This window comes from Primulina eburnea, chromosome 8, assembly GCF_022965805.1.
Source record: "Primulina eburnea isolate SZY01 chromosome 8, ASM2296580v1, whole genome shotgun sequence".
NCBI classification, from domain to species: domain Eukaryota; kingdom Viridiplantae; phylum Streptophyta; class Magnoliopsida; order Lamiales; family Gesneriaceae; genus Primulina; species Primulina eburnea.
The window spans coordinates 1,789,574-1,927,402 of record NC_133108.1 but is presented as its reverse complement, the minus strand read 5'-3'; the positions used below and the strand labels follow the sequence as shown (position 1 = coordinate 1,927,402).

The 137,829-nt window shown below is 34.5% G+C and overlaps 24 protein-coding genes, 2 non-coding genes and 1 pseudogene across 55 annotated transcripts in view; 8 read left to right on the top strand and 19 right to left on the bottom strand.

The window, feature by feature from the left end:
- Window positions 1-20,502, bottom strand: part of LOC140838315 (lysine-specific demethylase JMJ25-like) — a 21,518-nt pseudogene extending 1,016 nt beyond the window's left edge.
- A 3,310-nt stretch (window positions 20,503-23,812) lies between these two features.
- Window positions 23,813-26,523, bottom strand: LOC140838314 (uncharacterized). 2 transcript variants are annotated; one of them, XM_073204524.1, is made up of 7 exons: window positions 26,331-26,523; window positions 25,677-25,882; window positions 25,544-25,599; window positions 24,943-25,066; window positions 24,747-24,853; window positions 24,345-24,414; window positions 23,813-24,117 (listed from the first exon to the last, which is right to left on the bottom strand). In XM_073204524.1, the coding sequence occupies exons 2-7, from the start codon at window positions 25,756-25,758 to the stop codon at window positions 24,038-24,040; spliced, it is 519 nt and encodes a 172-aa protein (XP_073060625.1). In that variant the 5' UTR covers window positions 25,759-25,882; window positions 26,331-26,523; the 3' UTR covers window positions 23,813-24,037. The 2 variants fall into 2 exon arrangements, with proteins under 2 accessions (XP_073060625.1, XP_073060624.1); XM_073204523.1 differs by having other exon boundaries at window positions 25,677-25,770; window positions 26,331-26,522.
- Window positions 26,524-28,071: 1,548 nt separating this feature from the next.
- Window positions 28,072-30,308, bottom strand: LOC140838313 (basic helix-loop-helix protein 79-like). 3 transcript variants are annotated; one of them, XM_073204519.1, is made up of 6 exons: window positions 29,876-30,308; window positions 29,564-29,778; window positions 29,311-29,445; window positions 29,146-29,217; window positions 28,553-28,765; window positions 28,072-28,456 (listed from the first exon to the last, which is right to left on the bottom strand). In XM_073204519.1, exons 1-6 carry the CDS (start codon window positions 30,201-30,203, stop codon window positions 28,388-28,390), a joined length of 1,032 nt encoding a protein of 343 aa, XP_073060620.1. In that variant the 5' UTR covers window positions 30,204-30,308; the 3' UTR covers window positions 28,072-28,387. The 3 variants fall into 3 exon arrangements, with proteins under 3 accessions (XP_073060620.1, XP_073060623.1, XP_073060619.1); XM_073204522.1 differs by having other exon boundaries at window positions 28,072-28,444; window positions 29,564-29,776; window positions 29,871-30,307; XM_073204518.1 differs by having other exon boundaries at window positions 29,564-29,776; window positions 29,871-30,306.
- Window positions 30,309-30,478: 170 nt separating this feature from the next.
- TRNAN-GUU (transfer RNA asparagine (anticodon GUU)) lies at window positions 30,479-30,552 on the bottom strand. The gene has a single exon. It is a non-coding gene; the product is annotated as a tRNA-Asn (tRNA).
- Window positions 30,553-33,676: 3,124 nt separating this feature from the next.
- Window positions 33,677-39,016, bottom strand: LOC140838312 (U-box domain-containing protein 5-like). The gene is made up of 6 exons (XM_073204517.1): window positions 38,437-39,016; window positions 37,731-37,816; window positions 37,382-37,567; window positions 37,127-37,234; window positions 35,001-36,097; window positions 33,677-34,726 (listed from the first exon to the last, which is right to left on the bottom strand). The coding sequence occupies exons 2-6, from the start codon at window positions 37,785-37,787 to the stop codon at window positions 33,961-33,963; spliced, it is 2,214 nt and encodes a 737-aa protein (XP_073060618.1). The 5' UTR covers window positions 37,788-37,816; window positions 38,437-39,016; the 3' UTR covers window positions 33,677-33,960.
- An 11,315-nt stretch (window positions 39,017-50,331) lies between these two features.
- LOC140837665 (protein RADIALIS-like 6) lies at window positions 50,332-51,089 on the top strand. Its single transcript, XM_073203778.1, has 2 exons — window positions 50,332-50,617; window positions 51,015-51,089. Exon 1 carries the CDS (start codon window positions 50,358-50,360, stop codon window positions 50,610-50,612), a length of 255 nt encoding a protein of 84 aa, XP_073059879.1. The 5' UTR covers window positions 50,332-50,357; the 3' UTR covers window positions 50,613-50,617; window positions 51,015-51,089.
- A 5,074-nt stretch (window positions 51,090-56,163) lies between these two features.
- LOC140837664 (uncharacterized) lies at window positions 56,164-57,817 on the bottom strand. Its single transcript, XM_073203777.1, has 4 exons — window positions 57,047-57,817; window positions 56,755-56,844; window positions 56,479-56,546; window positions 56,164-56,374 (listed from the first exon to the last, which is right to left on the bottom strand). Exons 1-4 carry the CDS (start codon window positions 57,713-57,715, stop codon window positions 56,239-56,241), a joined length of 963 nt encoding a protein of 320 aa, XP_073059878.1. The 5' UTR covers window positions 57,716-57,817; the 3' UTR covers window positions 56,164-56,238.
- A 4,870-nt stretch (window positions 57,818-62,687) lies between these two features.
- LOC140837915 (uncharacterized) lies at window positions 62,688-63,746 on the bottom strand. Its single transcript, XM_073203994.1, has 2 exons — window positions 63,105-63,746; window positions 62,688-62,831 (listed from the first exon to the last, which is right to left on the bottom strand). The coding sequence occupies exons 1-2, from the start codon at window positions 63,744-63,746 to the stop codon at window positions 62,688-62,690; spliced, it is 786 nt and encodes a 261-aa protein (XP_073060095.1).
- Window positions 63,747-64,589: 843 nt separating this feature from the next.
- On the top strand, window positions 64,590-65,958 carry LOC140838310 (GATA transcription factor 19-like). Its single transcript, XM_073204512.1, has 2 exons — window positions 64,590-65,387; window positions 65,506-65,958. Exons 1-2 carry the CDS (start codon window positions 64,986-64,988, stop codon window positions 65,764-65,766), a joined length of 663 nt encoding a protein of 220 aa, XP_073060613.1. The 5' UTR covers window positions 64,590-64,985; the 3' UTR covers window positions 65,767-65,958.
- An 867-nt stretch (window positions 65,959-66,825) lies between these two features.
- LOC140838309 (uncharacterized) lies at window positions 66,826-67,744 on the bottom strand. The gene has a single exon (XM_073204510.1). It carries the CDS (start codon window positions 67,609-67,611, stop codon window positions 66,874-66,876), a length of 738 nt encoding a protein of 245 aa, XP_073060611.1. The 5' UTR covers window positions 67,612-67,744; the 3' UTR covers window positions 66,826-66,873.
- Window positions 67,745-68,075: 331 nt separating this feature from the next.
- Window positions 68,076-69,986, top strand: LOC140838311 (uncharacterized). Of its 4 annotated transcripts, none has more exons than XM_073204513.1 (9): window positions 68,076-68,247; window positions 68,347-68,418; window positions 68,496-68,570; window positions 68,856-68,939; window positions 69,099-69,168; window positions 69,246-69,337; window positions 69,434-69,475; window positions 69,564-69,644; window positions 69,742-69,986. In XM_073204513.1, exons 1-9 carry the CDS (start codon window positions 68,221-68,223, stop codon window positions 69,811-69,813), a joined length of 615 nt encoding a protein of 204 aa, XP_073060614.1. In that variant the 5' UTR covers window positions 68,076-68,220; the 3' UTR covers window positions 69,814-69,986. The 4 variants fall into 4 exon arrangements, with proteins under 4 accessions (XP_073060614.1, XP_073060617.1, XP_073060615.1 ...); XM_073204516.1 differs by having other exon boundaries at window positions 68,088-68,247; window positions 68,503-68,570; XM_073204514.1 differs by having other exon boundaries at window positions 68,088-68,247; window positions 68,342-68,418.
- A 475-nt stretch (window positions 69,987-70,461) lies between these two features.
- On the top strand, window positions 70,462-72,170 carry LOC140838306 (large ribosomal subunit protein uL6m-like). Of its 4 annotated transcripts, XM_073204507.1 has the most exons (3): window positions 70,462-70,707; window positions 70,834-70,888; window positions 71,733-72,170. In XM_073204507.1, exon 3 carries the CDS (start codon window positions 71,752-71,754, stop codon window positions 72,058-72,060), a length of 309 nt encoding a protein of 102 aa, XP_073060608.1. In that variant the 5' UTR covers window positions 70,462-70,707; window positions 70,834-70,888; window positions 71,733-71,751; the 3' UTR covers window positions 72,061-72,170. The 4 variants fall into 4 exon arrangements, 3 of the variants coding, with proteins under 3 accessions (XP_073060608.1, XP_073060607.1, XP_073060609.1); XM_073204506.1 differs by lacking the exon at window positions 70,834-70,888 and having other exon boundaries at window positions 70,466-70,707; XR_012119568.1 differs by lacking the exons at window positions 70,462-70,707; window positions 71,733-72,170 and adding an exon at window positions 71,271-71,726 and having other exon boundaries at window positions 70,715-70,888.
- A 204-nt stretch (window positions 72,171-72,374) lies between these two features.
- On the top strand, window positions 72,375-74,739 carry LOC140838308 (protein AE7-like 1). Its single transcript, XM_073204509.1, has 3 exons — window positions 72,375-72,803; window positions 72,867-72,966; window positions 73,067-74,739. Exons 1-3 carry the CDS (start codon window positions 72,694-72,696, stop codon window positions 73,106-73,108), a joined length of 252 nt encoding a protein of 83 aa, XP_073060610.1. The 5' UTR covers window positions 72,375-72,693; the 3' UTR covers window positions 73,109-74,739.
- A 131-nt stretch (window positions 74,740-74,870) lies between these two features.
- LOC140838305 (uncharacterized) lies at window positions 74,871-75,780 on the bottom strand. 2 transcript variants are annotated; one of them, XM_073204504.1, is made up of 3 exons: window positions 75,589-75,780; window positions 75,358-75,514; window positions 74,871-75,074 (listed from the first exon to the last, which is right to left on the bottom strand). In XM_073204504.1, exons 1-3 carry the CDS (start codon window positions 75,711-75,713, stop codon window positions 74,949-74,951), a joined length of 408 nt encoding a protein of 135 aa, XP_073060605.1. In that variant the 5' UTR covers window positions 75,714-75,780; the 3' UTR covers window positions 74,871-74,948. The 2 variants fall into 2 exon arrangements, with proteins under 2 accessions (XP_073060605.1, XP_073060606.1); XM_073204505.1 differs by having other exon boundaries at window positions 75,397-75,514.
- Window positions 75,781-76,930: 1,150 nt separating this feature from the next.
- On the bottom strand, window positions 76,931-77,692 carry LOC140837663 (uncharacterized). The gene is made up of 2 exons (XM_073203775.1): window positions 77,457-77,692; window positions 76,931-77,369 (listed from the first exon to the last, which is right to left on the bottom strand). Exons 1-2 carry the CDS (start codon window positions 77,627-77,629, stop codon window positions 77,180-77,182), a joined length of 363 nt encoding a protein of 120 aa, XP_073059876.1. The 5' UTR covers window positions 77,630-77,692; the 3' UTR covers window positions 76,931-77,179.
- Window positions 77,693-79,180: 1,488 nt separating this feature from the next.
- Window positions 79,181-81,468, top strand: LOC140837662 (protein LIKE COV 3-like). The gene is made up of 6 exons (XM_073203774.1): window positions 79,181-79,365; window positions 79,784-79,836; window positions 80,378-80,487; window positions 80,618-80,785; window positions 80,852-81,076; window positions 81,186-81,468. Exons 1-6 carry the CDS (start codon window positions 79,219-79,221, stop codon window positions 81,290-81,292), a joined length of 810 nt encoding a protein of 269 aa, XP_073059875.1. The 5' UTR covers window positions 79,181-79,218; the 3' UTR covers window positions 81,293-81,468.
- Window positions 81,469-83,798: 2,330 nt separating this feature from the next.
- LOC140838303 (acidic leucine-rich nuclear phosphoprotein 32-related protein-like) lies at window positions 83,799-86,876 on the bottom strand. The gene is made up of 2 exons (XM_073204502.1): window positions 85,598-86,876; window positions 83,799-84,408 (listed from the first exon to the last, which is right to left on the bottom strand). The coding sequence occupies exons 1-2, from the start codon at window positions 86,690-86,692 to the stop codon at window positions 84,142-84,144; spliced, it is 1,362 nt and encodes a 453-aa protein (XP_073060603.1). The 5' UTR covers window positions 86,693-86,876; the 3' UTR covers window positions 83,799-84,141.
- Window positions 86,877-89,866: 2,990 nt separating this feature from the next.
- Window positions 89,867-91,542, bottom strand: LOC140838304 (uncharacterized). The gene is made up of 3 exons (XM_073204503.1): window positions 91,174-91,542; window positions 90,631-90,972; window positions 89,867-90,547 (listed from the first exon to the last, which is right to left on the bottom strand). The coding sequence occupies exons 1-3, from the start codon at window positions 91,501-91,503 to the stop codon at window positions 90,080-90,082; spliced, it is 1,140 nt and encodes a 379-aa protein (XP_073060604.1). The 5' UTR covers window positions 91,504-91,542; the 3' UTR covers window positions 89,867-90,079.
- A 2,865-nt stretch (window positions 91,543-94,407) lies between these two features.
- LOC140838302 (uncharacterized) lies at window positions 94,408-110,210 on the bottom strand. 10 transcript variants are annotated; one of them, XR_012119567.1, is made up of 7 exons: window positions 110,073-110,210; window positions 109,898-109,960; window positions 109,602-109,722; window positions 109,347-109,505; window positions 108,709-108,767; window positions 106,436-106,528; window positions 104,417-104,511 (listed from the first exon to the last, which is right to left on the bottom strand). XR_012119567.1 is itself a non-coding variant. In XM_073204495.1 (6 exons), the coding sequence occupies exons 2-6, from the start codon at window positions 96,827-96,829 to the stop codon at window positions 94,618-94,620; spliced, it is 450 nt and encodes a 149-aa protein (XP_073060596.1). In that variant the 5' UTR covers window positions 96,830-96,835; window positions 110,073-110,179; the 3' UTR covers window positions 94,408-94,617. The 10 variants fall into 10 exon arrangements, 7 of the variants coding, with proteins under 7 accessions (XP_073060596.1, XP_073060598.1, XP_073060595.1 ...); XR_012119565.1 differs by lacking the exons at window positions 104,417-104,511; window positions 106,436-106,528; window positions 108,709-108,767; ... (2 more) ...; window positions 109,898-109,960; window positions 110,073-110,210 and adding exons at window positions 94,408-94,642; window positions 95,575-95,676; window positions 96,210-96,368; ... (1 more) ...; window positions 96,773-96,835; window positions 96,947-97,085; XR_012119566.1 differs by lacking the exons at window positions 104,417-104,511; window positions 106,436-106,528; window positions 108,709-108,767; ... (2 more) ...; window positions 109,898-109,960; window positions 110,073-110,210 and adding exons at window positions 94,408-94,642; window positions 95,575-95,676; window positions 96,210-96,368; ... (1 more) ...; window positions 96,773-96,835; window positions 96,947-97,085.
- Window positions 97,804-98,672, bottom strand: LOC140837661 (uncharacterized). Its single transcript, XM_073203773.1, has 3 exons — window positions 98,440-98,672; window positions 98,279-98,343; window positions 97,804-98,204 (listed from the first exon to the last, which is right to left on the bottom strand). Exons 1-3 carry the CDS (start codon window positions 98,664-98,666, stop codon window positions 98,185-98,187), a joined length of 312 nt encoding a protein of 103 aa, XP_073059874.1. The 5' UTR covers window positions 98,667-98,672; the 3' UTR covers window positions 97,804-98,184.
- On the bottom strand, window positions 98,712-99,903 carry LOC140837911 (protein FAR1-RELATED SEQUENCE 5-like). The gene is made up of 2 exons (XM_073203989.1): window positions 98,917-99,903; window positions 98,712-98,786 (listed from the first exon to the last, which is right to left on the bottom strand). The coding sequence occupies exons 1-2, from the start codon at window positions 99,901-99,903 to the stop codon at window positions 98,712-98,714; spliced, it is 1,062 nt and encodes a 353-aa protein (XP_073060090.1).
- A 4,304-nt stretch (window positions 110,211-114,514) lies between the features above and the next one.
- LOC140838301 (homeobox-leucine zipper protein ATHB-40-like) lies at window positions 114,515-115,949 on the bottom strand. The gene is made up of 3 exons (XM_073204493.1): window positions 115,792-115,949; window positions 115,360-115,679; window positions 114,515-114,735 (listed from the first exon to the last, which is right to left on the bottom strand). The coding sequence occupies exons 1-3, from the start codon at window positions 115,877-115,879 to the stop codon at window positions 114,517-114,519; spliced, it is 627 nt and encodes a 208-aa protein (XP_073060594.1). The 5' UTR covers window positions 115,880-115,949; the 3' UTR covers window positions 114,515-114,516.
- An 8,885-nt stretch (window positions 115,950-124,834) lies between these two features.
- LOC140838300 (anthocyanidin 3-O-glucosyltransferase 5-like) lies at window positions 124,835-126,522 on the bottom strand. Its single transcript, XM_073204492.1, has one exon. The coding sequence runs from the start codon at window positions 126,500-126,502 to the stop codon at window positions 125,057-125,059; it is 1,446 nt and encodes a 481-aa protein (XP_073060593.1). The 5' UTR covers window positions 126,503-126,522; the 3' UTR covers window positions 124,835-125,056.
- Window positions 126,523-127,934: 1,412 nt separating this feature from the next.
- On the bottom strand, window positions 127,935-128,006 carry TRNAD-GUC (transfer RNA aspartic acid (anticodon GUC)). The gene has a single exon. It is a non-coding gene; the product is annotated as a tRNA-Asp (tRNA).
- Window positions 128,007-128,145: 139 nt separating this feature from the next.
- On the top strand, window positions 128,146-130,137 carry LOC140838299 (uncharacterized). The gene is made up of 3 exons (XM_073204491.1): window positions 128,146-128,339; window positions 129,113-129,260; window positions 129,817-130,137. Exons 1-3 carry the CDS (start codon window positions 128,285-128,287, stop codon window positions 129,899-129,901), a joined length of 288 nt encoding a protein of 95 aa, XP_073060592.1. The 5' UTR covers window positions 128,146-128,284; the 3' UTR covers window positions 129,902-130,137.
- Window positions 130,138-131,010: 873 nt separating this feature from the next.
- On the top strand, window positions 131,011-137,171 carry LOC140838297 (protein SWEETIE-like). 6 transcript variants are annotated; one of them, XR_012119564.1, is made up of 9 exons: window positions 131,011-131,350; window positions 131,931-132,153; window positions 133,570-133,676; window positions 134,197-134,433; window positions 134,523-134,612; window positions 134,681-134,832; window positions 135,183-135,317; window positions 135,397-135,493; window positions 135,641-135,766. XR_012119564.1 is itself a non-coding variant. In XM_073204482.1 (8 exons), exons 1-7 carry the CDS (start codon window positions 131,180-131,182, stop codon window positions 135,272-135,274), a joined length of 1,005 nt encoding a protein of 334 aa, XP_073060583.1. In that variant the 5' UTR covers window positions 131,011-131,179; the 3' UTR covers window positions 135,275-135,317; window positions 135,397-135,561. The 6 variants fall into 6 exon arrangements, 5 of the variants coding, with proteins under 5 accessions (XP_073060583.1, XP_073060580.1, XP_073060581.1 ...); XM_073204482.1 differs by lacking the exon at window positions 135,641-135,766 and having other exon boundaries at window positions 134,681-134,765; window positions 135,397-135,561; XM_073204479.1 differs by lacking the exons at window positions 135,183-135,317; window positions 135,397-135,493; window positions 135,641-135,766 and having other exon boundaries at window positions 134,681-135,153.
- Window positions 136,996-137,829, bottom strand: part of LOC140838298 (ubiquitin receptor RAD23d-like) — a 5,700-nt gene continuing 4,866 nt past the window's right edge. For all 6 annotated transcript variants that reach the window (XM_073204484.1, XM_073204486.1, XM_073204485.1 and 3 more), the window contains one exon: window positions 136,996-137,829. This exon is cut by the window's right edge. In XM_073204484.1, coding sequence (XP_073060585.1) covers window positions 137,732-137,829 — 98 coding nt within the window. In that variant the 3' untranslated portion in view covers window positions 136,996-137,731.

Below are 137,829 nucleotides of genomic sequence, written 5' to 3'. Positions count from 1 at the left end.
TTTGGAACAGATGTTGCATGATTTTGACAATAATGGAAAAAAGGCATACCAATTCTAGTTTGATCACAAACTCCCACCCAAATCTTTTACAGCTTCTCGAATTGCATGAAGCGCCATTTTCTTCACCTTTCACCACAGATCAAATTTAAAGTATTTTTAATAGGTTGATATTACAAAAATCTCAGAAATTTTAAAAAAAATCTTGAATATTTTAATGTACTTGGACATGGCATTCAGATGACGGTATCTGTGATCATAATCATAAAAAAACTACTAGTAATTTTCGATATTAGGTTCCATATTTATAATCCGATATAATTTGTCCTTCTCTGAGTTCCTAATAGAATTAACCATGAGCAATAGACATGGGACTGATGGGAGTAGTAACATAAAGAACTGCAATCTGAACACTTCCTAGAGCTAAAACATTCCATCTTCCAGATAAAGAAATAGGTGTGTCTAGAGTAAGAAAACATACCTCCAACTTGTCTTCCTTGGCCCTGTGATTTTGGGGAAGAATGCGGAATTCCTCAGTCAATCGAATACACTCTTCGACGTTTTCAGGTGAGACGAAGTCAAGGGCAACCTTTATGCATGACTGGCACACAAAATACAATACTTTAGCCCAAATTGTAAAACCAAAAGCACGCAAAGCTTGGCTTATGAGACATGTAACAAAATATGAAGATAAATATGAAGGAAATATGTTTAAGTATGTCTTATTCATTAGTCATGTAAACATATAAATACAGACTTTAAGTCCTATGTTAAAAAAGTAGATTAATTAAATCCCTACAATCAAGGTAAATAATTAATTAAAATCAATCCCTCCAATCAAGGTAAATCATATCTATATATTTCGTATTTCTGTATACAATTTATAATAATCCCCCTCAAGCTGGAGCATATACATTGATCACACCAAGCTTGTTACAAAGATAATCGACCCGAACTCCATTTAAAACTTTTGGAAAGATATGTCCTTGCTGTTTTCATGTCTTCACATATCATTAAGTGATCAAACCTAGCTGAATCTTTTCACAGACGAAATGACAATCAATTTCAATATGTTTCGTTCGCTCATGAAATACGGGATTGGAAGCGATATGTAGAGCTGCTAGGTTATCACACCACACTTTTGGTTGGTATTGAGGTTTTAAGACCTACTTCAATCACAAGTTGATATGCCCACATTATCTTAGACAAAGATTTTGTCGTAGCTCTCTATTCTAATTTTGTACTCAATCGTGAGACCACATTTTGCTTCTTAATTTTTCATGAAACTAGAATTCCCCCACAAAGACGCAATAACAAAATGTAGATTTTCAATCATCTTTTGATCCTCCCCGAGCGGAATCTGAAAAACACTCACCTTAGTATGACCATGATTGCTATACAAGATATCTTGTCCAGGTGCTCATTTCAAATAGCACAAAATTTGCTCGACAGCTACCCAATGATTAACTGTTGGTGAAACCATATATTCACTCACAATTTATATATCTATATATCTATATCTATATACCTATAAAAGTGTGGATAGTAGAAAAGTTTTCTCATTGTGAACGGACATTATTACCCTTCACATGTTTATTTATTTTCATTATTATGTAACATATGTGGTAATTTCACATTTAGTACATTAATTAATAATTAATACTAATTAACCATATTTTATGGTTATTATTTTGTGCTTTTGACTTTCTTCTCCATGTTCTTAAATGTTTGTGCTAATTTTAAATAAACATACTATTAAAAAATTTACTTAATATTAATATCAATTATTTTTTTCATTTTAATTATATTCATATTTTAATTTATATATAGCAAATAAGTCTCCTCATATTTATATATTATCAATTAGTACTCAATCATAACAATAATGCCATGACATTTTATTTGTATTTGTAGAGTTATTTACATACAAGTATATAATGACAATTATATTGACAAAAAGGTAAGCACACATTAAATAAAAAAATCAATAAACACTTAATTTAGAAAAAAATAAAAATTGAGCTTATTCACAAATGTTATCACAATTGATACCTTTACAGCTTATATTTAAAAAAAAAATCAATGACGGCATCTATTATATGTATAAAAAAAATATAGTCAAATGGTACATAGATGAAATTATTATGAAATTATTTTAAAAAATGACACAAATGAGTAAAAAAAAGTAAGAGCGAGATATTCCCACAAATAATCATTAGTATAATGTTAACATAACTAAATTGGAAGTTATGTTGGTGTAGAGTAAGTCTCTTGTGAGAAGGTCTCGCGAATTTTTATATGTGAGACGAGTCGACCTTACCGATATTCCCAATAAAAAGTAATACTCTTAGAATAAAACTTAAAATGAAAAATTGTTGTCACATGTTCTTAATTATTCCAAATTATAAGTAAGTATTATTTTAGATTTTCAAGATGTAATTTTTACATTTTATGAACATATTTATCAATTAATTGATGTAATGAGTAGATAAATATCAACATCATATACTAAAATATTTTCTTCCACTCTTATATTGCTTAATTAATAAAAATAATCATATAATTCTATTTACATTCTTATATGACTTAATCAATTCAAATCATTGTATTTGTATTGTTATTTTAGTTCAATTTAGTCCTTAATCTGATATATCATTATTCCAAATTCTTATAATTTGTTTTGATCTATCTTTTTCTGAACGAAATGTTGTTTGATGGATTTGATCACGTTATGCAAAGATTAAAAATATTTTTAATATTAATTTATTTTTTAGTTATTTAGAATATGGGTTCACGTGCGGATGCACGTGCTTTTTTGCTAGTATCTATAAAAGTGTGGATAATGAAAAAGTATTCTGATTGTGAACGGACATAATTACCCTTCACATGTTTACTTATTTTCATTATTAACTAACATATGTGGTAATTTCACATTTAGTCAATTAATTAATACTAATTAATCACATTTATGGTTATGTCTATGTGATTTTAACTTTCTTTTCTTGTCTTTCTTTCGTTATAATATTTAAATATGTTCTATTTCATTTTTTTTAAAAAAAAATTATTTCATTCTATAACCAATTTTTCTCTCTTTAATTTTTTGAAACTAACAGAGGCTCCACCTTATTACAATTGTTGTTTGGAGTATTTGTAAATTATTAAGGGCTTATGATTGAAAATTTTGATATTTTCTTGAAATTGCATTTGTATCATAGTTTTGGCATCAAGTTTCTCTCAAAACATTGCATAATAAAAGTACGGATAATGAAAAAGTTTTTCGATTGTGAATGGATATAATTAATCTTTCACATGTTTATTTATTTTCATTATCAAGTAACATATGTCGTATCAAATAACATATGTGATGATTTCATATTTAGTCAATTAATTAGTACTAATTAACCACATTTTATGGTTATGGTCATGTGCTTTTTAATTTCTTCCCTCATATTTCTTCGATTATAATATTTAATTATGTCATATTTCATTCTATTTCAGTTTTTTTTAATTATTTCATTCTATAACCATTTTTTATCTTTTTAATTTGTTTAAAACTCACAAAAGCTCCACCTTATTGAAATTGTTGTTTGGAGTATTTGTAAGTTATTAAGGGCTTATAATTGAAAATTTTGGTATTTTCTTTAAATTGCATTTGGTATCATAGTTTTGACATCAAATTTATCTCCAAGAATTGCATAATAAGAGTGTAGTTAATGGAAAAGTTTTCTGATTGTGAATGAACATAATTACCTTTCACATGTTTACTTATTTTCATCATCAAATAATATATGTGGTAATCTCACATTTAGTCAATTAATTAATAATTAATACTAATTAGCCATATTTTATGGTTATGTTTATGTGCTTTTGACTTTCTTCCCTTCTCTTTCTTTCATTAAATATTTAATTATGTCATATTTCATTTTATTTCATTTTCTAAAAAAATTTATTTCATTCTATAACCATTATTTATCTCTTTAATTTATTTCTAAAAATATTCTATAACCATTATTTCTCTATTTTATTTCATTATTTCTCTCATATTTCATTTTATAACAAAGGCTCAACTTTATTGCAATCGTTGTTTGAAGTATTCGTAAATTATTAAAAGCTTAAGATTGAAAATTTTGATATTTTCTTGAAATTGCATTTGACATCAAATTTCTCTCAAAGAATTGCATATGAGTAAGTGCAAATATAATGTAATATTTATATATTCCGCATCATTTCATCTTCATCTAAATTGTCTTTTTTTGTTAGTGTTTGGATGGATAAACATTTTTTTAGTTTTTTTTCAATCCATATTGTTTTCTATATGTTATGTTTATATCATTTGCTAATAATATAAGTTTTTGAGATTGGATTTTTAACTTTCTATATAATTCATATAATTCATATCATAGCATGTCCTTCATGCTAGTACTAACTAAATATGCGATATCTAGACGAGTCACAATGAGATAATTTAATTTTCCAACCAATCTTCTATATCTCTAGGTATTCTCCAATTATTCACCTTCTTTTGTGAGCTGCAGATTAGAAATAATTGGAATGCTACACGGTTTAACCTCCTATTTTCCTGTCGCAGACAATGAGTCCAGCACATATTTCCTTTGACATAAGAAGATTACTTTCTTACTTCTTGTGACCTCAACACCCAAAAGTATTTAAAATCCCTAAATCTCTAATGGAATGTGAAAAAGAATTTAAGAGATTAAATATCTGCAATATAATTTCCAGTAATGACAATATCGTCTACATATACAACCAAAAAAATCATGCCCAGTACAAATTGTCTGTAAAACACATAATGATCAGACCTACTTTTATTCATTCCAAACTGCTCAATTGGCTCAATGAATTTGCCAAACCAAGCCTGAGGGCTTTGTTTCAAACCATATAAGGATTTTCAAAGATGACACTTTCCCATACTCTCCTTGAGCAACAAAACTGAATGGTTGCTGCAAACAGACATCCTTCTTAAGGTCATCATGAAAAAAAGCATTTTTTATGTCTAACTGATGTAAGGGTCAATTATGAGTGGCTGCCATGGAATTAAATAGCATGATTGAAGTAAGTTTAGCAACATGAGACAACACATCAGAATAATACACTCCATAAGTCTGGACACAACCTTTAGCAACAAGACAGGCTTTCAATCGAGCAATAGACCCATTAGGATTGACCTTAAATGTAAACACCCATTTGCATCTGATTATCTTATTTCCTGCAGGCAATTTGATCATAGTTCAAGTACCATTGTCACCCAAAGCATTCATCTCTTCAATCATATCATTACGGCATCAAGGATGAGATAGAGCTTCATTAAAAGTCTTCGGAATAAATATAGAATCGAGAGATGCTATAAAGGAGAATGAAAATGATGATACGTGATAATAAAACACAAAAGAAGACAGTGAATAGGTACACTGACATGTAAATTTGCGAAGAAAAATTAGTAAATCATTGCTTGAAAATGGATCTGTCGACGAAGAATAATGAAAGCCGAAAAGATTTCCGGCGACACACGCGCCGACGACGTAGCACTGAACCAGAATCTAGGAGATGGCAAATAGGCAAACGACACTTCTTCCTATACCGGTGGTGAGAAAAAAATGTCACTAAAATAAGTGACTCAAATTTCCACACTCATCCCACTATTTGTTTGTGCTCTCTGATATCAAGGTAAATCACTAATCAAAATGCTAGGAAATACTATACTTCAATCCTTAGTGATTATCCATAATCCATCAGTCATGGGATTATTCACCTGAGCTCTTATGTTGACACACCTCAACAAAATGAGGTGGCCAAGAAAAAATAGGCATTGTCTCGAGGTAGTTAGATCTCTCGTGTTCACAACTCATGTCCCTAAACATTTTCTGGGGGGTTCTATTCTTAACGCAACCTATCTTATCAATAGGATGCCATCTCAAGACCTAATTTCAGAATACCCAGTTTCTTGATTAATACCCCACATTTCAAAATTGTGTCTAATATTTCCTTGAAAACATTTGGATGTCGAGCCTATATCCATGCATAAAAGTGACGTAAACTTGATCCCAAAGCATTCAAAGGCATAGTATTAGGGTACTCACCAGACCAGAAATGGCATAAATGTTATTCTTCTATCACAAGACAGTTCTATAATACAATGGCATAAATGTTATTCTTATCAAAAGACAGTTCTATAATACAATGCATATCACTTTTCATGAACAATGCATGTACCAACCCAACCTGCCATTCACAGGGAGAATGTACGCAATGAATACAAGCTTCGGAATAGCATGCTCAATCAATCACCTGCTGCATCTAAAGTCATAGTTTCTCCATCATATTCTGGACAAAATCAAATCCCACAGATTCTTGAGTTTGAACCTCAAAAGAGAGGCTCCCAATAATTCAATTGAATCATCAAGTCCCTGTCATCAAGTTCCGAAAATCATTCTATCCAAAACAGTGATCTCCATGTCTATTCCAGGAGTAGAACTAGAGAGGAAACAGATAACCGAGCATGTCTTAAGCCGGTACAGGAATCCAACCCGAACACAAGACATCATGTGTTTCAAGTTAACATCTAAGAAATCCCTATCACTGAATTACCTCTTGATGATTGAATTTGTCAATTGCAATGAGAAAACGCACAAAATCTTGTACCAAACACCCAAACTCTCACGAAGTTATACAGCCTTTATCAGCAATCTTGTTCAGATAAATGTTCCCAACTCCATCCACGAATCTCTACAAGTACCTAAATGGGAGAAAACAATTCTCGAAGAACGCAACGACTTAGAGAAATATAAGGAGTGGGAGCTCACCGAACAAGCGCAAGGAAAATGAATTGTTGGATTTAAAGTGGATATCTAAAGTGAAACACAAAGCAGATGGACATCAGAAAAGATTCAATACCCACCTCGTTGCTAAAGGGTTCACCCAAGCTTAGAGGATTGACTTTGCTCCGCAAAGTTCAACACTATCCAAGTTCTTTATCTTACATCTTAGGCTTGGCCTATTTATTAATTAGATGTGAAAAATTCATTTCTCAATAGATACCTCTGAAAAGAAATGTATTTGGTAATTCTTCCTCATATTAAATCGCCTATTACAACCAACAAAGTCTGCAAACTTAAGAAATCCTTACATTGATTAATGCATTATCCATGTGCCTAGTTTGACAGATTTTCTAAAAGTTAGGAAGAGAATGGATCACTCCTATTTGTACTAATAGTGTATGTTGACGATATTGTTTTGAGAAATGAAAAAACTCGTGAAATTCCTTATGAAGGTATCTGAGATAAAAGACATAGGAAATCTCATATTTTTCTATGGATGGAAGTGGCTCGAACAAGGAAAGTGGCTCGAACAAGGAAAGGCATCTCTACCTCTTAGAGAAAATATGTGCCTGATCTACTCAAATAAACTGGAATCATGTGTTGTAAACCGACTAACACTCCTATGGACTCTAAAACAAAAATTGGAATCAACGAAGTTAGTGCACCAGCGGACAAAGGTCCCTTTTTTTTTTTCTCCTTCCCTCATCAAGCAGTTCATTAGCTATAAGGCCACAGTCGGTAATCTGCCTCCCCTCAACAAATGCATTCTGAGAAACTGAGATAGTGTCTCCTATCACTTTTTTCATCCTCTCTGTTAAGACCTTTGCCATTATCTTGTACAAGCTTGTGATTAAGCTTATCGGTCTAAAGTCCTTCACTTTGTAGGAGTCAATTTCTTTTTAATCAAGCATATATATGTCTCATTAGTTGCTCCATTTATGATACCGCTTTGAAAGAACTCCTCCAAAACAATCATAAGATCACTTTTGACTATATCCCAACACTCTTGGAAAAAAGCCAAAGTAAATCCGTCGGGCCCGGTACTCTTGTTTCTATCACATTTGAATACAGCTGCCTTGATCTCATCTTCAGTGAACTTTGTTTCCAATTGACGGCTCATCTCTTCGTCGATAGGACTCCATTCCAACCCCTCTATACCCCAACATCTTGCCTCGTGTTGTCCATACAATCCCTTGAAAAACTCTATAATAATTGAAACAATTTCATCCTCACAAGTTGTAATTGACCCATCTTTTCTCTCCAATCTTTCGATGGTAGCTTTGCTTTGTCGATGATTTAGGAGAGAGTGAAAAAATTTTGTGTTTTGATCACCTTCCTTAATCCATTTGAGCTTGCATTTTTTATACTGGATTTGATTATTGCGTCTTAACATCTCCTCCAACATCAACTTCGCAAGTTTCCTCTCATTCGAAAGTTCCTCTGAACCCCTCCCCCCACCCTCTAATCTGTCAATTTCACTGATTTTGTTAGATAAATCTGCTGTTTTCATTTCCAGTCTGCCATACACCTCTTGATTCCATCTTTTCATGTCCCCTTTCACTGCCTTTAGTTTCTGCATGAATTTATATCCGGCCCAACCTGTTGGGTTTGAACTATTCCACCATATTTGTGTCAAGTTTTTAAAACTTTTCTCCCTAAACCACACATTCTCAAAACTGAAAGGTGTTGGTCCCCATTTATTTTTTGACGTGTCAAGCACCAACGGGAAGTGATCCGAAGTGATTCTTGGTAAGATCGACTGTCTATAGTACGGGAAAAGTTCAGTCCAACCCACTGTGAACATGAATCTGTCCAATCTACTACAAATGGGTGAGCACCTAAGATTTGACCACGTGAATTTGCCATTCAATAAAGGTGGATCGCATAACACCATTTCTTGTATCAAACTGTCAAAGCAATTCATACTCGTTTGTGAGCTGCTATTGATTTTCTCTCGTGTTGATCTTACTACATTGAAATCTCCCCCCACACACCACCTTTCTCCACAGATAACCCGCAACCCAGCAAGCTCATCCCAAAAAAGATTTCTTATTGTTGGTTGACATGGGCCATAAACTGCTGTAAACCACCAATCTTGATGTGTTTCCTTTTGAATATGGATTGAAACCGAGAAGTCCCCGATCAAATTGTCTTTTACAGAAAGTAACCTTTGATCCCACGTAATAATAATTCCCGCGGACCTGCCCACTGAAGGTAAAGTAATCCATTCTACAAACCTCGATTTCCAAATACTTGCAATAAAATTCCTGTCCACCACCACTCTTTTGGTTTCCTGCAATAAAATCAAATCCGGTTTTTCTTTTGTAATCACTGCCCTTATCAATCCCCTACGAGTAGCTGAACTACTTCCTCTAATATTCCATGAGAGCATTTTCATCGATACACTTTAGTTTCCCCTCCAAATTGGTTATTTCTGTCATCTTGATTTACCAATCTTCTGCCATTGTCAAGTGCCTCATTGAATTCCACCCTCTCAATTTCCATCGATTTAAGACACTCATTATGGTATATGTTGTTACAATCCTGCTTCTCTATACCCACGACAAGCTCGTCTTCCATCAATTCATCCTTAGACCCTATGAAGTCATTTCCGATTATACCCAACTTTTGACCCATAGAAAGATTCCCCCGACCCCCCTTAAACTCTAAACCTCCCCCCGACTCATCCGAACCCACAGAAGTGGAAAGGAGGGAAGAAAGTTTCGGATAAGAATTGATGGGTAAATTGCAAACCTTACTCGGAGATTCTTCAAAAAATTCGCCCAGGTCGTCAAACTCCATCGAATGCCTTGTCAACTTATCAGAGTTATCGGAGATGTGACTGTCTGCGTCACTGAATTCGTTTCCTTCATCTGAAAAATTCTCCATCCCTCCCTGTTGTAGTTGTTTCTGCCAGACTTCTTCCTCATTTTGAATAATGTCTTTGTCGATCTCAATGATGGATATCTTTGAAGCTTCTGTCTTTTGCATTGGTGCTGTATCTCTGTGTGTCTTGAATTGTCTTCTGCAATAAACATGATCGAACTTACTTTCAGTGGGGTGATGCTCGTTCTCATTGACTTGCTGTTCATTGATTTGTGATTCAAATTTGCTAGTAGATTCAATATTCTCCTTGTAAAATTCAAACTCTTCTTTTGGCTTTAATTTTTTAAGGATCTTGAAATGATTGCCTCGATTCCACGGTTCTGATGCGCAATTTCTTTCCCCTGAATTGATACCCTTGTCCGTGTGTCCGTTTCCTTCTATAGTTGTAGTTTTGTACTGCTTTGCCGGATCGCTTTGCATAGTATTCATGACGGATGGTTCTTGGATAACTATGGGATGGGATGTGGCATCTTCCGCCTGTCTTCTTCGAATGTCGTTGATGTGTTCTGATGTTGCATCGGTTCTTTGATCACGTGTTCCTTTACCCCAACCTGCCTCAACTCTAGTTCCTTCAACCAGCGCCTGAGCATAAGATCTTTTCTCGTACTCTTCATACGCTGATGTCTTTGCCGAATCTACAATAATGCGAATGATCAAAGGTCCTCTTGCAGTTTGAATTTGAAGATTTCTGTTGATGAACCCTCCTTCAATTCCTACTACCTTAATTTTGGCTGCCGACAAGTCTTTAAGCAAAATAGTGTCTCGACTTATACCCAGTAATCCGCCACATTGGTCGCCTATCTGTTTGAAGAGTAACCAATTAGCTCGGCCGTAAATAAATGTGGAAACCGACGGGAATGAAAGCTCGGTTGGATGAGGAATGAGACCAGCCAACCTACGAAAGAGAAAGAGAAAAAAGAAAGAGAAAAAGGGTGCGAGAAGAAATCCGACGGCCGGCAGCCGCCGCCGGAGAAAGATGAACGGGGCGGCAGGGTGAACTGGGACTGGGAGGTACACTAGAGAATGCTAATCAGAAGGTACAATAATTTGAGATATTTTAACTATAAGTTTCCCATGTTTGTCTTTCTGCAAAAACAGGGATCAAGCCGCACTGAAATGGCTTGAAGATTCAGAAGCAGTATTTATATCCATAGTTTTAGAGAAGAATAAACCCCAAGAAGACCCCATGCAGTGATACTCAATGTAATACCAGTTCTGGGAATCTCCAGGCGCACTAGGATCAGGCATACAAATTTCTATCAACACCAAACTGATGAACACTAAATCATTCAGGTGTTTTTTGCTCCCATATATTCCTTTTCTTGGAAAGAAGCTGCATTTATTTATATATGTTTATCAAGGCACGTGGCACGATAACAAATTCTTAAAAATTCATAGTAATAGAAAATAAAAATTATAATATTATAAAAGCTTACATGTTCAAACACACTCCAATTGCGCTCGCAACCAGAGGAGCTACAAGTGAGACTAAGTATCATTTGGGCAAGTTTTTGCAACTTTGGTGTCGAAGCTCCATATGAGTTCCACCATGCAGCAAGTTAATAACAATAGCTATTTCTCATTGAACTTATTTCAAAAAATGAGGAAAAACTTGTCCTTGTAACATATTTTCATACCAGATGATACAAACTTTCTCATTTCGATTGCAACTTACTTCCCAAAAAAACCTTCGGCTTGTTTGTATTTTAACAACTCTGTATGTATTTTTTCTCCGTCTGAGCATCAAAAGTCAACTTACTGATTGCATTGTACAACCCAATAACTACTTCTTCATCTTGTGCTATCTTAGAATTTGAGTAAAAGAACTGAGGGTTCTAGAAATAACCCGCTGCATGCAAATCTTGATGGAGTTGCAACTACCACATATTGTCAATTATCTCAAAAACCTCTTTGTACCTATCCTCGTTATAACCAAAAGCTTTTGCTATTTTCTCCTTAACCCTATCCATTGCCTCATATATATAACCCATGACAGACTTCCTCTCCCCATCCACCAACCGAAGTATCTCCAATAATGGGCCACCAACTTTCACAGCATAAATGATAGAATTCTAAAACAAAGGCATCAAAATAATTTTATGTGATTGCTTACCAGTCTGTTCCTTCGCAAATTTGCTTTTACTCCAATTTCTTGAAGTAAACATCTTTCTCAAATGTTGCTTATGCTACTGAAAGCTTCTCATAGTCAAGAACGCGGTAGCAAAACGAGTTTTAACTGGCCTGATAAGGTCTCTTTGGCTGGTGAACTATTTCATCATGTTCAACAACATAGTTCGCTTGTAAATATATATGTTAACATTAATTGCCCGCTCAAGTGCCATCTTCAAAACATCAAATCCAAACAATGTGCTGCACACGGGGCCCAATACAAATTTGGAAATTTATCCATCAACTTGTTTCCTGTAAAGAACAAGAGAATAAAAAGATAGTTAATTAAACTAATCAATGAAAGTTAAAGGCGTTGTAATTTAGTATATTACATTTTCTAACCCGCACAAACATTATTTGATGCACTGTCGGTAACCACTTGAAAAATATTATTCACCCCAACTTTTTGCACAAACTTGTCAAACAACTCAAACATTCTCTCACCAGTGTGAGAGTAGCTAGATGCATCCACTGATTCAATAAACATGCTGCCTTTTGGGGTATTCGCCAAGAAATTGATATGTGATCTCCCCTATATATCTCTCCATCCATCAGCCATCTAAGTACAACCATTATTCGCTATATCATCTTCATTTTGTTTCAAAATCAGCTTTATATGGTTGATCTTCTCCTTTAAAAGTGATTCTCTCACCTCATGGTAACTAGGTGGATTCATCCCAGGACCATATTGTCCAATTGCTTCGATCATGGGCTTCAAGCTGTCTTATTTGACCGCATTGAATGGGATCTCTGCATCATACATCCACCTTGCAAATTTTTGAACTGCATCAGACCTCAACTTTTTCTGAACTTCATTAAATTGAGGTTCTTTACCACCTTGATTCTTTGCGTCTAACTTAAAGAAAGCATTTATAAGACCCAATGACCGTGGTTTTTTGGGTATTAACATTGACGAGTTGACTGAGGAAGAAATAGACGACGACTGCTTTTCACGAGAAGATGGATCCACGTGTGCATCAATATCATCTCTTTGCTCTTCTATGTCAAAAACATCATCAAAGTGAGGAATGGGATCCATGAGAGTATTTTGGGCTAACTTTTCTTCAAAGTGATCTTTCATTTATTGCTTAACACATGCTGGGGCTATTGGACAATGTTTTGTATTTTTAAATCCTCCGGCAAGATGTTTGAGCCTTGTTATCCCAACTTTTGGGCTAACTTTTCTTCAAAGTGATCTTTCATTTATTGCTTAACACATGCTGGGGCTATTGGACAAGGTTTTGCATTTTTAAATCCTCCAACAAGATGTTATTTGAGCCTTGTTATCCCACTTTTTGTAACTTTTTGACAAAAGTTGCATGATATTCCATCAGAAATATCCTCCCATAGTTTCATCCAATATCTTTTTTTCTCATATCTTCTTGTAGGTTTTCCATCTTATAAACTATGAAATTTAAAAAAAATTGATAATACATTGAGGAAATCCAATAAGCAAATAGCAGTAGCTAATATTCCAGAAATAGAATCAATCTGTTATATTCCAAAAATTGATTTCCTATTCAGTAACTAATATTCCAATAATCAAATGGCAGCAACTAATATTATAGAATCAACCTATAAGCAAATAGAATTAATATGTTACGGTGATTGTTCTTCTCAACAAGGTGTCCAAAAAAATCAAAAATCAGAAGAAAAACAAAGAGAAAAGCATAATATTACCGAAGTGCGACGATGCAAAGCGGTGGCCAGAAGTCCGGCGGTCAGCGGTGCAAGGCAAGATTTCTTGCGCGTGTTGTCGATGCTTGGAGAAGTGGAGAAATGGAGAAGAGACGCGTTGTAGAAACTAATTGTAGGGTTGTGCAGAATGGGCCTAAATATTTGAGCAAAATGGGCCTAAATATTTGAGCAAAATGGGCCTAAAATTGGCAATATAAAATGGGCCGAAAATTGGGCAATATTTGGAAAAACTGCCCTAAGCTTTTCTTCAACATAGCGTGCCATTTCCTCGCTATAGTAATACCGAAAAAACGCCGAAAGCGACGATAGCACTCGCTATTTGCAAGTGTCTTGCGCATAGCCCCTATAGCGACCGGGCATCGGTACGCATAGCCCCTGTAGCGAGCACTACAAACGCTATTGACAACTATGGACTCCTCATCTGTGGCTTCAAAAGAAGACAGATTTTCGCCACATTTTTTAATACTAATGGTTCAATGTCGCATAGTTATAAAAGGCGAGCGCCTGGCTGCGCCTAGGCGACAGACACAGCCAGCACAATACATTAATCAAGCGTGCGACTCGACCCAGGCGCGCGCTTGTGCGCCTGTACCAATAAAGCAATTTATGGTACGATTCTAGACATATAATCAAAACCCAATAAGTTTTAAGCCCAATAACAAATAGAATCCCTATTTTATTTTTTACAAATCCCTGCAAATGTGCTTTTTTCTCCCAAGCGAGTCTGCGACCTCTCAGTTTCTCTCTGTGTATGCGACTTTGCGTGCAGCTGTGCGTTTTTCTCTCAGTTTCCCAATCTCTGTCATCTGTGCGTCTCTCTATGTAGTGTGGCCTGTGCTCATCAACCTGTGTTAGACTGCTAGTGTGCTTCATCAAAAACTGTTGGTACGTGAGACATGATTCCCAGTAATATTTACATACTATTACATACTAAAAACAATAAATTTTATGGAGAAAGTTGGACATAGAATATATGAAAGCATGTTGCAGAAAATTTTGGTAGTAGTTTATACTTTATATGATGATTGAAACGGATCAGGCTATCATAACCTTATTCAAACCCTTCCCAGTAAATGAAATCGCTGCCGATTGTGAGTAGATAAGCCAAATACTCTAAAGTCTAAACCTTTTTATGCTGTCTTGTTTCAGTTTTCAACGGATATGGATACCATGGAATGTCATTTGAGCAAACATATGCTATCCACACTTTTAATGTCATAGCCTTATTCAAATCCTTCCTAGTAAATGATTATGAACTCCACACCTGATCGCTGCCGGTTATGAGTAGATAAGCCAAATACTCTAAAGCCTAAAACTTTTTTTCATGTTTGCTGTCCAATTGAATTTACTGAAGTAATCTGTAATATCATTTGGAGTTGGTTTGTATTTTATTTTTTAATACATTATTATCAAGATTATGAATGAACTAGAATTATTTGATTTTTAACGAAATGTTTTTCCAACTTTTGATCTATCTGACTTGTATAATCCCGTAACCTGTTGATGATTGGATTATTTAATATATCGTATTTCAGCAATATATTTATATTTTTTATTTATATTTTTAATTTTGTATTTCAGCAATTTATGACAGAATTCTAGAATAAAGCATGTTATTGCCGATAAAAATGTCAAATTATGATAGTTTTAAACCATTTATTGGAGCTGTTGGACAATTTGGTTGTGGAATGAAACCCCCTACTTATCATGAAGTTAGAGTTACATGCTTAAAAAAAGAGTTGGAACAGAAAATTGATATTGAAAGAATACACGGATGACCATGTTAAATTTGGATGCACTTTGATGACAGATGGGGGACTGATAGAAAAAATAGGACATTGATTAATTATTTGGTAAATGTTCCTAGAGGGACTGTGTTTATAGAATCGGTGGATTGGTCGAGCTATTCTCACACGGGCGCAAAGCGTGCGTTTCGCCTCGCGCCTCAAGCTCCAAAGCACCCTAGCGCTTTAGTGCACCTTGCGCCCCAAATAACTATGTAGTGTCGTAACTATTTCCTATAAATCCAACAATATATATTTCTCCTTCTAAACATTTGATGGCAATTGAACAAGTGAATCATAAATAGTACGATTTATGGCTCAAAAACATCAATTTTTTCAAACATTCAACGAGAGCATATTTCAACTATTTTGTTCACATTTTTCCTGACCCATGCAAATGGGACCAGGTTCAAGATTCAATATAAATCTGCCCAAAACCTGGTCATACACCACCAAAGCATGGTAACTTACTTTGTAACATCACTGATCACATAGATTCAAGATCCAATCATCCACCAATTTGTATAAACAGAAAATGTGATTCTATGGTCATTTCATAAGAAGACTCAGCTAGATGCATAATACCCTAAAACAGGAAACATCTTGAATCAGATTTTTAGTTGGATGTTCATCTATGTGGAGCACCTCAATCCAGTTGATGATTGAAAGAAGAAAAACATTATAATAGTTCGCAAACAAATTTACCTTTAAATTCCTGACTTGATGCGGGCAGCCAGCAGGTATAAAAACTGCATCGCCTAGTTTTTGAACAAATGTCCATGGTTCGATTCCTAAGTAAGCATAGCTTTTAGCAAGATCAACACAAAAAGTACTTTTTTACTGGTCATAAAAGTGGATGCATTAAACAGGGAAAACTAACCATATTCCTCCTTAAGTCTTCTTTTATGCTCCTTTGTCAAGTAAACAGTTTGATCATGAATGGGATGGACAACCTATAATGTGAGATAAATTATTGCAGATACAAAAAGGTTTGAGGGAATAAATTTCTGATACCCAGAGAAACAACACAGTAGTTACAAATTTCAGAAAAATTTAGCAGACAAAGCAAATCAAATTAGATCATTGGACCTTCTTAATGGCTTCTAACTTATATGGTTGTAAAGACTTGTGAATTATGGTCCTTCCACTTTGGCTTTACAACATTTGATTAAATATACAGGTTACCCGACGCCTCAGACCAATTCCAAATCAATCATTACCTGAGGCAAAGGATTGCAATAGATGTGCCTGAACTCCTTGTAATGCCTCTTCACATATTCCTCCAATTTCGGTACATCCTGCCTCCTAAAAATATCCCAGATAGCACCCTCGTTGTCTCCAAAACATTCTAATACATTTCCTGAAACTGAAGCACCGTTCTCATCTTTTCTACATTCTTTCGCCTGGTCATTTTCATCACTTTCAGAAGACTCACCACTTTCAGAAGACTCACCACTTTCAGAAGATTCTAACAGCTCATGCTGATCACCATCAAATACCTCAGCATTGTTATTTTTCTTCATTTCCTCTGCTATGCAAGATTTTCCATCAGATTCATCGATAGAGCAAGCCTCAGTGATATAGTCTTGCTTATCTGAGGTATCAGCTCCATTCTTTCCTACATTGAGACATACCAGGTCCTCTACATTACTGTCTCTCTGTTCTTCCATGTGAATTTCAATGCAGACCTTCTCATCTAGTTTTTCATTCTTAGTGTTTCTTTTTGCAAGATTAGAAGCTGCCAATTTAATAGCTTTATTCCTTGAATTAGAACCCTCAAAGACCTGTGATGATGCCTTTCCACTCAACCTGGATGGTCCACTGTCACTGGGTTGCTGTTTATCAAATGTTGCATTTAATGTCCAACTCTCTCCATACAATTCTCTTTTATCCTGGGCAGCATGCTTCTTTTGCAGGTTTCTTATTGCCTTGAGATTCTTGGGTTAGATGGTGACTGATTCGCAATGGGTCAGCACGTTCACCTAAGAAAGACAAATTTAAAAAACTCTAACAAGTGTAGACTATACAATTTTACAGTAAAGGCTTGGCGTATGAACCAAAAGGAGCTCATGCATACCCCATACTAATATCATAACATAGCAACAGCATAAGAAATTCAAAGGATAGAGCATACAGCGTCAGACATATCACAGTGCAGTTTGGTGACAGAATCACCCCGTCCAAACTCCGGAGCAAATCCATAAGCAATATATGTCTTTGGTCCTAAATCCGGCTTCAGACATTCCTTAGGAAGTTTAACAGCGAGATTTAAGTACCCGCCTGCGAGGATGTGTGTATTCCTTGAAAGGCAAGCAGCTGAGAAACTCGGCACCATGGCGAGGTAACCGCTCCTCAAACAAGTTAGATGGAGGCCAATCTTTCAACTTAAGAATCTCAGGCCAACCTTTGGAATTAAATAGAGCCTTTGAATACCCTTTGAAAAAATGGTGTACATTTATATCAACCTGCATATATCATGAAATAATGTATTACCCATCACACTTCGAAACAGATAAAAGCATGCATATCCAGAAGATGTTGGCTAAGTTGGATAAGAGAAACAATAAATGAAGAACCTATATAGTTCTAGTAGCGAACACAACGATCAAGTTAAAAAAATCTATATAGCAAATGACTTTAGCCTCCATTTTCAAAAACTGTTTTATTCAGTAGTTTAACAAATTCAGCTAAAAATTGACTACTATCATATAAATCATCCAATGTGTAGAAAATAACTCGAGCCCATTTCAAAGAAGAAACCACTCGACAAATAACCCAAAGATAAACCAAGCAAACGAGTAAAGTTCGCATTCAGATTTTAGCTGCTTGAAGTAATAAAAAAATAGGAAAAACCAAGCTACCTCACACCACTCCAAGCAACTAATAGCAGTAACGTCAAGTAGCTGTTTATGTTTAACATTTGTAATCTGTCGAAAGGGCTCGCCACATAACCATAGGCTCCCAGCTCAAACCACAAGTATTTTCGAGCACATCACTGACAATCACCGGCTCACCTTTAGACCAATGCCATTGAAAATGCATCAAATCAGTATGCTGGTCTTTGGCTACTGGATTGTATAAAAAATTATCCTCTGAGTTTTTTCGAGCTGCGGCTTTGCGTAATTTGTTCCTGTCAGTATTTTCACCAACAAAGTTAAAGCACGAGCACTCCTGCTCAAAATTTTGGGGGGTGTTCTCAAGATTTTGTGTTTGGGCTATTTCTTCCACTTTCAGCAACAACTCAGAGACATGATTATTAGGAAAGATGTGCTTCAGTTCAAGAATCCCTTCACCACAGCCACCCATCTGATGAGGTGGGCACTGGATGGCACCTGTCTCCATACATTTCCATTCATGTTTGAACTCAATAGCATCACTGGTCATAGTATCAGTCACTTCCCCACAAGTCCTATTGTTTACTGAAGTAGCACCATCTAAATCAAGAAGATCCGTTTTATTAGCTTCACGACAAGATCTTTTTAGTACGCCATGCATATAACCAGGATTCTGTTTGGGATAATGCATGACTACTCCTTTATCACCTCCGCGTAGAAATCCATCCCGAAGCTCCCGGCAACAAGTGAGGCACATGTCATACGAGCATCGTGGGCAGCTTCGGTGAAAATCAACAATAGATGTTTTGCAGTTGTCACTGTATATATTCATAGAAAATAAGTCATTTTTGCAAACTTGAAGTGCGTGGAAAAAAGAGAGTACCACCCGCTACATACCAGTAAATTCGCTCATTCATCTTACAATCCGATTTCCGAGGTTCGATTTCTGAGGCTGGTAACCCTGCTCAAACAAACTATCATGAGTCAGATTAATTAGAGCAACTGAAGTTGAAATTAAGTTTGTTTTATATAGTTGAGGCAGTTAAATTTTAAATTATAATTGAGAATTTCACTTCATTGGCAAATAAATAAGCGCATTAACCAGCAGTCATGACTTTGGGGGAAAAAAAAAGAAACCAGTGTATTGAATCAGCACAAAATCTGTTTCTGAAACACTTACTCCAAACAGTACAGAAACTTAGCATTTCTCACAACATTCACAATAATAGAAAATCCCAAGATTTGTAATGAAATCACGAGGTACTAGCTTGTTTTGAGATATAATGAATGATCCCAATATACTATGAATGATTCCATGCTTACCAGAAGAGAGAGGAACCATCCAATAAATCCACATTGAAGTAATTTATTCGAGAAAATACCTTGTATCTTGGCCTCCATTTCCTTCTCAGATGCTTGTTCTGCATGAAATCGTTTCAAGAAGGGCAGAAGCATTCGCAAAATGTATTTAGCATACAGCATCTTCTCTTCATTATCATATTCCAATTCCAAATTCTTCAATGTCTGAAATGACAGAATACATTATTCATATAAACGAAAAAAATTGGAAGAAACATGGAAATATAATCACAAAAGCATGTGTAAAAGCTTACCCGAATTGGTCCAACCAGTCGCATGCAACTCTTGCAATTGCAATTGTTACAACAAACAGGGCAAGCTTTAGCAAAATCCTCTTCCGACATCCGGGGATACCTGTGAACAAGAAAGATAATGTCAATCCACATTATGAAGATAACAGGAGGAGAAAAGCATGGGATTGGGTCAATCACATCTGCTGCAGTTAAAGGGGTCAACAAACACCCAGAGCTAAAGAGTGACGGATGATAACAAATTAAGTATATGTGGACATGCATGCTAAGAAACAAAGCATAAGCCCATTGATTAAGAGAGCAGTAGGACAGTTTGAAACAGCTTAAGTGCAACTCTTCCAATTGAATGATGCCATTTTGACGCTTTGAGTCCAGACCTCGTGCATGAGACAATAACAGTAGTTGAACAACTAGAAAGGTTAATAAACACTCTAATTTACTCCATATTTCACAACACAATAATTAACTTAAGAACAGATAGATGTGTGTCCATCCAAAAATAGAAGCTACAACAGGTAAGATGCAATGATGGCCGTGTCCAGCAGAAAACAACTAGACTAGTAAGATTTTACACACCACCGAGTCATGCAAGGAACGCAGTAACGCTTTGTTATACATCAGGTACAGCGTACAACCCTCCCTTTATCATTCCTCTGGCACTGGTGACACATGTTAGACTCTATCTCATTCCCCTGTCAAATGAAAGAGAAAGCCATAACATGATACATATGAGACTGGCCAGATGGACATAAAACAGAAAAAACGAAAAGATTACAAATTGCTAAAAATTTAATTCGAGGAAATAAATTAATTTACATTTTCATCAATCTTCTTCAAACCCTTGCGCTTCAGTGCACCATTGGCTTTAACATTCTTAGATCGAAGAGAATGATCTCCTTTATCACTATTTTGCACTCCCTCATCGTTTTTCTCTTCTCCTTTCTCCTCTTCTCCCTGTTCCAATGGCTTTCTCCCCTGACCTTTGGCATGGCTACCCTTTTTCTCGATTTTTTCATCTATCAAAGCCCTTTCATCATTCTCCTCGTTTTTCTTCTCTCTCCTCTTTCTCTTCAGGCCCCTTTTTGGCTTCTCCTCGGCTTTCTCCACTTTCACCATCTCACTGTCGCTGGGCTCACTTTTCACACACATTTTCCTTCCCACATGACTCCTCCTCTTTTTCTTCGGGTTCTTTCTCTGCTTTCTCTCAACTTCTGAATCATATAGATTCTCATTCCGAACTGCTTTCTCTATTTTCTCCTTCGCCAGCAGACCAGACTTCCTCGGTTCTCTCGGCCTAAAAACATCGTAGTTCATTAAACTTGCCCCATCTGCTTTGCACTCCTCGTTTCCACTAAAATTCCCAATTTTCTCTTTTTTCCGTCTCTTACCCTCTTCTTCCCACACTCTCTCTTGTCCACTAGGTCATCAATCTCCATTCCCCCTCTCTCGCCAAGTTTCACTTCTTCCTTTTCTTTCTTTTCCTCCCCCCCATTTTCCACCTCTTTTTGCAAAGCTTCCAAATTTTCTCCCACGCCGAGATTTTCCTCTTCGATTAAGCACCGACTTTCCTCCCTTCCATCTTCCAACTCTTTCCGTAAAATCTCCCCAACCATTTTCTCCTCCACTAAATACAAAGTTTCCATCTTTTCCTCCTCCGCCGAACACGGAGCCTCGTTCTCTTCCGCCGGGAAATTCAGATCCATCTTACTTTCTTTACTCCTTAATCGAAAGCCTTTCTTTTCAAGAAACAAAGAATATATATAGAAAACCCAGCCTCGTTATTGTTCAAACGCCTCCGTACAAAAACCTCCTCCTCGAACGACGTCGTTGGTGTTGGTTTCCCCAACCACCTTTCACCTTGTCAAAAATTACTGCGGATCCTCGTTATATTTGTATTGTTTCACTTTTTACATATTAATAAAAGTAATTTCAATAAAAAAAAATTTACTGGCGGATGATTTTAAGTGGATTTGCTGAAAAACAAAATCCCGCCCGTTTGCTGGGATCATTTAAAATCAAGCGCCAATGTACCTTCTCGGGGCGGGGTTCGTCCTCCCTCCAGCTTTGCTGTATGTCTTCTTTCTTTCTAGACATGTTGTGGATTATGGTTCCGTTTTTACCCCTCAAAACAAGAAATTGGAAGTGGGAGAAAATATGTCCATCCAAGTTGGTGAGTCAGGGTGCATGCCACAAAGGTCAAATGCTTTTAACAAGTTGCGATCTTAACCACAATTTTGTTAAATCATCGAAAATTCAGCAATGGTTTAAGTGACTAATTAGCAATGATTTTAACAAAAATGTTTTCATTGGTATCTAGCAACGATTATTTATGTGAATAAGTGAATCGTTGCTCATACGCTTCCGATTTACTCATATTGACGCTAACAGTCTTTCGGTTCAGAAAATTTAATCGTATTAGCAACGAAAAAGCATTTTATAGAATTCTCGACAAAATTTTGCGACATATTTAACTGAACGTCGCAAATTGACGACGGTTTTATAAAAATTTTGTCAATTCTCAAATAAAACCCCTCGTTTTATCTAGCGGTTTTCACCTTTTTGCTCTAGCAATGGCTACTTTTTCCAATTTAGTTGGATTTTTATACATATTAATAATTTTTTCATGTGTTTCTTGCAATTATGAATTTTACTATATATCTGGAGCGTGATATTTAATTTTGTAGAGTAACATATAATTTGTATTGTTGTATGTTAGATCTAATGTCGAACATTTATGTTCGATTCATTATTTTTATAGTTGTGTATTATACTTAGTATTTTTTAGTTTTTAGGGTAGGTCTAGCTGATATTTTAAATTTTTTATGTTAGATTTGATTAGTATATTTGTTATGCAATTTCAGTGGGATAAAATGAAAATAATGATTTTTAAATACCAGCTATTTTTCAAAAAACAGTAGCTGGAATAAACGTTGAAGCGAACTATCACACTTTCTAAAACCATCGTTCATCGATTTTCACAACGATTTTTGCCGCCACAAAACCCGAATTTTTTGTAGTTGCAGCAAAATCGATTGGATTTTGACATAGCCACTTGTAACAATGTTAGAAATTCAATTTAAAAAACGTAGTACGATAAACTATCGAAACTCCCTCGTATCAAAAAGGTGATTGGGTTTACCATCTTTTGTTGGCCGAAGTACAAAACGAGTCTTTGATGGGGTCATCAAACGTGTTTGGCGCTAAGCGCAAGGCTGGAAAAGCGGACAAGGAGCAACTTGCAGATTTCTTTTCTGGAATAGCTGTTGATAATATAGGAGTTACTGAATAGCTGTTGCCTATTAATGAAGCCCCTGTGGCATCTAATAATACTGAATCTGTACCATTTGATTTTTTCAATTCGAGTTCTGGGAGGATACCAGGAGCCTGGGAGTCCTAGAAAAGTTTTTAATGTCTTGATGGGTAGTATGTCCACAAATGGTAACCATCCATTTCCAAAGCAACTGCTGGGAAAGGATCAGAAAATGTCAGTTCAATATCCAGTATCTTCCCGGAGACTAAAGTTTCAAACCATGTTTTGAATACTGGATTTACTTCTCCAGCTACGGGGATGAATGCGAATCCCATGTTTCTTTGAATGATATGACCTATAGTAGTCCAACTGGCTTGACGTTCAATCAATCCCTTGGTTCTCTGCACGTGATTTATCGTGCCATGGAGTGTCTTGTCACGCAACAGCAGTTCCTGGCGGCAATGACCATCTTCCAGCAACTAGGGAGTCTTCAATCAAATACAAGTATCAGTTCTGCTTGAGGAGGAAATTCTTCACCCTAGTCAAATATTTTTAATCCTGGGATGTCTACCCAACCTCCCATCTCTTATGAATGACTCAAAGAGAGAGGAGACCAACGAATTTTCTCATCGAATCCCCATACATACACCAAATTTCTCTAAAAGCCAGCGGTTCCTCAAAAAATAAAAACAATCTCATACAAACAGGTCAAAAAATTTACCATCATAATGATTTGATATTAGCAAGATGACATTAATGATTAATCCCCTGATATCCAAAATATTTTGACATTTCAATTAAAAATAAACTATCAAAGAGTAAATTATGAAAACAAAATATGAAAGAGTACAAGAACAAAGGAGACCCAGAGATTCTCGATTTTCAACTTCCAATTAAAAGAAACTAAGATACTCTGACCCTTAAGATATAAAGACGGGTATAAGCCTCCTGCAAGTTGAGATCCAAAAATGGATCAAGAGGTTCTCTTGGGAGGAGCCATATTGTGAATAAGGGTGGTAGTCGCCGTGATAGCATACATTTGTGTCAAGAATCCTGCACAGATGGTGAAATTCAAATTGATTAAAGAATAATCATCTACATAAAAGACCTAGCAGGAATGAAGTAGGACAATCGCACCCTCAAATTAAAATAATCTACAAGAATGTTTCTTTTTAAGAAACTATGAATTTTACCCCATTACAAGTATGTCAAATTTAGTTTCATGAAGTTTTCGATCCATCACTATAAGCAATTAATCTGTATCAAGGAAAGAAATTTACCGAGTACAACAAAAGCAATCTTCAAAACTTCCAATCTCGACACCTCCCATCTACTGAAATCTTTGATAATCTAATTCGCATGAAGCAGACAGGGTAAAAAGAAAGCGTGATAATCCTATTATAAGATCTCAAAAGAGTGGGCAAAAATGAGATTGGTGAAGGACTATATTCCACTCAACATCTCTGAGGATGAAGTTCAATTATTGCATTAAAAGGTTAAAGAAATTTAAGTAAAACTGCTTAAATAGAAGATTCACTTTGATAAGACTGTTACCATCCTTTCTTTCATCTTTTTCATCAAAAGGTGTTCTTTACTGCTCCAACATCCAAAACTTCATGTTGATTAAAGCTATGATTAAACTTGAAAACATCAAATATTAAGGAACAAGAAAATAAACCTACCTCGAATGACTTTTGGCTCTTAAGGAGACAAACAACCGAGATAAGGGTTGCAACCGAAGATCCAAACAAATACAACTTCAAAAGATTAACACGGTTGCGCTTCCGACCTTTCAAAATGACAATGAGTAATTCTAATAGAATCAGAGGTCATATTGCATAAGTTAGCATAACAAAACAATGATCTTTTAGAGCCTACCTATTTCTCCTACTAAGAGGGAAATAAAACTAACAGCAGCAGGAGATAAAGAAAGTTTATCAATAGTCACCCCCTTTGGTGTAGTTTGGAATTGAACTAATGCAGCTACAAATTGAATAATTGCCTGCAATATTTGTCGACAATCAGACTGTAATAAAATCCTGTTAGAAACAATAGCTAGCAATGCGTGGTAGTGAGTACATCATGTGCTGGTTTTCTCCGGTCACATACGTGAAGCTCGCACAGTGGGCGCATAAATTTTAACATTACTCATTTCAATGAAGGAAGCACAAAACCATGAATAGTTATAAAATGGAGAACACCATTTTGTTGAAATATACGATTTATACCTAATTAAAGTTTAAAAAAAAGTTGCAAAAGTTACTTTCTGAAATAGTTGATTATGAATTGTTATTTCCAGTTATGGGAGGCGACAGCCATTGTCTCCCTTGTTCCACCCTACTTGATTTTCTCAATAATTTCCTTTTTTTATCATCTCTTAAACATGCAAGAAAAAAGAAAGAACCAAATCCATCGTCAAACTATGATAGCTCAAATATCAGAAAAAAATTCACAGCTATCCAGATAAGTGTGCAAGTACCTGAGTGAAGATGACCACAGAGAGGCGAGATCTTCCTCGAGCCACCTTTTTATATCCTTCAATTCAAAAATAAAAATAAGACAAACAGTTACCCTAATTACAAAAAGGGAAGATGGATAATTGGAGAGCTTACTGGAGTCAACAACCATGCGGTAGGAAAAATCAGAACCGTCTGTCCCAGATGGCCTTCCATTCATGGATTTTCTCATACTCATTCTCTTTTGCTTCTATTAACAAAAAATTCACGTTTTAATAATGTCTTCCTTCAGTCTCCATCTTTTTTCTTACACTTTGAAGCAAAAAATCAAAGCTGCCAATTCTTTTCTTTTTTTCTTGAAGCTTCGAAAGTTAAAATCAATGTTAGGCAAATTAGGTTTTGATTAAGATTGGTGTTTAAAAATGATGTTCACTGATTTATATACATTAAGGCAGAAAACAAATATTTATTGGTAATTCCAGTCGTAGAATTTGAAATTGTATGCTTGTTTTTATGATTTAACAAATTCAATTATCTAACACAGTACTTCGTTATTGAGTCTAGCCCAATCTTTATCTGATCATATGCGTAGGACATTTCATTTTCGTTATCTCGTATTCTGCTGGAAAGTAAAAAAACGAGCTTAAGAATGATAAACTCCAGTCAAATTCAAGTAAAAAAAAGAATCTTGATCGAACAGTACAGTAAATCATCTCTATCTCAAATTTTCAAGTATCCCTGAAACAAATCATCCAATTTCCAGTAAAAACACATGAATTTCACAAAAGATCAATTAATAGATAAACTAACCTTCTCTTCCACCGTCTATGTTGGAATTCAGAATAGCAGATTGACAAAATCACCGATTCACCAAGAATCTCAATTTAACGAGACCGAAAAGCAGAATTCCTCGCGGAACATCAACAAATGCGTTAATTGTTGGCGTCTCGTAAAGGCTGGGAAAATCGCAGTAACGTAGATCGACACTTGGAACTGTGAATTGTTTCAATTTGAGCCTATAATCAATAAAAGTCCAGACCATTAGTTTTGGGCAAATAAGCCCATTGAACCTTCACGTGGGTCGAAATTTGAAAAGTTTGTATATTTTATTTTCTCTAATTTATTATTCTAATTTTGGAACAGACACAATGTTTACTCGATAGTTAAAAACAATGACATTTTCCTATCATAACAGGCAATGCGTATTCTCAATTTCTAATTTCAAAAAAATTAAAAATTAAAAATCAAAGAAGTGTGAAATACAAGAGAAATTACATATATTCTATTTTATTAAAGTTGAGGACATGATAGTAACCACATAGGAAATACACCAACTTTATCCTTACAAGATACCAATATTATATTTTTGTTTTTTGTTTTTAGTTTTTAAAAAAATTCAACACACACTTTTATTTTTATTTTTTTTATTTCAACAATTCAAATATCAATTTAGTTCATCCATAATTTGTCAAATTTCACTTTAGTACATCGATAATAATAAAAAAGACTGTACAAACATGTATCGAGTATTCAAAGTAAATAGTTTAAATAAAGCAACGAAGTTTTTTTTGAAGTAACTAAAATGTTGTGCTTTTACATTATGTAAGGATGTAAACGAATCGAATCGAATATGACGAAACTTTGAAGGTTCTCCCGAGTTTGAGGACGATCGAAATATTCGGACATGTTCACGAACTATTTGAATTATTGCTCGAAAATAGGTATTCGAAAATCTCGATATTTATTTATTTAATATATAATTATATTATATTAATAAAATACTAAAGTCCGCGAGCAACTCACGAACAAAATAATTTGGGTTCGAATTCGTCTTGAAAAAAGTTCGAACATGTTCAAGCTCGGCTCGAATTCGATAAGCTCGGATACGAATCAAATATTTTTTCGAATCGGCTTGAATACACCCTTAACATCATATTAGTTTTTATATGACGCTCGAGTTTACTTAGATGGTAAGAGATATAAAGACACACATCCATTAATCCAGAAGAGTTTCCTCGGCTAATAATCTGAAAGTAAACACATCCTCCCATAAAGGGGCATGCATCTATTGCCATGTATTAGGCAATATTACCAATTTGTCCTAAAAAATGAGAGCAAAATTTTAAGGAATAATTGTGGGAAGCTATGAAAATAGCTATCCAAATGATGATGGTCCTATTCTCAGTGGCTCTAAGTGGTCACCACCTTAACAACAACTAGTCATTGTATCCTCTTTATCTTTTACCTTTCAATCGCCTATCCTTTGTCCCACTTTTTTTAAAGTTCCCAACTGTAATCCCTTGTTTCTATTCGATTGGGTGTAAAGAGAGATCATATACTTCATAGAAGACACAAACATGCATTCTTCTAGAACAAAGTACGGTTAACGAGCGATGAAAATTTTCGACTCGAGGGAGGTTCGTTAGAGATATAAACGAGTGATCTTGATGGAGTTGGGAATTAAAGGAAAATTATATCTTGCTAAACATGATTCCCTATTCCAGCTTTTTAAAACTGAGCAGAACTGGGGCAAAGGTAAAATTACTGTGGATACATAGAATCCAGTTAATTATATTATATTCAATGAATAGGTACAATGAGGTGATAAATGACTTACAGGAAGTAATACAACTGGAAATGTTATGTCACTTTAAACTCATTACTCAATACACACATATTCTAGCAATCCATCATTGAAAAAGAATTCTTCTACTGGTGCTATCTAGTCACAGATTCCCCGAGCATTCTGTGTTTCATCTTGAGATTTCCCACGAATCTCGAATACCGGGGTACAAGTAAGATTAGCTTATGAATCCACAACAACCAGACCTTACAGTAGAATGACGCCCTGGTTTGGTATTCTTGTACTAATAATGAAACCTGGTATTGAACAGATTCGGGAACTCAGAGTCCCAACTTGATATCTGCAGTAATTGCTGCAAAAGATCAATGAGTCACTCATGAGAAGGTCAAGCAAGGAATGAATGAGTTGAGACATGGTTAGAAAGATGAATAGAGATCCAGGAAATTACAGGGATTGAAGCGGAATCAAGAAAAACTTCAGGGGCAAGCACACTAGAGGGTCCTTCATTTTGAGTTGCCATTTGAGATTCATTCGATATTAGATTAGTTCCATGATTTGAGGTTCCCTGTTGCATCGGATTATACTGGAAACACGCTGAATTGGTGGCTTCAAATTCTGTAGCAGCTGGTGTTTGTGGTGTTTTGGCAACGTATGCAGGAATCTTCAATCCAAAATTTGATCACAAAGTTAGTCACATATGCTAGCATTTAAGTCGGGAACCGACCAACTAAAATTCTATTCAAGCCATTTTTCCAAAGATTTGAGCTCATGTTAGGTGCCGACAGAAGTTTTATGTTAGAACATATTCACTCATGTTTGGAAACTGATTAATATACGCCCAACATTAATATATAAAGTACAACCACGTACTACGGTTGAGCATTGAATAACATTGGCCTAAAAATCAGCACGCCAATGAATATATCGGCTTTTGGACACCGAGATTTTGCGAAATGTGACTTCACGTCTCTCATACTGATTTTAAAATCACTTCTCTCAAACTTCAAACTCATTGGATACGGTGGAACACAAGGAAGTTACCTCTTTCGTGAAGAAATCGTCAATGCTAAAGTCGAGCCGGGGGTTTGAAACAGCAAGTTTCATTGAAAGAAACTGCAGATCGCAACATAAATGGTAGCAGCATCAAAACACAAGCCGATTCTGTAAAATGCTACTTTAAAACCAAGAAAACGAAACAAACGGTACCTCAACTTGTTTTTGTAAAGACTGAACATAGTTGATGATTTCATCCAGAATTCCGGACTTGCCAGTAACTTTATTGCAACTGGGGACTAAATCTTGCAAGCACTTCATCTTCTTACTGATTTTTTCCCGTCTCGCCTATAAAAACCCACAAACCAATCGTCTTAGAAAATCAAGAAAGCTAAAAACATCCGGCTAAATTCCCATGTCCTTAAATTGTTCTTTTGATGGCAAATTAAAGGAAAAAGAATCCTACTCTTTCTGCTAAACTGTGGCTATCGGTGGCCTGGCCACGCCGTGCCCGGACATGTATATAATCGGGCTTTGGTGCCTCGGAAACCTTGGAACCTTTCTTGGAACAAGTGTTTGTTGAAGTTTCCAGCTCAGTTTTTGTAGTAACCTCTGATTTCTCGTCTCCTGCTTCCTCTTCAACAAGTCCTTCGTTCTTGCATTCATCTTCTAGACTAAACTGAAATTAAAAAGAAAATAATTTGAAAACCCACAAACCATTGTGAAGCAAGATGCTAGTTTTTCAAGGAAAAGAACTGAAATTAAAGCCAAACCTCTGCTGCTTTTCTCTTCGTAGCAGAACAGAAAACACTGCATCCTACGTCGACCAGGCTACTGTTACATTGGCTGTCAGTTTTCAAGATGGTAACACTTGCCAAGGACGAGTTGTTAGAGCTCGAAACAGACGAAAAACACCGCTGATTCGTATCACCGGAAGATTGATGAGCAGCCTTGACGGGATGCCAGCCGTTGGATAAAATTTCTTGTTGATGATCAGATACAGAGTGCAGATTAACTCGAGAAGCATGATGATGATCTTCTTGGTTATTACTAGAATGAAGGCGTTGGAGTATGGCCTTTTGTCTTTCGAGCACACTTACGTCCATAATTAACAGGGGAATTCAAGATTTGGCGGGGGGAATGCGGGGAAATGGGTGACGTGAGGCGATGATGATGGGAGATAGAAGGATTTATAAAGATGAAAGGTGGAGAATGGGAGTTAATGGTGATGAAATGATAGGGAAGATGGGGGGGTTTGTGGTGGTGGTGGGGGCGGAAAGGGGTGGAGAGTGGAGCCCAGTGTCCCACGCGCCACCATGTGAAATTGTCCGAGGAAGGGTGATTTGGTAAAATCATCGCATGGTAAAAAATATATCTATTTCGCTAGAAGGAGGGCTTGAACCTCCGACCTTGTGGTTAACAGCCACACGCTCTAACCAACTGAGCTATTCCAGCTATTTAACATTGTAATGTATTAATATTTTTATATTTAAATTATCTCTCCCATTTTCCATATCCCCGTGTTTTTCTTAAAGACCATTGTACCACCACCCATTGATATCTAAACAAAGTTTGACACACATCTTGTATCTGTAGCCCAAAATTTTGAGCCCCTTGTTAAAAAAAAAATAGATCTTTCGTGAACGATCTCACGAATTTTTATCTGTAAGACGGGTCAATCTTACCAATATACACAATAAAAAGTAATATTTTTTTAATGGATGATCCAAATAAGATATCGGTCTCACAAAATATGATCCATGAGACCGTCTTACATAAGTTTTTGCCTAAAAAAATCCTTAAAAAAGTAATACAAACCATAAATATTTCAACACAATATATATCTTCACTATTGGTAATTAAAATAAGTTATATTTATTTATTGAAAATAGTTAATAAATTAAAACGACTACCTTTACTCTCCGTCACCTTCACAAAGGGTATTGTGTACCTTTGTGTAGTAGCAATTATCCACTTTCAAGTGGGAATATAAAAATACATGCACTGCTCCAAAAAATACATGTGGGTGGTAGACAACATCAAGTCAAGATACACACATTAACTGTTGGCAAAAATACAAAAGGGATTTGCCCAATTCCACATGGTATGTTGTCTTTGGGAGCATTCTGCAGACATCAACGGGTTTTAGGGCTATAAATTCAGAGAAGCAATCCAAACAATATTCTAAAAACAAATAATTATAATAATAGTGATTGTTGTCGATTGTAAACATGTGATGATGGATGCAACATGGATAAGGAGAGGGATGGAGCTAATTCAAGAGTTTCCCATTCTTGAATATTTGAAATATAAATTGCACTCAATAACGTTGATCGTTCATTGTTTTATTTGTGATTGAGTCGTGATGTTATGACAATGAAAACTGCATATGTTACTCTTTGATGTCGAACAAACACGATAATCTTCAAACGATTTTGTTCATGCTATCCATATAGGTAGTGATATTACACATTCAACACATGACACATGTGCTGAATGGATAAATAATGATAAGTCATTCAACCATAATGTATGGATGAGTGATCATGATTTATCACTCCACACAAGTCGTGTGATAAATGGATGATGCTATTACTTACGTGAGTAGCATCTATCAAACTTAAAATTTATTAATAGGTAACACCAATCAATCATTTTTACATTTCACATTTTTTTATATTGGAAAAGATTAAAATAAATAATTAATAAAAAAAATCCCATTAATTTGTTTCTTTAAACATCTAGTTTTTCTAGGCCAAGTGAATGGATGAACCCCCTAAATTTGGTACCTATTCCGTATTAGACGTTTCTATATAAAAAGCAATCAGCATTGTGCTTTCTTAAAATCGGGCAAAAAAGCCCAAAATATGGTGCACACAAGAAATTAGGAGTGCCTATCTTAAAAGCAACTTACATATGTACAGCTATTTAAAATGGAATCATTGTGGTGTCTTCGGAAAAACCCTAAATTTGTGGATATGTAAATTTTAAATCATCATATAATTTTATGGATTATTCTGTGATATATCGGTAATATTTCTCCTTATATGATGTAGTCAAATGTTAGTCATTAGATCATCAATATATATGTAAAATTTCATAAAAATGTTATGGATCCACATGATCTAATTGTACTTGAATAGGAGAAAAAACACTCTCACTGGGCTCCAATTATTGTGCAAATTATACAGACAGAGTAAAATTCACTCTTGCTATGATAGGTCTCTGTGATACTGTTTCACAAATCTATATTCGTGAGATGTTCGATCCAGTTTATATATGCAAAGAAAAATAATACTTTTGATACAAAAAATTAATACTTCAATGAGTTGAGTCGAGTTAAAAATATGTATCACAAATATAATTCGTGAGACAATCTCACAATAATTTTTATACATCTCTGTATACGCTGATCAAAACAATAGTATCAATCTAAAACAATTGAAATAAGTATAATTATAAGATTAATGGGAGAGGAACAACATCACTTTTAAGTTGATGGAGAAAGATGATGGAAAAAGGATTTTAGGGTCCCCATAATCTGGACAGTGGCATCAACGATATTTCTTTATACATACATAATTTTAGATGATAATAATATTACCTATATATAATCTCTTATTTTAATCGAAAATCATGTAATTTTTTTTCGTAATTATGTTATTTTATTATATCATAACTAATTTTAATCATGTATATTTAATTTTTTGATTTCGGTCTTTTTTTTAGAAGTGTTAATATGATATTACACACACGAACGTCACATTTCGAAAAATAAAAGAAAGTACCATATTTGCGAAAATTATATATATTAATACTGAAATTCGATTATCAAAATAATAAAGAAGATAATATACACAGTCAAAGTTGCGATTTTCCTTACATATGCTGTGTTTGGAGATTGATTTGAGTTAGGTGAATGATGAGAAACAAAGTAAAATATACTCTGTTTTTTCCCCCAACAAAAAAATCTAGTTCCAAACATAGCCTTACTCCTTTATCTGTATATCATGAAGAAGGATCCTACAACACTTTTACCTAAATGATCACATCAACTATGGTCCAACCCCACTGAACAAAACAAATTGTTTAGCACAATTCAACCACCACCATGTTTATTTATTGATTTTTCCCTTATTATTTTCTTATTTTTTTTATCATTTTTTTATTATTTCTAATACTACATAAATTGGTCCCCTATGTTTTTCAACTTTAGTTCTTGATGGTATCAATTTGATTGTAATCTTGAGTATAAATTCTCTGTGGACCACTAATAAAGAAAAGGTAACAAGGATACAAAAAAATTAAGTTGCAACAAAGTTATCTTTTCTTTATGATCTTCATACTACAGCTTACTGATTTTGCTAATAATCTCAATCATTAAAATTTAAACTTTTATTTATGGTTAAAGTGATTTTTAAAAGTACAAGTAAACATAAGTTGGAAATATGGTTTCTTTGAAGACAGTAATGATTAAATAATTAGATAAACAAGGGGATGAAAATGGCAGGTGTAAATGAATATGATTAGATATAGGTATTAAACTTTCAATATTATGAATACATTATAAATCAAGGGATAGACTAATTAAAGTCCAATCACAGTATAAAATATGCAAACGAACTTTACAGAGAGCATATATCAAGGGAATCGAAGAAAACTACAACACAATCTTTTCTTCCCCAAATAATGCACTCTATACATAACTAATATTCACTAAAATCACCAAAGTTCAGTCTTTAAAGGAGCAAGCACACTATATTAATATGTGCCCTCAAGTATCACTTTCTGCAACACTCATGCTAACTATATCAGGTGAACTAACATATACATATAAATAAAACTATGAACAGCTAAAAGGTTTTAGCCGACGGGGTTCAACTTTTTTTTCTTCGACGAAAAGGCAACTTGTTTGGAGAAGATTTTACCAAGCAATCCCCCAGATTTCGAAAGAGGCTTTTTATCTTTTCGTTGTTCGATAGATTCTTTAACAGCAACTGGTCCCGTGTTTTCTCCGGAAGTACTGAATTCCTCTTTGAGAATTCGAAGTAATTCCAGAGCCATGGCTTTCGCTTTATTGTTGCCATTGACAGATATATGAACAAGGCCAGGAATAACACCCTCTTTCATGACCAGCTGACAATAAAGTACATGTTGAGAGCACAAAGAAAGAAGAATAGATACTGCACACTCTTGATCTTCTTTACTCTCTTTCTCGAGTTGCTCGGAGATAGCAGAAATGCATCTTTCAGTTCCAGCAATAGAAACTCGGATCTCTTCGATGTGACATAAGTTTTTCAGTATGGTAACACAATATCTTGCTAGAGTATTATCCTCCAAAAGTGGAATAAGTTTCGAAACAAAGTCTGAAGGCCAGATCATTGAAGCAAGATCATCTTTTGACGACAAGTTACCCAATATTTTTAAGGCTGGTTCCAGCAATTCTAGAATCTGGCAGTCGAGTATATTAATGATTCCAAGCAGTGCACCAGATGCTGCTAGTTTGTAGCCACAGTGTTGGAAAGAGGATAGCACCTCCAATATGGAGAGAGCTTGTTTAGCAACCTCCGTATCAAGAAATGATGCCAGAATAACAAAAGTATCTTCATTCATGTATAAACTGCTGTTTCTGTAATTAGCAGGACAATATATAAGCAAAGGAAATTGTTATTAGTAGAAATCAACATCATAATCTAGGATAAAAGTTAATATTATCAAATTTTCACATCCATTTTGTTTTTCCGTGCTGATAGAAGGGTTTGCCAGCGCGGTGTTAAATGGGTAACTAGAACAAAAGATGTCATGTTTTTACATGATCTTGTTTCCAGTTCACTATAATAATTAATTTTCAGAACCATTGAAGAAGATAGTAGAGTTATCTCCAAGACGCTACATATAAATACCTGTCTTTCTGCACCAATTTTAATAATAACAGACATCCAGTTATCTGAGCATTCACATCACCAAAATCACAAGCATCCCTCAAAAATCTAAGAAGTAGTTGAACGAACTTTTCCGTTGGCATTTCTGGCCAAGATGCATCATTACTTTCCAAAATTCTTTTAAAATCTTCAATAGCATTGCACCTAGACTCCCAGGGAAGAGAACTAAATTTATCAAAATATTCCACATCTATTTCATGAGAGGCTTTTGCACCATCATCGATTTTAGAATGTGAGGGATCTGAATCATGACTGGATATAAATGGCAAAAAACTGAAATCTAGGGGAAGATTTAGATCATTCATGGAACTACTCAAGCTAGCAATGGAATTGGTAGAAGTTTCCCAAGATTTTACCAATGAATACTGCATTTTGGGGTCAGGAATCGACACATTATGTGTGGCACACCATTTCAAGATCAGATCTTTCATACCCGAATTTGAAGTTAATGACAGGTGAGCCAGCTTCACTTTGGTCTTCGGGCAAGTTTCATTACCTTCATCAAGCCACTTCTGTATCCACATCCTTTCAAACGTTTGCCCAGAAGCAATCACAACTGGATCATACATTAACTTCGAAGTTAAAGGGCATATGAACTCCTCTGGTGGCACTGGCCTACTTAACATTTTAATTTCAGATTCATCAAACCTATAATTCATATGGAGCTCAACTTCTCCTGAAAAATAGTATGGGCCCATAGATGAAACGGGTTCATCAGTTACAGCTGGACTATTATTTTTTAGCTCCGCAATAATAAGTTTCCCATATTTGTTCAGAAGATTCAGAAAGAACAACAAGATCTTCCTCTTAGTTGGTTCAGTTTCACCAAATTTATCAACAAGCTTTCTGATGGATCTTTTCTCAATCAATAAAGCCTTTTGGGATGTAAGATGAAGCAGGGAAGAAACAGTTTGAATAGCAGAAAGTGTGACTTCCTCTGTGTGATCAGCTGTTGAACCATATTTATGAAGCAAATCCCGCAATAACTTCCCAGCCTCCTCTTCAGGTGGATCCAAACAAAAAGCTGCAGTCCTCAGATCAGAAATAATTCCAGAAATCTGATAGTAACATTTGGTAAAACATGTCAACCATTAAAAGTTTATGGTCTCACAAGAAAACAGAAGATCGTGGTCTAATTTTTCAACCTCGTCGACAGTAAAAAAATGGAGCATGTTAACTGTGGGAACATCATTGGATAAATAATGAAACTAAATAAAACTTATAAGATAAGAATGTAGTCTGTTTAGGGAGATTTTCAGCTCGCTTAGTAGGATCCTTGAAGGTAAATTTTAAATTTCCCCCAACCCAATATTTCATCTTTCTAGTCACACAATGGTATCATGTATTTTCCCAGCTACTTCTTTCTTTTCCAGAAAGAAGGAAAAAGCAAGACATTTGTATTTTTTTTTTGAAGGTAAAGACATTTGTATTTGTTTGAGAAGAGAGAAGAATACATGGAAAAAAAAGCACGAGAACTTTTTTTTAATAAAAGCACAATACCATTTTTAAAAAATAAAAAATAGAATTGTGAAATAATATAGTGGTTAGGAAATGAGGTATAAAACCTGCCAAGATGATCAGTCACGTTGTGACTGCTTTTCTTTTTCCCAAAAAAAATTGTCATTTTATACCAAAAACAGACACCTATAAAATCTTCCTAGAATGATTATCCAAGAGGTCTTGCCATTATTCCACTTCTATGCCCTGGAGCGACATGCTCATCATCATCACCATTCATTGGTAGTAATAGTAGACTAATATTAGTAGTTCAATATTGATCATCATCATCACCATTCATCGGTAGTAATAGTAGACTAATATTAGTAGTTCAATGTTGATCATCATCATTGTCATCACCATTCATTGGTAGTAATAGCAGACTAATATTAGTTTAATATAGTTCAATGCTCATGATTTGAATAGTGATCACAAACGTCTAAAGTGAGTTTCAGAAAACCTAGAATGAGCAAAAATGAATTGCTTAGGATGCCCACATAATCAACGAATGGAAGAAAAAAAATTGCATCAAAATTTCAGAAAATTCATCTAGGAAGATTTATTTGCTAAGAGGGGTCTTGATTGCTGACCTTTGCCGCCAGCACTACTGGAACCATATTCTGAACTTGATCAAGACTATGCTCCAACAAGTTCCTTGACTTTTTACATCTGGATATTATAGCATCTCCAGTAAGTGCCTGTTAATTTTACAGAACAGCAAAGAAAAAATACTAGTCACGCATTACAACAAGTTTTTTAACACATATAAGAATCTCTAGATTAATTTTAATCATGTTGAAATCAGTTTTATTACACTTAAATCTGGATCGGTGTATGGTATATACCAGATAGAGTGCGCTGGACTCACTGCAGTGTTGAAGCAGAGACTTGGCTTTAATAATACCATTATTTAACAAGCAAAGCGCCTCTATTCCTGATGTGCAACGTGGACGAGCTGCCTCAATTTCTGGAAAAATCTTGGAAACCATGATGACAAGTTTAAGGAGTTCCAAACACATTCGAGCATGTACCTGCAATCATATCACATATAAAGTCTAAAGAAAATGCAAATTGGAGCTTTTTATTATAGTAACAATAGCCATGATTGTGATAAACAATTCAAAAAACTTGCATTATGCTTTCGTAGAATAATAGAATTTGATCCCATGCAAGGACTCAGAGAAAGTAATTCACCTTAATGTTCCAGGTATTTGGCAGTCCTTCCAAGACATCGACATCGTCCTTACCCATCAGAAATAAATCTAATCTGAAAGACTCGGCTGCAAGTAATAAACACGATACTGATTTACATGGGATGCATATCTATCGATCTATATATTCTATAGGTCGGCTTACGTACTCACACAGATAAACATGTAAGCAAACGATGAACTTCATTCATAGGGCAGGGAAGAATCTTTATTGGCCCACATATTACAAAGTCCTCACTTGACTACTACCTCAGTGGATTCGTGTTTTGGTCTTCTCATATGTCGTATTATAGAGATAATATATGAAACTGGTGATGTAGCACAACGGTTTGTAAGCTTGAGATATCGTATTTTTTAATTCGATGTCGTAGGAGAATCATTTTTAAACCTCGATGCAGTTACACTTTAATCGAAAATCAACCAGCCTAACCGTACATATCAAACAAAAAATGAATTGGCTGTTCTTTGCACATCAGAAATAATAAATTTCCAATAACTAAACGATCCAAGACGAGATTAAACGTTACTCAGCTAAACAAATGCATTTTATTACTAAGACTTGCTATGAAAGAGTGAACATACAAATAAAACGAAAAAAAGCCAACCACATGTTCACAATAACCACCGAAACAACCAAAATTCAAGAACAAGGTCAGATCAAGAATTTAAAGGGAGTGTAAATTTCTTACACGGTTAACAAATCAGCAGAAACTCGATCATGTTTCCCTCCTCCGTCACACCAGAAAGGACAGCTTTGTCTCCCATTCCTCAACACCGAACTCACCGAAAAAAAAAAGAAGATTTATCAAATACTTCAAAAATCTTTTGCCTTTGCCTACAAACCAAAGTCCTTGATTCTTTAAACACACGAATCCCCACAAAAACTTCAATCTCTAACCAAACATATCCCCTTCTCACCTCGAAAAGGTGAAAAAAAAACGGCCCACTGGATCAAGAACACCGCAAAATGATATTATTTTCTTATTTCCCCATAATAAACTTAAAAGTTGATCATAAAAATCCGACCTTCAAGTTTCACGCCCAGAATAAAAAGTTTAACTACGCTTGAGCCAGAATCAAAGTGCCTCCAAAAAAACTTTATTCTAGCAATCCCACCCGATCCTTATATCTACACCTCAATCCGAAAAGATAGAATCAAAGACAAATAGACAATGATGTGGCCCGCCTTTATCCTCAGTGAATCTCCGCGGAAAGAGAGAGAGGAGCGAGTCCCAAATGGCCGAACGCCCTTTATTAAGAATAATAGTGTCGGGTATTGCAGTCAAAAGCGCCTCCACTGGAATAATACAAATCTATTAGCATTTATTCAAATTTTACTAATTAAATACAAAAATGTAATAATTATTTGTATTAAATAGATTTCAATAATTGATTATAATAAAAAAAACGAAATATAGCACAAAATAGAACAACCGATAATCGATTATCGTGCCCAAAAGGGGGGAGAAAATTGGGGGCCATAGCCGCAAAACCATTCAAACAAGTTATTATCCTTGCGTATATAGTTATTTTTTATAATTATCGATGAATTAAAGTTAAATTTGACAAATTATAAAAAAATTAAATTGATATTTGAATTGTTGAAATAAAAAAAAAACAAAATTATGTATTGAAATTTAAAAAAAAAACAACAAAATGTTTAATATTAATATCATATAAGTGTAAAGTTGGAAGAAAAAGTTAGTGTCCTTCTTAGATGGTTACTATCATGTCCTCAACTTTAATAAAATAAATATATAATCATGAAAAAAAAATATGGCAAAAACTTATGTGAGACGGTCTCACGGATCGTATTTGTGAGACAGATCTCTTATTTGTGTCACCTATGAAAAAGTATTACTTTTTATTGTGAATATAGGTAGGATTGATCCGTCTCACATATTATGATCCGTGAGACGGTCCACATGAGACCCACTCAAAATTGGAAAAATCTTGTGTGAGACGGTCTCACGGGTCGTATTTGTGAGACGGATCTCTTATTTGGGTCACCCATGAAAAATTATTACTTTTTATGTTAAGAGTATTACTTTTTATTGTGAATATGGGTAGAGTTGATTCGTGAGACGGTATCCCATGAAACACACTCTATGAAAATATTGTCCCACGCTGCCTATTAGATGTGGTCTACGTTTGGTCTTCTTTATTCTATGAATCCCGTTGAAGGCTGAAGCAGCAAGTTGTCTATTCTATAAACCAAGTGATTTCCACGCAATATTAAATCCAATATATATATATTTGATGGAGACATATCAACTTTGTATTTTCTAGTAACTACAAATCCTCTATTTTTATTGGCCCTTTATTTTGAAAGATTCAATATCTTGAATAATTGGTTTTTGGTAGGTTCAAGAAACTATTCACAAATGAAAGTTCAATTTTGTGAGTCAGAGTTTATATACTATCCAATCTTTAAAGAGTATTACTTAATATATCAATAATATTTTTTATTTTTTAAATATGAATTGAGTAAATCCGTCTCACAGATTTATATTCGTTACTCTTGTATATTTATATTATATATATCCTAATAATATTTCTCCAATAAAAATAAGCTAAAGTCCGTTTGGTTGGCTATTTACTTTACATGAAGCAGCTACGCAGAAGATAACTACTACTTTTAAAAAATATTGATTTGATTGCCGGGGACATACATTTTTTTAATGAGTAAGTCTCATGTGAGACCGTCTCACGGATCATAATCTGTGAGACGGATTAACCGTACTCATATTCACAATAAAAGTAATATTTTTTCATGGATGACCCAAATAAAATATCCGTCTCACAAATACGACCTGTGAGACCGCCTCTATAATGCCCGGAAATTTAATCCTAGTAAGCGGTAATTGTTGATTTATAATTGATATGATTATGAAAGGATTAATCGGGACATGAAATAAGATTTAATATGAAGGGTGCAATTTTTGGACAGAACCATTGGCGCCCGAGCGGTAGAAAATGACCGCCCGAGCGCCAATGTTCAATAGGAACATGTTTCGGGCAGAAGATGTGGCGCCCGGGAGGTAGTTTTTTATCGCCCGAGCGCCAGTGCGTGACAAGCCGAGTGTTTGGGCAGAGGATGCCGCGCTCGAGCGGCAATTTTTCACCGCCCGAGCGCGAGCCATGCAGAAGGAAAATTGGACATTTGTATTGATGCATGTACGTGAGTATATATATATATACATATATATACAAGTAACGAAAATCTTCAGAAACAAAAGGAAAAAGAAATTGAGAAAAGCTTCTGTGAAGTTGTGAAAAATCCTTATGCCTTTTGTGAGAAATCCGCCCGTTTGATTTTGAATCCGACTTCGGTACTGAGTTCCTAACAACGTAGGCTACAACTGGACGTAAGTTTTACTACGTTTTGACATGTTTTAGAATTATGATATTGTCAGAATTGAATGGAACTAATATATGTTGTTCTTGACATGTTAGACATCATAGAATCGAAGTCAGATTAAGAAACGGACTGATTATGGAATTGTTATGAATTTTTAGGGTATATTGATTTATACCAGACATATTTGAATTGTGATTGGATTACGGATTGTATTGGATATGGGTTATGGATTGTAACTGTTATCTGGTGATATGGTATTGACGAGAATACTGAGTTTGTACCGTTATGCCGTTGATTTTGAATTAAATCAAGATTGATCAGATTGTTATTGATTTGAAAGGTATATTGACATGAGATTATTGATATTGTCATAGCCAGACAGACTGTGAGTTCAGGACTTCGACTGAGCCAGAAACCGGCGAAAGAAAGGTATAAGTCAATGTGGTATTGGGAGATCGACTTGAGTCGGTTTAGACTTGTGTTTCCCTAAATCACATACTTTACTTTATTGCATTGATATTGCATTGATTTGGTTGATATACTTGTTCTCTTGATTTATAGATAGCAGGTATTAGACGAATAGTCTTATGACAGAAGTGTCTGATAGTGGTGGGATCACCACGGGCACATTGCACGATGTCATGAGATATTGTATGGCGGTAGTGCCATAGTCTGTCACTGGATAATTGGCTATCGATGTGGATATAATTATAGCTCCTTCTATTACTGGTGATCGGTACTGTATCGATGTGGATAGAATTATAATTTCTTCTATTACTGTTGATCGATGTTATATCGATGTGGATAAATCAGAGTTTATTCTGTTACTGGTGATTGATACTATACCGATGTGGATAGAAACAGAGCTTCTTCTATTACTGGTGATCGATGTCATATCGACGTGGATAGAACTGAAGTCTTTTCTATTACTGTTGGTCGATACGGAATGCCAATGTCTGGAAACCGGGATCCCTAGGCTAGGATTGAGTCTAGTCTGAGTCGTGGAGTCACGAGCATTGTCGACAGTTTGATATTGATTATGTTTCAGATTTTGATACATATATTTGTTACCTGATTACATGTTGTATATTTGTTTATATGATTGCATGTTTCGTTGATTTATACTGGGATTATATTCTCACCGGAATTATCCGGCTGTTATCTTGTTTGTATGTGTACATGACAACAGGTGAGATATGATCAGGGTACATGAGATGAGGAGAGATCGTGATAGAGTGGAGACTTCGAACTTTGATGTATATAGGGTGTGACACTTGATATATAGATGTTGTACCTTAGTTTTACTGGTTTGTAGACGGTACAGGACATGTACTTTATTTTATACTGATATGTATATGAGTTTGATTTCACTACGTTCCGCATTTTAAAAAAAAATTTAGACCATGTTTTATAATTGATTAATTAGTCCCAATGATGATTAAGAACTTGATTAGCGTCCGGGTCCCTACAGCCTCACACAAGTTTTTGTTTTTTTTAAATGAGTCTCATGTGAGACCATATCACGGATCATAATCTGTGAGACGGGTCAACACTACCCATATTCACAATAAAAAGTAATACTTTTAGCATAAAAAGTAATACTTTTTCATGGGTGACCCAAATAAGAGATCTGTTTTACAAATATGACACGTGAAATCGTCTCACACAAATTTTTTCTTTTTTTAATACCAAAGTCCCATTCGAGGGGACTCATCGTTTAGCCCCGTTCTTTTCCTAAAGCTAAAATAATAAACTAAGAACAAAAAATATCTTGTATTTATTATGTTCTTTTCCTAAAGCTAAAATAATAACTAAGAACAAAATATCTTGTATTATTATTTTTTTTTAAAAAAACTAAATACCTGGGTCACGAAATCATCCACTTGTATGCATGCTAATTTTTATTCCAACAATGTGCATAATGCAAAATTCTTTTATTTAAATACTAGTCATTTAGCCTATTAAATTTATATCACTAATTACGTCTTCACAAATTAGTTTTGCATTACAGATCTTCCACCCAACCTGACTCATTAAAAATATTGTATTTTATGTTACAAGTATTACTTTTTATTTTAAACGTGAATCGGGTTGATTCGTTCAGTAGAAATAAATTTGTGAAAATGTTTCACACGATACTTACGTTATTTATATTTAAAACGAAACAAATACAAAATGGTAACTTGACGATAAATATAATTTTAATTAGTAAAAACAATAATTTGAGCGTTGAATACTCTATAATCGTCATAACAACACATTCATGTTATTTGCATGATCGACTATTTGAATATTAGTTTTTTAAATTAAACGATTTTCTCATATGTCATATTTTAAATCAGTATCTAAAAGATATTTCTTAAAAAATTTATCCAAGTTTGTAATAGTTTACTACTCCTATCTTCACGATAAATCGATGTTTGAATTCGACTAGGAAATTTTCAAGCCGCCGCCTACTATTTGTTGTTGATTTGTTTTTTCGATCGGCATGAAATAGTTTGAAAACATGTGAAGGCGTGGAACTTGAACGGGGAAACTAGCTTGTATGTGCATGTGTACGACTTTTATGTAATGCTTTGACAACAATTCTTTCATATTTTAATTAAATTCTAAATTATATTGGCGTTTCCTTTTTTTTTTTTGGACCGAGTCAATCAATTATGGATTTTTCTTAAGCATGCTCGTGTCGTGAGGAATGAAAGAACAATGACGAGGTTTGTTTGACGTAGATATTCTTACGCTCACGTCAAAAAATAATTTAAAGATTTTATATGAAAGCTAAATAGTTTCAAAATAATGAGAGTATTGAATAATAAGAATCATCTTTTATTTATAGATTTTTTTTGGAGTGTATGGCAGGCTTGAGTCATTATCAATCACACACACAACATATATATATTAAAAATATATTCCATTTAAAATATCACAAAAACTCTTGTGAGATGGTCTCACATATCAATTTTGTGGGTCGGATATCTTATTTGGATCATCCATAAAAAAATATTACTTTTATGTTAATAATATTACTTTTTATTGTGAATATCAGTAAAATTGACTCGTCTCAGTTCTCAGATATAAAAATTAGTGAGACCGTATCACAAAGACCTACTCTTAAAAGATCTATAAAATCGTATATTTTTTATTTTATTTTATTTTTTGGAAAGATCCTATATTGTTTTTCCTCTCTTCTAATAACATACAATTAGTTGATATATATTCATTGTGAGGTTATTATTTCAAAAAAGTCGAGGAAAATGTAATAATTTGTCATTAATATTTTTTAAGTATCAATTTTTTATTAAATAACAAAATTCAACTTTTTAAAGTCTTTGCGACTTAGTGTGAGAATATGGATTATGTAAATAATTTAAGTTTAAATATAATAATTTTAAAATGGCATTGTGGCTTGGAAATTAACAAACAAGGCTATTTTTAAAAATAATATCTTTAGATTAGCTATACTAATTAAATTTTCATATTAACAATACTCGAGCACTAATCTCATTAATTTTCTATTATTTAAATGGTTTTACGTGCGAAAAATTACTCCACGAATTTTTATTAATTTATATCTTTAGTATCAACAAAATTATGCTATATACGTTTAAAATATAGGAGTATGTCTGAGACCGTCTCACGGATCTTAATCTATTAGACGGGTCAACCCTACCCATATTCACAATAAAAAGTACTACTCTTAGCATAAAAAATTATACTTTTTCATGGATGACCCAAATAAGAGATCCGTCTCACAACTACGATCCGTGAGACCGTCTCACACAAGTTTTTGCCAAAATTATAGATAACGTTTAAAAAAATTAATTTAATTTTATGTATTATGTACAATATTTTATGTTGTCAAATTTAATTTAAAGTCGTGTCCTCGAAACTCTAGGCGTTATCCGAGTGATCACATTCACAAATATGTAGCTGATCCGGTCCATGGGCTGGAAAATACAAAGTCTCGACGCCACAACGACCCCACGCGCCATGTGCTTTGAAAGCGGGCTAGAATTTTCAACGAGAATTGGCGGAAAAAAATAGAGTGGACTAAGCAAGGACGAGGCTGATGGCTCGATGGTTTCGAGGATAATAATTTTCTCTGATATTTTTGTGTGCAATATATCTATCTATCTTCAATAAAAAATTATTTTAATAGAATTTACAACTTATTAATGAGTATGTTATCTTGTGAATCGGTCTCACAAATATTTATCGGTGTGACGGGTCAACCATACCAATATTCACAATAAAAAGTAATATTTTTTCTTGGATGACCGAAATAAAATATTTGTCTCACAAAATTTTCGTGAATTTACTAATGTTTGAGGAATAGTTGCCATTTTGTTTAGTTACTTTCTACGTTTGAATTGATGGATTACATATAACTTTCTTCTTCTTGGAAAAAAAAGCGTTAAATATGCCTTTGTTATCGGATCGGATAGGACCGAACCGGAGTAATAGAACCAACCCAATTTGATAGCATGCTGAATTAAATTGGTTACAAATTTATCGGATTGAGTATATAATTCAATCAAAAACCAAGTTAAAATGATATGGTTTGCGCCAGATTTGACCGGACGGTTGATCGAATTAAAATTGAGTAGGACCACGTTGATTTCCAATTGAAATCAACTTTTTTTTTCTTTAATCTTCGATCAATATGTACCTAAATATGTCATTTATCAAGCAACATTTCAAAAATTAAATATGATATTTGTTATATGTAGAACTACAAGTAACAATTATTAAAAAAAAAAACAAATTAATCAATTTTTTTTAAAAAATAGGTTTTGAACCGGATTGGAGCGGACTCGATCATGTTATCGGACCGAATTGTTTCATGTTCCGGATCAAGGTTTTTAAAAATCAATTAAAATGTCAGATTTGGTTCAACCTTAAACCACATTAATCGGTTCCAAAATGAACATGATTATGCTGGATCAACCTGATCCGATAACCATGATTAGTCTCACATTATTAATTTGGAGAACACTACGGCTGTGTTTGGATTGAAGTATGTTTGATGTACACAAGTTTAAGCTTAAATTTGGATTGATAGATTTGAAGTCAGATATTTCATAATCATATTAACAAATCTATTAAATTGTTTGAGAAATTCCACTTGGTAATGAATTTTAAATCCCAAATAGTTATATTGTAAGTCATTGTGGTGAATTTCAAATTAATCATAACATAAAGTCATTTCAAAATTCTCCCAAATACTTCCTCAAATCCAAATGTTCCAGACAAACACAGCATTTCCAAATCTATTATATATCGAGATGAACAATTTCAAATAAATAAGATGTATTTTAAATAAACCAAAATATATTTCATTTGAAATTCACTCAAGTACATCTTCAAATCAACCCCCATCAAATCTATTCAAACGCAGTCTTAGGGGGGTGTATTGGTTATAGACTTTTAATGACTTTTATGGAGTTTAAAAGTCTAGAGGTATTCAAACTAGACTTTTATATACTCCATAAAAGTTTAGTGGTATTCAATATAAACTTTTGTAGAATTTTAAAAAGTCATGTGGTATTCAAACTTGACTTTTAAAAACTCTACAAAAGTCTATGGGTATTCAAAATGTCAATAGACTTTTAATGACTCTATGGAATTCTATTAAGTACAAGAATTATAACCTAATGTACAACAATAAAATGTCAACAAAAGTCTTTGGTTCAACCTAAAGATTTGGATGTACATTTAATTGAGAAATCTCCCAAATTCACATATTCAATACAAACTTTCATTCTTTTCTCATCTATTTATTTTTCATTTTATTTGTACTTTTTAAAAACATAATTAAAATTTAATTTTTTTATTAATTATTATATAACATTTTATTTTTAATTATTTTCTTTAATTTTAGTTAATCTATATCTTAAATTATTGTATAAGCAAATTCATACCGATACTATACCAAAATTTTCGGTATACCGAACCAAAAAACCTTACATTTTAAAAAAAATTATAATTTATTGTTTTAAAATATTATATATTTTAAAAATTTTGTATATTTTTTCGGTATTTCGGTATATACCAAAATTTTCAAATTGGATATGTTACTGTACCGAAATCTTCGGTATACTTAAAATTCGGTAAATTCAATATTTTTTTGTTACGGTAATCTCGGTATATCGAAAATTCGGTATTTTTTTCCATCCCTAATAGAGCTTGTATTGGCATGTGCTATATTACACAATTTTCTTTGAAAGAAGTGTCAATTTGATGAATTTCAAATTGAACTAGATAATGAAGCTCAATTGTCTTCATCAACACAAGTTTATGAAGGCGACGACTTTGATCAGTTATTTAATACTCAAAAACAACAACGAGCAAATGCTAATACATGGAGGGATACCATAACCAATGAAATGTAGAACGATGTCGTTTAAATTGTCAGTAATGATTAGATTTTTTTTATAAAAGACTACTCATTATTTTGAGTGTTCTTTTAATAAAATTTTATTATGAACTTATAAAAATATTGTTCATTAATATATTGAATTGACATAAAGAATTGAAATTTTGATTTCAATAATTGGATAGTTCATTTTGTCGTTTTTCACAAATATTAATTTATTTAACCTTTGAAATAAGTAAAATTCATTTACATTTTCATAAATAAATAAAAATTTAAAATTGAATAGGTTATACATGTCCAATAATTATTTAAAAAAATTAATAAAAAAATAAATACAATTACAAAAGTCTACAAAGTCTACAAAAAAAGTCTATAAAAGTCTATGAAATATGTTTTACAATTCCATGAGATTCTATAAAACTCAATCAAAATCCATCAACTCCACAAAAGTCCACCTTTTAAAAAAAGTCATTAAAAGTCATTAAAAGTTTAGATTGATACACCCCCCTTAACTTTTCGATAAATTGGACTTTCAAAAGTAATCAAACAAGTATAACATAAAACTAAAAAAAAAAAAGAGAAAAGAATAATTAATGTGGTGTGTGTGTGTGTGTGTGTGTATATATATATATATATATATATATAATATATATATATATATATATATATATATATATTGGAAAATGCAATCTCGACGTAAAATTAAATTCTCGTATCCATTGACATCAAATATTCCATTCTTATTACATTTAATTTTCGTATCTATAAAAGTGGGTGACGAGGGCATCAAGTAGTGCCATGAAAAATATATTCTACCTTCTTTACTTGTTCCTAAATCACGAGTTATGCGTATTCTTGTAGGGTAAAAATTTGTGTGAGACGCTCTCACAGGTCGTATTTTGTGAAACAGATCTCTTATTTAATTCATTCATGAAAAAATATTATTTTTTATACTAAAACTACTACTTTTTAATATGAATATCGATATGATTGACCCGTCTCACAGATAAAGATTCGTGAGATCATCTCACAATAGACCTACTTTTCTTATATTACCAAGTATTCATATATTTTTCAAATTCAATGTTATTCGATCAGTCTCTCGAATATATACAGCACAATGACAATTTTGTTGTTGATGCATGCTATGTGAAATTGACATACAAAGATAAATAATTACATGACTATTTTCAAATAGTCACAATAATTTCCATAAACGATATGATTAATAATACATTCGGTCATCGTTTGATGTGAAAGATAAAACATTAATGATTATTTATTTTACTTTCTCCGACGCTTAGATCAAGTTCCAAAAAAGATTAGTATCATTCAAAATTATCTTATCAAAATATATTGATTAATCGTACACATCATTTATCATGCCTCTCGACCGAGTGACGCCCAGTATTATATTATGAGTCAAGGGTCGTGTAAAAGCCTACATTCCTTTTCGTCTTTATTATTGCACTCAAATATGCCATTTGTTTGTTTATCAAATTATTTGAGGAATCAAATATATCATTTATAGAAAAAGGTTACGTCAACTCCTACTTTAGGTTTTCTAATCGTAGTGCATGCGAACCTCCTTTAGTACAAGGCAAGAATTTATATGATACGGTCTCACGGATCGTATTTGTGATACATATATTTTATTTAGATCATTCATGAAAAAAAAAACTTTTTATTGTGAATATCGGTAGGGTTGACCCGTCCCACAGATAAATATTCGTGAGACCGTATCACCAGGGGCGGAGGGACACTATAGTTCACCTGGGCTTGTTCCAAAAAAAAAATTTAAAAATTTTATATGTAATTTTTTTTATAATTTTGGATAAATTTGATATCAGCCCGTGTAGATTATTTTAAAATATTAAAAGATTTTAGAGTTTAAAATTCTAGCTCGAGTATAATCGGATTCCTTGCTCCGCCCCTGCGTATCACAAAAGACATATTCTTAGTATAATTCATAATTTCACCAAATTAATTTGGATACCAAAAATTCACTTGCATTCGATGGTTGTGAAGTTCTGATAATCAGCTCATCACTGAAACAGCCTTGAATGGATTAGGTCAAATAACTTGGCCAAAACTGATATTAAGTAAAATAATCTGGAGTTGTATAGTGGAATAAAAATGATTTTACTTAAAAAATTAATGATAATATGATTATTTTCTGTAAAGAAACATAAGCTAATTCAAAACAAAAGATTTTGTGAGACTGTCTCACGAGTCAAATTTGTAAGATAGATCTCTTATTTGAGTCACCGGCCACCCATTAAAACATATTACTTTTTAGGATAAAAATATTACTTATTATTAAAAATATGACTCTGTCTCATGGAGATCTACTACTATTTCAATTACTTGAGTTAGGTTTGTTTTATTTAATTTACTAAAATGTCACTGAGCGTTTTACAAATTATATGCAAAACATTTTAAATATCATCTGCCTGTGTTTGGACGGAGCCTTTTGAAACAATTGATTTTAAATCCATTATTTTAAATATGACAAAAACTTTTGTGAGATTGTTTTACGAATCGTATTTTGTGATACCGATATTTTATTTGGGTCATCCATGAAAAAATATTACTTTTTATTGCGAATATAGATAGGGCTGACCAATCTCACAGATAAAAATTTATGAAAACCGTCTCACAAAATACCTGTACTCTTTAAATATATCTATTATCTTCACCTCTGTGTCTATAATGAACTTAATTAATTAACATGACAACGTCACTATTTATTCTCTACTACAAGCTTTTAAAAGCTATACATATTAATAGCACAAACATAACCACTTTTCCTGCTGTATATTTACGAGGATTTCACTGCTAATTTTGTGCAATAAACATTTGACTACTTCTAAATGGCATCAAACTCCTCTTCTTCACGTACTAACTCCGGTTCTTCATGGACACCCGTACAAAACAAAGAATTTGAGAAGGCTTTAGCTGTCTATGACAAAGATACCCCCGATCGTTGGCAAAATATTGCTCGTGTCGTTGGAAAAACCATCGACGAAGTGAAAAAGCACTACGAAATCCTTGTGGAGGACCTCATGCATATTGAGTCCGGCAACGTCCCATTTCCGGATTACAGATCGAACAAGACTAATCGATAAACGAGGTATCTCATGATCAATTTTAAAAACTAATCAATCGTCGTTGATCATACTCGTATGTTGTCGTATCATTTAATAGTTGATAACTGATCCAAATGTTACATCATAATTAAACTATTTAGGCACTGTTTTGTCGAGACATTTGTTGATCACAACTTTTTTTATATGACGATTGAACCCGTCGTTGCTACCTTTCGGTTTGTAACGAGTAAAACCCTTCACTAACTCAGTAATCTGCAAACAACGTTAGTCAGTTAAAACGTACTGAGCAAACCAGTGCGATTAGGAGAAATCAAATTCATAATCATTGGTCAAACACTCGTCTATTCCACTAACTCGGACATTCCGAGTACTTGGTTGAATCAATGATATAACTAAATGATAGTAATTCCTTTCTTGCAGGGTTGAGGCCATGTTTACAAAACTCTGTCGTGATCTTATCCAAGAACATTATATAGTTTCCCCTTGTGAAAGTTGACTGTCTTACGCGACATTTCCAAGTGGAAATTATCTTTTTAGGTTTCAGAAAGTGTGTTTCGCAATCATATGACATCGCAATTACATTATGAACTATATTTTGGGCAATTAATCAATCGCAGATTTGACCAAATCAAACTCAGATATGCCAACTCGGGTTGCTTAAAATTAGTTCTAATGATATAGGCTCCAAGTTTATTTTATAACACTATTAAAAATTATAAATAAATAATAATATCATGAAATAATTTGAATTAATGTCATCATATATATTAATATTACTTTTTTTTGACGAGATATATTAATATTAATAGCAACATGATAATTCGCGTGCATAAAATTTTGATATAATTAATGATTTTTTAAATCTTAGAATTAATTTAAATAATTTCTTATAATAAATGAAAAAGGGGTAATTTTGTCAATCTATTTAAACAACTAGGATAATTATTTTAAGATATTGATGCAGTATTATATGAAACAATAATATAAATTATTAATGAAGAGCACAAATTAATAAACCACATTGGTCTTCTAACATATTTTTCAATATATATATATATATATATATATTAAATTTTCTAAAGCACTATTTCATTTAATTAATAACACAGCATATTAGTTTCTAATATTTAAAATTTAAAATACACATGTTATATTATATTATTACTTTGAGAAAGAAATACTTTTTTATACCAACATAATATACTTTACATAAAATAAAATTATATTTTATATTAATTTTATAATAATTAACTCATCGGGTCCAAGAATTGGTAGTTTATATGTTTGGTAATTTTAAAGAATGAGGCCCATAACTAAGAGATTTAGAAAACAAAGGGCCCATTGGGCTCAATGCTATTTAGCAATGGTTACCCGTAGAGCAAGAAAGGTTCGAAGAATGGTCAATTCAATGGAACCCTTCAATTCTAGAGAGCTATTATAGGCGGGGTGAACGCCGCCTTCCCCGATGCTTCAATCATGATTCTTGAGGCATTCTTAATTTATATTTGATCAAAGAAGTATCATCGTTAATGGTAATTGTTTCACATTGATTGGATAAATAACTTTGGAGTTGTATACATGAGGTTGAACAATCCTTCTTTTGGGTTGAGTTAGGTGCAAGTTCCAATCTTAATATAGTATCAGAGCTCGGGTTCCACCGTTATGTGTTGGACTGCTTATAATTAGACCACTCATTCTGCCTATAATTGGGTTATTTGTAAACTCCACGTTCCAGATGTTCACTCCTGAGCTTGAGAGGGGTGTGTTAATTGTCCCACATCGATTGGATAAATAACCTTGGAGTTGTATATATGGGGTTGGACAATCCTCCTCCCTTGAGCTAGCTTTTGGGGTTGAGTTAGGTTCAAGTTCCAATTTTAATCGTTAAAGCGGATACTATAACCCAAAAAGAACTCAAAAAACATTATCTTTAAATATTTAAAATTAATTTGACGTTGGTGCACAACCGTCATCAACATTAAATGGGGTTTAAGCCTCTCGAACATCCATCTTAAAACTGTCAAAACCAGCCAGAAACTAAAAAAAAAATATGAAAAGATTAAACGTTTTTAGACTTAATCTTTTTAGACAATTGGGGAATAAAGCAAAAATAGGTACGATCTCACGAATCTTTATCTGTGACTGCAGAGCCGTACCTGTGATTCACAGGGCCTGAGGCGGTATGTAAAAAAAATCTTGTTGTGATAAATAATCTTAAAGCTCAGTTTGTAAATTAAAAATAATCAAACAAAAGATATAAGGAAAATATAATTTACGAGTTATATATTTATCTCTTTACGATTTTTATCTTCGTGCGCCACAACATCACGGCTCTAACGTAATGCAGTGTCATATGAACAATTATATTGGAAAAAGATTGAAATTGACAAAAAATTATAAGATATGTTGCTAAAATTGAAATTTATTGATATAAATTATCAAAATAACAAAATGATAAATATAATAAATCAATATTGCAAAAATATATGATTTGTTTTAAATAATAAATATAATATTTTATTCAAGAAAATAGAAAGTAAAAATATGTAAAATAGGTAAGTATACAATTTTTTATGTTTTTTTATTTTTTTAAATAGGTTCAACTACATAAATTCAAGAAAAGAAGTCAAATAATCGACAAGTAAAGTATAAAAATTTAACACATGAATTGACACAAGATAAAATGATAAATATATTGAATAAACATTACTATTTTATGCATACAAAATTTTAAAAAAATTAATTAATGAGCCATGTAGCTTTATTGTTTGGGCTCTACATAATTTGATTAAATCTCAATCAACACAATCATCATATTTAATCATGTTTTCAATAGGTCAATGTCTAATTTTTTTAAATGTCAAATGTACCTATTATTTAGGTGCATGTCTCAACAACATAAGACCAATGATTTTTTTTTGGGCCCCTGTGAGGACTGGGCCTGAGGCGATCGCCTCTCTCACCTCACAATAGGTACGGCTATGTCTGTGAGATGAGTCAACCCTACCGATAATTACAATAAAAATTAATATTCTTAGCATAAAAAATAATAATTTTTCATGAATAACCCAAATAAAATATCTGTTTCACAAAATACGACCATGAGATCGTCTCAGACAAGCTTTTGCATAAATGGTAAATAATATGTATGTATATATCTTTTTTATATATATATACATCTCTTGTAATAAAGACAGAGAGAGACGAGTACTGGAGGCATTCAACAAGTTTGTGTAATGTCTCCAGACAGCCCACCGAAAGATTATTAGCCACAAAAAATCCCAACCATTCGAGAAAATTAAAGCAAACGGGCTATTTTATATAAATAATTTTGGTAATAACACGATGCAATGTAATAAATATATATTTTTTAGAGTAAAATTAGAAGCAGATACATTCGAGATGAATCTGTATTTGATTCACAAATTGAGAAATTGTTGGTTGTATACACCTAATAATTGAGGAACTTGCCAAAGTATTTAAGAATTTTGGGACACGTAAGCATCTCACTGAAATCAGGATATCATAAATTCAAAATTCTTGACATTTAATTTATATATGTTATATTAAAGCACAGTATATATAAAGAGATCGATTTATTTTTTCAAAGATTATTATAAATCATTCAGAATAAAGTTAATTGTCCGATTAATATGTGTAGTGACCGTTCAGATCACCTACTATGCAAGAACTAAGAGCAATAACTAATTACATAACAGAGATAACAGGGAAATAGTCAAAAAAAGAATGGTTATACAACCCAATTAGCTAGAAAATCAAATAAAAATACCCAATAAACCATATCGAAGAAAACAATACGAAAACTTAAACCACCAGCTACAACGTCATCCTTGCTCTCTGAGGTCCAACAGGCTGCGTGGATTGGGGGTCAGATATAACAAAAACCGAGGAATGATAAGAAGCCAGTACAAAAGTATGAGTATACGAACTATATGAAATGCCATGCTATGACATGATCCGGGGTAGTCAAGAAACAGGAGTCACAAAAGGATCTCAACAATGCTCAGTCTAGAGGCGCCAAGTGGATAGTGCCGCGCGGTACACCTCTGGGTCACTGCATCCACTACAAGACAGACGTGGACCTAAAATGTCCCGGACCACCGAAGCCCTCCCGACCCGTCGGCCACTGTGTACTCTCGGTGTCCATGCGTCCACAAGACAGGGCTGAGCGGCCCCAAGATATAGCTTATCTCGAAAGAGATACAGCTCAACAGTAAAGGCTATCTCGAAGAAGATACGGCTCAACATGAAATGCAACGTGCAGTAATAAACGTGACATAATAGCATGCATCATATGACATATATCAATGCACCACATAATCATGCAACACATATAAGAATGTATACTCAACCAGGATATCTCGGATAGTACTTTCGTACCTCTATCACAGCAAGCCTAGCCTTACGCAACACCGCTAATCAGGTCTAGAACAAGCCTACGCATCAAAAGCATACTCAATCAATACTACCATGCTCGACTAGCAAAACCAGTACTCCCTAGTACTACCAAAGGTTTAGGGTTTACCTTCGTCCGTCGACAGCCCTTTGATGTCGATTGCCTCGTAACTCAGGCGCCGCTACGCTACTACTCCTGGCAGCTCTTGGCTATCGCTCGACCAACAACTAACCCTAGAAACCTTCCAAACTCTCCAAAATGAGAGAAAACTCAAGAAATTGGCAAGTCAAAAATGAGAAATCCGAGCACTATTTATAGGCCATGTTCGGATCCTCCGAACAACACTTCGGAACGTCCGAACGCTACGTGTCCATTGGCTCTTGACAGCTCATGATCGGATCCTCCGATTATACACTTCGGACCGTCCGAACATGCACGTGTCCAGCTGCTCTTGACACCTCATGATCGGATCCATCGAACCCACTTCGGACCTTCCGAACTCTTCGGTGCTTCCGAACCATCTTCGGTCCGTCCGATCATGACTCGGTCAAAATTACACATTAAACCTTCTTAATCACCATTAATCCGTTAATTACCCAATTTGGAATTCGGGCTACTACAATATGTCAAAAGATCAGACACAAAATGAGGTGATTAAGGAACAATAAGTACAAAAGGTTAATTGAATAGTGGTTAGTTATAAGTTTATACGAATTAGATTAAAAATACAAGTTTACTTTAGTAAAAAAATTGCAGAAATCAGAGAGAAATTGCGTCATTTATAATTGATTGCAAGAATAATCAGTTAGGAACAATCGTAAAACTATTAAAACAATCATAATTTTTTTTTTGGGTCGGGAAAAACAGAATTATATTAGTTGGAGATTACTTTAAGAACACAAATTACCTACATCAGTTAAATATTTTTTATTTTAATTAACATCGAGCTGCATATTTATATCTTTGCACCAGCGTGCAGTGCTACATCAACATATTCGACAAAAAATAACTAAAATGGTAAATTTGACAACACGAGAGATCGAAATCGCGAGAATACAAACACATATATAATGATCAAAATTATAATTTTGCCTTTTATGAATCAACATTATATCGATAAAACTGATTCATGAATTAAATAGGAGACTGGAATAAAGAAACAAAATCTTATTTTCAACACTTTGCATAGTCAAGATACAAGTCATAATTAAATGAAAACTCAGAGGTTCATTTCGTGGCTTCCTTGGGATACAAGGAAGCAAGGAACTGGTTGAGACATCTATTATAGACACACGGTCTTTCGAGGTGAACCAGGTGACCAGCTTTCTTTATGCCTTGAAATGTAGCCTTGTCTCCTAGTTGCCTGTAAATATATATATATATATATATATATATCTTTTACTTAATGCCGAATGGAGTACTCATACACACCACAAATCCAATCATAATACACAGAATTTGGCTTACTGTTGCATGTTCTGAGCAAGTTCCAGCTTGAAAATCTGATCATTCTCACCCCACAGAAGATGGATTCTCTGCAATATCATCAATTCGATTCTAATTAATTAATTGATCTCGGAACTGTAATTTGTTGATATTTTTTTGGTGGGAGGATTGATGATAGAAGAAGTAAACCATGATTTGGACTTTCTGGTGATCCACATGATCTAATAGTTCTATTGTGCACAATAAAGAGGATCCAAACTCGTAAAATTAATACATGAAATGGATATGATAATATACCTGGGGGAAATTTGGGATGTTGGCATCTTTGTTGCTGACCACGAGACCTTCAAGTAGTTCAGCCCTTTCCTTCCTGTTGGTGAACATCACCTGTTCATCACCAAATGATCAGTCCCTTCAATTTTGTAAATTGAAATCTAATTTTCGGGTTCAAGTTTATATATATATATATATATATATATATATATATATATATATATATATATGTGTGTGTGTGTGTGTGTGTGTGATATTGTCCAAAGAATAAAAAACATTTAAAGAAATGGGATGAGAAATTGATGATGAAAGAGACCTCTAAAAAGTCCTTATGAAGCTTGTCTGGGAACCACAGTTTCTTGTGTGCTGCAACTTTGAGCAACGCCTTACAACCTTTGACAGAATCCGGCAACAGAAGCTCCGAAGATGATGAAAACCCGAGACCCTTCAATGTTTCGTTGCTGATCGAATCCGTCATGGCTAGGATGGAGCCGGAGATCACCACCGCCTCCACCAGCTCCGGGTACAGCTCCGCCATCTTGAACGCCACCATGCCGCCGTAGCTGAAACCCACCAACGTACACCTCTCGATCCCCAGCTTCCTCAGCCCCTTCACAAGACACTCCGCCTGGAAAGTCGGCGAGCGGTTGGGATTGTCGGTTATGGACCCGCCGAAGAAGAGAAGGTCCGGCACGTAGACGGAGTATTTCTTGGTGAGGGAGCCCACTTGGAATTGCCACGTGACGACCCCCTCGGCAGCGAAGCCGTGGACGAGCACGACGACGGGTTTAGTTGGTTTGGTGGTGGCCACGTCGGCGGCCATTGTGCCGGTTTTCTTGGATTTCTTGTGTTTTTTGACGGTTTCGGTAGGGACCCAAATGTTCATTAAGGTTCCGGACTCGATTTCCACTGTGTGTGGGATAACGCCGGCCATCTTCATCAAGCCAAGCAACAATGGCTTCTGGGCTGCTACAAAATTCACCATGCTTTTCCTTTTGTGTGAGCTCGCAGAGATGACGAAGAATGGAGGAGGAATTTAAACGAGTATGGATGACTGGAAGGTTGGTATTAGCTAGGTAGGTTACCTCCTTTAATTCTTATATATATATATATATATATATATATATATATATATATATATATATATATATATATATATAAATATATATATATATATCCTGGACGCATATCGTGTACATCTTTGAGAGCATCGATGAGGTGTCGCTCACTTATTGGATGCATAATTTTTCTATATTTCATCATATCCAATAGGTGAGTGACACCTCATTGGTGCTCACAAAAGTGTGCAGGATATCAAAATTATATATATATATATATAATTTTTTAAATTTTACAGAAAATAAATTAAAATATAGTATTTCGGTATTGTGTCTGTGTATTAACTTTATTTATTATAAAATTTATTTTTCAGGGTTTGTCTAAATCAACAATTTCTTGCACGAAAAATTTACCTTAAAGAAATTATATGTTTGTTTAAGTAGGCAAGTACGTGAAGTACTTTATGTAACATGCTACGATGGTTAAATATAAAGTGGTTTGAATTTTGATCAACCATTTGGTCTGCTGTCTGCCTTCTTCCATAATGAATAATATAAACAAACATTTTTTCAAACTATATTTTTATGAGCAAAGTTTTAGCTGTTTGTCACATTTAATTTTTGCAAGCAATTGACCTTTTTGCAGGTATTGTTATTTATTATTATTGGGTTTCTTTCAAGACAATACATGAATTGATTGAAATGTTTGGTTTACTTTGTGAACCAAGTTAGATGACCTACTACTACTTGTCCTCAATTGACTTTTCCGATTCTTGTTTTAATTCTTGCAGAAATGAACTAAATATTCAAATCCCACGTATTTTTCTTCACCATGTGATAAATATTAAACAGATTTTCTTTAAAATATTCACCTAACTGTTGTGAATAGTAGAGAATATAGAGAAGAGAGAATGATTTTTGTGTGCTTTATTCATCATTGGAGACCTCTATTTATAGAGTAGATTTACAGAACTTGAATAGGTAACAATATCAATAATCATCTATAATATCTTTTCTATAACACTCCCCCTTAGATGATTATCGACTCATTAAATTACTTCTAAGAGATGTGAGAGTTCAAATGTTGCCTCGTTAAAACCTTGTCAGTAAAAACCCAATGGGAAAACCTGAACGAAGGAAAAAGAGTACAACAATAGATACTCCCCCTGATCTCAATCATCTGAGATCCTTCAACTGATGCATCCCTATCTTGTGCACCAATTTCTTGAATGTTGAAGTTGGTAATGCCTTTGTAAATAAGTCAGCTACATTGTCGCTTGAGCGAATTTGATGGACGTCAATATCACCATTTTCTTGAAGCTCATGTGTATAGAAAAACTTTGGTGAAATATGCTTTGTTCTATCACCTTTGATGTAGCCTCCTTTTAACTGCGCAATGCAAGCAGTATTATCTTCGAATATTATTGTTGGGTCATCTTTGGCTGTTGGGAGTCCACATGATTCTTGAATATGTTGTGTCATAGATCTCAACCACACACACTCCCGACTTGCTTCATGCATTGCAATGATCTCAGAGTGATTTGAAGACGTCGCTGTTAAGGATTGCTTCACCGACTTCCATGATATAGCAGTGTCTCCTCGTGTAAATACATAACCTGTCTGGGATTTAGCTTTATGTGGATCAGAAAGATATCATGCATCTGCATATCCAACTAAAGGAGACTTTGATTTTGTCGAATAAAATAATCCCATATCAATTGTACCCCGAAGGTAACGAAATATGTGTTTTACACCATTCCAATGTCTTCGGGTTGGACATGAGTTATATCTCGCTAAAAGATTAACAGAAAATGATATATCTGGGCGAGTACAATTTGCGAGATATGACAGTGCACCAATGTCACTTAGATATGGTACTTCTGGACCAACGATTTCTTCTCCATTTTCAGGTGGTCGAAAAGGATCTTTGTTAGTATCAAGTGATTGAACATACATGGATGATGCTAATGGGTGTGTCTTGTCCATGTAAAAGCGCTTTAGTATTTTTTCTGTATATGATGATTGATGAACAAATATTCCCTCTTGCAAATGTTCAATTTGCAATCCGAGACAAAATTTTGTCTTTCCTAAATCTTTCATCTCAAACTCATTTTTCAAGTAATTGGCAGTTTTAGTAAGCTCTTCTGGAGTGCCAATAAGATTTAGATCATCAACATATACTGCCACAATTGCAAAGCCCTCATCTGTTCTTTTTATAAAAGCGCATGGACAAATAGCATTATTTGTGTATCCTTCTTTTAACAAATATTCACTAAGACGATTGTACCACATGCGACCAGATTGCTTTAATCCATATAAGGATTTATGCAGTTTTATTGATAACATAGCCTTGGGTGCTTCACCATTTTCTTTCGATAGTTGGAATCTTTCAGGCACTTTCATATATATATCACTATCAAGTGAACCATAAAGATAAGCAGTTACAACATCCATAAGTCGCATATCAAGAGTTTATGATACTGTTAAACTGATTAGGAATCGAAAAGTAGTGGCATCCATCACAGGTGAATATGTTTCCTCATAGTCAATTCCAGGTCTCTGCGAGAAACCTTGGGCTACGAGTCGGGCCTTGTATCTTACAATTTCACCATTTTCATTCCTCTTTCGTACAAAAACCCATCTGTATCCTACTGGGATTACATTTTCAGGTGTTCGTACTACAGGTCCAAACACTTTATGTTTTTCTAGTGAGTCTAATTCAGTTTGTATGGCCTTCTTCCATTTTGGCCAATCATCTCTTTGTTGACAATCCTTAACGGATTGTGGTTCTGTGTCTTCATCATGTATGATGTCAAGGGCGACATTTAGGGCAAAGACAGTGTCAACAATTGTGTTATTTCGATCCCACAATTTTCGAGATGATATATAATTTATTGAAATCTCATTATTTTCATGAGAATTTGATTCTTCAGGAATAATATTATCCAAGTTTGGTTCATTGATCTCTCTTACTATATCATCCAAGATTTCTTCTTCGGGAGCTTTTGAATTTTCTTTCTCTTGTACCTTTCTTTTTCGAGGTACAATATCCTTTGAACCAATTGGTCGACCACGCTTCTGGCGTATTTTAGATTCATTTGCAGGTTGAATAATGGCTGGTCCTACGGGGACATCAATTTTGACAGGGGTATTCTCTGCATGTATATGTGACTTTGTCACATTCTTTGTATTAACAAAAGTATCGGGCAATTGATTTGCAATTCTTTGCAGGTGAATGATTCTTTCAACTTCTTGCTCACATTGATTATTTCGAGGATCATAATGAGATAGTGTTTTCTCATTCCAACAAATCTTTTGTTGTTCTTCGGGACACAACTTTATTTCCCCTAGATTTGGAAATTCCAATTCATCGAAGTGGCAATCTGCAAATCTCGCAGTAAACAAATCTCCTGTTAAAGGTTCCAAAAATCTAATAATAGATGGTGAATCATATCCCACATAAATCCCAAGTCTACGTTGTGGGCCCATTTTGGTTCGCTGTGTAGGTGGGAGAGGGACTTGTACTGCACAACCAAATACTCGAATGTGAGAAACATCAGGCTCTCGACCATAAGCAAGTTGTAAGGGTGAGTATTGGTGATAATTAGTTGGCCTTATACGAATCAATGATGCAGCATGTAATATGGCATGTCCCCACACAGATGATGGAAGTTTGGTTCTCATCAATAATGGTCTAGCAATTAATTGCAAACGCTTAATGAATGACTCTGCTAAGCCATTTTGTGTATGGACATGAGCAACCGAATGCTCAACTGAAATCCCTATTGACATACAATAGTCATTAAATGTTTGCGATTTAAATTCAGCAGCATTATCAAGACGAATTGTCTTGATTGAGTGATCTGGGAATTGAGCTCGTAATTTAATAATTTGCGCAAGTAATCTAGCAAAAGCTATATTTCGAGTTGAAAGCAAACTAACATGTGACCATCTAGTAGACGCATCAATCAATACCATGAAGTATCGAAATGGTCCACATGGTGGGTGTATAGGCCCACAAATATCCCCATGGATTCTCTCCAAGAAGGTTGGGATTTCAACATCAATCTTTGTAGGGGAAGGTCTTATAATTAGTTTGCCTTGTGAACAAGCTACACATGGATAATCATTGTGTAAAAGAATCTTCTGGTTCTTTAGAGGGTGTCCATGTGAGTTAATTATTATTCTGCGCATCATTGTTGCCCCAGGGTGACCAAGTCGATCATGCCATAATTTGAAGCTCTGTTGGTCAACAAACTTCTGGTTTGTGACAATGTTTTCTTCGACTGTTTTTATTGTTGTAAAATACACTCCAGAAGAGAGTGCACATAATTTTTCTTTTATCTGCTTCTGGCCAGATATAATAGATGTTATGCAAAGGTATTCGAAATTATTTTCATTTAATGTTTCAATATGGTATCCATTTCGGCAGATGTCTTTAAAGCTAAGCAAATTTCTACTGGATTTGCTTGCATATAGGGCATTTTCAATATATAGGCTTGTATTATTTGGTAAAATAATTTTTGCCTTTCCATAACCTTCAATAATTTTTGATGCACCCGATATTGTTGTAACATTATTTTCAGCTAATGTTAACTCCAAAAAAATACCTTTTATTTTGAAGAATGGTATGTGTTGTACCACTATCCACTAAGCATTCATCCTGACATCTTATCGTTAATCTAAAATAAAAATATAATTCAATAAGCTAAATTCAATAAATAATGTGTAAAGCTTTCAAATGAAATATTTTATTGAATAATGAAAACATTTATTGAATAACAAAATAAACCTCCATGACAAATCCTAAACATGAACTGAACATCAAAATAAAAACGAGACCACGATAACCTAATAAACACTAGAAATTCAAAGTAGGAACAAGACCAATGAAAGTAATTACTCATTATTTTCTAACACACCACCACCAATCAAATTATCTATATTTCCATCTGGATTAGCAAAGAAATCAGAGACGTCCAAGTGAATTATATCAATTGGATCATCATTGTCCACAAAATTTATCTCCATTTTTCCATTTTCCTTGATTGATTTTTGATATAGATCCACAAGATGTTTTTCCGTACGACAGGTACGAGACCAATGCCCTTCCATTCCACATCTATAACATTTTTCTTCATATACTTTGAAACTCTTCTCTTTTGCTTCTTCATTATTGGAATTCCATTGCTGGTGGCTTGTTTTATGTTTCTTTCCATTTTGTTGCTGATAGTATCTTCTTTGGCCACGCCCACGTCCACGTCCACGTCCACGTCCACTTTCATTGTTATGATTTTTAGTGGAATTAGCATTCACTTCAGGAAATGCAATTTCATATTCTTCAGGAAATGTAGTTCCATTTGCTTCAAGAAATGGTGTGGATCCAGTTGGGCGCATTTGGTGATTTTTCATGAGCAGCTCATTGTTTTGTTCAGCAACTAGTAAGCATAAGATGAGTTCAGAGTACCTTTGAAATCCACGTTCACGATATTGCTGCTGCAGGAGCACGTTTGATGCATGAAAAGTGGAGAATGTTTTTTCTAACATGTCTTGATCAGTGACTTTCTCTCCACAAAGTATCAGTGTGGAACTAGTCTTGAATAATGCAAAGTTATTATCACTTACGGACTTAAAATCTTGTAACCGTAGGTGCATCCATTCATATCGGGCTCTTGGGAGAATTACAGTTCGTTGATGGTCAAATATTTCTTTTAGATTTTTCCAAAGCTCTCGTGGCTCTTTCACAGTGAGATATTCGACTTTCAACCCATCATTGAGGTGATGACGGAGAAAAATAAGTGCCTTTGCACGGTCCTGCTGGGACATTTCATTTCCTTCTTTTATTGTATCTCCTAAATTCATAGAGATAAGGTGGACCTCGGCATCCAAAATCCATGATAAATAATTTTTTCCAGTCAAGTCAAGTGCTTCAAATTCAAGTTTGGTGATGTTCGCCATTGCAACTTGAAGAGTACTCGTGCTGATAACGTGATGTGGATTCCATATGTAAATATAAATTAATATTATGGATAATTGAAAACATATTTGGGGAATATCTCTATAAGGCAAAAAACTTGTGTAAGACGGTTTAATAAGTTGTATTTTGTGAGACATATCTCTTATTTGGATCATTCATGAAAAAATATCGGTAAAGTTGACTCATCTAACATATAAAGATTCGTGAGACCGTCTCACAAGAAACTTACTCTATCTCTAAAGCTAAAGCTAGGTTGAACCCGTATGGATATTGAAATTGGAATTAATTAGTTTTGGTTCGATTCATCTTCATCTACGCGTTTATATACTTGATTAATGTGATATTTGGCATCGTTTGGTGCAAAGCAAGAGACAATTCAATATCTTTGTGTCATCTCATTTTCATAATTTTACAATAAATTAGGATTAAAAAATAGTTATATTATGATTATATTTCAATTTGTCACATCATTATATATATTAGTCATTTGGGTTCTTTTGACTGCCCAATCACCCACTACATCACTCGACTTCCACACCCAATCCCTGTATGTATATGTATATCTATCTCTCAAGAATCAAGATCATCTCTATATACACACACAATTCTGGTCTCCTTATATGAAATATTTCTTTCTTTCATTAGATTGCTCACTGCAAAGTGTAATCAATGTTCTTTTTCTCTGTATCCAGTTTTACGTAATTTTACTGATAGTTTTGTTCTGCTTATGCAACATTGCAGCAAGATCAGATATTCTCAATCAATCTGAACGTGGAATGCTGCAGATTGAGACTGATATTTTTCCATTTTATTAGCTTCAATAAAGCTAAAGACAAATATATATATATATATATATATATACACACACACACACACACACACACACTCTATATCTCTGATCTGTCGTGCAATAAAACCTGCTCTCTGTCCTATGTTGTTGTTGTTGTTGTTCAAGCATTGTGTTATTTTCACTATCATAGATCACTTTCGATTCACTATTTGCTAGTACGTACTTGTTTGTTGAAAAAAAATTACCGATACCCCACAATTCCATATTCTGTTTCTCTAAAAACACCCGGCTTCAATTTTCGTCCTGATATTATTCTTGGCATCTTGTGGAACTTGTTGTTCTTCCTGCTTATTTTTTGGGATAGAAGAAGAAAACCCTTGTGTTTTAAGTTCAAGAAAGTTGGAATTTGTGTAGAAAACATTCAAGAAAGATGCACAGGTGCGGTAGCTCGAACATGGTGAGGGGTTGTACGTGTGGCATGTACCATTCTACTCGAGGGAATTCATTTTCAATGTTCTTTTCCAAGAATAACGATGGATATCTTGAATTTGATGAAGGGGAAATGTATTCTTTTGCGGCTAATTCTCCGCCCTCTTCAGTTGATTGCACTCTTTCGTTGGGCACGCCTTCCACTCGTCGCAGTAATGAGAAGAAGCGGTCTTCTTGCTGCATGCCTGGCTTTGGATGGAACAATTTTCCTTCCAAACATATGACTCCGACGCCGTCCACCGTCAAGACTCACCGTGGCACGGATCCCCTCCTGGCCCGCCGATGTGCTAATTGCGACACCACTTCTACTCCTCTCTGGAGGAACGGTCCCAGAGGCCCTAAGGTTAAAAACAGCTAATTACTCATGATTTTTATTGAAATCGTTACTGTTGTCCTAGCTAGCTAGTGATTGATCACTCTAGTTTAATAGAGGGACTAATACAATTCATGAATTCTTGCAGTCACTGTGCAATGCATGCGGGATACGGTTCAAGAAAGAAGAGAGAAGAGCCACGACAGCCGACTCCATCACCACCGGCAGCGGAGGCGGCGCCGACCCTCAAAACGTGACGAATGATTCATGGCCCCATAAAACGATCTATTATCCTCCCCCTTACACAAACGAGTTCCGATTCGCCGAAGTAGACGATTACCGCAACTCGATTTCATGGCGGTTCAACGTCACAGACAGTCCAAGTCTTGTTCACAATTTTACGTCATGAGTCCATTTCCATGGATTTTAATTTTTAAAAAAAATTGGTTAAATTACTGAATATTGATATTCCAATTAATTTCCGCCGTTTGATGGCGACAGTTGGTTATGAAATCTAATGTTTTAGCTGTTTCTCTTTTGGTTTCATGCACCGATCGGACGTTCTTACATAGGATGGAGTGAAAATGAGTTATTTCTATGTTTGGTAGACTAGATTGCTTTCCTTTTCTTACAACTTTCGGCTAGCTTGCAAATACAACCAGCTTGTACAATTTCAATTTATCTGAAAAACTAAAATTTTAAAAAAATATTTTATGAAAATAATTCCGTGATATTTACAAAAGATGCAATACAAATTTTCAATCTTAAAAATCCAAAACAAACCACAGCTTCAGAGCTTAATGTCCCTCGTGGGAATATGAGTCGAGTATTTTTGGATATTTCTGTTACAAGAAAGATTTATTTAATCAGGAATCATAACTCAACTTGTTGGGCCATTGCCTCTTTCCCAAGCTTGATATTGGCCCTTTATTTGGGCGGGCTTATTTTGTGACCCAATGATATCTTGCGACCTTTCCTCAAACAAATCAGAGTTATCAGTCCAACACTTTGCTTCAACATTAAAACCATCAATTACTAGAAAGTGTGTCTTCGTTCTTTTTTTCTTTTTTTATTGTGGGATTACTACACAGCTACACTGTTTTGTTTTTTTTCCTTACATTTGGAGCTACTCACCGAGGAAAATGTGATCAAGGGTAGGTGGTTTGTGCTTGAAATTGTATGTACTTCTCGACGGACGTGGTATCGTTGCCCGTTGGTAGGTACACTTTGAATACTATAAGGTCCTGTCGAAGGAACTATTTCGAGCAAACTGACTGACGGGTGGGTGATTTGAAGAGGCATGTTGGTAGATATACTTTTCTCTCGCCGTTTATTCGTCCGTGTTGGTTTTTCATATTTTTCTCTCTAAATTCAATGTTTCTTGGGTTGGTTATTCATGTTTGACACACACTTTTGTCTTAAAAATGTTACATTATGCAATATAAATCTTACAAGAGTATTCTACAAGACGATAATTTTGAATCACTGTTATTTGAACTGAGCCTCCAATTTTTCACTACCCTTTGCTTACAAATGAATAAACTTTGACACCAACTCTGGCCCCATTACAGGGGCTATCAGTGTACAGAACCTTAACGTCAAAGAACTTGCGAGCCTTCTTAAAGAAGGCTGATTCCTTCTTCCACCTCTTCAAATGGGCCATCAAGAAAACCATTTCTTTCTCACTTCCCTGAAGATAAAACTTAAGGGTCTGGATCAGAGGCTCGTACAGATGATTATGGTACACCACATCAGACGCCAGTATTACGTCATATTCTCTGCCAATGGCTTCCATTTCTCCAATGTTCCCCCATGATAGCGACGCCGAGTTGACATCACCGCCGCAGAACTCCAAGATTCCGGCGTTAGCATCAATATTATATCTCATATTAGGGAGTACATGAGGGAGATCCGTGACAGTTACACTAGCTCGAAGCAGAGCAGCCGCTGCGATTCCCACCACTCCAGTGCCGGAGCCCAGCTCAAGAATACGTATGCGGTGGGGTTGGTGGGCGTCGAGCAAGGAGGAGAGAGCGGATGTGGTTGAGTGACCCGCACGGCAGCGGTCGAGGAGGGCGACGAGGGTGGCGGCGGCGGGCCAGAGTTGGAAGGAGAGACCCTGTGAGGGGAGCTGTCTGATGAGTATGGTGGAGTTGACAGAATCCAGACGGAGGATTTGCTGAGATTGTTGATCCAAACGAGTTTCTTGGTGATTTTGTTCTTCGTCTGAGTCGAATGGGATTGGTTGAGACATAGCAAATATCGGCAGATCGGGGTTAGGGTTTCGGCATGATGCTTCTCTTCAAATAATACCTTCCAACATATATTTTATAAGAATTTTAAAACTTTATGATGTTACATGTAGAACAAATTGTTTATTCAGTAGAATCATAATAATAATAATTTGGGGGTTCCACTTAAAAGTAAGAAATTGACTATTTTGAATGAAAAAAATACATACTTTCTTTATGATTTATTTACATTATTATTATTAATTTGTTTTCCTATAATAAAATGATGTTAATATAACAAGTAGTTTTATTGTAAGATGATTTTATTGATATTTATTTATGTAGTATGTTTTTTGTGAGATGGTATTAATAATCTTTATTTGTGAGACGATTCAATCTTACAATTATTTACAATAAAAAATAATATTCTTAGTATAAAAAGTAATATTTTTTCATAGATGACTAAAATAAGAGAACTGTATCACAAAATACGACCAGTAAAATCGTCTGCCGTTCCTCCGTTTTTATATTTAGAAGGGATCAGAATAAATCGGAGCCGTTGATTCTTAGCGCCTACTCCCTTTATCATTCTTATCTTTTTGGAGTTGAAAGAGGGGACAACAGCGAATAGAATGGCTCCGAAGAACCAGATGTTTGAGGTGTTTATTTATTATGCTGTGTATGTTTTGAAGAAATACTCTATTAGTTAACGCGATGGATGTACACGTATAATCGTTGTATTTGCTGTCCAAGATTAGATCATATTGGGTTCATCTTCACTCGCACGTCGACAAATTCTTGCTGACATGGGCTACCACTTTCAAATCATGGTATCTTTTATTGCTTTCTTTTGCAGTGCTCTCTTCTCATTTTTCCAAAATATTTGTTGAATTATTTAGCGATTTAGACTGCAGATATCGATGAAAAAAGTATCAGAAAGGAAAAGCCAGAAGATCTTGTGATGACCCTAGCTGAGGCAAAGGTACCATATTTTAACTGCCATGTGGGGTTGCAACCTCTAGTTGAACTATGCTTGAGAAAGGAATATTTAAGGCTTTTTCATGGGGGATTAAAACGGCCATGCTCAGACTTCTCCTGGAAACATTTAGTGCTTCTTGTTATTTTTTTAAATGTAGTTGTGGCGACGGAAAATCAAATTAGTTACATCTCATTCTCCTTGAGGTGAGAGGTCGTGCTAAATGGCTCTAGGTTTCTTGTTATTTCAATCCTGCGCTTGGATGATAATTCAATTGTTTTTACCCTGAAGGCTGATGCGATTATGTTGAAGCTTCAGAATCTAGACAAATTTGCAGTCATGTCATCTCCCACACTGCTAATCACGGCAGATACAGTATACTTTCATATTCTCTTCGCAATAAGTTTTTTCTTGCCATTTACCATGGGGTTTCTCCAATCATGAAAAGGCTATATAATCGCATTTCTTGAATTGCTTCAAATTTTCTACCATCGTGAAACAGCTAAGTTTTGATTGCATCTAACTGGTGTCAAGGTTGTGGTGCATGAAGGGATTGTCAGAGAAAAGCCATCAAGTAGTGATGAAGCAAGACAGTTTATCAGAGGTTGGTTTATTGATTTCTCAACAGCAGCCCCTAATTACATAGAAGTATCCAATTCTTGTTCTCGATTTGTTTTGCAGACTATTCTGGCGGTTCCACTAGAGTGGTTGGATCGGTAGTTGTCACCAACCTGGGTACTGGTTGTAGAAAAGGAGGATGGGAGAGTGCGGAGGTAGCGTAATTTATTTTCTTGAAAAAGAGAAGATCTTGATTTCTTGGCTTCATAGGCTTGGTGCAGTATTTTCATTACTTTCACTTTGATATGCAGGTTTATTTCCTTGACATACCAGATGAAGTCATTGAAAGTCTGGTGTGTTGCTGAAAAGAACCAAGCACTGATCAGTACTTATTATTTCATATTGCATTTGCTCATTAGTAATATGGTCTAAATGTCTTAGATTGAAGAAGGAATGATATTGAATGTTGCCGGGGGTTTGATGCTCGAACACACACTGACTTTGCCTTTGATAGACACCGTGGTTAGCCTCTCGATCTGTCTCAATGTCATGTCATTTGAGCTTACCTAAAAAAACGTTGCCATTTTAGCCGCCCTCATAGAGTTGAAATGTTTTACAGATAGGAACTGCGGATTGTGTAATGGGACTTTCAAAATCTCTGACGGAGAAGCTCATTCAGGAAGCGCTATAGCTGCAATGGTTATGGTCTATGAGATTCTAAACTGGGATTATAGATCTTACCAAAAAACTTGTAGGAATTTTTACTGGATATTTTCCAGATTAAAAACGACTCTCTGTTCCTATGTAATAATGGTTATGTGCTGCATTTTTAAGCCTGATATCATTACTATCATGTTATTCAAATACTTGCTGCAAAGTACCCTCCTCCATATTGAGTGGATTCTTAGGACTCCTCGGATTAGGATTTAAGTTTCATAGTTGAGTTTCGAAGCGCTCTCATTTTATTTATTCATCTATTTTGATGTCATCACGTGGAAACTTTTGTGGCATATCCATGATAGAGGACTGGTGTACTACTTGTTCAACTTGATTTAAAAAAACACTTTCCCAATGATTTATTTTAAGTTATAATGTTGATAAATTATTAAATTATTTATATTCTTTAAGATGAAAAAAGATTTTTTTAAGGCAGAAATTTGTGTGAGACGGTCTCACAAATGGTATTTTGTGAGACGAATCTCTTATTTGGGTCATTCATGAAAAAATATTATTTTTTATGTAGTCTTACTTTTTATTCTGAATATTGGTAGGATTTATCCTTTTACAGATAAAGATTCGTGACACTACTTGTTTTTAAATAATGAATTTCAAAAACTTAACAAAGCCAAAAAGTTCCTAAATATACGACCTTGATTGGTTTTTTCTGGTTAGAAGCAAGAGGGGAAATTTGTAAAATTTAAGAAAATGAACTCATCGTTCATGTGGTCATTTTCTTAAAAAAAAAATAAATTTGTTGGCCCCGAAGCAAGAAGCCAGGCTTCGTTGAACAAATAAAGCTGACAGGAACCACAAGTGATTTCTTGGGACTGAAATTTCAGTTTGTTCACTAGAGAGCAATTTCCGGGTAAAGGCGCGAACTTTCCTGTCTATGAAGATGCATCTGTGTGTGCTTTTAAATACTATCTTTGCGTTCATCTCCTCTGATTTGCTTATGTACATATGTTTTCTGGTCTGTTGCATATTTATTCAGTTCCAGTTCTCAAGAGTGACAACTGTTTGATGAAATGCCGTTTCAGAAACCTGGGGTTCGTACCAATTGAACTATTTGGCTCTAGTGTATGTTATTTTAGGATTTAGGTTTTCGAATTGAATCCTTGAAGAGATTTGGAGAGGCAGTGAAAGAGGCAGAATTCAAAATGGAAAATTAGACACAATTGGGATATTTTTTTTTTTTGAAATTGAATGCAGACACTAATTCATGATCTGTATTTTGGTTTTCGAATTGATTCCATGACGAGATTTGGAGGGGCAGTGAAAGAGGCTGAAGAAATCCAATTGCCTGGTTGCATTTCAAGCATTAGCTGTTCGAGTTTATTTGTCATTAATATGTTTGACCGTTTGTTTTTGTATCTGACTGCTATTTCTGCACCAAACCACTAAGTTTTAACTCACACTTTTGCATTTTAGATGCTGCTATAGTAAATATTACTTTGTTGGATATCATCTTTGCGCTGTAGATCTTTCCTTTTCCTATTGATAGGATGCAGGATGCCAAACCGGAACAGATGCAAAAAGTATTGTCCTGATGAACATATATCTGCAAGTTAAGAATTTGGTTTTACATACAATTGCATATGCTACGATTAAGTGATTTTGTTTCGTAGAAATATGATTGTATCTTACACATACGATTAGGTTATAAATTGATAATTTTATGTGGCACTTGCCTATTTAGATTTTCCAATGTTGTTAGACATCTGAATGCGTTGTTGCATGAGGCAGAGGAAGGTGCAACCCTACCAACCTTTTAGTTTTTGTGTCACGAGTAGTTGTTTCATTCGTGTCTATTAAATCTTCACTGGAAACCCTTGTTTGTTCGTATTTTCGCTTTTATTTCACATTCTTGACTTCATTCATACTTATTTTCAGGTGATTAATATTTGCTGAAATGGAAGCCAAGTTCTTTCGCTTTCTTAAGATTGTTGGTGTCGGTTTTAAGGCTAGAGCAGAAGCTGAAGGCCGTCTCTTGTACTTGAAACTCGGTTATAGCCACGAGGTTGAACTGACGGTGCCTCCAGCAGTTCGTGTCTTTTGCTTCAAAAATAACGTTGTCTGCTGCACTGGGATTGACAAGGAGAGGGTGCATCAATTTGCAGCTGCCGTTCGTAGTTGCAAGCCTCCCGAAGTGTACAAAGGCAAAGGCATAATGTACATAGATGAAGTGATAAAGAAAAAAGATGGCAAGAGGTCTAAATAAAGGGCATACTTTTTGTTTTTCTGCGGATAAAATCGATTTAGAATGTTTCATTTATGCACAAACGATCGTTCAGAATGTTTCATCCAATTTCAAGAAATCGTATTTTGATCTCTACAGTTTTCACTATTCCATTTGTGTGATTTCTTCACTTTTTAACGTGCAACACAGTAAGTAAATTTAAAATACTCGATCGGTTTGCCATCCGTTCTTGGTGTTTAATTTTTGGTTTATTTCGCGGGGAAGATTACACAAACTAAACTATCTCGAAATTCCGAAAAAAGAAAAAGAAAAGAAAATCCACTGCAATAGAAGTACTACTTTTTGAATTTAATTTAATTAAATTTGGGACTGTTTTCATGGAATCTACTACAATTGGGAGTTATTGAGGAAAGGGGGAGAAATCAGAGATGACTTTGGGTCTGATAAACGCAAATCCAGTGGTTCACGCTAAGAAGGAGAGGCACGCTTGCACAGACGACCCTCTCGCCGTCGATCCCCTTGAAATCTATGATATATTTTCTTGGTTTTCTTTGAAAAGCTAAGCTAGAAATTCTTGATTTGCTTCCTGTAATGATGATTATCTATATATTGTATTGGGTTGAAGTTTAATGCGTGATCCTTCACTGTGAATGAATGCACCATGTGAGGGATATAAGGGATCCAGAGCATCCGTATTCACTGGAGCAGCTCAGCGTGCTCTCTGAGGAGTCTATAACTGTGGATGAGAAGCTTGGACGCATTCTGTAAGTATTTGATTAACTTCATCTCTGTATTATTTTTGTTTTCTAATTCTCTGTTCGTGACAGGATTACCTTTACGCCTACTATCCAGCACCGCAGCATGGCCACCGTAGTCGGTCTGTGCCTAAGGGAGAAGTTGAAAGACTGTTTTCCTCCACATTTTAAGGTGCTGTTATTTTTTGTAATTTTTCCTTTTATGTTTGAGAAGAGAAAGCTGGGGTCTTTTTGAAATCTGGTTCAAATCAATGTTAATTTTATGCTCACAGGTGGATATAAAAGTAGCTCCTGGATCTCATGCAAATGAATAATCAAGTGATAATAATACCAAATAGCTATTGCATCTATATCATTATCGATGATCATCTTTCCTTGGATATAATTGGACATCCTGCATAGTATTTATTGCTTGATGGGTTTTCTTTTTTCTTTTATCTTTGTCATTTCTTCAGTTGCAGCACATGCGCTTGTTGCTATTACCTAAACAGAGTTTAGTGGAACTAACTAACATATGAATGCCAAAATAAATATAGACCTGAAAAACGAAGCATAAGTCTGCTGGAAACAGGTACTTATGATCCTGAAGTGAAATATCTGAGTCAAGCATTATTGTCAGGTCATACAGTCCCGTGGGATTTTTCAGCCTCAATCACTCTTTGTTCGCAACCAGAGCCTGCTAACTGTCTTCATCGCCACTTGTCGTCATTTTGTGGAACGAATCGTTGTCAAGTTCCCAAAACTTAGCAGTTTTGATATCTTGGACCATCAATCTTGAAAACTCTTCATGATTGCAGTTCAGAGTCCACCACATTCACTGGGTAGGTGGTTCTCATCATCAAAAAAGGTCTTCCTTAGCAGTTAGCTCCACGCTATCTTTGTTATTGGGGTACACAAACTTTATTTTCTGAAATGTCTTCTGATCAACAAAGTATTTCACAACCTGCAGAGAGTAATTCCAGGTCCAATAATTACAGGTGCTGTGTAAGCCCAAGTCGATCTGGTTGTTATTCAATAAACTTAGTCGCGCCTTATTCCGCAAAAGAGAATATTCGAGCTTGAAACCAATTTCTTTGCTAGCTCCAGACTGAAAATGGAACTGTTTTTAACTTAAAAGTTTGTCTCATTTGAATTCCAAAATCCGAACTTGATTTGTTTGAATATTTAAAGTAAATTATTTGCATAGTTATTTAACAATGTTCGAATGATCGTTCGAGCCCACGTCTTCTTTTTACCTTTAAGATAATCATAAAATTTTATTAATAAATCAGAGCTCCGAGCAAAATGGTTAGATCTTAGTCGAATTCACGAATTTGAATGCAAACCAGATGTGATATATTCAAGCCAACTCGATTCATTTGCATCATCACTCATACCAATCATAAGACATCCGAAAATGGTGAAAAAATATCGTTCATATTTTATGAAAATCAAATGTCATTTACGAGCTAGGAGAGAACAAATTACAGCTCATAGCATACCTGCCAAAACGCCTCAAAAATTTTAGGCCGCCTTCCACTTAAGAGATTCCTCCAACATTATTTGAGCTTTATCCACACTCCAATTTCGAGCTTCTAAATACCTCCTAGGACACCTCGATACAGGTCCAAGAGCGTCCCTTAGTTGTTGAAACAGTGATCTAAGCTTATTTTGTTCATCAATGTGACTGATCAGGCTAAAACGAAAACGTCTATTTGCTGTTATTACCTTTAGGGGTGGGTACGGTACAATATATTGTACCAACTACGATACCGTATACCGTACCGTAAATATCAATATGGAATTTTTTCATACCAATACCGAAAATTCGATATACCGCACATTCAGCATACCGAATTTTCGGTGTGAAAAAAATTCATACCGTACCGACACTAATATTACAAATCTAAATTGTTCATCCACCACCACTATTATGACTAAAATATTAAGATTTAAAATCGCACTTTCAAAAGAACGAATCATTATTTAAAATCGTTTTATTTTTTTTATCATTGAAACAAAATAATGTTTCAGGCATCTCAGCGAACATATTACTCTTAACTAAAAAGATATTCCACAAATCAGAAGGAGAGCGCATAATAGAATGTGATCTTTATTGATTCATATGAGAATACTGGCTTAGTACAATATTATTACATGTAAAGTGTCACTAAATTACTGCCGGACGTGACTGCCCATCCTCACAACGTTGCCATCGATATCCCGCACATATCCCACTTTCTGTCCCCATTCCTTCTCCTCCGGCTCACTCACCGCCACCGCCCCATTCTCCACAGCCCTCTGCACCACGCCAACAAATAAAAAATGTATTGTCTTATTCATAATGGACGATGAGAACTTGCATGGATGGACTAATTTAACGAGTCGTAACTTTTCAAATATTCCAATATCCATACATAAATTTCTGGGATAAAGTTTTATCGACGGTACAGATTGTTTCACAGAAAATGTTAGTCACATAAAATTTCCTTCCGAAAGAAACCATTATATATATATATATATATATATATATATATATATATATATATATATATATATATATATATAGAAGAAACATATATACCTTGAATGCAAAATCGACGTCCGAATAATCGAAGCAGACCTCGATGGGGTTCCTCTCGTGTTGTGGGATCTGCACTTTTCCGGTCAATTCCTCCGTCTCTCGTTGCTTCACCGGGGTAAACGCGAGCGTTGTGTTCCCGCTGTGCAGCTCCCCCCATCTGCACGACAATCATATATCTCAAACTAATGTGATCTCTTTCCTACATTTAACGCTTCGAATGAACTAACGTACCTGCGAGATTTGTCCAAACGGCGGACCTCACAGCCGAAAGCTTTAGCGTAAAACGCAACGGATTTCTCGACATCTGCGGCATATATAATCGTGTAAGCAAACGTCGGTGCATTGTTTGACGCCATCTTTCTTGATTCACTCACTTTTAGTTTCCCCTCACCAGACAATATATGGTTAGATTTTGTTACAAGATCCAAGATTTGTTTGTACTTATAGTGGTTCAATGAACACACACGCGTCGCTTAAGAATATCAAAAGCTGACACGTTGAGCGGGTAAGTGACACGATCCAAAGTAAAAACGATTACTTTTTGTTTTTTCTTTTTTATTCTACACATACATTGAATAAATAATAATAAATCTGAAATAATAATAACATAATCAACGATGATAATGACAAAGAAACGTGTACCTAACGTGTCATAGTGTAATAGAACGTTTGAAAATCAAAATAAAATATATTTTCATAAGAAACAAAATTATAAGCACTTCAGCGGTCTTTTTTTTGTTTTTACTCATGACTATGACAATTGAATACAATACTGCCTTTTGACTAAATGTTCGTATACGATCCAATCCGATCCATTATAAATTTATAAATATAATATATAATACTTTAATTAGTGATACAAAATTTTGCAACTTCTTTGATTGTCTTCTCGTGTAAAAAAAAAAAAGAAAAGAAAAGAAATAACAATAACATATTTATGATTAACGAAAATATTATTGAGTCGTGACAATTGATGATGTAACAAGAGTTGTTGTTGCATGCTATCTATATCCTTATTTGATCAATAATATATAGATGGATTATTATTGTTTTTTTCAATAAAAGTCGACCACTTTGGCTGAAACTCTAAAAAAGTTAGACATAAAAATTTCATATAATTTCAGTGTTTGGCCTTTACGGAAAAAACCAGAAATTCAGTTTATTTTTTAGATGAAATTGTTTCCAGACGAACCGTAAAATGAAAGCATATACATATTTAGCAGCATCTCAACTCATTCACCCCAAATACCAACAAAATACAAAGATCATATAGTGGATAAGATAAGGATACTAAAGAATGGCGCGGGACGATCTTGACTTCAACGAAACTGAAACCGATCCATTTTTTCCACCATTATTTGCGATTTTAACAGTTGGAAATTTAGAGTTTTGGTCACGAATGTCGGCTTACATCGATATAGAACTTGGTTGACATCATATTTCATTACACCAACCAAACAATTTTTCTATTTCTATAAATTGATTAATGAATACACACAATATCATATACACCATGTAAGGAATCCCAACAATATTTCGGTTCTTCTAATCTACAAAGCAATAATACATCATATTAAGCCAAATACCGTAAACTTGTCTTCCATGTACGCATAAAATTATACAACTGTCAAAGCCAAAATATGCAATACCAATCCACTCCCGCGCCTATATCATCGTTACAATAACTAGAAAACTTGGGACGACTTGATATTTAAACCACTACCTTATTACATGATATATGTAAATATAGAAGAAACAGAAAAAAAAAAAAAAAAAGGTGCAGATTATATAATCTCTTGTCCATCATCACCAGATTGTTTTCTTATGATGCGGGCTTGCACTGGTCCCTCCCACTTTCCTTCTCCTTCACTTCACTCCCTTGATTCTCATGAACAACTTTATCTTCCTCGTCTTCCTTATTCAGGGTCTGGTTCCGTGCATAAGTTCCCCCGAAACCTTCTTCCTCCGACCTCGTTGCGTATCCTTCTCCGAACGAATGGCTCATCGTGTCCCTATTACATAACAACAGAAAAATCGTAAAATTTTTCCATATCAAAACAGTATACAAAACTGGATATATGTATTCATCTACCAATTACCCTTTATCGGTTTCAAGTTGCTCGTTTAGTTTGTCCATTCTGTCTGATTCTCCGTGTCCGGCTGCAGCTTGTGCGTAACGGATTTTTGAGGTCTTACCGATAATCTTTTGCTGATAAGATGGAAAAAGAGTAGATGGGGTCTGCGCTCGTGTACATCTTAGAATACTAAACATATTACCTGCAAGATAAGCCACGGTCTGCGTTCTTCAAGGAGGACGGAGGTATATATGATTAATATTATTATATTGTGTATTGTTTATTACAAAAGAGTGGACATCTGTAATAGGTGAAGACAAATTGGCCATTCAGAAACCTATGAATCAGCCATCAAAAACATGGTCTGCGCTGCGAGGAGTTCAACGCGTGTCCAGTTTTCTTTGACAGGTGTTTGTGTAAAATTCAAGAATTTTACTAATTTCAAATATTTTAGTATTTTTATATTTATGTATTATTCATGACCCTACGAGTTTTCGAAGACTAAGAGAAAATTATTATGTGAAATACCAAATAACATAAATTTAAAAAGAGAACTTTTTTCCAGATTATTTTCGGATTCATATCAATGTAGTGTTGATTGAACGATTAGGACCTATTTCGACAGTTTCACTTGTTGATTTGAATCCGTCGCAGTACCCAAATTAAATTAGATAAAGCCCAATCTGGTAGAAGACCAGTACTACTACAGGAAAAATGTCATCTTCCTGTACGAGAGAGGATGCAATTTTGAAGAATGAAAGGATAACTGGAAATGCAATTACCGAGGACTATTACCACTGGGGTAAGGGCAGTCTTTATTACTTCTGTAAATGGGTAGAATGGCAGAGCAAGAGGCACAACCATTCCAGAAAAGTATACTCACCCAGACAAGACCTTAACCATGTGGCCAAACCGAAGAAATTGCATTCTTCTTTAACTCTGCTACACACAAAATAGTGGACAAGTTTCACTGATCTTGCAAGTAACAAAACTTATAATAGAGGCCATGGTGTCAAGAAAATTCTAAATGTCTATCGATTCGACGAGGGTTGTTTTAATGGGAGATGAAATGATGTTCAGTCACTGGAATCCCTGCAGAGATATGCGGTTTAAGCTAGTGTACACTAAAATGAGATACACACTCATTTAACATATATATGTTGGATGGATCAAAATATGAGTGAATCCTACGTAAATCACATGTCCGACTCATACATGAACTCGATAATACGCTATGCCGTTGTCCAAGAATATAAGACATGGGTTATATGACAATTTTATAGTATCACAACGTCACACTAAATTTAAATAATTAAAAAATCTCTCGGTTAATATAATAATAACGTAATGTAAAAAGTGTAAAAGTGCCCGTGAAACAGGACGGGCTTCTGCCAAAACGTATCATCCATCGTGGGCCCTAGATTATTTACATTTTTCCATTTTAATCTATTGAAAGCAGGCCCAGGCTCACAGGCCGAAACAAAAAATGGCTGCTTTCTTGCAAAATGGGCCCACCCATATTACATAGATTTTGGTTTTTATGATAACACGTACAAATGTTCATTTAATACGAAAGATGTAAACATTTTAAAAAACACCAATATTTATTTCTAAATGATATAGATTGGAGTAAAGAGTTAAATAATCAAAAATTTGATTATTCTTATCAACATTTTTTTGATCCAAATGACTTACAATAGTACAGTGGTAGATTTCAACATGAGTTGAATACATATATAACTATAAGAGTGAAGGGTTGGGTAAAATTGTAACAGACATAATCTGGATGGGAACGAGAGAGCAGAAGGATAGAGATCTGGAACGCCTTATACCCACTCTTTCCACCGTCGGAGGATTTGATGATTCTTCCTCCAAATCATCATCTCCATTCGATTCCCCCACCGCCTCCCATCAATCCTCCGCGGGCAAGGAGGTGATCAGCTTCTTTTTTTCTCTTCCAGTAATCGTACGTATGTCGTCGTGATCGTTCACTTGATTTTATCCTCCAAATAGCATGCATGGCGTGAATATTATTCAAATTTGATAAAGACTGAGCCTTGTTTACGTAATGAATAGTAAGTCGATCGTGTGTACCTGGTTTTAAATTTAGGGGAAGTGGAGCGTTTGTACGTGGAAATATTTTAATGAAATTTTAAAGGTGGAGTGTGAAAGCTGCGTTTTTAAATAATTATTCGTATTTCCAGTCGTGGAAGACTGATAGGGCTCACTCTTTGCTATCTTTTCTGTCTGAATCTATCTGATTAACTTGATGATGATGGATTCTTGATGTTCTGTGAGTGATCAAAAGATTTGCAGGGAAACGTGTTGATGTTTTCGGGTCTCTTTTGCAGGCATTCAGCAAGGTTATTCGTAGTTGGGCATCGAAAAAGTTTATGACAGGATGGTCAGTTATGTTTGCTGCTAGATTTTGCTACTTCCTTACTTGCTGTTTTCCTTGCTCATTTATGCTTATTTTTGTACACGATGAACTTTGAGACAAAGCAAGAACCATATAAAATCATGAATTAACTTCCTTGAATTAGAATGGAAAACTCAACTGTGTGAGTGTTCTTTGATCCATTCAAGAATATATATTCAAAACAAGGTATAGATTTCTTTCCATGTTCTATCACTTCCATGTAACTTATTATGTCCAAATTTTTACTGAGTTTATTAAATCTCAGTTGTTTTCCTATTCCTTGTTCATAATTAACACTTTAAGTAGTATCTGAAAGAGATTAAATGTCGAAAGCTAACTACTTTTTGGTTTCCCAACAATTGCTTTTCACGAGCCAGTGGCTTGTTGTTCTTTGCCCGAGCAATCATAAAAGTGGTTGAACCTTTTTCTTTTCGAATGTTTCATACGAAGATCAGAGAACGTCTAGAAATTTGTTTTCTGTGCATGTTTTCATAATAATCTTTGCCAAATGGTTACATTTTTGCAGTGTTATCTTACTTCCAATAGCCATCACATTCTACTTCACTTGGTGGTTCATTCATTTTGTGGATGGCTTCTTCTCCCCAGTTTATAGCCATCTGGGAATCAACTCATTCGGTATGCTTCAGTAGCTGCTTATTCCAGATTTGTGTAATGATACAAAAAAAAAAAAGGATTCCATATTTGAGGCAACAAAATGATACAGGTCTCAGCAATAATGCCTATAGTTTTGATTTTTCAATGGCAGGCCTGGGCTTTGTGACCTCAATTACTTTCATCTTCTTGGTTGGAGTGTTCATGTCTTCTTGGGTTGGTACGTCGGTTCTTGCTTTGGGGGAATGGTTTATTAAGAAGATGCCCCTTATGAGTTACATATATGCAGCCTCAAAACAAATCAGTGCAGCGATTTCTCCAGGTAAATCTAGCTTGTTTAGCAAATATCACATCTGTTAGAGATACCGAGTACCTTTCACTTGTTCAGATCAGACATCTCAAGCCTTCAAAGAAGTGGCGATTGTAAAACATCCTCGTATTGGAGAGTATACGTTTGGCTTCATTACGTCGACTGTTATTCTTCGTAAAAGTACAGGTGCAGAGGAACTTTGTTGTGTTTATGTGCCCACAAACCACCTTTATCTTGGAGACATATTTCTTATCAATTCGAAAGAAATTATGAGGCCTAATCTTTCAGTTCGAGAGGGCATAGGTAAAATCTTGACGCAAAACTACAAATTTAGAACTTTCTTGGATTTTTTAAGACTTGAGAGACTATTGATACGGTGTACCTTCTCCTTTTTCTTTGCATGTGACGGTAGAGATAGTGATCTCGGGCGGAATGTCTATACCAAAGATCTTGACTGTTTCTGATACACAATTCTTGCTGTCGCCAAGAGTTGGCAAATTCACCATACCACACGTTTAGCAGGGGTAGCTTGTTTTTCTGTATACATGCATATCTATTAATAAATAGACAACAGTGTTTCCAAGTAGCAAGCTAGAAAGGTTTGTGTCTTGCCTGGAAGTCTGAGATAAAGTTCTTGAGTTTCATATTGCTTACTCATCTGTTGTCTGATGATAATTGTGTTTCCAAGTAGCTAGCTAGAAATGTTTTCGTTAAAAACTTGAAATGAAGTGAATTTGAAATCTACTTGAATTTTGTTCATCCAACCAAATCCATTAATTCAAAACTATCAATCCAAGCTTTACCTAAGATAAACCTGAGTTGCCTAATCAAGCCATGTCAAGTAAAAGTGATTCTCTCAATAAGAGTCGTCGAAGGTGCAAATGATCTTGTTTCAAAAGCGTTTCCAATTATTAAAGGCTCTGCAAAATATGGAGGTGTGATGGGATCATGATATATCAAGAACTATTTCTGATCAATTTCTTTGCTGCAGTTTAAGATGAATCCATTTCTTGTTGTGTGTGTTCTAGAGTTGTGAATATGTGAGTGGCCTTCGCTTGTCAGCAAAATGCTCTAGCTTCTCTCTCCAGTGTACTAGAATTAGCGCTATACTCGTTCTTCCTAGAAAACATATATGACACACATGATTCAAATCAAGTGATTAAGACTGCTGACTGTCGGATTCGTAATTATGCAAAAGTGGCCAAACGATATGTGTATATTAAAACTATTTTTGTTTATTTAGTTTTATATTAAAAACCATTTCTTATATATTTTTTAAAGTATATTTGATATTCTATAATTATTTTGATGCATTTATTAATATGATTTTAAATATTGAATTAAATTTTGATATTTTTACGTACGAGTGAATATGCGACGTTACACGTTTTCAAATATAGAAATTTATGACATAATATTAATGTCACATGATCCGACCACCAAGGATCTCTCGTTTAATTAATTCTGTATAACTTTGACGTATAATCCTTATTTGTTATTAATACATAAGAAACAAAAGCATTAATTTTTTTTTAAAATGTCATGATGAACCAAGGACTTTATTTAATTTTAGTTTGGCCCAAACCTAGCGTGTTTGTTTTGAGATCACCATCAACAAAACACATACATAGAACATTCAGATAAACCAGGAACAATGGTAGAATGAACTCAACTAACACAATATATAATAAAAAACTTGATCTCACGAAGAAATACAACACGAGTCAAATATTGAACAACACCTCGAAAAAGATGGCACTCGCTAGTTTCAGCATTTTTTGCACTGAATCTCATACAAAAAAAATGGTTGATTTCATCTTACATGTCAGATCGTGAACTTTTTCACTTTTATCAAGATGACAGACACCCACGAAGGGTATGGAGCAACAGTTCCGTTCCGTCTTGAAATTTATCGCACCTCTGTCTGATCCCACTGCAATTGAATCTTGGCAATTTTAATGGTACGATTATTATTAGGATTTGGGAGCTGAGAGGTGAAACTCCAACCCCACCAGTCACAGGGTTTTCGAATTCAACCCCATGAAATTTATAAATTAACATCGTCAATATATATTTTCTAATAAAATAAAATTTTGTTGTATTTATTTGTACCGTACCATAATATATATAAAAAAAGATCGCTGATATAATATACTAAATTTGTCATTAGGAGAATATATTTTGGCAATATTATTAAACTTCAATTTAAGTATAAATTGTACAGAATAATTGATCACCAAATATCATTTTTACAGTATAAAGCAGTAATTCTAATGTAAAAAATAATTTAACATTAATAAAACAAAAACGACTATTACAGGGCACACAAGAATCATACCCCATGGTAGCGTTTGATTCGCTATATTATTATCTACATTTTTATCCAATCTAATCTTATATTTCGTGCACTATATTATTTATTCATCTATCAATCAAATTATCAATCATTTATCTCATATTAATTAAATTATCAATCAAATTATTGAATTGAAATTACAATATTACTCTTAATAAATAATATTATAAATATTTTATTAATATTCTAAAAAAAACAAAACAATAATATCACATTATTTCAAATTTAATCAAATCAATTAATCAAATCAAACAATATATTATCTACCATTTTTACATATTTTATTATTTAAAAATAGTAATAAATTCCATGCTATTTGTCTCATTCCACGTACCAAACGATATCTATATATAATTTTTGATATCTATATATAATTTTTTTTAACTATTTGAATTAGTTGTTCACTCTGTATCACGAAAATGATGAAGACATCAGGTTTTACGCGTAAAGAAGTAAAGCGAGGCCAAATGATATCCAAAAACTCGGTGATCCGTTTGGTGCAAATCTCATGAAGGGCCGAATCGCTAGGCAGCCCAAATCAAAAAAGCGTGCTTCTATATTCCAACCATTACCTGCAGGGTCGTGAAAACCCCATAAACATTATTATTATTATATTGCCTAACGAGTAAAAAAAAAAGATAGCTAACTGTACCACATCACGTAAGCACGTGGGAGCAAAGCAATTTAACAAAACGACGTCGATCCCGGTATTTTGTTTGTTTAAATACAAGCCAAATTCAAAACAAAACAAATTCAAAGAACAAGTTCCTCCAACATCCAATTTTTTTCTACTTTCCCTCCGTTTGAACACCTCAAATAACTACCATTTAAACTCAAGCACCAACGGCTACTGCATTGAAACCCAATACATAACCACTTTTTAAACATTATAACACTCATCCACCTCAAAATTCCCTCCAAAATAAGAACAAAGGGCAACCTGCAAACCAAGATGACTTCAAGTGTCGGCCATTTTCAAAGAACAAACCTCACGTAACCACAATTGCTCCCGCTAATGGTTCTTCGAAGATTTGCTGAACGGCAGCATATCATCATCGTCATCTTTCTGAGAATCTTCATTTCTTTTCCTTTTGTCGGATGAAGATGATGGCAATTCTTGAATTTCCCCATCTAGGTTTTCCTCATCATCTTCTTCTTCGAGATCTTCCTCGATTTCAGGATCCTCATCCTCGTCTCCAGGGTCCAGGTCACTACCACCTGTTTGTGGCTCAGCACGCCCAACAGGTTGTACCAGATACCCATTGTCGTAATCTTCCTCCTGTAATAAACTAAATTCAGTTACTTGAAACAACATACTTGAAATTCATATCCAATTAATAAGAATGGTTTTTTCTTCAAAAGTTTTTGGACGTTGCAACAAGACAAGGATAAATTAAGCATATCCAAAGAGAAGAGAATGCAAGAATAACGTGCCATTAAGAGAGAACCAAAATCAAAGAATGTTCACAAATCACACTCAGCTACCAAATCATCACACCATTAAAAGCAAATCAATCTAAAAGGAGACAGGGTAAACACTCGTATTCTGCAGATACACCATAACTTCGAAAAAATTACACATTTCAGAAAATAACATATAATTCAGTCCCAGCTAAAGTAACAACAAAAAGTAGCATACAAAAATAAGATCGATGAACCACGTAATCAGGACATTGATGGCAGAACAAGACAACTGCAAGACACAGGTTTTATGTACAAAGAAAGGATTCGACAGGCAGAGTTTGATGGCACAAAATATTCCTCTTGAATAACTAACAGCATGGAACCCTTTTCATTTATCCTATTGGTATTTAATGGCCTTGAAAAGGCTCGCTTTTAGTCATGCATCTTTATAAAACTTCCTAGAAACTTCAAACCATCAAGTTTTTACAGAAAATGATTTCTCAAGCACGAAAGTGCTTCCAGCAAACTACTACAATATATATTCACAACAAAAACTTCCATTTTGATTGTTTTGCTATTGCAAAACACAAAAAATAGTAAGAGTCTACAGAAATGCTCAAAAAATGAAATCATGTTGTGCTCGACTCATAATTGAAAAACTTCAGAAGCCTTGACAATTATGACAGAAAAAAGAACATTTCTTTGACATACCGACAATGACTTTTAGCTACATATGCACACAATAACCTACGAACAAAAAGTTAAAGTTGACAGATTGATTTCCAATAAAAAATTTGTAAGTGCTGTAAAAAGGGGGATCAGCCCCTGCTCAAGAACCCTGAGCAGTGTAAAGAAAGCACCAACAATTAGAGTTCACAGGTCAAGCATTGGGCATCTATCTATCTGTATTAGCTAATAATACTACTCACGGTTCATATAACACAAAAACATTAGCATAAAGCAAGATAATCCATTGCAAATTCTCAATTAACTGTACTTTGAATTCAACCATCAAAATATATAACAAAGCAAGGCCATTTCTCATATATAGAGGGATCCATCACCTCATCCTCATCGTCAAAATCACCATCTTCCTCAACAGCCTGTTCTTCTTCCCCAGTCTCCCCATTATCGTCCTCATCTGTATCATCCTCACCTTGCTCATGCCCATCAATCTCACCCTCCGCACTCGTCAACCTCCCAGTACCACCCGCCTCCCCAAAATCCCTCTCATCATTGTTCACCTCTTCTTCCTCATCTTCATCCTCGTCCTCATCCTCATCCTCCTCCACACCATCTTCTTCCTCACTGTCATCAATCTCATGTACTTCCACCACATCCTCATCCTCTCCCTCGTCATCCTCGTACACCTCCACCAAATCATCGTCTTCTTCTCCTTCATCATTATCATCCTCCCCATCCACAGCAACCACCCCAAAACCATTCGGATGGGGATGAGAATCCCTGCCACCTCTGCTCAACCCGTCGACCACTCTAGGAATTTCTGTTTCCTCCTCATCAGCATCACTCTCCTCGTCCTCGTCTACATCCACAACTCCCTCCATCCCAGCTTGATCGCCGTTGTTCAACTTAAACGGATGATCCTCCCCATCAACCTCTCCGCTCCCAGGATCATCCTCCTCTTCTTCATCCTCTTCTTCGTCCTCCGATTCCGGCCTCTCATTCTCATCAACATCCATCTTATCCAAATACTTCAAAGACCTAATTAAACCAAAAACCTGGGCCCGGTAGTCCTTCACCCGTGTTACCGGGCACTCATAAAGATCCAAAGAATCCAACCTCAGCTCCGCCAACGGCCTCAAGTCGTTAATATCAGAAATTCGATTATTGGACAAGTCGAGGTCCCGCAGCGATCCAAGACCCGCTTCAACAAGGAACTCTAAGCCTCCGGCAATCCTGTTGTCTGACAGGATTAGCCTTTGCAAATTTCGGAGGTGAGGGAACTGCTCTAGCGACGAGACGCCTATATTCGCTATGGAGAAGTGCTGCAGGCTGTGAAACTTCTCGAAAAGTGACGGCTGAGGTAAACGACCGTGAAGGCACTTGACGGCGCCGTCGAGGGTTAACGATCGGACGGAAGCGACGTCCGTTTGACCGTCTAATGCAGCCTCCACCGCCCTCTCCCAGATCTCATCCATTAATTAATCAAACCCTTTCTCTTTACTGATCAAATTCACAAAGCTTTACCCACCAATTCAATAAACGTAAATGATTAAATTTTTTGTTTAAACTTTGAGGCGGAAGCTTCCCACAACAGATTTGGAATTCCAATTTTCGTATATATTTGTCTCTCTCTAAAACACCATTGCCAGTGAGGTTCTCTCGCTCGCTGGCTCGCTCATAGATAATGGAGGCGAGTCGGGCCCGAGTTGAATGACTCAGGGTAAGGTTAGGGTTGAGTTAAATTTGACCGCGGTTGGGTTTGTGCAGTTGACGCATTAATTATCTGTGGCCGTTCGATTTTCGTTATCGGGATCGATGACATGGAATGTATATCAACGGTGGAGATAGGTTGATATTGTGTTTCTTTGGAAGGGTTTAAAGAATCTAGAAATATGATACCAAACATATCCCTCATTATTAGGCTGTGAAATTACCTAATAGAGTATTTCAAAAAAATTAAAATTTACCTAATAAAACTCATAATTGGCATATAATTTAGTAAAATATTATAAACTAATGCTACATGTCTAATTAATTTATATTTATACAATTATTATAATACAAAAAATTCAATACAAAATCTCATAATACAATAACAAAAACTCAAAATATAATTGTTGTAAATATTTTTATATTATATAATGATTTAAAGAATTGTATTCAACTTTATGTTTAAGAAAAAATCAAAAATATTGTAAAATAAAATTTTTATACAATGGATAGAATTGACTCGTCTCATGAATAAAAATTAAGACTGTATCGCAAAAGATCTATTCTTAAAATATTCATCATCTTTAAAATATATATTTATAAAAATATATGATAATATATATATATATATATATATATATATATATATATATATATATATATTATATATATATATATATATATATATATATATATATATATATATATATATAAATTGAGGTTCAGAAGTCTTAGATCTATAAAAAATATATGATAATATCCTGCAACTTAATACATGGGAAGAGATTATTAGTAATGTAATATAAACATATCAAAGTAAAATTTTTAAATCTTTAATTGTTTTTATTACATTTTGTTTTTTGGATATAGTATCTAGAGATGTCAATGGGGCGGGTATGGGGCGGGTTTGGCTAAACCCAAGACCCTCCCCATGAAAAAAACTTTTACCCATTACCCGCCCCACCCCGGTTAAATATTCTTCGGACCCACCCCACCTCGAATACGAAATGGGGCCGAGTAGACCCGTGAGACCCGAATTTTTTTAAATAAAAAACAATCTTTCTTCTCACATGACTGAATTATGAAACAGAAAAGCCTCTAAATAAAATATTGTGGAAAATTAATTCATGTCTTCGACCACACTTAATAATAACAAACAAAGTATTTTCACGACATAAAAAATTACTTTTAAAAAAAAGAGTTACTAGCTCTCCAAAATAATCTTGACATCCCCAAAAAAAGTCATAACATTATTTAAACAAATCAATATAAAATCAGTGAGTAGACAATATTTAAGTCTACTAAGATGCAGACCAACTATTCTTCCACTATTATTAAAAGCAGATTCAAATGCAACAGTTTACATAAGAATAACTAACATCGTTATAGTTGAGGTGAGCTACTAAAAAAATGAAAATTAATAAACCTAAAACCCTAGAATATTTATATGCACATATATATGGGGCGGGTATGGGGCGGGTATTATAGGACCCATTACCCGCCCCATATCCGGACGGGTCTGAAAAATTGGACCCAAGACCCACCCCATGACCCATTTAGTATGCCCAAACTCACCCCATACACGCGGGTCCATTGCGGACCATTGACATCCCTAATAGTATCGATTATGCAATAAGATCCATATTTCTTGCCCATTGTTGAATAATACTTTATGGCATAGTTTGGTTAATGAGATAAGAGAGGGATTGATAAATAATTCTCCTTATCCCATGTTTGGTACCTTTTTAAAAAGCTCATGATAATATCACGGGCCCTTGATAAATAATTTTTTAGAAGGATAAAATATTCCTAATAGAAGGTGTGATAATTTTAATCAAATGATAAAATAAACTACAAATGACTTAATTACCCTTAATTTATAATGATTTTTTATAAATCTATGCTAGTAGGTAGAAATTAAAATCATTATATAATATGATAATTATATAATGATTTCGAGATAATTATATAAATAATTTTTATAAATCTCAATAAAATTATTATTATAACTCGATTAACTTTAAAAATTTATTTTTGACTTGACTCAAAAAATCAAGGACTCAATTATCATATTATATAATATATAAAATTAGGTAAAAATAAATAAATCATGCAAGTACTATCGGCACATGTACAGATAAAAAATATGAACTCAAGCAACAATTTTGAAATTATAAAATTTATTATGATAAGGTTAATTTTGTCATTACAATCTAATATATAAATTTAATCACTCTTATTAAAATAATACCAAACATTAAATATAATATTCTACATCTTATTTATCCTTAACTTATCCTTATATTATATATCACATGTTTATCCTATCATGTGTACCAAACTATACCTATAGGTACCGTTTGGTTCGTGGTGTAATACAAATAAGATGGTGATAAATAATATTTTTTAATAATAAAATATATAAAAACGAAAGTTAGTATAATGTTTGATTTGATTGATTAAATTTAAGATAATATTATATTATCGTTTTGTTTTTTTTTTTTTTGAAAATATTAATAATTTCTTATAATATTATTTATTAAGAGTAATATTGCAATTTCAATTCAATGATTTGATTGATATGAGATAAAAAATTGATGCTTTGATTTATGTAAATAAAATGATTGGTAGATAGATAAATAATATAGTACATCAAATATTAGATTAGATTGGATAAAAATATGAATAAATAATATACAGTACAATATCTATATCAAGTCTAATATTATTTTTGGTTGGTTTTTGTACATGAGTCTTCTATTCACAAAGATCTGACACTGTAATAATGCAAATCTCTGAAAAAAAATTGAATATTGGAGGAGGCATTCTTTGTCACAAATTGTTTGAATTTAGATGTGTGTATTAAAATATAAACAATTTTAAATAATAAAATTTAGTATATCATATTATTATTTGTAGTCTAATCATAAAAAAATATATAAGTAATTTCAACTGCATTACTCATGGGAGATGAGATTATAAATCGCTACATATTTGTAGAATTTAAGACAAAATTGAATGAAACAACGCTTTTGAAATAATCATATCAAATATGTCATAATCTCAGTATGTGATTTGAATTCTAACAACTATGAAACAACAAAAACTGCTGAAAGTTTGTCACCTTCTCGCTGAGTTATTTTAGCTTAAAATCAGTTGGGAGGCATGAAGAATTCAGAATTCAAACCGGAAACATTGAAATCGACCTCTTCGATTTTCCAGGATTCTTCCAATTCCCTTTTGTGATTTGCAGATTGCTCCCCATATCTAAAAACAGTGACAAATGTCTTCCCACTATGTGCAATATTCACATTATCTACATACTTGTAGCCTTCGATCACAGATTCCATGCTCGTTTCCCAGAAAACGTCCCCATCATCTTTACTGGTTTTTACTGTGAGTAATCTGGAATCCTCTAACTTAACCAGAAGGCCGGATCTTTGGCTAAAGTATCCCCATATAGTGTGATGAATGATTTCGGATTTCGGGCTGTTCTGTGCTTCTAATGTAGATTGGCTTGCATCTAGCTTTAGTATGAAGCAATCTTGGTCGTTTATTATTTTTTCGCCAATGCATACTGCATCGATGAACAAATTGGCTATTGAACGTGGATCCAGGCCCTGTAAAAAGTTATCAGATCATGAATAGGAAAATGACAGCGGAGTCGAGGCGGAATGTTTCGAAAATGAAGCATTATAATTACCTGTAAGAATCGACGTAAAGGTCTAGGAGGACCCTTCGACATTGGCCTTTGCTGATTCGAGGACTGTCTCCAAGCAATCTTGCCATTGCTTCCTGATATAACCTTGCATCCCGAAATCAGCAGCTCTAAACACCACTTGTCGGGATTCTTCTGCCACAGCACGAAGCCTCCCGCTTCCTCCGTGCTCGTGACCTTTACACTTTCATTATCACCTTGATGAAAATCTGATGCACTGATCTTAACCTGTCCTATCGCACACATGCTGTTTACTGCGTTCAGTGCCGGTTGCCCTCCTGTTGCAGCTATGTATTGTTGTACTATGTATTTGGCTGTTGAAGCTTCCTAAAAATGACGACATGCATTTAGAAAAGAAAAGTGGTTTCCAATAAATTATGTAATATGTTATAAATGAATGGTGGAATATCACAAGTTTTCACTCAAATTCCTCATTCTCATGCAAGCATTACAGTAATTTTCCAAGAAATAATCAGAAGATTAAAATCCAAGGAGAATGTAAGGCTAAATTGGGCATCGTTTACTTACAATGGAAGCATGTTTAACGGGACGATGTATGGATTGATCCAACTGCACTTGCATAGGTATAAGAGGAGATCCCACAAAATACAGAAGAAAGCTCAATTCGTTGTATCTTCCGGCAATGATCGGCGAGGACCACTTATCGGAAGTCTGAGCTTTCATCCACGTCGCCATGTTCTGCCACCGCACGGCCACATTATTCCCCATCCTGGTGAACATGTCCTCCGGGATCGGCACCTCAAGCACAGTCTCCAGCCCATCTTCCCGGTCGAAATTCGGGCACATTTTTCGCATGAAATTCGCTTGTTTGTTCTTCTGCTGTGCGTTGGAATGCATTACTACTTTTCCCGTTTCTTTGCTGGAATTGAGATACGAACTAGGATTGTATATCTGGCGTAGAAGAGATCAAAACCGGGGTTGTTTGTGAAGAACAACATGATAACTTATTGGACACCTGGAAGGTTGCCCATGTTTTTAGGGTTTTGTGTGGACATGATCACTTATTGGAATTGATCTCATCATACTATAATTAGGTTTCATTCTTATTAATATAACAAGAAAAAATATTCATTTCTTTCATATTGCACTTCATTCTTGAATTTGTAATATTATAATAATAAGCAAATCCATGTTTTTAGGAAGATAATTTTTTTATCACATAAACTTATGTGAGACGGTTTTACAGATCAATTTTATGGGACAAATATTTTATTTGCGTCATATATGAAAAAAAAACTATTTTTATACAAAAAATATTACTTTATATTGTAAATGTAGACATGGTTGAATATTCTCAAGAATAAATATATGTGAGATTGTCTCACAAAAAATCTACTATTTTTTTATTTGGATTTTAGAAATGACATGCACTTAAATGAATTGAATAAACATTTAAGAATTTTTATATATTAAAAAACCAGGGAAAATTCTAAACATTAATTTTATTGGTTTGCAGGATTCGACAGCTTAATTATAACGATAAGTAAAACTTTTATGACCTTTTTAACTACTTAATAACACACTTTTCATAAATTAAGTCCACACGATATCAAGTTCCATTTGCACACATTAATTTATCATCATCAAATTACAGCAAACAAGACTTAGTTTTCTGTAAATGGCATTAAGCTCGAAGTGGAGTTGTGTATAATCAATCATGTCAAGTATGGAGAAGTTCCACTTGCTTGTTCCTATTCTTGGAACTTAGGGTTCAATTCCTTTGCTGAATATTTCCTCCATCTCCTCCAGCCTCCGGCCGTTCGTCCGGTAAACAGAATTACACGAAGAACCATGCCACCACTGCTACAGTACTGGCGTATAAATAGAACGTGCCGCTTAAGTTATGTCATCGGCCAACGATAGAAATGTCACCAAAACTGTATCCTGGAACAAGGCAGCAATATAGTACTGTAAAGTAGAGGCAATGATGAATCATTTAACCGCAAAATGAAATTGTTCGTATAACAGTGGCTTTACGGTGATGGTCGTCGTCCCTAAGATACAAAGACTTTGAATCGAGAAAGTACGACACAACAATCTCTTGATATCAGCCAACGGTAATATGAAGATACTTTCAAGTATATAAAGAACGAAAAAGGAAATGCAGCAAAATGTCAAGTTTGATCAATGCAGATAGAGGGACTATTTGTAGGCGGATTCACCTGTTGCGGAGAAAAAACACAACTTTCTACGACAATCCAAGAGACACAATGTTTGGTCCATATGCAGACTGGTCCGAACGCAGCCAAGGGACGCAAAGTTTAGTCCGAACGGTTCCAACCTTTCAGAAGCAAATTTCGAAAATAATAAACAATAATAAATTTTATTAAAAAATGATAATACGGTCAAAAAAAGGGAAAGTTGGTGAAAAATCTCCAATCAAAACATTTTTTTGGGTTCACTCCCTATCCACAAAATTGTGGTACTATGTCATACAAAATGTGGTACATTTCATGTGGAAATGTGGTATACTTCATGTGGAAATGTGGTACTAAAAAAGGACCCAGGGACTGAACACAAAAAAAATCGACGGCTGAGGACTGAAGACCAATTTTCCGTCAAAAAAACCACACCACACTAAGCCGGAAGGCCGCACGTGTGTTTATTTCATCGAAACCAACTTATTAGCTTTCTTCCCCTTCCAAAAATTTCAGGCGCCCCTGACATGCAAATTTGCGTCAGTTTGGTTGACTAAACGTGCAAATCTGCAAATTTCAGGCGCCCCTGATAATTTTTTTTTTGAAAGATTTTTCTGAAAGGACTGCCCTGTTTCATTACATATAGTAGGTCCCCGGATTTTATCCAATATTGCTTTCATTGTTTGACGACAAGCGGATAAGAATCGCCCGTAAGTAGGTCCCCGGATTAAACGCGGGTTTGAGATTGTATCGGACTTGATAGCTAGCGCCTACTATAGAGAAGAAGATAAAAATATTTTTTCAAGAATCAAAAAGGATTTTAAATTTTAAAATCACACAAGATCATCAAAAATTATCATCCATCGAACCAAAACTTAGTACATTTTCTTGTTTTTTTGTGGTTGAAATAAATTTTGAGTTCATAGGTAGTGTTGGATTTCCTATTTGATTTTTCTTTCGTGGTATTTGGGATATATTTAACAAGAATATATTTCAAATAAAAATTCAAATTTTATTTTAAAATATAGCTTTATATATCCCTATCCCGATAAATTTATACAAGTATTCTTTTCTTATTTAAACCAAGAATTGAACTGTCGACACACCTAAACTGAGGGAGATACTAACGGCTGAAGCAACAATTGACTCGAGTTTAATATGGCTATAATATCTACATCGGATCATTATTATCATTTAAATATCCCAAATGTAATATGATATATATTTAAAAAATATTTGAGTGAAGTCAATTGGATGCTGATATGAGTTTCGAAAGGAAACTTGCATGTGTCATATTTTTTTAAATATTTGGTGGCATTTTGAATTTGTTATTTTTTTTAGTTTATTGCCTAGTTGGAAAATGAGTAGAATGACAAATAATTTTCCTTCCAGAAATCCAGATCCATCAATACACCACAAATTTCTTGAAATAAAAGAACCATTTATGTCGAAAAATGAGATTCATTCAACATCTAAGCTGGTTTTGTCGAGGCACATCACTAAATTGATATCAGCTGCACCATCGACTTCCCAACCATCCCATCACATTCCTCGTCACTCAAATTTACCAACAAATGAACCTATTTATAACGTAACATAGCAATGATCCAATTAATCGCATAACATTGTAATAAGTAGGACATTTGTCTTTCCAAATAAAGCAATCTTAAAGCAACACATCCCAGATAACGAATGACCAACAAACAAAGTATGAAACATTCAAAGTACGGTTTTTTAATGCATTGTACCGTGTGTAAGGGGAGTGATCTTCCTTGCTTTCAGTTAATGGCTCAATATAATTTTCGACAGTCACTCAGTATAGAATTTTCTTCGGGTCCCTAAAAACATAACAAGAAATCAGCTTAAGTTTCTTATGCCAACAAAAAGATGAATATGAAATGGTTTAGCGTTTCATGATGCAGTTATACTCATGTTCAGTTTATTTCAAAGTTACTCCAAATCATGCCTTTCATATTTGATTCATGCTTGGCAGAAGGTTCAGCTCATGCTCGAATGCATCCTCACTCAAATATCACAAAACTGCACAACTCAAATAATCTTCAAGCATTTACTTGAAAAACCCCTGCCACAAGCATCCCCCCGCCCCCATTTTATGCCAATATTTACAACTCGCTGACCAGCATAAACCAAATTTCTCCCGTCTTTTATTTCCCCCGTGTCAGTTTCATATTTATGGTTATCAACTTTGAGACTGCAGTTGAATTAGAGATATATTCACATAGCTATCATTCCACCAAAACAAGCTACCCACCCACAGTTTGCAAGATAAAGAGAAATTGTGAATCCAACATTCATGATGAGTGACCAACGAAAAAGCATGAAACATGTCCAGACTCCCAAAAATTATGAATAAATTTCAGCTAAAAAGGGATGTCGAACAATATACCACAAATTTATATAAATAAAAGAACCATTTCTGTCATAAAATGAGATTCATTGAACATCTAAGCCGGTTTTGTCGAGGCATGTCACTAAATTAATATCAGTAGCACAATCAACATCCTAACCATCCCATCACATTCTTCGTCACTCAAATCTACCAACTAACATAAAACTTCAAAGATTATGTTTACAACCCAAGTTATCGCATAACATAGGAATGATCCAATTAATCCCATAATATAGTAATATATAGGATATATGCCTTCCAAAACAAGACAATCTTAAATCTACACATCACAGATAATGAACGAGACCAACAGACAAAGCATGAATCATGTCAAAGTACGATTTTGTGGATGCATTGTACCATGTGTGAGGGGAGTGATGTTCAACATGGTCACTCGGAATCCCAATGTCACCGGTTTCCTAAAAAAACATAACAAAAAATCAGCTTCCAAGTTTGTTATGCCTACAAAAAGATGAAAAATGAACTGGTTTAGCATTTCATGATGCAATTATACTCCTATTCGACCTATTGCTCATGGTGCAGCCTCACTCTAGTATCACACAACTCAAATAATCTCCAAGCATTTATTTAAAAGCACCTTGTGACAAGCATCCCACTTCATTTCATGCCAATATTTAGATCTCGCTGACCAGCGTATTGACTTTGAGACTACAGTTGAATTAGAGATATTTTCACATAGCTATCATTCCGCTAAAACAAGATACCCACCCACAGTTTGCAAGATAAAATGAACAGTGAATCCAATATTCACGATGCACAGACATGCTAAGGGTTTTTTTGTAATTTTAGTTTGGGTCTTGTCTGCAAACCTAGCACCTATACTGAAAATGGAGAGTTCAAGATTGTAAAATGAGATGTTTTGATAGGCATCACCATCAGCAAAACGCATACCACTGAACATTCAGATAATCGGGAACAAGGATAGCATGAACTAAACTAGAACAACAACAAAATTGACAGGGTCAAAATGGTACCTTGACCTCACAAAGGTATACTTCATGACTCAATGCATGAACAACACCTCGAAAAACAAGGCACTCATCAGTTTCAGCATTCTTGGCCGTGAATGTCATGAAGAAATATAAAGCTACGAAGTTGAGCTTCCAAACATTCTCGAGATCGAAATTCTTTTGCTGCACCCCAATCAACCCAAAAACATGCAAAACAGAATTATTATGCCTATTCAACAATCAAAACTGTTGATAATAAAAAATAATTTGTCTAACTACTTCTTTCTGATTGTAGATATTTAAGGCTACTGTTGCCGCGTTCCTGAGGTCTTCCATCTCATCGTCAGAAAACTCTGTCAACGTCATCCATCCATGGCACGGACAATCACGTCCATCACAATATTCATCACAATATTTATCGCAAGACTGTCAACAAAGTTAAACAAAGTTTACTTTTCGAAGGTCATGCCTAAACATGATATATGTACATTTGATATAATCTAGAATGTAATCCCAACTAGCGGATAAGAAATTTGCGGCAGACCGTAGAGGAAAACGTATCAGATAGAAAGCAAGGAACAACGCACCTCACGCAGGCTTTGCAACGAGCATTGATTCATTGGATCACGCGGATCCGGTTCCATTGATCCCTGAACGCGAGATCCAATATTGTTTTTTCCAAAAATCAATTTGTGGTTTCAATAATTTGGCTACCTAAATTCAAAACATTACAAAATAAAACATGCATCGCCGTCTATTACCTGTATGATCGATTGATTCTGTCTGGAGGCTGAGTACTGCAAAATTGCGCCCTAATCCTTTCCCAATCTCCGTGTAGGGATAGAGTTCTTATAAAATTGAGGTGGGCCCGTTGGTGGTTACTTTATGGGCTGAAAAAGGTGTCGACCCAATTAAGATATCATATCAGCATAGAATTTAATTAATCACAAAATAAAATTTAATCCGATGAAAATTTAATGCAAAACTATTGTAAATGACTTAATTAATATATGATTATTTATAAATTGGTATATAATCAAGTTAAAAATTCAATTTTATTCTTAACTTAGATTTATTTTAAGTCCAATTAATATTAATACATCAATTATGTATATATTTTTATTTTCTAGATTACTTAATTTATTTTATTTATTTTTAAAAAAAATATGTAAATTTTAAAAATAATATTATGATAAATTATCAACTCAAATATAAAATTACTTTTTTTTATCACGTTGATAAAAATATAATATATATATATATATATATATATATATATATATATATATATATATATATATATATGAAGGAGATTGATACCCTGGGCGCCCTTTGGTGAGCGCCCAGTGGGCGACAGCTGAGCTGTCGCCCACATGTGCAGTTTATTTTTTTTAAAAAATTTGACGTTTCGCGACGGTTTTAAAAATCCGTCGCAACTGGCGACGGATTTTTAAAACCGTCGCGAAGCCCACATGTGCAGTTTATTTTTATAAAAAAAATTTGACGTTTTGCGACAGTTTACAAATCCGTCGCAAATGGCGACGGATTTTAACAAACCGTCGCAAAACGTCAAATTTTTTTTATAAAAAGAAAAGAGGGGACAGAGGGGCGTTCCCAAATTTCGTGTCCCACCTTCGCCCAACAGCCCACAAATGCATTAGACAGGTGGAAATTAGAAATAATTTACTACGCGACACAAACATGATGTTTTACGTCGACCACAGCGGGTTTTTATACATGTTCCATAAGTCATATGAAAGAGAACGATACAACAATATGGCAGCAGGAAAATTAAAACACCAAGATTTCTTGACAGAGAATGGTTATCATATTGAATTTGAAAATTCTACAATGCTAATTCTTGAATTAAGCAGAGGATCCTTCTCATGGTGACAGAAACCTCAAAGCTCGATGTTTCATCCACGACAGAGGTTTGATAAAGCACTATAAAATGGTTACCCCATCGCACATATTCAACTTGATAAAATAATAACCTTTATCAAATCCAGTTGTTAGAACCTGTAAAATTCAAAACAGATATGAATAAAAAAAATATTGATGATTAACAACATATATTTAGAGATTTAAATTACCATCTATCGATCCAAAATCTTCGTCATCTGAGCTTTCTTCTTCGTTTTTATTATTAATAGTTGACCTGAAGAACGTTGAGTATGCCACCATATATTAATTTTGATGATTAACCAAATATATACAAAAATACTAAAAATTTACATTGTTGATAAACACATACCCGTCTTGCAAATTTGGACAGTTACGCTTGTCATGCTGCATACCTCGGCGTCCACACCCACGACATTTTCTTCCCTGTGTGGTTGCCTTCTCCTTTGATGACTTTAATCTCTTCCCACATCCCTTTGTTCTAATTTTTTGAGGATCAACGATATCAACAGCCCTATCTGTGGCTCTTCTACATTGACTTCCACCGCTTACTGTTGTAGTCATATTCAAATCTTTCATTTTGTTGCCAATATGCTGGCACCCATTTATGTCGCAAATCAAACATCAACGACAGCCAATCATGTTGTTCCAAGTTAGCGTTAGACATAGCAGCTTCCCAGGAACTCTCAAATTCCTCATCTGTGGAGGAATGTAGAATGGCATTCCTTATGCTTTCGTAGTGATCACGGAAAGTCATTGGGTTTAATTTCTCAGAGAATTTGTTCAGTATATGCCACAAACAATATCGATGTGTTGTTCGAGGAAAAACTTGTGATATGGCTTTCGTCAGAGCCGGATCTTGGTCAGTGATAATCAAGTTTGGGGCACCTTGACACATGGCTTCTAGGAATTTATTAAGCAACCAAACAAAAGAATCTGTTTTTTCGTCACTCAACAATCCACAACCAAAAAGAATGGTCTGATGATGATGATTAACTCCTACAAATGGTGCGAAAAGCATCCCATATTTGTTGGTGTTGTATGTAGTATCAAACACAACCACGTCACCAAAAGCAGTGTATGCCCTTCTTGACACATGATCAGTCCAAAAACACCTGGTAAATCTGTTGTCCGAGTCAGTCTCATAATCAAAAAAGAACAATGAATTCTTCTCTTTCTCAGATTCGAAGAAATCGACCAATGTTTCTGCATCAATACCCTTATGCTCATCCCTAACACTTTGCTCGTAGTTTCTGATATCTCTTTCTATGAAACCTACATGTTCAGGCCCACCAGACTCTATCTCAAATAATCTCATTTGTTGACAAGTTGGCACATTGGCTTCTGCAAATTGTTGACTCAACATTTTTTTTGATGCAGAAATACCGCGATGCGAGCGTAACAAATGCACCTTCGACGGAGTCGATAATGAATGATTATGACTTTCAACGAAAGTACTGACAACCCAACCCGGACCTGTTTGTTCCTTGACAACTGAAATCTTGGACAAACATCCGGTTCTAGTCTCACCACGGGCTCTTTCTTTTCTTGGTTGATCTTTTTTTGTCTGTTTGCTCCATCGAATATCATCTGTATGCCCTTCTTTAAAGCATACAAATTTCTTCCATACAATTTCGTTTGTTTTCTTACTTTTCTTGCTATTACTCATTCTCGCGCTAAAACCGGATTCTCGGGCATATTGGTTGTAGAATGAGAATGCATCCTCTAACGAATCAAATCTCATACCAATCTGGGGTTTCTGATCATCACCGACTTGGGGGATGTACGATTGTTCATCTCCACTATATTGATCCATTTCATCTACAGTGGCGCTAGGCAGACGTGGGGTGGTGCTCGAAAATCTTTGCGGGCGGTAAGGTGCTGGCGAGGATTGTCTGGGGATTAACCGAGAACGATTAGCGACGGTAACAATATAATCATATGAGAAACAACATCAAGTATAAAATATATTTTAACAAAACATACTAGAAATGAATAAATTTATAAATATTCCAGATACATAAATAGCTAGATCATCAACACCATTTCCTAGTGCAATTAATTAAATATGCAGACTTACACTTCACAAACATTAAAGAACATGTATGCCAATACACCGGAAACCTTCAAAATCATAAATTGGAAATTTCTTCGGAATATGAAATTTAGAACTACATCGATTTACCTTCTGATGTCGTCGGAATATTTCCCCGCACGAGAGCTCCAGAAGTTCGCTCAATCTTCTTAACGTAAAGATTTGAGCGTAGGTGGGAGAAGGGCTGTTGGGCGAAGGTGGGACACGAAATTTGGGAACGCCCCTCTGTCCCCTCTTTTCTTTTTATAAAACAAATTTGACGTTTTGCGACGGTTTGTTAAAATCCGTCGCTATTTGCGACGGATTTTTAAACCGTCGCAAAACGTCAAATTTTTAAAAAAAATAAACTGCACATGTGGGCTGCGCGACGGTTTGTTAAAATCCGTCGCCATTTGCGACGGATTTTTAAAACCGTCGCGAAACGTCAAATTTTTTAAAAAAAAAAAACTGCACATGAGCTGTCGCCCACTGGGCGCTCACAAAAGGGCGCCCAGGGTATCAATTCCATATATATATATATATATATATATGTATATATGTATGTCACCATAGCCCATTTGAAGTTTCGGAAGAACACAGAAAAAACAATCCACCAAAAATTTCAAAAACAAAACATGCATTTTTTATTTAAGGTTTTTGGTTTTTAGGCTCTCTCTGATTTTCTATCACTTTATTTATTTTGACTTCCAATTTCTTATCGTTCTCACGAGTCGTATTTTGTGAGACATATATCTTATTTGGGTCATCCATGAAAAAATATTATTTTTGTATGCTAAGAGTGTCATTTTTTATTGTGAATATCGGTAGGGTTGATCCGTTTCACAGATAAAGATTCGTGAGACCGTCTCACAAAAAACCTATTTTAAGAAGAGATATTAGGATCTAACCCTAAACCTTATATCATATATATATATATATGGTCAGTTTTGTTATGTTGCACACCTATCATACATACTTATGTGAGCACCGATAAGTTGTCATTCAATCATTGGATGCACAATTTTTCTATATTTCATCACATCCAATGGGTGAGTGACACCTCATCGGTGCTCACGTAGATGTGCACGGTATGTACACAGCATATCAAAACTGTATATATGTTAGTAGATATTGAAAAGAGTAATCATATATATGTTGGTGCTTTTGACATTTACATGTCTATGAAAAATAATTACAAAATAGTTGTTTATATTTCTAAATTATTGCACCAAAATTGCCGAATCAATTTTAATGTTCTGAAATTGCTCGTTAATGTATTTTTATCCCTCGAATTCATATTTGTTCGAAAAGGTTGGTGAACTGAAAGAGTTGAGAGACTCAATATGTAAATGATAATTATTTTTTTTTAGATACAATGGGTAGGACTCCGATGTCTTTTTCGATCAACAAGACCAACTGTAGAGTCATCTCCGATGTCTTTTTCGATCCTTGAACGTACTAGCATGGATAGAACCCCAAAAATTATTCAGCTAAGTGTGTGTTTGGTTGAGTGGATTAAATAAGGATAGATTAATTGTCAAATATTTATCGTTAAAATTTTAAGTTGTTTTAATAATCATTTTGACCCGGTTTAAGATTCAATTTTATGGATAACTATTTGATTAATAAAATTGGATCTTAAACCGTGTCAAAATGATTATTAAAACATTTTAAAATTTTAACGATAAATATTTGACTATTAGTCTATCCTTATTTAATCCATTCAACCAAACACACCTTAAAAGAAAAGAGGTCCAACTGATACGTAAAAAAATTTATTGAAATAAAGGAAAATAAGATTCAAGAACCGACAAGAAGTTAGAGACCAAGGATCGTGTAAACGGTATAAATAAGCCAAGAAACTAAGTAGTAGAGCAGTAGGATATGCTAAGAAAAGAGGTTATAAAGATTTGTATGAGAGGCTAAGTACAAAAGATGGAGATAGAGATGTTTTTAAAATGACAAAAGTCATTGATCGTTCATTGATCGAAACACTAAAAGACTTGTTAAGTCATGTCAAATGTATCAAGCATGAAGATGATAGAGTTTTAACGCAAAACAAATCTATTATAGATAGGTGGAGGGATTTTTTTAAGAACACGACTTTGGTTTACTATTTAATTATGTGATTTGGTGTTCCTTACAAGAACACGACTTTGGTTTCCTGTTATAAATCGTGCTACATGAAGCTGCCCCAACCTAGACAACAAACACAGGATATAAATTATTATTAATATGTAAATTCATGGGATCCCAATTAACCCTAGACGTGTGGTCCTATTTTCTCTAGTCAACATCTATATTAAATTTGTGTTTTAATGATTTTTCGACGCCGTGTCAATTCGCCTTATAAATATTTTATATTTGCATTTCTTTCTTCATGTTTATTTTTTATTTTTCAAAAATCACACATGCTTAAAGATATCAAGAATATTAGACATGGGTTATATGACAATTTTATAGTTTCACAAAGTCACACTAAATTTAAATAATAAAAAAAAAATCTCTCGCTTAATATAATAACATTTAATAATATAATAACGTAATAAAAGTGTAAAAGTGCACGTGAAACGGGACGGGATTGCTCCAACGGGCTTCTGCCAAAACATATATCATACATCGTGAGCCCTAGATTATTTACATTTTTTCCTTTTAATCTATTGAAATCAGGCCCAGGCCCACATCTCGAAACAAAAAATGGCTGCTTTCTTGCAAACTGGGCCCACCCATATAATCTTAAAATCATGAACGTTTGAGTTTATGCTAAGGTTGGATTCTACATCTTATTAAATTGAATTTAAATATTTAATTGAACATATTATATTAAAATGACGTTATCATTTCAAGTATAACATAGACTATATCCGTATAAATAAGCAAATATATGGGTCAGTGACTCAGTGCGTGTATATAATTTTATTATTATTATTTTATGTATGTATATGTACAAAAATACGATTTGTTATTTTTTTTTTAAAAAATATCATAACATAGATATTACTTTTTATGATAACACGTACAAATTTTTTCATTTAATACGTACTATCTAAACATTCTAAAAATCTTTGGATTGCGTAAAATAAAATTAGCACCAATTATTTCTAAATGATATAGATTGGACTAAAGAAATTAAATACATCTTGAATTGAGATAATATTTTTTATATAAAAAATAGAAATTATAGAAAACAATAATAAAGCGTGTATGTTGAACCAGGCGTTTTTGACTAGTGTAGCTGCATTAACCAAAAAAACTGTAAAGTTTTGATTGATATAATTTATGAAATATATACGAACATTTATAATAATTTTTAAAAATAAAATAATACGAGGATACTGTGATAATTGGAAACACAAATGTGTCTTGTTTTTAAAATAGCAAGCCTCAATGTATTGAAATGTACAGAAAATGAATATTTAAAGAAAACAAGTAATATTCAGATTACATATTTAATTGTTCCAGATTGTGTCGAGTCGGTCAAGCAGGTGAGTGCAAATTAAATAATCACAAGTTTGATTATTTTTATCAATACATTTTCGATCGAGTATGTTGCATATGACTTACCTAGTATAGTGATAGAATATTGCGTTAAAATCCCGAGTATTTTAACATGAGTTGAATACATATATAATTATAACTTATAAGAGTGACGGTTGGGTAAAATTGTAACAGACATAATCTGGATGGGAACGAGGGAGCAGAAGGATAGAGATCTGGAACGCCTTATACCCACCATTTCCACCGTCGGAGGATTTGATGATTCTTCCTCCAAATCATCATCTCCATTCGATTCCCCGCCGCCTCCCATCAATCCTCCGCCGGCAAGGAGGTGATCAGCTTCTTTTTTTCTCTTCCAGTAATCGTACGTATGTCGTCGTGATCGTTCACTTGATTTTATCCTCCAAACAGCATGCATGGCGTGAAATACGATTCAAATTTGATTAATAATGAGCCTTGTTCACGTAATGCATAGTAAGTCGATGAGAACAAATTCAAGAACAAGTTCCTCCAACATCCAATTTCTTGAACCTAGCTACATGCCGTATCCCAAAAAAACGTAGGAAACTGAGACAGATATTTGACAGTTTGTTCTTAGTTCCAATAGAGTTGTCAATCAAGCAATATGTGGCTGGAATATCATTGGCTTCTCCCTCATTTATGGAATGTTCTGCCCCCGCCAAAATAGGTGGCGGTACTACATTTGCAGATTGGCAAATGATGTCGAGAAAGTTTCCAAGAAACTCTGTGATTTTGCATGAATTCGGGTCGATTTTCTGAATTTTCCACCCAACATGATTGCAGGAGGGGTGCAATACGTGCATGAATTTTGTCTATGTTTGGCCTTTGGTTCTGGAGGAATAAATATAAGTAAAAACCCATTTAGGTAGATATTTCATGCTCGATGTTCATTGAAAATAATGCACAAATGATCTTATCTCAGATAATCAACAGTTTTTAAATGACCTACGACAACGGACGTCGTTTTGCATTTTTGTAGTAGTGTGAGAAACAACCATCCTCAAACAAATCGTGAAGGGGACAAAATGTTTTAATGAAATTGCACTTATTACAAGCCTCAGTTTGTTTTTTTCATTATTTCGTTACAAATATATTTTGTTAGTTTATATTTATGTTGCTAGTTGGAATAGTATTCTATTTTACATTTGTTCGCCTATATATACGTGCACATTGTTTTCACATTCAAACTCTGATTAGAAATGATACTAAGCTTTTAAAGTCATATCGTACATGAGTCATATCATAATTATGCAATACTCAAATCTTGATTGATCTTACTATCTTAGATATGATCATATTTCATGCAAACTTCTTTGTCCGTTTAGATATGGCGTGTTCAATATCAGTACAAATATATATATTATAACCTTTTTATATATAATAAATATTTCTTCAAAATATATATACATATATGTGTATAACTTATATTTGTCAAGAAAATTACAAGGGGATTTTAATAAATTTCCAACCCAATGGAAGTTTTACGAAAATAATTTTTAATGGATTGGTCACTCATGTGGGACATGATAAATAAGATGTCTCATCTCTTCTTCAGTTCTCAAGTAGTCAAACTTTAATACGGTGACTCATGCAAAGCAGCAAAAGCAAACAAAATTGTGGTTATTTTTTCTTAAATAATTATGATACACTTGTGAGTTATATATTAGTTAATCAACTGATTTGGATGGATCTAATGACGCGACAAAGTTTGTACTTGATGGGATACGTGTAACTTTACCGAAAATCAAACTTGGATCATGCGTATTCATGTATAAAATAATTGTTTACCATCTACTTTGCATATGTGATAACATATCAAATTCGTTTAACCATGTTTTAAAATCACACAAGATCATCAAAAATTACCATCCATCGAACCAAAACTTGGTACATTTTCTTGTTTGTTTGTGGTTGAAATAAATTTTGAGTTCATAGGCAGTGTTGGATTTCCTATTTGATTTTTCTTTCGTGGTATTTGGGATATATTTAACAAGAATATATTTCAAATAAAAATTCAAATTTTATTTTAAAATATAGCTTTATATATCCCTATCCCGATAAATTTATACAAGTATTCTTTTCTTATTTAAACCAAGAATTGAACTGTCGACACACCTAAACTGAGGGAGATACTAACGGCTGAAGCAACAATTGACTCGAGTTTAATATGGCTATAATATCTACATCGGATCATTATTATCATTTAAATATCCCAAATGTAATATGATATATATTTAAAAAATATTTGAGTGAAGTCAATTGGATGCTGATATGAGTTTCGAAAGGAAACTTGCATGTGTCATATTTTTTAAATATTTGGTGGCATTTTGAATTTGTTATTCTTTTTAGTTTATTGCTTAGTTGAAAATGAGTAGAATGACAAACAATTTTCCTTCCAGAAATCCAGATCCATCAATACACCACAAATTTCTTGAAATAAAAGAACCATTTATGTCGAAAAATGAGATTCATGCAACATCTAAGTTGGTTTTGTCGAGGCACATCACTAAATTGATATCAGCTGCACCATCGACTTCCCAACCATCCCATCACATTCCTCGTCACTCAAATTTACCAACAAATGATCCTATTTATAACGTAACATAGCAATGATCCAATTAATCGCATAACATTGTAATAAGTAGGACATTTGTCTTTCCAAATAAAACAATCTTAAAGCAACACATCCCAGATAACGAATGACGAACAAACAAAGTATGAAACATTCAAAGTACAATTTTTTAATGCATTGTACCGTGTGTAAGGGGCGTGATCTTCCTTGCTTTCAGTTAATGGCTCAACATAATACGACACGGTCACTCAGTAGTATAGAATTTCCGTCGGGTCCCTAAAAACATAACAAGAAATCAGCTTAAGTTTCTTATGCCAACAAAAAGATGAATATGAAATGGTTTAGCGTTTCATCATGCAATTATACTCCTGTTCAGTCTATTTCAAAGTTACTCCAAATCACGCCTTTCATATTTCATATTTGTTTCATGCTTGGCAGAAGGTTCAGCTCATGCTCGAATGCATCCTCACTCAAATATCACAAAACTGCACAACTCAAATAATCTTCAAGCATTTACTTGAAACACCCCTGCCACAAGCATCCCCCGCCCCCATTTTATGCCAACATTTAGAACTCGCTGACCAGCATAAACCAAATTTCTGCTGTCTTTTATTTTCCCTGTGTCTGTTTCATATTTATGGTTATCAACTTTGAGACTGCAGTTGAATTAGAGACAGGGGCGGAGGGATATGTGGGGCTGGGTTGGGCTCCAGCCCCACCTAATTTAAAAAAAAAATTTAAATATAGTTTATCTTAAAAATTTTATTGATTAGCCCAACCTAATTTTTTTATAAAAAAAATTAAATATAGTTCATTTTAAAAAATTTATTGATTAGCCCCAAAACCCAATCTATTTTTTCTTTTTTTTTTTCACTTGTTTGATATCTCATCTCTATTATTTTCTCTCAAATTATCACAATTTTCATTGCTTCAAATGGTCGTAACTTCATCATCGATCGCCATTTTTCAAAATCGATTGTAGATTCGAAAAACCCACGGCATAAGCTTTCTTTTAATACCGAAATTTCGAAGTTTTTTTGTCGTCTTGGAATCAGCCGTCGCCCATCGGTCGCCGTTTTCACTTAAAATCATGAGGAAATCTTACTGTAAAGACTTTCTACAGTTCGTTCTTGTTGTTCTTAGTTAGATTTTGAATTTTAAAGGTAATTTCAGATTTTAGTGTTTCGAAATTTGGGTATTTTGGTTTTTTTGGATTTCGATAATTGATATATATTAAATTGTTGATTGTAAGTACTATATTTGAGCCGATTGATGATATTTATAATTTTTGGGAATTTATTTGAGCATTATTTTGAATTTCCAGATTTTATATTGGGGATTGTCGAGTTTTAATGTTGATTATTTATTATTTGGATGTTTAGATGCTATAGAAAATATCAATGCGAATTTATGGAATTTTGTAGGAATTGTTGAAAAATTCATAATTATGTAAATAGGATTTTCCAACTTATAAGTCAGGAACCTACAATTTGATTGACAAATGATTTATATATTTTTATCTACGTTGTTTACTTAGTTATCGAATCTGATATATTTATTTAATTTACAGATTGATTCATCTTGTTTTAACTCTCCTTAAAAAAATGGAAGCAGAGTTTTTCGGAGATTCTATGGTAATTTACATCGAACGAGATCTGGTTGAAAAAATTGATAACGATTTAATAATTAATGAGTTTTATTCTAAGAAGAATCGAAGAGCACAACTTCAGTAGTATTTTAATTCCATGTTTTGAAGGTATTAAATATTAAATACTTTTGTTCTATGTTTTCATGAAGTCAATGTTTACATATTTTTTATTTTAAATTTTTTATTTAATTATTTTTTATTAAATATCATATGGGACGGAGCCAGCCCCAGGTAATTTTGAATCCTGGCTCCGCCTGTGATTAGAGATATATTCACATAGCTATCATTCCACCAAAACAAGCTACCCAACCCACAGTTTGCAAGATAAAGAGAACTAGTGAATCCAACATTCATGATCAGTGACCAACGAAAAAGCATGAAACATGTCCAGACTCCAAAAAATTATAAATAAATTTCAGCTAAAAAGGGATGTCCAACAATATACCACAAATTTATATGAATAAAAGAACCATTTCTGTCATAAAATGAGATTCATTGAACATCTAAGCTGGTTTTGTCGAGGCACGTCGCTAAATTAATATCAGTAGCACAATCAACATCCTAACCATCCCATCACACTCCTCGTCACTCAAATCTACCAACTAACATAAAACTTCAAAGATTATGTTTACAACCCAAGTTATCCCATAACATAGGAATGATCCAATTAATCCCATAATATAGTAATATATAGGATATATGCCTTCCCAAACAAGACAATCTTAAATCTACACATCACAGATAATGAACGAGACCAACAGACAAAGCATGAATCATGTCAAAGTACGATTTTGTGGATGCATTGTACCATGTGTGAGGGGAGTGATGTTCAACATGGTCACTCGGAATCCCAATGTCACCGGTTTCCTAAAAAAACATAACAAAAAATCAGCTTCCAAGTTTGTTATGCCTACAAAAAGATGAAAAATGAACTGGTTTAGCATTTCATGATGCAATTATACTCCTATTCGACCTATTGCTCATGGTGCAGCCTCACTCTAGCATCACACAACTCAAATAATCTCCAAGCATTTATTTAAAAGCACCCTTGTGACAAGCATCCCACTTCATTTCATGCCAATATTTAGATCTCGCTGACCAGCGTATTGACTTTGAGACTACAGTTGAATTAGAGATATTTTCACATAGCTATCATTCCGCTAAAACAAGATACCCACCCACAGTTTGCAAGATAAAATGAACAGTGAATCCAATATTCACGATGCACAGACATGCTAAGGATTTTTTTGTAATTTTAGTTTGGGTCTTGTCTGCAAACCTAGCACCTATACTGAAAATGGAGAGTTTAAGATTGTAAACTGAGCTGCTTTGTTTGGCATCACCATCAGCAGAACGCATACCACTGAACATTCAGATAATCGGGAACAAGGATAGCATGAACTAAACTAAAACCGTAACAAAAAATTGACGGGGTCAAAATGGTACCTTGACCTCACAAAGGTATACTTCATGACTCAATGCATGAACAGCACCTCGAAAAACACGGCACTCATCCGTTTCAGCATTCTTTGCCGTGAATGTCATGAAGAAATCTAAAACTATGAAGTTGACCCTCCAAACCTTCTCGAGATTGAAACTCTTTCGCTGCAACCCAACCAACCCAAAAACATGCAAAACAGAATTATTATGCCTATTCAACAATCAAAACTGTTGATATTAAAAAATAATTTGTCTAACTACTTCTTTCTGATTGTAGATATTTAAGGCTACTTTTGCCGCATTCCTGAGGTCTTCCATCTCTTCGTCAGAAAACTCTGTCATCGTCACCCATCCAGGGTCCATCATAAAATTCATCGCACGACTGTCAACAAAGTTTACTTTTCGAAGGTCATGCCTAAACATGATATATGTACATTTGATATAATCTAGAATGTAATCCCAACTAGCGGATAAGAAATTTGCGGCAGACCGTAGAGGAAAACGTATCAGATCCGGATGATCAAATCACATGAAATAGAAAGCAAGGAACAACGCACCTCACGCAGGCTTTGCAACGAGTATGGATTCATTGGATCACGCGGCTCCGGTTCCATTGATCCCTGAACGCGAGATCCAATATTGTTTTTTTCCAAAAATCAATTTGTGGTTTCAATAATTTGGCTACCTAAATTCAAAACATTAAAAAATCAAACATACATCGCCGTCTATTACCTGGATGATCGATTGATTCTGTCTGGAGGCTGAGTACTGCAAAATTGCGCCCTAATCCTTTCCCAATCTCCGTGTAGGGATAGAGTTTTTATAAAATTGAGGTGGGCCCGTTGGTGGTTACTTTATGGGCTGAAAAAGGTGTCGACCCAATTAAGGTATCATATCAGTATAGAATTTAATTAATTACAAAATAAAATTTATTTTTATTTTTAATTTAAATTGATTTTAAGCCCAATTAATATTAATACATCCAATTATGTATATATTTTTATTTTCTAGATACTTAATTTATTTTATTGATTTTTAAAAATAAATATGTAAATTTTAAAAATAATATTATGATAAATTATCAACTCAAATATAAAACTATTTTTTTATCACGTTGATAAAAATATATATAAAAAAATATATGGCACCATTTCCGAATCAATGTTATCATGTTGAAACTAAAACCATGTTCTGAAATTGCTCGTTAATGTCTTTTATCCTTCGAATTCATATTCGTTCGAAAAAGTTGGTGAATTGAAAGAGTTGGGAGACTCGATATGTAAATGATAATGATTTTTTTTAGATACAATGGGTAGGGAGGGGGACTCCACGCACAACCTATTAATGTAAAACCATAAGAAATCTTTGTAACAGACAAGATAGTAGGTCTTTCGTGAGATGGTCTTACGGATCTTTATCTGTGAGACGGGTCAACACTGCTCATATTTACAATAATAAGTAATATTTTTGGCAAAAAATAATATATTTTTACGAGTGACCCAAATAGGCGATCCGTCTCACAACATTGATTTGTGATATCGTCTCATCGATACCGACCAAACCATTGGAACCCATTCCGTCCCCGGAATTTAGTCCATCAAAGGTGGCTAGAGAGATTTCAGAGGTAATTTGATCAGACATTTCGCTGATAAACTCACTGTTGCATTAGAGTGGGGAGAGTGAGGGAACAGAAAGAGTGTGTGTTGGAGGTATGTGTTTTGGGGATATTCAAATGGAAACAATATATATATATAGCCTTAAAATGTATACAAATAAATAGGTTTTTTTTCCCCCAAAAACAGATTGGATCATCTATCAAAATTTACATATTTTTTTACCCAAAAAATCCGGAAGTACATCTTACCAAACAATATGTTTGAACATGAAAGAGCATTCTTACACTACAAAAAAACGGATGGATTAGCGACGGTTTTTTGTCAACCGTTGCTTATTTTATTTAGCCACGATTTACTACAAAAAAAACGGATGGATTAGCGACGGTTTTTTGTCAACTGTTGCTTATTTTATTTAGCGACGGTTTAACGTCAACCGTCGCCGTCATATTAGGCGACGGGTTTGTACCTGTCGCCATGTGCGACGGTATAATACAACTCGTCGCAATATACGGCGACAGTTAAACATAAATTGTCTTAATATACCGACGGTTGTGTATAAACCGTCGCCGATCTGATCGGCGACGGTTTTGTTTAAACCGTCGCCGATCTAGATCGACCACAGTTTTGTTTAAACCGTCGCCGTTCTAGCTCGGCGACGGTTTTTGGAAAAGCCGTCGCGAGTGGCGACGGTTAGAGTTCTGTCCGTCGCAACTAGCAACGGTTTTATCGTTGACCGTCGCTATGATTCTATATATATCGAGGTTCACAAACATTTTTCTTAAGCGATTTTCGCCAATCTCTGGTAGTAACGAAACTCTATAAATTTTTCGAAGTTTCGGTTTTTTATTTGTAATAACTATTTCGTATTTATTTTGTAGATTTGCTACTCGGTGCGATTTTCCAGCGTTACGTGGAAGCAGACATATCTTCGTGCAACATTAGGTTTTAAAGTTGCAACATCAGGTTTTAAAGTTTTTTTTTAACAAAAAATTTAATACATGATTTTAATTTTTACGTAATAGTTTATTTGTGTAAATTTAATACATTAATTTTTGCTTAAATTTAATATATTCGCCGTGCATCAGGTGCGACTTTCATTACATACCGTCGCTCTATTAAGCGACGGTTTTTTAAAAAACCCGTCAATTAAGACAAGCGACAGTTTTTACTTATACCGTCGCAGCATATAACCGTCGCTTATTTTAGCGACGGTCGGCATTTACACCGTCGCTACTGAGCGACGTTCTTCGTCAAAAAAACCGTCGCTATATGCGACGGGAGTTGAAAAACCGTCGCTTTGAGAAAGCGACGCTAGGTTCTGTTACGGACCGTCAATCCGTCGTTAAAACCGTCGCTTTTACCTTTTAACGACGGTTGTAGTGACGGTTAAACCGTGGTTATTTTTTTTTTTTTTGTAGTGGAGCCAACGTACGAGTAACAATATTGGTTGAACGGGGAGAATGTGAAATTATGCCTTAAGGTTGTATTTGTCGATATGATCCATAATTAAAGTTTTCCGTGCACGAGCAGCCTATTCAAAATCCATTCGTGCCCTCTATATAAGATAATAAGATGTTGAGTGGGTCTCATGTGAGACCTATTCACGGATCCTAATCTGTAGGATGGGTCAACCCTACCGATATTCAATATAAAAGTAATACCCTTAGCATAAAAAGTAATAATTTTTCATGGATGACCCAAATAAGAGACCTGTCTCACAAATACGACCCGTGAGACCGTGTCACACAAGTTTTTGCCTAAGATGTCATGAAGGTGATAATCGAATTTTCAATAATTATTTTACACGTGGAATACATACTTCATATGCATTAGATCCAATATTATGGTAATTACTATATGATATCATGAAATAATCCACGTAACATTCAGCTGACGCCTTCCAACGTGTCTTATTTTGTTCAAAAAATAAAAAATGTGGTTTGTTGATCATTCAAAATTATTTTTACTTCTGTGTCATATGCAAATATACGAAAGTTGCTAAAAAAATTATAGGCGTGCATTAAATTATTGTTAAATTCGTTTTCGAAATAAATCTTATCCATCTACGTTCTATGAGTAATAAAATAAAACATCGTTTTGGAATAGAAGATCTGAACGTAGATGTGTAGTGCGTAAATTTATCGTTTTATATTTATCATTTTTTTAAGTGTTTATACCCGATTCATTAATATAATAAAAAATAATATTTTTACATAAAAATTATATATTTCATGAGCCGTTTCACAAAATTAATCTCTAAGAATTGAAGTTTAATTTGCACAAGAGTCTTTATGTAAGTCTATTACAAAAAAATATTTGGTAAGGACTCAACTTTCCGTAAATGTTGAAAAATGTTATTTTCAAACTTGTGATTAGTTTAACCGGATTATTTTGTTAACGACAAATATATAAGCCCAATAATCTATAATACTCATATACAATACGTATGTTACATGATTAATTAAATACTATACAATAATTTGTTGGTTATTAACGAGTTATAGAAAATTCTAAGATTTTATAATGAACTACTTTGAAATTTTTTAAAGATGTCAGTTTAGAATGCGTTGATCCATTTTCGGCTCGATTTCAAGGAGATTGACTATTTGCACGCATCCTTATAAATTTATTTATTTTATTTAAATGAGAGAGAGAGAAGGGAATGAAGACATAATATACCACAACCTAATTAATATATTAGTCAAAAAGCAGGTTACATTGATGACAATATACACTACCTAATTACTAATTAGTACTAACTAAAGACTTGAGACACTTACCTGAAAGGCTGAAACTAAGGGGGAAAAACAATTACTTTACAATAGCTTGCATTTTTAGTCACTATCAACAAGAAAACACCCCGTTTTAGCGGTGAAACTGGTCGAACCGGCTACAAATCGGAAAACCTTTGCGAATTTTTTTTAATAAAAATTCAAAACGATTATTTGGAATCTGGTTCGTTAAAAATATAATTTTAATCATACTTATATATATATATATATATATATATATATATATATATATATATACACACGATTATTTGGAATCTGGTTCGTTAAAAATATAATTTTAATCATACTATAATTTATTGTTTTTGTTTTAAAAAAATATAATACTATAATTGGTATTTTGAATATATGCATGTAGTTATTTTGTTTTTAAACTTGGGTAAATATTTTTTTTTTGAATATTTATATATCTTATACGGATGTTTAAATTTTAAACTTGGATAAATGTATTTTTTTTATTATTTATATTCACAATTAATATCTTTATAATTTAAAAAATATTATTATTTTTATTTTATATAATATAATGGTTTTTTGCTCGGACCTTCCGACCAATTGAATCATTTGTCAAAGTAAACCGGTTCAATCACTGACATCGAAGTGTACATCTAGAGCATTACAATATCATGTACATGCTCATTATTATTCGATCACATGAATTATAGAGAGCCCACATGAAGATTTGTATTTCATAAATAATATTTACATGATCCAATAATAATTGCGATCGATTATTTATATGCCTAGCTAGCTAGTCGATGAGGCAGTAACTTACACATAGTAGGGATTATCCCATACATCTAGCACGTAGAACTCGTCGTTGTTTAAATCTTGGAAGTCGAATTCACTCACGAGGAATGGTGGTCCGTTAACTGTGGCGTCCATGGAGAAGGGCGAGCATGGACTGTTGCTTGAAAACCCTTCACAACGTTCGGATAGTCTCTGAATCTCCTTCTCCGCTTCTTGGAGTTGTTCCTTGATCTTTAGAAGCTGTACCAAAGTCAAGAATTGGATGTTATTATTAAAGAAATTAATCACCAAAATCAGCACTATCTAATGTTATTTTTTGTTGTGCTATGATTTTGGAGTGGACATGCATTTGGGCTCGTAGGACTTTCCAGACGTCCAAATAGGTAAATAAAAATTTCCAATTGTAAAGGATTTGGATTCGTACCAGTTTAGTTCGGTTCAGTTACTTCAGTATTTTAGAAACCGAAACCGAACCTTACAGAAGTTTTGGTTCAAAATATCGAGTGGAAACGAAAATTGGTCTCCTAACAATGTGTGAAGGTGTATATATTAATGCGTGGAGACAAGACGTGGGTGGCACTGGCACTGGCACTGGCTTTTGTTCTTCTCCACCAACACCCGTTGTATTTTAAAACAAAAGGTATACGGAAATGACTCTCTACAATGGGATTTTGGGGTAATTAAAAAGTTTTTATTCTATTTTTTGTTTTAAAAAAAAATAGATTTGGTTGATATATCATATATAGCTTCAAAAATTTCATCAAATTAGTATTTCAGTGTCTTGCAAAATTATCATTGAGTTTGAATCATAATGCAAAATGATCAAGAAAAGAATCAACACAAGCCAAAATTCAATCTAACAACCTGAGTTTCGAGGCGGCATTTCTCCGTCACGGTAGCGTGATGCTCAGACTTAAGCTTGGAATACTCCTCCTCCATCTTCTTGCTCTTCCACCTGGCCCTCCTGTTCTGAAACCACACCGCCACCTGCCGGGGGTCTAGACCCACCTCCGCCGCCAGCCTGTCCTTCCTCTCCGACTCCAATTTATGCTCACTCCCAAAACTCCGTTCCAACATACCCATCTGCTCTTCACTCAGCTTCCTCTTCCTCACCATCATCCCGACCTCGTCACCTTTGTGCTTCTTTCTTCTCCGCCGCGGCTTCGTACAGCTAGCCGCTACGCCTGAATACACAGCCGAAACAAACCCGTATGCATGCACGTCAGATTTACCCTCTTTCGATATCATAGCTAGCTGACTGATCAGATACATGGTATACAGTAAGAATTAACTAACCTTCTTGTGGTACGAATTGGCCGAATGTTTGAGGCGGATGGTACTGTGAAATGAGTACCATAGGATCGTCGAGTTGAGGAGTGTTCATATTTCTTCTCTTTTTAGTTTTTCTTTCTCGTTATTGTCGGATAGGGGAGCAAGAAAGTTGCATATATCTCTATCTAGGACTATAGGCATCAACAAATTGCAGACTTTATTTATAAAGAAAAATAGTGGAAACGTCTCGCTTTTCTCCCTAGTTTTCAACAATGCCACTCGCTGATAATTATTATGTAATATATTTTGAGCGAAGGAAGTTGAGATATACCGCGGTAAGTTCATTAATCCTCACAATTTTCTTTAAACAACGGAGACAAAAAGAGGCAATGGATTCATTCAGCACATGTGTCATAAGTTAGTCATTTGTTCTTGTAAATGGAAGAAATTAAAATATGCCCGAAAAAGTATGATATATATTCACTAGAAAGTTTGTCGAATAATCGGAAAAACGCGTTAATGTCATAATTTTAAATCCGATACACAAATATCATTAATTTTGTCTTAGGTGGCAACAACGTCTCCCCCAACATTGATTTTCTTGAATTTTGATTCTCTGCTGTAGTTTAAACACAGCATGTGATGATGTATATTTTTTTATATGAGATGATCAGTTGATCATGTGATGGATCTCACACAGTAGTCAGATAAATTTTAAAGAATTGTCAGACGAAACGAGATGATCAGTTGATCATCTCGTGTAAAAGAACACAACACCATTGATGATGCTGTTTTCAGCCACAACAAATGATCCAAATCTGATTTCCACATGTTTATATTAGCTGGTACAAGTCCATCTTACCCATGCAAGGTAGAGTTATGGTATATTGTGTGTAGTTTTTCACTTTTTCCCTATATGAAAAAAACTCTCCACAAAGTTAGAAATGCAAAGAGGCAGCAGTAAATATATATACATATGGGATGGTCATCTAATTTCCGCCTATAAACATTTTAATATAGGTTAATGTATTTTACAAAGATATATAATTATCGATATATGTAAAAATAGGAATATTTTTTCTAAATAAGCTCCATTACAAGATATTATTATTATATTAATTATACATGTAAAAAAAAAAGTTTCTTACATTTGGTGGCTGATTAGTTTGATTCCCCTTCCTTAATTAGCTCGGGCTTATCCACCAGAAGTCGTATCAATACATACTCCCGTCACAAATTAAATAAGAAATTCAACACATTTGATTTTACCCGAGATGGAAGCTGAGTGCAGTGGATGGATGTTTCTTTTCAACCAGATTAGGTTTTGCCAAATAGGGAAATTAGATTGGACGAATGCGCACCAAATTAACCTTTTCCTTTAATTTCTCCATTTCTGGAATTGGTAAAACATGATTCAATGTATGTGTTCATGAATCTAGTTTCTTGTCTACATTATCCAGCCACTCGTCTTTTTCGTCTAGATGCGTACCAATACAACAACCCAAGTTCAATAATGCTATCAAACGTCAGTTCTGTATGCCCGATGGCTTGTCCGTCGAGGTCGGACGTACACATCTCGAATCCAAGACCCAATCGTAACAATCTTTTTATACCTAAAAAGAAACATATATTTGATCCAACATTATAAATTAAAACACCATCTATATATATATATGCAATTAAATTATTTGATTGACTAAGTATTTAAATATGTATATTTGTTGTAAATTCAGAAAGTCTCTCACCCGTCAGGAGAATGTCTAAAATGATATATAGGAGTGAAGATAAATAAAAACTATTTACATTTCAGTTGTAAAACTATTCAATTTTTTGGTAAAATATTTAAAGTTTGTGTTGGGTTGAGATCAAGTTGAACACTCAATCCAAGGGTAGATGAGATCCTACCTATGTGGACAATACCTTCACATCATTTCAACAGGTAAGATCTTGTCACACATACAATTTCAAAAAAAAATGGGTCCTATATAAGCATATGCAAATCTTGGTCATTCATCCTATCATGGGAGCAATGTCCACATAGGTAAGATGAAATAAACCCAATCGAAGATATTTTTAGCTTTAATTAGCCTTTAAAATTAATTAGGACAGCTTTCTCGTTTGTGTTGTATTAAGTGGCAATTGATTGTCATTAATCAGTAAATAACTTTCTGCTACAAATTAATGACCAAAATTATTAAATGTCGGATCAAACTTTTTAACAGCCATCACTTTATTGTTTTTTACGCATGTCCACCTATTAATCACATGCGTGGCTCGAGATGAGTGAACAGTTAAAAAGACAAGAGCTTTTGCTTTTCCATTGGTGGTGATCGATCTTAATAAGCCACGTCATATCCCATTTTATTGAGCAATAACTTCATTTGATCAACCAGGTTTTTCTATTTTTAACAATATTCAATAACTAATAACATATAAATTTACGCCAATAAAATTAAATATATAAAACATAAAAATAATCGTAGGACCACTATAACTGATATTAATATTGTAATTCTAATATTTCAAACCATACAACAGCTCAAAACAATACGTTTCGATTGTCCTACTAAGTAGAGACACAATTATTACACTCTTGTAATTCATCTCTCAATTTCCACTTTTTGCGATCAATATGAATCAAACATGTAACGTTGACTATAATATCAATTAAACACTTGTCATTTTCTCAAAAGATATAGCTGGTTGTAACAATATAACTCTGATATCTTAAATCGTACAACAGTTCAACAACCACGTTTCGATTGTTCTATCAAATATAAGCAATTGTTGGAGGTAATTTAAGAGACACAAAAACACAAAATAGGCCAAAGTGACACAAAATTAATATTTGGCTTGATATGAAATATTATGTAAAGTCGTGTCAATATCAACATACCAATTAAAAGTTCGTACAAGACCGAGATTCTTGAGATATGCTCGTTGACAAGAGAAACCCTAGTAGATTGCGCATGTTTAGTGGTGAAACCTTTTAGAAAGATCAAATAAATCCAAAATTAATAGGAGCAATAGCGGTAACGGAAGGGATACCGATTGCTCATAAATATTGTTTAACGAGTGTCTTTGTTTTTTTCGCCCTAATTTTTTAATTTTCAACTACAAAAGCTATTCAAATTTTATCCGATGGAATCAAATATATTGTAATAGGACGTTTGATGAAGCAAAATCTAGCTTCCAAGGCAAGGAAATGGCACATGGGGATCAGCCTTGCTTCACCTCTTTACACGCGTAGACCGCATATATTTCTACCCCATAATCCTTCAATGCAAACGTGTTTGTGTATATTATAATATTTTTTAATACTATATAATTAAGATAGTATATAGATTATTTACTAATTAACTTTTAATATTTAAATGGCAGTTAGCTTAAATTTTATCAAATATTAATTAGATATTGAATTTTACGAGTAAAATAATTATTTGATGCGAGAATGTTTACTCTTATGGAATCCGAGGATCCCAACCCAACATGCCAAAACCCTCTTTTTTTTCCCTTGTTGTAGAGTCCAATGCATACAAACCCATGTTACTGTGTGCACATGCATGAGACAACAAATGACCAAAGAGATAAAGATCAATATGAAGTTCTCCAACAACATTTGGCAAAAGGATGCCATTTTGTTATTATATGGGGAAAGTTTTATCCATACATTTTTGCATTCAATGAATGATAGCTTGCCACGTTTTTATTGGATCCACATTGTTGGGACTGTTTGGGTGGGGGGGGGGGGGGGGGGGGGGGGGGGGGGGGAATTAGTCACAATCTAGGCTTCCAGCCAAAATTTCTACTCAACTTTCTTGGATGAGCAATGTGCACATATAGCCTCATCTCATGATTAGGGCAACAAAATTTGACATTAAGCTTCTATATTTTTCGCAAATTCCCAATCGATGGGGATGTGTCGTGTCACATTCTCCATGGATAAAGGCCCCCAAAGTACTTTTACTTGTGGGGAAAGCGAGGGAACTTGGAAATTAATACTATCATACAAAATTTAGTTATAAATTTCGAACATTGATTGTGGTTTCGGTTTATATATGACTGGCTAAATACCAACCTTTTAGTATATATTCTTTCACATATCTTTAACTTCGATCAAATTACTTCTCTCTTTTCTTTCTCCAAAAAATGGCAACACCTCCTCCTGCATCAATCCCTAATTATCTAGTTGAAGTGAACATGGATCAGGCAATCGAGCAGCACCATGTTTGTGCGCGATACATAGATCTAAGTATAGGTTATCGAGTGTTAATATATATATATTTCAAAAAATAAATTTTATATCATTATAATTCACATATATAATTGGCTTTTTTTCCATACTCCAAAGGGGAGAAGAAAACCATGGTTTTCCTTTTTTCTCCGAACTGCGTCCATTTTCGACAACAGAAATTGTTTTTCTTGAATTTTTTTTTGAGCAGGCAAATCCATAATCATGTTAAGCTAGTTGTTTTGTTAATGATGTAGGATACCAGTAAAGGTAAAAAAAATTGGGAGTGATGGATAAATCCCTCGAGTGACTCTCATGCAAAATAACTTTTCGTGTTCTTGCTAGGCTATAATTGATTAATATAGTTTGTGCTAGGAGAGTAATGTCCACTTAACTTTCCCTAGACGTAACCTAATCAATCTAAAATTTTTAATTAATTAAATTAAATTAGTGGGTGTCATGTTTATCCCGACAAACCAAGCTCTTGTTTCCCATCTTCCAATTTAGCTCGTAGATGCCAAAACAGCTATTAGGGGTTTGCTTTTGCTTCTTTTCTTCTTTTTTTTTAATACCCAACGATCCTTTTTCTATTTATTTTCTTGTAATTGCACCATTAAATTAATTAACTTGTTAAGATTTATAAGTTCAAATTTTCTTTATGATACTTTTTTTTGGGGTATAAAGCGGGGTTTTAGCTGTCATTCATAAGTTGGGAATGGATTGCTTCCGAAATCAGGAATCCCAAACAGACCTTTATCTCCATCTCCTTGTTGTTCCGTCCGTACAATTTTTTTTTTTGTAGGGCCTGTTCCACGGCTAACATAAAAAAAAATGGTTGATTTACCATTTAACGAATTATAAAGCTGCAAGACATAAGAATATTGTGTTTCTTTACATGTTTATGGTCCGTGGATCCATGTCATTTGGACAATAAAGAAATAAATTATTCAAATATTTATGACAAGTTTGAGGAAAAAAACAAAGAACTTTTTAACTCTTTGATAAATGGATCATACTCGATAATTAAGCTGAAGTTATCAATTGAAACTACTTAAATATAACCACAACTTTTCGGATTTATTTATCGTACAGTTCCTCTTCTATAACATGGATCTTTTGGTTAATCAATTATAATATTAGTTTCTACTAAAATACGAGGGAGTCACGTAATCTAATAGTAGTGAAACGTGTGGAGAATTATTTCATGATATAACATAAACTAAACCCAACTTTTCATAGCACATAATGAACAAACAAAGTTTATATTATATCATCTTCAATTGTTCTTAAATGTTAAGATATAGAGAAATTTCCATGTTCCACCCATCTGTTAGCCATAATGCACCTCTTCTTTAAATTAACTAAGATTTGATCTATATATATTGCCTAACTATTTTGATCTAGTCTTGCATACAAACTCATTCGCGGTGGACCCCGTCAGCACGATCACGAACAAAATAAATCTGCTTTTCAATATTGCTTAGAATTCAACGGCCCATATTTTAATTACGCCTTAATTTTGGCGTTAATCTAGGTATTCGTAACCTTAATTTACTTGTCCCATGATGTCCTTCGTTGTGCCCTAAATCAAAATCATCAATTAGTCTATCTGAGTACCATGGTCTCAAGTTTATGATAGAGTTTATATTCAATTATTTCAAATCTCTCACTCTTAAAAATATATAATCAAAATCATCAATCTCTCGTGACTTGTAGTCTATCTGGGTAACAAAGTCTCAAGTTTATGATAGAGATTAGGATCTGAGACTCAATTATTTCATTCCATACTCCTCAAAAAAAAAAAACAAAACAAAAAAACAAAATCATCCACATATATATAGGTAAATATAAATATTCATTGAGCAATATGCAATAATATTTTATAATATTAACTCTGGCCATGAGTTTAGGGGTCCTACTTGTTACGAATTGATGTTCTTCAATGAGAGCAAAAAATAATGACCGTAATTAAATGATTAAATCCTTAACTTTGAGGATGTAATTTGACTTTAATTAAGAACCATTTAGCTTATAAGTTATATAACTTGTCTTGATTGATGAAAAAATTACTCCTAAACAAATGCATAAAGAAAAATTGAGATGACTATCGGTGTCAACAGTTCCAACTAAAAAAGTATCAATATGGCAAATAATGCACCCTAATATATATATATATATATATTTATTATGCATGTGTTGTATATATTATACAAAATTACGTACAAATCAAGAAATCTACACTTTATAATACAGATTTTATTTAATCCTTAATCTCCTTAATTAACGATCTAAATTACAGTGCGTCGAAAGATAATGATATGTGGCATGAGACCGTTCCTTCGTTTCATATATAGAATTAATTAATTATAGCTTTCAAACTCGTCCATTAATTTATTAATACGGCAAGAACCATAATCTTTAGCTGCACATGGTTACCACTTTCAATTCAAAGTTTTTTCAGAAGAAATAGATTTTTCTCACATTTAATTTATCTTCACCGTGCAACCTTTTTGATACTTGGGAGAAGCATTAATCCCATACAAACTTAGATAAGTTCTTTTTGAAAATCTCTGGGTAACGTTTGGTTTCCATTTCATATGAAAAACCATATCTGGATAATGAACCAAACAGAGGCCATGTCTAGGAAATATTATGAAATTTAGCGCGATTATCAAAATTTTAAAATAATTACAAGAAGAAGATTAATTTTATAAGCATCGAAGAATGAGAATAGAATTTTCTGGAAAGTATAATTAAATTGCTGGAGGATCTTTCAGGAGCAATGGATCCGAAAGAAGTGGCGAAAATGGATTTTTTTTGTGGGTTAATTAACCCTCTAATCGTGGTCCAGTTCAACTAGTCTTTATATATTCTAATCCCACGAGAAAGTTGTGTATGCAGCTACTTATTTCAATATTGAGTTCCATATACCAGTTCTCTATGGATTTGAATCTAACAAGGTATTACAGATTGTGCATGTAGAAATATGCAAGGAAAAAGGGATGTGATTTTTGTTAGGATATCTAGGAAAAAAACGAGGTAATATTGCAGCGGAATATCGTAAGTGATATCAACAATGAATAAGATGAACATCAATATAATTTATAGTGGTTCATCTCCCAAAATCGAGCTACGTCCACTCTAAACCTTAACAAAGAATAAGAGAATTGAGAATACATAGTATTTCGCTCAGAACTCTCTAATTTTAACACTCACTTGCTGTGATTTTGAAATGAAAAATGAATGAGTATCTATAGACGAAGTTTAGGGAATAAAACAAAAATTAAAATATCATTGCTTACATAATCAAACCAACCATTTTTTACTAACTCAAACCATGTGTTAATTGTACTGTTAATTCTAGAATGATTGCTTGAATATTAGCCATTTTTTCACCGAGATAAATTTTGAATTTGTCTGAATCAAAGTCCACCTATTAAAGTTTAACAGATACTTGTAAATGGGATCTGTTTGTTTTATTTGACGGTAATTAGCAGTTTCATTGTCCGCACAAAACCCCAAGATTCCGTGAATAGAGGTTTAAAGACTGTCTGATATGTGCACAAATCAAACACAGAGATGAATCGAACAACGTGCTTCAACTCAGTTGCAGAAATAAAATGAGAACTCCAACGTTCTGGTCGTTCCTTACAGAAAAAAACTTGAAGAAGAAGAAGAAAATAATTCAAGCAAAAAGAAAGTGAATAAAATGAGCAGCAAACTCAGTTGCAGAAATTAAGTGAGGTTACTCGTACATGTGCTGATCATTTGGATGGGTTCTGCATTATCCCCTCATTTTCAAAAAAAATTTACCTATTAAATTTTTTCTCCGAGTCTTTATTTATTTATAAAGCAATATTGATAGTAGTTCGATCTAGGATGATAATGGACCAAATCGCTCATGGATTATTCGAAATTCGATTCGATAAAAGTTTGTTTGAGCTCGTATAATAAAACTTGTGAAGATAAATGAACCAAGCTCAATCTTTACAATATTCGACTCATTGGCTTGTGAACATGTTCGTTGGTTGACTCGTGAGTAATGAGTTAGCTGATCATCTTAGATGAAAAAAATAATAATTTTGATATTTGATTTGTCGTTTTTATACCTTACTTTTGAAAAATATAGAAAAATTTATTAAATTTATTTATTAAAATAAAATTACAAATTTTAACTAGAATATTATATTTTTCTCTAAATATATAAATTAACTTTTAATGAATAATTAAATTTATAATTTATATTATTTTCAGCTCGTTTTGATTCGATAAAAACTTAAATAAACTCGTGAACCATGAATATACTCATTAAATAAGCTCGATCTCGGCTCGATTATAAACGAGTCAAACTCGAACATTCAAGAGTTAGGCGCTCCTCGACTCGACTGAATCTATTTTTGGCATGTTTAAGGTTAAGTTTTGTATCTGATTCTCAACTTTTAATGGGATAATCTTCTTACTAGAATTTATATATAGATTCGAGCATCATAGCATAAGTCACCATTTGGTGCAAAAGTGTACATATATATTTTTGTTTCAGATAAGTTTAAATCAAATTATAAAAAAAGATTTAAATTATAAATATAATTGTTATTCATATCTAATGATAAATTTCAAATACTTGAATTTCCAAATCCAATTCCAAATTCAATTCCAAATCCCATAAAATCCTCTCAAATCCTGGTTGTCAAACACACTGTAAGGGTGCAGAGGCGGCGCTTTCAAGGCCTCCTACTATTTTATTTCGAGTCTCAAATTGGCAAACCGGGTAGTCTAGTTTCTTCCCTCTCTAAGTGGAAATTCGATCGTACTACCCCTTTGTAGGATCAACGACCAAAATTGGACCGATTTGAAATCGTGCCTAACTCCTAAATCAAGATTCGCATTCACAGAAATTTTTTTACAGTTAAGCTCGCTTATTTGCACACAGAGGCCACTTACAACTCATCCTGACCGGCCAGATAAACTCATGCATGGCGCCACTTAATATTTTCTCATCGCATGCACTCAAACTTGAATATACATGAAATAAAGTTTCAGATTTAAATTAATTCATCCTCAACGGATCATTTGAGCTCTCTTGTTTCTAATATCGGATAGAATCTGGCACATGGATTTGTGTGACGAGCCACTGATTTCGCTTAGTGCATTGGCAGCACTAATTTTCAACCTTTTAACCTTGTCCCTCATCACTTGTCCATCTTCACCTTGAATTAATGTCCTCACCAGTTTCTCTATCTCTTCCCTTCCCACCACTTTCCTTGTGGGCAACTCCTCCGGCCGCAATGCCACCCCGATCTCCTCTGTCAACAAGGCAGCGTTCATCCTTTGCTCTGCATATAGCGGCCACGCTATCATCGGCAGCCCACTAACTATGCTTTCCAACGTCGAGTTCCACCCGCAATGCGTCAGGAATCCTCCCATCGATTGATGGCTCAGGATTTTGACTTGTTGTCCCCACAACGGGACCAACACTCCTGTATTTCGCGTTCGGGTTAAAAACCCCGGAGGCAAATAGCCCGGGGACTCTTCCGACCCTTCGTCTCTGGTGAAAAACGCATCGTCCACACGACCACTGGTCGGAGGTCGCACCACCCAAATGAACCGCTGCTGGCTCAGCTCCAGCCCCCAAGCCAGCTCGGTCATTTGCTCCGGCGATAGCACCCCACCGCTTCCGAATGATACAAGTAGAACACTTTGATTAGGTTGCTTGTCTAACCAATCCATCAAGCCATTTTCCAACACTTCCTGTTCTATGGGTCTCGTCAGAGGACCGATAGGGTAAAGGGGGGCGGTCATCACGGACCTCAACGCTTCATTTTCCCTAAAAGCCTCGAGGGTTTTGGAATCCAATTCTTCCCACGAGTTCAATAAAATCCCATCAAATAACGTGAACTCTTTCCCCTGTCTCAGATACTCGATATACTGCTGATCATGCCGGTTTAGCATCGGGTCCACCACATCCACCGGTCGAACTGGTTTGCAGCCCGGAATTTTCAAGTAATCTCGCTCATTAACATATTGACCCTTGACTTCTCCATCAAGTACTGGGCAGTAAATAGTCAACGCAGTGAACCATGCAGTAGAGGGAACATAGACATACTTGGGCAAGTCATACTCCAAGGCAATCGGCAGAGCTTCTGTCCCGAAAAGATCGACGATCAGGGCGTCCGGCTTGCGGCCCATGGAGGCGATGGCAGAGCGGACTAACGGCAAAGCTTCCCGGAGCATCATGCAGAGTCTTGTGACAACTTGTATAGACGGATTTATGAGGTGTGAGATATCACCAAGGGGAAGCTCCACAGTTTCGACGAGCCCCTCTTCAGTTGGAAGCTTGAGGAGGCTGGATTCCGATGAAGCAGCGCCAGTTGTGACTGCAAGAATGGTAGTTTTGATGTTGTGTTGGGCGGCGAGGCGGTTGGCTAGGAGTAGAACCGGTATTAGATGCCCGACACCGGGACTGGAGAGAATAGCGATGTGAAGATTATTAGATGAGCCACTCATGGTTAAGAGACAGTGGGATGTATTTTAGTGATAGTGAAAATTATTGCATGGAAAAGAATTAAAACATTTATAAGAGATATATACAAAAAAAAAACTTATTTCTTTCAAATAATAATGTTTAATCTTAATCATTGCAAGCAGCCAAAAAGAAATCAGCATATATCTCATGTTACATAATTATTTTTATTTTCAAATTTCAGAACTACGTATTTCTCGATGTGTTTCTCCTTCGATTGATGCATTTGATATATTAGTATAGACGATTGATTATCTTGATAGCGTACGTTGTATTTTATTATCTCTTTGAGATCTTTAGTGTGTAATCTTACATATACTATCTTTTTATCTTATTTAATTAATATAAGCAATTTCATTAAAAAAATAAATAAAATAAAATTGTTTGATTTAACTACGAACAAGACCAGACAATCAACTTGTTAATACTTAAATATCTTGATCCACGAATTTAATATTACATAGTAGCTTAGAGTGTAGGGCAGGGAAACAAAATTTGACTCTCATTTTAAAAAAAAAATGAAGGTTGAAAATGTGGAAAAGACAATTAATTTAGGTTGGTTTTTCAACGTCGTGGGATAACCTAAAAGGGACGTTGTATGTCATAATTAAGGTGATTATTATTATATATAATATTTTTGTCACGTCGTGTCCATCCAAGATCTCAAATTTAAAAAGTTAAGTCTTGAGATTCACTCTCCCAACTCAAGGCATATTATTTTCAATGTGACTAGTTGCCTGTTTTTAAATCAAGACTGACAAATTTGCCCAAAATTAATATTGCAACACAAAATGTGATAAGAGATTCCTGTTGACAAACGCAATTATTGTGAAAACATCGTTTAATATTTATTTCAGCGATAAATCTTCATGGCTGTCAACTAATAATTGACATATGAGATGTTTGCTTTTTAGAAATATATATATATATATATATATATGGAAGATTGTAAGAATCGTTGATCTATAAAAATATAGATCCCAATACAATTTATGGCATAACTATAATATAGTTACATTATTTTAAGATTTAAAAGTAATATATTTTTAATAAGAGCTTTGGTCGATAAGTGAAATAGTACTAACTGCCATATTGTTTTTTATTGTTTTTATTTATTTATGGCATTCACTAACAAAATAATTACAAGTTAATTAACAAACTAACTATATATATATAATATATATTAAAAATAGAATTGAAAATCTTAAAAAAAAATTAGATGTTTGTTCCGTAAAAGTGAAAAATATAAAATTAATTTTTTTAATCAACTGAAATTGTAAATAAAGAATGTAAAAATAATGTTTTCTTATCGTAAAAATTTGTATCTTTTACATATTATCTTAACATATACAGATATACTGATGTGGGCATTTTCTCTCTTGGTTTTCTTACAAAAGACTGAGCAAAAAAAATAGTCGCCGTTGCCGGGGATCGAACCCGGGTCACCCGCGTGACAGGCGGGAATACTCACCACTATACTACAACGACTTCGATGCTCTAGTTTTCTCTTTGTTTTTTAAATCCAGTAATATTTTATACCTTTCCCACATTTTGACCTAATTTAATTTTAATATGTAAATTGGATAATGACTAATGAGCTCATCTTTAATTTTGAACAAAAACACGACTCTGACTTGTAAAGTAACAACTCTCTCAATTCAACGCTTTTAAGGTTTAACCGAAGAAAACAAATTGTTGAAAGAGCCGAGAACAGAGCACACTCGAGTGGAATTGCCTTTGATTTTTGAGCTGCGAATCTGTAACAAATGGGATATGTGCAAGAAGCCAGAGAAAATCACGTCAAGAAGAAAGTTGAAGAAGGTGAAGTGTTTATTCAATGATTCAAGATTAACCTCTTAAACCCTATACCCTATCTCATTCGACTTCAATTACTCGAGCGACATTAGATTTATTATCTCACTGATTTGTCATGCATGTAAAATTTAGCTGAAGAAATTAACTATTTCTTTGTGGGGATTAAGTTGTTGCTTAAGCGGGTTGTTTTGATTCTATTTTGGATCTAATTACTTGGGGGAGGGGTGTTTTACGGTGGGTTTGAACCCAAACCTCGCCCACAACACCTGGGTGGTGTCCCCTGTTTAGATGTCTGAGACCCAGTTATTTCAAAATTTAGGTTTATGTTTATTGACCGTGATAAAATTGATTTTTGGGGTGATTTTATGTATTTAACAAGCGAAAAATTATATGCGGTAGGAAAAATTATTTATATACATTTAATTTTTTTTAAACTTGAGGGTAGGGGAAATCCCCAACCTCACTCAGTCCAACCTGAGTAGGCTGCAGTTCTTTTGGGTCTGCGAGAAAATGAGTTATGAATTTTGCCTGATATATTGATGTCTGAAGATTGGTATGATCTAGCCATATATGATTAGAGTTGGCATTGGGGTGATTGGAGATGGTTGGTTTCACCCTAAGGAAGTGAAAGAATTCAAGAGGCAGTCGTTAAAACGAAAAAAAAGATCATGTTATTTGTGGTCGCAAATGATGCTGGTATCATAAATTTGTGTAGCTATGCTTTTATATAGTTTGAGTTTTATTGCAATGTGCAAATATTCATTTAGCGATAACATCAGCTTTGCGCAGCAAAATGAAGCAAAAGGCATTGAAAGAATGCTATTTCTACACAGAAAAATACGCTGAATGTGCTGCAGGAAGAACATTATCTGTTGTTTGGAAATGTCGCAAACAAGCCAATGAATTGAATGAATGTCTCCATCAGTAGTAAGTCTGTGACTTCAATTCCCAAAAGATTTTGGAAGCTCCATGATATGCATGTATAATTAATTTGTTTTAAAGGTGCTTTAAAAGAATCTTTTGGTTTATATTTTAGTTGAAATTTCTGGAAGAAAGATTCTTTCAACTTTTTATTTTTAAACAGCTTATTGGCCGACAGGAAGTTGGTTATTTCTCCCAAGGGTTTGTTCGTTTCCATCTCTACTGAGAAAAATGGAGAGAACAAGAAAAAAATGATGTCAATGGTTCTATTCTTGCTAATTTTGCACTTCCTGCCATTATCAAGATGCTAACCAACATAACTTGTTTCATCCCTCAATTATATATATGTATTTTTCTTCCAGCTTGTAATTATCATCATCGTATGCCTTCATCATCATATTTATGCATTATAATGTATGTGTGGCATGAGCACTATTATGGAATGGCGCGGGTTGAACATTCCTAATTAAAGACCTCTGCTTTTGTTTGTGTTTTTCTTGTTGTATTTATGTGCATTCCTAATTGATAAAAGATCCGACAGTGTTTCTGTTTTTTCTTGCAGCACAAACGACTCTATCTTGGAACAAATGAAGAAAGAGTACACACTTCAACAGGAAGGAAAAGCGCCATCAAGTCTTCGGGTTTAGTTTGTTCGACGAAATAATGCCTAAAACATATAGGAAATTCTGCTAATAGTTCATTTCTCTGGTATCCTGGCCAGACATGGCATATGTTCTGATTAGTAGCGTGCCTAGAAAATTTTCTTTGTATCAGAAAACCGTTAATGAACTATGCTTTTATTTTTTGATAAAATATCTTGCGCTCGCGCACATACATAATTCTATTTTGACATTTGATGAGAATTGAAAATTAAATAGTTCATTGTTACATATATTAGAATAACAATAGGAAGGAATATTTTTATTTTTTAATTCAAAATCTTTGTGCTTATATTAAATCAATGGAGTTCAACAAAATACTATAGAATTTTCAAATCCAACGATTAACTTTAAATTCCCTATTAAAACATGCAAATAGAAAAATTAATCTCAATTTAAGTTAGTTTTTCAACAATTCCGAAGGCATTGAGAAAAAAAAGGAAAAAGTTACGGTCTGGGTATCAGAGAGTCGTATAGTTGTATGATATGTGTTCTATAAACAGCTAGATAAAAAAATTAATTAAGATTTCGGTTTTTGTTGAGTACCTCGAAATTTTTATTTTTATCACTTTGGATCAAACTAAATATCATTTCTAAATATAGAATTTAAAAGACAAACTCCGAATATAAAATTTGTTATTAGAATTGCATACATTTGATTCGTTATATGAGACAAATAGTATGAAGATAAGTAATATTTTTTAATAATAAATATATAAAAATATAATGTTTGATTTGATTGATTAATTCGTTTCAATTTAAGATGATATGATAGTATCGTTTTGGTTTTTTGAAAATATTAATAAAATATTTATAATATTATTTATTAAGTGTAATATTGTAATTTCAATTCAATGATTTGATTGATGTGAAATAAATGGTTAATGTAAGATAAATGATTGGTAAATGAATAAAAAATATGATACATCAAACATAAGATTAAATTAAATAAAAATGTAATTAAAAATATAAATAAATAATATAACGAACTATACAATAACTTTGATAATTATTTTATATCTTTTGGATATATAAATCACATGTATTATTATTAGTTTTATAAAAGTTATTAAACGATAAATGTATATAGACATTTATTTCAGCTTTGCCATGCTAAACCAGACACGACGCCGTAGCCCGTAAGCTCAAATCCCGGAATCCATCGACCAGTACAGCTGAGTACTGTCTGCAGCTCCCAGAAGACAAACGCATTCATCCTTTCTTCTTCCTCTGTGTGGCAGTCGCCCATACATCTCGCACACGAGCATGGCTATGGCGAAAAATTTCGGGACAGGGAACGTGCACTTGTCAAGATTCGGAGTGCTGGTGGCGCAGCTCGAATCAATCGTGGCATCTGCCGCTCACAAGCCTCCAGACCCACTTCTCTGTTTTGATCTTTTGTCTGATCTAATATCGGCCATTGAAGAGGATCCCAAGGTTTTTTTATTTTTTATCACCACTTGGCTTATTTAAGTTTTGTGCTCAATGTGGTGTTGCCTAGTTATCTTCATGCTTTCTAAAGAAATTTGGGTATCTGATTGGCCTAAAAGGAGTCATTTTTTCTTTAATATTAGCTTTATGATGGTCCTTGGCTTGCGTTTGTCTCGTTTTTGAGTTGGTGAAGAAAAAACTGTTTCATCGTGAAATTCAATGAGATAAATAATATGAAATTGTTGATGTTAAACGATAAAATAAAATAAATTGTATAGAGCGTGCAACAGAGTTGTATTATTTAACACTGCCGGCATCTCAAGTTGTAGGTTTCTTTTTTATGATATCTTAGCCGGTGGTCGGGTGCATAATTTTAAAACCAGGAGGGTTTTTATTTTTGAAAAAGAAATTATTTTGTTGGTGTTTTGTCTACGTTGATCAAGATATTCTATATTAGTAACTTTTAAAATCCTTTTTATTTCCATCTATTATTTCCCAGTAACGTTGTAGGGGTTAAATTCTTCATGATTCTCTCATTTTCGGTTCTTGTGAAATTGAGGGCTTCAAACTTTTGATCCTAGACTAGATTCCAACATTTCAGGAATCCATACTACTTTGGCAAAGGAAATGTGAGGACACTCTTTATTCTCTGCTTGTGCTTGGAGCTCGTAGGCCAGTGCGGCATTTGGCATCAGTGGCAATGGCAAAGATAATATTAAAGGGTGATGGGATTTCAATATACTCTAGAGCAAGCAGCCTGCAGGGATTTCTTTCTGATGGAAAGAAGAGCGAGGCTCAGAAAGTTTCTGGTTTGTACCAGTTTTTTTTTTTTTTTGAGGGCAGACCATTGGACCCATATCTGATTAGGACCATAAACTATTTGAAAAACTTTAGGCGTCTCTTTCGAACCCTCGCCGTTTGGGCTCATAATAAATTCAAAGTTGCTCGTGCTACTCAACCAAGAGCCTTGGGCATTGTGCAAGGACCTGCTGTAGGAGTAACCCATTACCTTCTGCGTGAAATTGCCAGGACATGTTATGTAGACAAGTTAGAACAAATCGAGAGATGGCTTTATTATATAGTGAGGCCAGGTTTTTTTCAAACTTTTTGATACATCATGTTAATAGATGCCTTGATACATCATGTTAATAGATGCCTCTGATGTAGGGGTGAGCAAATACTGCTTAATTTGTGTTTTGATAGAAACCCAAACTATGCCAAGTTTACCGGTCTTACTAAATAACAAATCAAACCAAGCCATTAAAAACTAAAAAACCAAATGAAACCGTAATTAGATTTTATTTTGCTTCGGTTTGGATGATGGATTTTAAACTTGATTTTTTTTTCTTCACATGATTTTAAAATATAATTTAAAATTTCTAAACTAGCTAGTGTAATTAATATCAATAGACATACAAATATTAAAGCATTTAATGATTTAGTGCATGACAATGATTTATCATTAATAAAATATACTTATGAATCAATTCATAAATTTTTATTAGGTTTCATTTTTTCCTTATTTATCATTATGAATAGATTTTGGGTGCCACAATATGGCTAAATTTGAACTATTGCAAGACCCACAAAATTATAAAAATAAGCTCCAAAAATAAAAATAAAAATAAGATTCAAATAAGCTTGGTTTGGATTTTTTAATCTAAACTTTGAACCAAACAAATTTTTTCGGTTTGGTTGATTCTAAAACCGATTCAAACTAGTGGTTTGGTTTCTACTCACCTTTACTCCGATGCACTAATATGATCCTACTCGAATCATTAGTGCACTGTTACTGTTATGGGCTTGCCGCTTGTGGGCGTGCATGTGTTATGGCCTTAGCTTTCTGAAGTCCGTATTAGTCTCTTCCTTTTCTTAGGCTATTCAGAGGTAGCTGGTGTTTATAACCCAAGATCCTGATCCTGCAACTATCATTTTTCCCGCCAAAAAGTAATATCTTGTAGCCGCACTGGACTGCCTGTTCTTATGCTGGTCTGTTATAGTTTCAATCTGCCACATCATCCAGCACAAATGTTGAATACGGCATCCTGACCCTGAGAATAATCATTTTATAGCAGGCTGGCCGCTGGGGCCACATATGGTTGATGATATGTTTACTTTTTTATGAAGAGGCATTGTTATCCTGCCAATTATGTTTTGATCATAAAATTGGGTAATAGTATTTGGGGGAAGCATTCATTATTGTCATTTTCTGGATGCTGGCGTAGGTGCTGCCCAATGCTTGGGAGAATTGTATCGCTACTTTGGAAGACGAATTGTTTCTGGATTGCTTGAAACAACTAATATTGTCGTAAAACTTCTAAAATTTAGTGAGGTATTTAAATTCCTTTTTGGTCAAGTAGTTTTTTAACTTTATTTCCTATAACATCATCCATTTTATCTAATGTGAAAAAGTAGCTGTTTTGTGCTTTATATAACATTTTAGGGCATATTGAGTAGTCGATACTTGTTGCTCTGGAAACACAGGGTAACAAAACCTGCATAGATTCGTTTAATCTGTCATTTCTGATACGCATATGTATCCCTCAGTCATGTGGCATGTACAAGTTCTTTTTGTTTGCTTTCAGGCAGTTGGGGTGAATGAATAAGGAAATGACTTGTCTGAAAGTTATTTTCTCTTTTCGCTTGTAAATTTCCATGTGTGTTATGTGACTGATCCATTGGTCAACAATGCATTAATTCAGGAGTATGGATAATGAAAGGTTTATTTGTGATGCTTCTCTGATTTGTTTCGATTGAAATGTGTCATAGGATGATAATGTGTTATTATTTATTCTCGGTATGAATTTCATTAAATAGCTATGAACATCCTACCTAACTGTTGGGTGCTCTAGGATTTTGTTAGACAAGAGGCCTTGCACATGCTTCGTAATGCTTTGGAAGGTTCTGGTGGGAGTGCTAATTCTGCTGCTTACACAGAGGCCTTTCGTGCCATTACACGGATTGGAGTTGTAGATAAATCTTTTACTGTTAGAATAGCTGCTGCAAGATGCCTCAAGGCATTTGCAAATATTGGAGGACCGGGAATAGGACTTGGAGAACTTGAGAACTGTTTGTCTCTTTGTGTAAAGGTTCTGATGTTATCATGTTCTCTCTTTACTTATCTTATTACTATTGATTCTTTCTTTACATAGGAATCCATCAAATCTGTTTGTTGTAGGCCCTTGAGGATCCGGTGAAATTTGTAAGGGATGCTTTTGCAGAAGCTTTAGGAGCATTGCTGGCTCTTGGAATGAATCTTGATGCACAGGTATAAATCTTTGTACTCTACTTGCTTCTATCTTGCACCTCTCTGATTTTTTATAATTCATATGTTAGGTGCAACCAAGAGGAAAAAGTCACATCACTCCAAAGAAACTTGAAGGTGGCTTGCAGAAGCACTTATCCATTCCATTTATAAAAGGTACAGGCACCTATAAGTTTTCAAAAACTAGTGCATCCAGGCCATGCTTGCTGATTCTGACATACAGGTGGTCAAAGTCTAAGGTTTTGTTCGGACAGGGAGAGAAGGATTTGAAATCCATGTATTTAAATGTATATTCATTCTTTAGATTACTTACACAAAAGAAATTCAAATCAATTTACATGCTTATTTACCCTACAATTATAATATCCACAGTGAATTTCAAATCCTTGTGATATTATAGAGTGATTTGAAAATCATTGTGATGATGATTTTAAGTTTTTCAATTTAACTTATCTAATAATGAAAATAAATTCGAAATCATGGATTTCAAATCACTGAATCCAAATCCAACCTAATGGTTTTTTTTTTTTGAGACATTCACTTTCAAATATGAAACAAGAAGTTACTGTGCAGATTCAGGCAGTTGGTCTGCAGGTACTGAAAGTCATATTACAGAAAGGAATTGGTGCAGCGTCAAATACTTTCATAATCATTTTTGTTGGTGAGCTTGTCGGAGATCTGTTGATCATAATTCGGAATGCTTTGGAGGTAATAGTTTCATTTGGCAAAACTTAAAATCTCATTTTCACATCACCTCGTTTGTCCAGCAATTTGATTTTGATTGCAGAAACATGTTAAAAGAGAAGCAGTTGCTATTGCTGGAGAGTCTCTGAAAATCTTAACGCTTCTGCATACCCTGTCAAAGGGTTGTGATCATCAGAAAGGTGTGATAAACCTGCTTTTGGAAGCTCTTCTTACAGTTTTTTCAGTATCACATGGTTCTCTGTCTCAGGTAATCCCAATGGTATATTGCATGCATCACATGCTTAATATTCATTTTTGTCTTTATCAATTAGCAATTTTAATTGCAGGAAGTTCATGATTTACGAAGCATATCTATAAAAATTGTTTCACAACTTGCTCAAATTCCTAGTTCAGCAGTTTCTGTAAAGGAGATTCTATTGGCAATGCCCGCTACACGAAGACAGCAGCTTCAGGTTCTTTTCTTAGTTTATTATTCAGGCTTTGGTATTCCTGGAATGAGTCAAAGATTTTGGTTTTGTCTCCACGGTGTTGCAATCCTAGCATCATCAGTTCATGTAGGTTTGAAAAGGGATACGTGTATTGAGGAGAGACTTAGATGACTAAAGTATACAGTGCCAGTTGAAGTAATTTTGAATTTAGTTAGAGCTTGTTGTGTAGTGTGTGCCAAGTGCTGAGTAGCTCGTCTTCCTAATTGTTCTTGTTACCATTACTGTCGATATCTTAATGTTTATTGCCATTTCTACTGTTATTCATATGAGCTCTCTTGACACTGAATGAGTTAATTTCACAGTCTACTCAGCTTAAGCTTCAAGACAATTTTATCTACAAAATAATGGTTTGTTGGTACATCAAATATTGTGTGCGCGTTATTTTTTTCTGAGTGCATGATACTTTACTGAGTTTCTAGGTGTTATTGCATCACTTTGTTTCCTGTTTGGAATCTCCAAATTTAAAACTTCCATAATTTCAATTCCATGCTTTGGGGAATTGAAAATTAAGTTCTCCTTTCAATCTCCTGCATTAAAATTTGGGGTTCCGATTTCATTCCAATGCTTTCAGGACATTATCCGCGCTTCCGTAACACAAGACCAGATCGCAAAACCAGCTGAATCCTCTGGACCACCCTTGGTAATCAAGTTACCTTCACCAACAGAGCAAAACGAAACCAGCAGTTCCCTTCGGTCGGCCCCACCAAAGGATTCCCCTAAGGAATCTGATAGTAACAGTAATGCCGAAGAAGATGACGATTGGGATACATTCCAGTCATTTCCTGCCTCGAGAAATGGAACTGTTCCTACTGAAGAAAGAGCGACCTCTTGCTCAGACAGTAGTAACGGAGACTCAACTTCCCCGTCTTGTGGCAACAAGGAGATTCTCATTGCCGAAGATCAAGATCTTAATGAAGGAGCAAATGTATGTAGCGTTGCAGATAACAGCAGTCAGATGGAAGAACATCATGTTACTGAAGATGGCCATAGTGGTGATAACGAATCTTACTATTTATATCAATTGAGTGATAAAATCAAGCCCAGCAATTCAGATAGCCTAGACTTATGCAATAATATTCGGTCTGATCAAGCCCCAGACGAATTCGAGCGCACAGTGACGGCCCCCAGCAATGAGAACAAACGGCTTTTATCAGATGTTATTGGTATAGAAACCAAAGAAATCTACAGTGATCCATCTGATAGACATAACGCTGGAACTTCCCATTGTAACAAGCAAGGGTTGTCCGAACCTCAATCCACCGAAATTGCGGTTGCAAATGATGACCTATCTCGAGAAGACCGCCATGAAGATGGCATGGATATCAATGGTCGTGAAAATTCTGTTGAGTATGGGAAAGAGAGGCTTTAATTGTCAGCAGATGATTCTTTGGTTGTCTCCACTGTGGAGCACACCAGCCAATCCAAGCCTGATCGGGTTGCCTTAACCAATGGGCTACTGCTTGTTCAAATCACCGAATTTGGCGATGATTGGTAAGCAAAGCTTTAGTTTCTGGTCGTGTTGTTTTGCTGAAAGGAGGCGGCAATTTTCTCGGCTAGTTTATGTCCTAATGTTATATTTTTATTTTGCATGTTGTCTTAACAATAATAGTCACCCCAACCATTCGTTCTTTGTGCTGCTGCCACATCCGAGTTTGTTCATGCCATTTGACTTGATCCAAAACATGTAAAGGGAAAGAGAAGAATAACTATATTTTCCTTGGTTTCTTAGCGCATAGCGATTAATATTGTGTATATCGATATTTAAAGTCATCGCAGATCTTGTTTCTGAAAAGAAAATATCGACTGCATAAAAAAGTGCAACAAAAAGAAAGATTTTATACCATAAATAATAGGAAAACTCTCTGTATTTAAAAAAAAAACATATTGTCAAAAAGAGTTATTGAATGGCAAGTCGAGAACGCAGAAACTTCACTCGTCAAACTCATGCATATGATCTAATAGGTAGTTAGCAGCCAGCTCCTCATTCTTGTTGCACGCAAAGAATACTTCTAATACCAAAGCCCGAT

Excerpts from the sequence above, each read along its gene's own strand:
- LOC140838314 (XM_073204524.1), bottom strand. The coding sequence starts at position 25,758 with ATGAGTATGAGAAAATCCATGAATGGAAGGCCATCTGGGACAGACGGT. Across the intron at positions 24,854-24,942 it reads CCTCTTAGTAGGAGAAATAG|GTCGGAAGCGCAACCGTGTT; the intron begins GTAGGCTCTAAA and ends TCATTTTGAAAG. Across the intron at positions 24,118-24,344 it reads GATTGCTTTTGTTGTACTCG|GATTCTTGACACAAATGTAT; the intron begins GTAAATTTCTTT and ends CCATCTGTGCAG.
- LOC140838313 (XM_073204518.1), bottom strand. The coding sequence starts at position 30,203 with ATGGACGTAAGTGTGCTCGAAAGACAAAAGGCCATACTCCAACGCCTT. Across the intron at positions 29,218-29,310 it reads CTTTACAAAAACAAGTTGAG|TTTCTTTCAATGAAACTTGC; the intron begins GTACCGTTTGTT and ends TGCGATCTGCAG. Across the intron at positions 28,766-29,145 it reads ACGATTTCTTCACGAAAGAG|ATTCCTGCATACGTTGCCAA; the intron begins GTAACTTCCTTG and ends TTTGGATTGAAG.
- LOC140838312 (XM_073204517.1), bottom strand. The coding sequence starts at position 37,787 with ATGGGTAAGGACGATGTCGATGTCTTGGAAGGACTGCCAAATACCTGG. Across the intron at positions 37,568-37,730 it reads CAAATACCTGGAACATTAAG|GTACATGCTCGAATGTGTTT; the intron begins GTGAATTACTTT and ends ATATGATTGCAG. Across the intron at positions 36,098-37,126 it reads CAGTAGTGCTGGCGGCAAAG|ATTTCTGGAATTATTTCTGA; the intron begins GTCAGCAATCAA and ends TGTTACTATCAG.
- LOC140837665 (XM_073203778.1), top strand. The coding sequence starts at position 50,358 with ATGGCATCAAACTCCTCTTCTTCACGTACTAACTCCGGTTCTTCATGG.
- LOC140837664 (XM_073203777.1), bottom strand. The coding sequence starts at position 57,715 with ATGGTGAATTTTGTAGCAGCCCAGAAGCCATTGTTGCTTGGCTTGATG. Across the intron at positions 56,547-56,754 it reads ACATCCCAAATTTCCCCCAG|AGAATCCATCTTCTGTGGGG; the intron begins GTATATTATCAT and ends ATGATATTGCAG. Across the intron at positions 56,375-56,478 it reads CTTGCTCAGAACATGCAACA|GCAACTAGGAGACAAGGCTA; the intron begins GTAAGCCAAATT and ends ATATATTTACAG.
- LOC140837915 (XM_073203994.1), bottom strand. The coding sequence starts at position 63,746 with ATGGCGAACATCACCAAACTTGAATTTGAAGCACTTGACTTGACTGGA. Across the intron at positions 62,832-63,104 it reads ATGAAATTGCATTTCCTGAA|GAAAATGGAAAAATGGAGAT; the intron begins GTGAATGCTAAT and ends AAATCAATCAAG.
- LOC140838310 (XM_073204512.1), top strand. The coding sequence starts at position 64,986 with ATGCACAGGTGCGGTAGCTCGAACATGGTGAGGGGTTGTACGTGTGGC. Across the intron at positions 65,388-65,505 it reads ACGGTCCCAGAGGCCCTAAG|TCACTGTGCAATGCATGCGG; the intron begins GTTAAAAACAGC and ends GAATTCTTGCAG.
- LOC140838309 (XM_073204510.1), bottom strand. The coding sequence starts at position 67,611 with ATGTCTCAACCAATCCCATTCGACTCAGACGAAGAACAAAATCACCAA.
- LOC140838311 (XM_073204513.1), top strand. The coding sequence starts at position 68,221 with ATGGCTCCGAAGAACCAGATGTTTGAG. Across the intron at positions 68,419-68,495 it reads GCTACCACTTTCAAATCATG|ACTGCAGATATCGATGAAAA; the intron begins GTATCTTTTATT and ends TTAGCGATTTAG. Across the intron at positions 69,645-69,741 it reads TGCCTTTGATAGACACCGTG|ATAGGAACTGCGGATTGTGT; the intron begins GTTAGCCTCTCG and ends AATGTTTTACAG.
- LOC140838306 (XM_073204507.1), top strand. The coding sequence starts at position 71,752 with ATGGAAGCCAAGTTCTTTCGCTTTCTTAAGATTGTTGGTGTCGGTTTT.
- LOC140838308 (XM_073204509.1), top strand. The coding sequence starts at position 72,694 with ATGCACCATGTGAGGGATATAAGGGATCCAGAGCATCCGTATTCACTG. Across the intron at positions 72,804-72,866 it reads GAGAAGCTTGGACGCATTCT|GATTACCTTTACGCCTACTA; the intron begins GTAAGTATTTGA and ends TGTTCGTGACAG. Across the intron at positions 72,967-73,066 it reads GTTTTCCTCCACATTTTAAG|GTGGATATAAAAGTAGCTCC; the intron begins GTGCTGTTATTT and ends TTATGCTCACAG.
- LOC140838305 (XM_073204504.1), bottom strand. The coding sequence starts at position 75,713 with ATGGCGTCAAACAATGCACCGACGTTTGCTTACACGATTATATATGCC. Across the intron at positions 75,515-75,588 it reads CGTTTGGACAAATCTCGCAG|ATGGGGGGAGCTGCACAGCG; the intron begins GTACGTTAGTTC and ends ATTGTCGTGCAG. Across the intron at positions 75,075-75,357 it reads ACGTCGATTTTGCATTCAAG|AGGGCTGTGGAGAATGGGGC; the intron begins GTATATATGTTT and ends GGCGTGGTGCAG.
- LOC140837663 (XM_073203775.1), bottom strand. The coding sequence starts at position 77,629 with ATGTTTAGTATTCTAAGATGTACACGAGCGCAGACCCCATCTACTCTT. Across the intron at positions 77,370-77,456 it reads CAACTTGAAACCGATAAAGG|GGACACGATGAGCCATTCGT; the intron begins GTAATTGGTAGA and ends GTTATGTAATAG.
- LOC140837662 (XM_073203774.1), top strand. The coding sequence starts at position 79,219 with ATGGGAACGAGAGAGCAGAAGGATAGAGATCTGGAACGCCTTATACCC. Across the intron at positions 80,488-80,617 it reads TCTGGGAATCAACTCATTCG|GCCTGGGCTTTGTGACCTCA; the intron begins GTATGCTTCAGT and ends TTTCAATGGCAG. Across the intron at positions 81,077-81,185 it reads TTCAGTTCGAGAGGGCATAG|AGATAGTGATCTCGGGCGGA; the intron begins GTAAAATCTTGA and ends ATGTGACGGTAG.
- LOC140838303 (XM_073204502.1), bottom strand. The coding sequence starts at position 86,692 with ATGGATGAGATCTGGGAGAGGGCGGTGGAGGCTGCATTAGACGGTCAA. Across the intron at positions 84,409-85,597 it reads ATTTTGACGATGAGGATGAG|GAGGAAGATTACGACAATGG; the intron begins GTGATGGATCCC and ends AGTTTATTACAG.
- LOC140838304 (XM_073204503.1), bottom strand. The coding sequence starts at position 91,503 with ATGCATTCCAACGCACAGCAGAAGAACAAACAAGCGAATTTCATGCGA. Across the intron at positions 90,973-91,173 it reads CCGTTAAACATGCTTCCATT|GAAGCTTCAACAGCCAAATA; the intron begins GTAAGTAAACGA and ends CGTCATTTTTAG. Across the intron at positions 90,548-90,630 it reads CTTTACGTCGATTCTTACAG|GGCCTGGATCCACGTTCAAT; the intron begins GTAATTATAATG and ends AACTTTTTACAG.
- LOC140838302 (XM_073204495.1), bottom strand. The coding sequence starts at position 96,829 with ATGGAACCGGATCCGCGTGATCCAATGAATCAATGCTCGTTGCAAAGC. Across the intron at positions 96,612-96,772 it reads CGTTGCAAAGCCTGCGTGAG|TCTTGCGATAAATATTGTGA; the intron begins GTGCGTTGTTCC and ends CTTTGTTGACAG. Across the intron at positions 95,634-96,209 it reads TATACCTTTGTGAGGTCAAG|GAAACCGGTGACATTGGGAT; the intron begins GTACCATTTTGA and ends ATGTTTTTTTAG.
- LOC140837661 (XM_073203773.1), bottom strand. The coding sequence starts at position 98,666 with ATGAAAGATTTGAATATGACTACAACAGTAAGCGGTGGAAGTCAATGT. Across the intron at positions 98,344-98,439 it reads TGTCCAAATTTGCAAGACGG|GTCAACTATTAATAATAAAA; the intron begins GTATGTGTTTAT and ends AACGTTCTTCAG. Across the intron at positions 98,205-98,278 it reads AGATTTTGGATCGATAGATG|GTTCTAACAACTGGATTTGA; the intron begins GTAATTTAAATC and ends TGAATTTTACAG.
- LOC140837911 (XM_073203989.1), bottom strand. The coding sequence starts at position 99,903 with ATGGATCAATATAGTGGAGATGAACAATCGTACATCCCCCAAGTCGGT. Across the intron at positions 98,787-98,916 it reads TGACGAAAGCCATATCACAA|ATGAGGAATTTGAGAGTTCC; the intron begins GTTTTTCCTCGA and ends ATTCCTCCACAG.
- LOC140838301 (XM_073204493.1), bottom strand. The coding sequence starts at position 115,879 with ATGAACACTCCTCAACTCGACGATCCTATGGTACTCATTTCACAGTAC. Across the intron at positions 115,680-115,791 it reads CCAATTCGTACCACAAGAAG|GCGTAGCGGCTAGCTGTACG; the intron begins GTTAGTTAATTC and ends CTGTGTATTCAG. Across the intron at positions 114,736-115,359 it reads AATGCCGCCTCGAAACTCAG|CTTCTAAAGATCAAGGAACA; the intron begins GTTGTTAGATTG and ends ACTTTGGTACAG.
- LOC140838300 (XM_073204492.1), bottom strand. The coding sequence starts at position 126,502 with ATGAGTGGCTCATCTAATAATCTTCACATCGCTATTCTCTCCAGTCCC.
- LOC140838299 (XM_073204491.1), top strand. The coding sequence starts at position 128,285 with ATGGGATATGTGCAAGAAGCCAGAGAAAATCACGTCAAGAAGAAAGTT. Across the intron at positions 128,340-129,112 it reads CAAGAAGAAAGTTGAAGAAG|CTTTGCGCAGCAAAATGAAG; the intron begins GTGAAGTGTTTA and ends CGATAACATCAG. Across the intron at positions 129,261-129,816 it reads AATGAATGTCTCCATCAGTA|CACAAACGACTCTATCTTGG; the intron begins GTAAGTCTGTGA and ends TTTTTCTTGCAG.
- LOC140838297 (XM_073204478.1), top strand. The coding sequence starts at position 134,809 with ATGCTTGCTGATTCTGACATACAG. Across the intron at positions 134,833-135,182 it reads TTGCTGATTCTGACATACAG|ATTCAGGCAGTTGGTCTGCA; the intron begins GTGGTCAAAGTC and ends GTTACTGTGCAG. Across the intron at positions 135,562-135,640 it reads CACATGGTTCTCTGTCTCAG|GAAGTTCATGATTTACGAAG; the intron begins GTAATCCCAATG and ends TTTTAATTGCAG.